The sequence below is a fragment of the Sminthopsis crassicaudata genome, chromosome 2, assembly GCF_048593235.1.
Source record: "Sminthopsis crassicaudata isolate SCR6 chromosome 2, ASM4859323v1, whole genome shotgun sequence".
NCBI classification, from domain to species: Eukaryota; Metazoa; Chordata; class Mammalia; order Dasyuromorphia; family Dasyuridae; genus Sminthopsis; species Sminthopsis crassicaudata.
The window spans coordinates 681787234-681929098 of NC_133618.1; the positions used below are offsets into that span (position 1 = coordinate 681787234).

Here is a 141865-nt window from a genome sequence, read left to right on the forward strand (position 1 = left end):
TTACTACTCTCTCCTTGCTCCCAAATAACCTTCCCCATCTGAAAAAGGACCCTTCGTGAAGCCCAAGTCTTATGTCATTCCCCTGCTCAAAAACCATCAGTGACTCCCTGTTGCCTCTAGAAAAAAACAAGGCAGAGTTTAGTACGCAACTTTTCTTCATGTGTTTCCAGATTTATTTCCTCTGCTTCACGTTCCACAATCTACAAGCAAGACAAGAAGCTATTCCCTGAACTTAGCATCTTACCATTTATATCTGACCCGGGGCAGGACTCAGCCCCCATGAATGGCCTGGGATGTGCTCTCTCCTTGGCCATGTCTCTCAGAATCCTTGACTTCATTGAAGGGGACCTTCTCTGGGAACCCATCCATGACCTGTGATCCTTCTGGTCATTGGTGCTCCCTCCCTCCTCAAATTATCTCTGCCCATTGCTTGTATCTCCTCACCCCTCTCCCACCAGGGGAATATCAGCTCTTAGAATCCAGGGGCCAGTTTGCATTTTTATCTTGCCCAGGAAAGTGCTTCTTCTCCCTTAGCAGCAGCAGCAGCAGCAGCAGCAGCAACAACAAAACTGAACCAATGTGGGCAGTATAGGATGCTCTCAGTGTGGACAATCCCTCTACCAATGCACATTAGCAACTTCCCCAGCTCCGCATGGGAAGTCCTAGAGAGTTGGGGTGGGGGTTGGTCCTTCTTTGTATCCCCTTTCCTCTCTGCAGTATCCCTCTCCCTAAATGTATCCCTCTCCCTAAATGCCTGCAGAGTGTTCTCTGCCTGGGAGGGAGGAGCCCCTTTGTGCACATGGGCCACAGGAGACAGAGTACTTCTGTGCCCTGCTGTAATTATAAGGGGAACACTGACTAATGAAGAGATCTGACCAATCAGACATCAGAGACCGGCACCCAAAGCCAAGGCTATGCCCGTGGGTGGTCTTGAGTGTTGGCTGGCAAACCTGGTGGGATTTCCCAAGCGCAGCCGGTATGTGGCCCACGCTCCCCCCTGGAGCCTTTGTGGGATGCTCACATCCCGGGAGTATCGACATTAAGATGTTAATGCCATTGTCAACATGAATGCAGTGTCTGGGAGTTGGGAATAAAGGCCTCCCTCCCTCCTGCCGGGGGCCATAAATAAAACATATTGACTGGAGATGATAAGAAATGCCAGACACTCCAACCATTTTCCGGGCCTGAATATTACACTGCTCATTCCTGGTTCCCAGGCACTATTTTAATAATTCATGGAGTGTATTTCACCACATTCACTTTAGACAAAAGTGTGTTCAGAGACATGGGTTTGGGCAGAATATTCATCACTTCAGCCTTTGGCTCTCTGCACAATCTGTAAGTGACTCCGGGTGTAAAATGGTGTCCCGAGGGCCAGGATTTCTCCTTTCTAGCAGATAACATGAGATTGTATCATTAATAAGCCAGAAGAATTGTAAGCCAGAGAGAGTTGAATGGGGGAAAATCAGATGCTGTATCTACGATTGAAAAGCAAACATGTCTTAGAAATTTGAGGAAAAGTGACCATGTCTAGAATCAAAAAAAAAAAATAAGATGATCCTTTTATAGAAAGAAACCTGGGCACTGTGGGCTTGCTAAATGCTGCTCCAGAATGTGTGGTGTTGGGGACAGTGGAGCACTAGGTACAACCCCTTGGACTCATTGGTTCTCTCTTTTGCTTTTGCCTATAGAATCTGACCAATGAGGAGCAAGTCATTGTCATCCAAGCAAGGACAGTGCTGACTCTGGCTGAGAAGGTAATAGACATTTCTTCTTTTCTTCTTCTTCTTTTTTAACAAAGCTTTTTATTTTCAAAACACATGCATAGATAGTTTCCAACATTCACCCTTGCAAAAATCTTGTGTTTCAAGATATTTTTTCTCCCTCCTTTCCCACTACTTCCTCCCTTAGATGGGAAGTAATCCAATATGTTAAACATGTGCAATGCCTCCCTACATATTTATAGAATTATCATGCTGTACAATAAAAAGCAGATCAAAAAGGGAGAGAAAGAGAAACAAAAAGCGAGCCAACAACAACAGAAAGAGCGAAAATACCATTTCCAGACCCCCAGTCTCATCCCAAGTCCAGTGGAACTGTTGACCCTTTCTCATACACAGCTAAGTAGCCATGGTTGTGCAGGTGACAAAGGTGTGGTGGTCCTGAATTAGGAGATGGGGAGCATACATGGAAACCCACTAAATATGCCCCAGCACGGACAAGGGTGCGAGATGACGCTTGCTCTGGACAAACAATATTCATTGTAACGTGCCTCCAGTCAGTTACAATTACTAGTCTGTCCTAGACCCACCAGAGTACCTTTGACCACTGACCTTTGCAGTGTCAACTCTACCTGGCTCACCTCCTCTGAGGCCTTCAAAGGTCTCTGGCCACAATCTCTTGAATCTATAGCTTAATAACTGGTAGCGTGCTCAAGAACAGCCACGTGTAATCTTAAAAGCCTTTATTATACCTACTCACATAATGCCCTCACTGATGCCCTGACTTGTTGGTTCCCGAGTGAACACCTGGTCTGAAGACCCATGTGTTCACTACCAAAATCCTTACCTCTTTTGGCTACCCACCTCGGCTTGCCCACCCAGGCTAGGGAGCCAGGGTGAAGAGCACCAGGTTAAAGAGAGCGACTGCTGTCTGCAGTGGGCTTATAAAGGGCCTGTGAGGTCACACACACAGCCAATCAGCGAGAGAGTCACCCATTACGAAGCTATCTCAATATGGCCAGGATCCCACCCAAGGGCAGTCCTAATATCCACAGAAATTACTTCCGGGCCTCAATCTTCTGATGAGCTGTGGCGCCGCCCATTTAAAGGGCCCTTACAATTCTCTTCTCTTGTTTTTCGGGAACCGCATCCTTACAATTCATGATAAAAATTTGCCCATGTAAGATTCATTTAAGACTTTGGGAGGTGAGGTGCCTAAATGTCCACATCTGCTGAGCTCGAGTTTTGGAGAAGATAAGCAATAAATGCAGCCTCAAAGAGTGTTGTAAAATTTGGTTTGCCCACTAGAAAGGTAGCTATGACTGTTCATTGGGAACGCACTTGGGTCACAGTCCTGCAGCCCTCTCCTTGAGGACCTCTGCCTCCTGCTGACCCCTCACACTTAGTTCCTGCCCTCTCACCTCCCGTAGTCCAAACATGGCCTGCCCAGTGCTTGTGCCTGCTAGGGATGGAGGGTCAAGCACTCTGGGAGAATTTGGGTTAGAAGGATGCCGGAAAACAATCACTCTTCCCAAATTCTCTTTGGAAAGCTTGGGGCTAAGAAGTTGCTCCCTTCCCCTCAACAACTTTCCCCACCATGTAACCTTTTCCTTTTGTCCAGAGGAGAAAAACTAAAGCTAGCTTGGTTGGGAAGTGGTTGGGAGGGGAAGAACCAGCCTTCTTGAGTTATCAGTGCCCTCAGCCTGATGACCCAGAGTACCTTGGAAGAACCTCAGAGCTAAGTGTCACTTAGCATCCCCTCTCTACTGTGTAGGTGAGTGAGCGGCAGGCAGACCCACACCAGTCTCTCTTCATCCGGGATTGGGCTCAGGATTAGAGCTGGGAGAGCCAACCCTTCCTATGTCACCAGTTGCTGTGAGGGGCTCCTTGTGAAGGGTCTGGGGACCCCCTGAGAGCTCTCGCTTCTCAGTTCCTTCCCTGCTCAGCCCTTCTTGGCTGTCTCCTGATACCTTTGGGTGTGCTATCTGGCCACATTTTGTATAACCTTTGACTTTGTCATCTTTCCCGTCCAGTGGCTCCAACAGATAGAAGTGACTGAGTCTGCCCTGCAGCAAAAGATGGTGGATCTGGAGAATGAGAAGGTAGGTGCAACTCTGACACAAAGCCATTTTCCAGGCCGAGCAGCCGGGCGCCCTGAGCAAGTGCTGACCTTCTTTCTGTCCTCAGGAGCTATTTAGCAAGCAGAAGGGCTACCTGGATGAAGAGCTTGACTACAGGAAGCAAGCTTTGGACCAAGCACACAAGGTAAGGTCCAAGTGCTCCCAGTAAAACTCCCAGGACTTTGAGGGTGATCTACCATCCGGGGCACCTCCATCAGCTATTGGCAAAGCTGGCAGCTAAACACAAGATGAACATCCCAGAGCTGCAGGGAGAGATCTGATGTCCCCCTGCTGAGAGCCCCCTCTATTATTCCTGGAATATATAAGGGATCTGGGGAAGCACATTATAGGAATGCTCACGACAGGCTGGAGAGCACTGAGGTCAATGGGGACTGAGGGTTAAATCGAGGCAGGCAAGCTAGGTGAGGATGACCAGCCAGTAAAAGACACAAGATGTTGCCCAGTGAAATTCAGAGGAAGAAGCTAGGGGCACTAGCCCTGGGGAAGAGAAGATTCAAGGAACTCTCGAAGTTGGTTTTCAAGGGTTCGAAAGGCACATTGAAAAGGCTTTGGTTTGTGCCCAGTGAGGAAGAAATCAGAGAAATAGAGGGAAATTGCAAAGGAGCCAATTTAGATTTGACATCAGGAAAAACTTTCTGCCCATTATAGCTCCTCCCTCACTAACACCTTTGAATTCAAGCTGGGCAGCCTTTGTCAGGTCTAGCATAGAAGGGCAGGTATTCCTGGTCAGGTGTGCATTAGACTAAGTAGCTATGGTGATCCCTCTAAACTCAGCTTTTGTGCCTTTTCTTTGCTTATTAATATTATAAATATTCTTCCTAGGGGCAGCTAGGTGGCGCAGTGGGTAGAGCACCAGCCCTGAAGTCAGGAAGACCTGAGTTCAAATGTGACCTCAGACACTTAACATTTCCTGGCTGTGTGACCCTGGGCAAGTCACTTAACCCCTATTACCTCAGAAATATATATATATTCTTCCTAAATTGTAGCATCTACAATGGAACAAATATTTCAGATGTGATATGCTCAGTTCAAGTCCAGCAGGACCTTCACCCACTCTTTGGATGAAGCCAAAATCCACAGAATCATTTTCTAGGCTACCCTATCATACAGTTAACTCTTGTCGCGCTTGCAACCCACCAGAATCTCCATATATTTTCCAGATTGACTCTTATTTCGACATTTTCTCTATCTTGTACTCTTGGAGTTGACTTTTATAACACCATTGTAAGATTTTATATTTAACATTAATGGATCTTATCTTTTAGATTTAATCCGGTGTTCTAGTCTATTGGGTTGTTTTTTTTTTTTTTTTCAGTCCCGATTCTGTCACCCAACATATTAGCTTTAGGAGGGAATTTTGAGAAGAAAGATATTTTATCAGTTAAAATGGCAAATATCAGACATACACAAATCCCTGGAGTACTAAAACAAAGGCCTCTCCCCCATCATTCAGATTAGAGCTTTTCATGGCTACCTGGCAATTCCAACACATCCCAGAGCACTAAACAGTTACGCAACTCACATCTCTCCATTTTTCTGCAAGAATGCTATGACACACTGTCAAATGCATTACTGAAATCAGGATAAATTATATTTATATATTTATAGCTCTTCCCTGATCTTCCAGTCTAGCAATCCTGTCAAGAAAAGGAAATGAGGCTAGTTTGCCGTGACCTATATTTGATGTGGCGTGATGATTTTTGGTGATCGCAACTTCCCTTTTTGAGATGCCTACAAATTTCATTAACATTGTTTTCTATTTTATTTTTTGAGAATAGAAGTTCAGCTGATCAGTCTATAGTTTGGAGATACTTCTCTCTTGTGAAAATTAGAAAAAAAAGTCTCACTGCCCAATATCTTTTTCCATTTAAAAGTATTTTATTGTTATCTTTTTTACATTAATTTAATTTTTAAATAATTCTCTTGTCAGAGAGTTCACTGGCACAAAGAATAAAAAAAAGCCAGAGAGAACAAAAGCAGGTCTAAACAACCAATCAAAACAAATAACTGCCATCATATTAAATATTCCATCCATAATCACTCACTTCTTCAAGGAAGAAAGGACGGGGTGTATTTTTAAATCTCTTCTTCAAAGTCAAACTTAACCATTACAATTGTCCAGCATTCAGATTTCTTTCCTTTTTCATTAGTCTTTACACTTACAATGTTGTAGTCATTAAATACAGTTTCCAAGTTCTATTTACATAACTTTCTCCATGCTTCTCCATTTGCTTCAGTCTTTGTTTCTTGTAACACTGTTACCTTTGTTTTCCACAACCATCCCCAGCTAATGGACTTCTACTTTGTTTGTTTTTCTTCTCTCCTTGAAAAAGTGCTACTAGAAGTACTTTTGGCTACATGGGACCTTCCTTTCTGTCTTAATTTTTAGGGGTATATGTAGATTGCTACATATCTCCACAGGGGGTAGACATTCTAATCATTTTTTGTAGCATAAATCCAAATTGTTTTCTCGTATAGTTGGACCAGTTCATAGCTTCACAAACAACTATTAATGTGACGGTCTTTATTGACTAGTCCCATATTTTCTCATCTTTGCCAATTTCCTGGGCAAAAAGAGAGAGCTTAAAATTTAAAAAGTATATTCCTTTAATTATTATTATTGACCTAAAACAATCTTTCACGTGGTTGTTTTTTAAATTCACAATCTTTTGTTTTGCTTTTCTCCATATCTCTATTTTGGTATATAGTAGACACTTAAATGTTATTTGACACACTGGTTGACCTATCCATAGGCAGAAAGACAGCAGCTTCTGCTCCTCTAAGAGGTAGCTTAGTTATTTGAATTCACGAAAGTAGCAAGATATTATGTGATTGTGTTTTCACTTAACATGAATCTGCATCACAATATTCATTCTATTCTTCCTAGTCCAAAGATTATTCTCCCGGGAGGACAAATAAAAGCAAACCCCCCCATTAAAATTAAATTATTTCACCATTGTTCACATGACTTCTCCCTTTTCTAACTCTTCCTCTAACATCACAACATTAATCCATTTGGGAACTTTTCCGGGAATTAAGCCGAGCTCATTGGCTTTGAGTTGGCAAACACTGCCATTTTCCTTCTGAAAGTCAGGTTCACATTTGCCTTTATTTAGTCCTGTGACCTTTGACCATGTCCAAGCTCTTCCCAAGATTGCTTGCAAGGGCTCAACCTTCCACCTGTCCTCAGATATCATTTATTTCAGGCTCTTCACTGTCCTGTTTGCCTTCATCTGCCTAGATTGAACACAGTCTGGATGGGATGGGTGAGCTTCTTCACCAACAATAAGATTTCCAAAGGCCTGGGGATGATTTGGTTTGAGGCTCAGGAGGAAGTTCCCAAGATAACACATATCTCAGTCACAGCCAGAAGGCTGTGGGCTGAAGGACCAAAGATCTCTCTATTTGCTCAGAAAAACATATTTACAGGGAATAGAATCTATTTTCAGAGATTCAGATCTTATGTATACCCACTTACATAAGCACAGCTGCACCTATTTTTCAAATGAGCAAAAATAGTTCATTTTTATGTCTATATGTACATATGTACCATATATGTATACATTGTATAAACAGGCTAGTGGAGGACCCAAGAGATATGCATATGTGTATTGTATTTGTGCACATAAACACATACTTATCATGTATGTATACATGTGTTAATTATATATATATATATATATGTATGTGTGTTTTACATACATATAACATATGAGGGCCATTATTGTCCATCCTTCATTCTGGGAGAGGACCAGTGACATCAGGAAGGCGATGTCTCTACTTGCGAGTGAATTGGATTTCAGTGAGATGGAGTTGTGCAGTCATCAGTCTCACTCTTTCCTCCAGAACCAAGATTTAAGTCAGGATGAGTGGTGGTGGCCCCCCATGCACTGGGAGACCCTGGCCTTTTTAAGCCAAAGGTTTGCTTGAGGCAACACCCGTTTGGTCCTTAAAGGCTAGGTAAAATTTGGGGCAAAAGATGGCATCATTTGCCTTCACAAAAGAATCTTCCTTTTCTAAATCTGGGAGAGGAAGACCGTCAGAACCTCTGTCCAGAAGAGAAACAATTGCTATTTACATGCCACATGAAGGCTAGAATCCCATCAGATCAGAAGGGAGGGAGGGCTGAAGTTTTCACTGGGGAAGGGGATCTGGATTCATTGACTGATGTTATTTTTCAGGCTTACAAAGCAATTTACATCCATTCCCAATTTATTCAGTAAGCCCGGCACTGTACTAGGCATCGAGAATACAGAAATACAGAGACAAAACCGAAATAGTTGCTGCCCACAAGGAGCTTACTGTCTTCTGATTGTCTCCTTCATAATAGCCCCATGAGGGAAATCCAATGAGGAGTTGTCTCTCAGGTCACAGATCTGACTTTCCCAAAGTCCCACGGATTTGGGGGGGGAAATCAAGGTTTCCAAACTTGGGACCATAGATTCAGAGCTGGAAGAACTTGAATCATCCAGTCCAATCCCCTCACTAGACTGATGGGCACATCACTTTCGAGTGGTAAAAAGCCTGTCTGTGGTCAGAATATCTGCAGAACTAGGATCATTCACACCCAACTCTTCTAAGTCTAAATCTAAAGCTCTTTCCATAGCATCCCATCTGCCAATTATTCTAGAGTGTAGGAAATATGAAGAGGAAGAGAGAGATGAAGCAATTCTGAGTCCAAATCCAGGATGCTTTTGAAACCCAGACATAGAATGGTGTTAGTTTAGAGGGCTAAGTGAGGATTTTTTCCCTCTTGCATCAACAGCAGAATTGTATGATGAACCTCCTTCTCTTTTAAATATTTTCTGTAACAATGAGCAGAAAAAAGAGTTGGGCTCAAGTAGAGTTTGGTCTGGACAAAACCTAGCTTCCTAATCCTGCCAATTTTGTGTTTGCTAAGTCATGAGAAGCTCCCGTGGACTGAAAATTATCATAATGCATTTTAAAAATGTAGTTAAAGAGTATTTTCCTTCCGGCCCCTGAAATCTGTGGTCCGTAGGAAGCTTTCTTAACTGTATATGTAACCAAAGCAGGAGAGCTATGGGAAAAGGTCCAGATGCCATCCCTAAGATGGGAACAGGTTCACACATGGAAGGTGGCAATGTCTCCAGGCAAGCTGGAATTTTTAGAAAACCACAAAGTAATTATCATAATGATTTTGCCCAAGGAAAGAGCAACATTCATTGAAGAAGATTCTATATTTAAAAGGGGAAGGTGGTTCATGAATTTGCCTTTCCAACAAAATTTATGGGAGCTCATATTTTGTTCCAATTGAAAATTTTTCTGGATGTTAATGAAGCATTTTGACATCTACATAAAGACCAAGGAATGATTCCCTGGACTTGTCCTGGTCCCAAACTAACTCTAGGAAAGCACCATCCTGGTGGAAATGAGTACCTTCCATGGCCACCTTATAGTCATTGTCATTAGGATGCTGAAAACATCATCCATCCATCTATCTACCCACCCATCCATCCAGTCATGCATTCACTTTATATTTGTCAAGTGCCTCCTATGTGCTAGCCACTAGGGATACAAAGACAAAAAATGACAATCCCTGTCCTCAAGGAATTCCATTTTATTGGAAGAAAGCAACAAATACTTAGAGCAAAATAGACTAAAGTAATTCCTGAAGTCATCTTTCAGAGGTTTGGCTTTGCCTCAGGCTGTTTACTTTATTTTTCTTCCTAAGAAGGAGAGGGTTAAACCCATCCTATCGAATGGGCTCTTTGGTCTCCAGCATCTAGAGCAGGTTCAGCTTGAGTCAAGGGAAGAGCTAAGTCTGGAGGCTGGATCCAGGTTCAAGTCCCATTTCTGCAGGTTACTCCCTATCTGGCCCTGAGCAGGCAGCCCCCTCTCTGGACCTGTTTTCCTCCTCTGTAGAGGAAGACAGTTGAATTAGACAATCTCCAGGGCCCCTTCTAGATCTACAGGAGACAGGGAAGTCTGGGGTCTAGATTCTGTTTTCGACTTCCTGCCTCCTGGTTGGGGAGATGGGATTTGATGACTCTGGGCAAACTCTGGAGGCTGTATCCACACTCCTGGGAAAGGATATTCTCAGCAGAGCCAGAAGGAAGACTCTTTGCCCCCAGAACTCCCCTCATTTCAGTGGGGGAGGGAGAGGGAAGTCCCGAGATCTCCAAGCAAGGCTGCTTCTAGGAGGCAGCTACAGGCAAAGTTGTGTCCAATCCTATTTAATGTCCTGCCAGGACTGCCAGGACCCTCTAAGCTGTGGCTCTGGGGAAAGCTGCTACTTCATTTGGGCTCTGGGACCATAGAATTCCCAATGGCTTTGAGCACTGGGATTTCATTTCTATTAATATATTCATTTAATGGATCCTTTTGTGCGATATATTCATCAACAGTTCTGTCTTGAGGCTTTATCTAGCCAATAACCTTGTGTAGAATGGAAAGAAATATTAGCGATGGGCAGAAGAGGAGAAAGCTCTTGTGGCTGGAAGAGAGCAAACCCGATGGGATCCTTTGGGGGGAGGGAGTGGTGAGCAGACAGGGCTACTGTGCACCTTGGACTCGGTGGGTCTCTTGGGATAAAAGGGATAAGGAAAACTGGGAGGATATGGAAGTCTGATGAGGTCACTATCTTGCTCCAAAGCCTGCTGGAGCTATCTTTTTGTGTCTCTGAGAAAATATAACGGCCGCCCTCTTGGCATTTAGGGTCCCCCACTTGGCTTGGCTTTGCATTTTTCAGTCTGCCACCCATGCCCGCCGGGTGCCCGAGAATCCTTGCCACCCTGAGAAGGAACCTGGCAAGGACTTCTCTCCTGCTCTTTATCCTTAGCAAATCCTGGAGCTAGAGGCCATGCTCTATGATGCCCTTCAGCAGGAAGCTGGGGCCAAGATGGCAGAGATCCTGTCAGATGATGAGCGGGAAAAGCTAAAGGTGGCGGTGGAGCAGTGGAAACGCCAGGTCATGAGTGAGCTGCGAGAGCGGGATGCCCAGATCCTCCGGGAACGCATGGAGCTGATTCAGCACGCCCAGCAGGTACACCGAGGGTTTCTGGAGCCTGAAGGCTGGGCAGAGCCATGACCCCAACATAATGCATTCAGAGACATCCAGTCTCCGGGAGCCCAAAGCCATGGCCAAGCACATGGAGGGGCTCCTCAGCGGGTGCTGAACCTCCTGATCTTCCTGAGAAACTTCCTATTCCCCACTACCTCCAGCTCCGTGGCTCAGCCAAGTTTTCCCTGGTGATGGGCGGAGCTTGTGGGAGCGAGGTCCCGGCCGGGCCCTGCGGGGCTGCCCTTGCCAACCTCCCTGATCTGATGGCCAACCTCCCAGGCCTTCGCTCATTTGCTGCTGCTTTGCAGCCTCGGAAAGACTTAGTGAGTAATGGTTTGTGATGGTCTTTCCATGGAGCACTTTACACGTGAGCTTGTGAGCAGGCACAGGTCTCCAGGGCCCCTTTTTCTTTTGGCTTCCCCAAGCTTGGTGACTTTTAAGGGATTTTTTTCTTGATTTTCCACTTTGCAGAGGATAAAAGAGCTAGAAGAGAGAATTGAAGCCCAAAAAAGACAAATTAAGGAACTGGAGGAAAAGGTAAGGAAGTCCTGATGCTGTGGGGCTTGAACCAAGTAGGGCCCAGCTGGCAGGAGTCCCGTGCCCAGGAGCCAGCTCCTAGTTCCCCGGGGGAGAGTTAGCTCATTGCTCAGTGGAGCAGGATGGGAGAAGTCATGTGGCTCACTACAGAGAGAAGTGCCCAGAGCTCAGGAAGTCCTGCCTTCAAGCCCTGCTCATGTGACTCTGGGCAAGTGACCTTATCTCTTGAAGACCTTTCTCCATGAATGAGCTGTGGGAAGGCCCTGATCTCCCTCTTAGAGAGAAATTCTTCTTCGGGAGCTCCCTGTACTCGTGAAACCCAGGAGCCCCCACTGTTTCATCACAAGTTAAAGTGAGGAAACCAATAGGAGATGCAGAAGAAACTCTTGGTTGGTTGCTGCTGGCCCTGAACTTGAACCCCGAACTGTGTTCTCCATGTCAAATGCATACTTTCTCTGCCCCAGTTATCTCTAGCACGTCTTTGCATGACATGGAGCTGACACAAAAACTTATCCAAAAGACTCACTCGCTTTTTTGTCTGTGCCCCAAACTCCTCACAAGTGACGACTCCTTGGGGTTTCCACGTGGTGGATTTGATCTAACTTTTAGAGCCACTTCAACCGCATGAGATAGGTTAGGTAGGCTATGGACCCATTTACAGAGGAAAAAAAAACTGAGGCTCAGAGATAAGCTCAGACACTCAGAAAACTGACGCCAGAATAGCATAGCTGGTAAGCAGAAGGGACAAGATGGATTCATTTCTCAAATTGCCAGATTAAAAGCCCAACAAAAAGACCTTTTTGGAGTCAGAAAAAACCTGGATTCAAATCCAGTTCAAAGGCTTCCTGTCTGTGTAACTTTGGGCCTCAACCTCACCGGGCTCTTGTTTCCTTAGCTCTATTACATATGAAAAGCCCAAGAGACAGAATTTCTGAGTAATTAATAATCTATTAACAATAGCTAATTAATCAATAGTTTGCTAATGATCAGTGCATTGATGACCAGTGGTTTCCTAGTAACCAAAGACACCTAATGAAGACAACACATGCCTTAAATGTGTTTTTGAGGGGCAGCTGGGTGGCGCAGTGGATAGAGCACCAGCCCTGAAGTCAGGAGGGCCTGAGTTCTAATTCGGCCTCAGACACTTAACCCTTCCTACCTGGGTGATCCTAGGCAAGTCACTTAACCCCTATTGCCTCAGGAAAAAAAAAAATGTATTTTTGAAAGGGAATGCCCCTGACCAGAGAAGTCAACCCTGATTAGTGGATGTATTGATGAGGAAATGGGCTAGAAGCCTTTCGCTCCCCACACTGAGAACAGGGCTTGATCATGAGACCCAGGAGTCCATCTTCACCCAGGCCAGTCTGGTTGGCTTTTGTCTTTGTGAGCTGCGTCACCTAAACTCCAGTGGAGGGGGGGGGGGCGAGGACCTGGGCAAGAACTCACCCAGATTAAGTTCTTTTGACACCACACAGAAGCAAACCTTCTATTTGTGTGGGGTCCCACCCAAGATGGAGGCGCGTGTTCTCCAGGATTGATGCAATGTGCCCTTCAGAGACTGGTGATATGGGCTGGCCCCTAAAGCAGAAAATAAAGAGAAAGAGCTTTAATCCTAATTTAATCACTGTTGTTAACTGAACAGCTAAATATTTGGCTGTAAAATGAAGTCTGGAAGTAGCCGGTCTCTGATGCCCCTGCAACTCGAGGTCTTTGCCCCGGTGATGCCCTAAGCCAGGAAGGCCCGGATTTCTCGGGCGGGCACTTGTTTATTTGTGGACAAATGGCCTCCCCAAGCCCCACCCTCCTAACCCCTCCTGTGGGGTCACCTACCTCTTTCCTAATGGCAACTCGCCCTATTCTGCCTTAACACATTGGCTCTTCTTTACCAGACACACTGTAAATTCTGTTTTTTCTCTCTTTTCTTCCATTTCCCCCTTTCTTTTCAGTTTTTATTTTTGTTTTTATTTTTCTCCTTAGCTTTCATCCTTTGGTCATAGTCCACCCGGGCGCCCAACCACAAGGGGTGAGTAACCTGTTTGACTCTTTGGACCCTTCACTATCTTGCCCGCTTTCTTGGTCTTCATCCGTGTTTCTCTGGCTGTTTCAGCTTCCGAAAGAAGACCGACGACACTTTTCTCTTCTTGGAACGGGCAGCGATGGTTGCCAAGACAAAACCCCCAGACGTTAGGACCTCCACTTCTGACTCTGCCTCCTGATTTTGTCCCTGAAGCCAGAAGAGGATTTATTCTCGGTGACCTCCTCCTGGAGCGGCAGGGAGAGAGAGAGCGTGAATTCCGACTCGGTGGGCTCTTCTTCGGCACCCGCCCCGTGGGTGACCGTCCACTTTCCACGAGCCAGAAACCCCAGAACAGCCTTCAGCTCGGCTGGAGGGCCATGTCCTCATCCCGGTCCCAGGAAGAGGTCCCGGTCCCTGCCGTGCAGGGAGTGTCCCTCCCCCCCTTCCCGTTCTCTTTCTCTCTCTCTCTCTGCTTCTGTACAGAAGTGCCCGCCTCCTGTGCCCTATGTTGCACATCCCTGCTGTATGTTGTAACACAAATCTCCAAGGAAGGATGCCAGAAAGAAGGGGACCTCTGGCCGCCAAGGGTGGGGCAGGAAGGGACGGTCACGTCGTGAAGAGTAAAGGGAGACGAGATCCCTCCATTTTGGAATTCCCAGGAACAGTGGGCTGCCTCCGCTCCCTAACCAAGAGAGCGGGCCAATGGAACGGGGCACGCACTCCGGCTTGCCACGCGGCCCAGAGCAGTCGGCAAGGAGAGCAGCCACCAGGTGCTGACAGTCCCCGGTCGTCTCTGACGATCCTGGCTTCCAAGATTAGGCCTAACGAGGGGGCTCCTCCCCGGGTCCTTACATAACAATTATGGTCCATTCAACTTTGACCTGTATCCCCCAGCCCAATATGCTCTTGTGCCCCCGAGGAAGAGCCCAAAGTTGAACAGAGCAACACTGAGCCGAGGGCTAAGAGCGGGCGGGGATGGACCGGCTCAAGGAGATTGGGCAAGTGAATGGACTCCTCAGGAGAGAGCAGGGAGAGAACACTGACCGATGCAAGGCCCGCCTTGTGCGAGCCACCCAAGACAATGTCTGAGATAGAGACGCAGGGAGCCTCGAGGAGGCTCCCTCCCCACCCACCCACCCAGCCGCAGTGCCCAATCCCCGACTGGCCCGGCCAAGGCGGGGTGTTCCAGGTCCGGCAGAGAAGGCCTAACACTCAGACCACCCCTTTCCCCAACCCGTGCTCCGCTCCCCCAGTCTCCCCATGGATTCCTCCAAGAGGAGCAGGAGAAACCACCTTGATCTCCCCAGGAACTATGGAGGAACACTGCCGACGAGCTGAGCGAAGGTAAGGAGGAAATGGGCCGCTGGGCCTTAGAAAGGCCCTGAGTCATCCTGAGGTGCCGTAATACGTGATGTTCTGCAAAAGGGGTGATCTCGCCGAGTCCTTGCAATGAATTTCCACTCCTAGCTCCCAGGGAGGGGAAACTGAGTCTTGCAGAGCTTAAGGGACTTGCCAGTGATCCCAAGGAGCGCTAACCCCAGCTTGCCGCCTCTAGAGCCACTCCCGGCTAAGTCGATTCAGGGGTGCTGGACATAGACCCCACTTGCCTTCTGTGAGAGTCTCCCACAGACTCCACAATGGCCGTAGAGTGGCAGGGAGAAAGGCCTAGTGGGCCATGTGAGGGCTGCCTTAATTAATTGGAACAACTAAGTGAACAAATTGTCAGGTCAGGAGGGCCGGAGTTCAAGTCTGGTTTGACTCTTACTAGCTGTGGGTCCTGAGCAAGTCACTTCATCCCTGTCTGCCTCAGTTCCCGCCAGTGAGATGGTAATTGTAGAATGCGTAACCTCAGGCCTGGCCCCCAGTAAGCAGTCTTCAATGCGTGTCTCGGGAGGAGTTTCTGCGTGTCTGTGGCTGCTCCTGAGCCTTCTCCCTTTCCAGTGCCGTCGCTTTGGGGAAAACCGTTCGCCCCCTTTGTCCATTAAGGGCTGTTCCAGCTTCACCTCGAGGGGTTGGGGCGCCTGGAGAGCCCTGGAGAGTTCCAAGAGCTCTTTGAGATCGTCCACAGAAGAGGGGCGGGGCTAGTGCAAGACCCCGCAGGGTGGGACTCAGAGGGAGGACCCTCTGCTTACAGTCTCTCCCCCTCCCCCCTCTCTCTGCTGCCCTGTCTCTGTCTCTCTGTCTTCCCCAGGACAGAAACAATGGCAGACGCCCTAATCCCATGCCAGGGCTCTGCCTACCCTGAGTTGGCCCTGGGCCTCCTCCCCCCTGCACTTGCTGCCCTGCCCCCCCTGCACCCCAGCAGGACCCCACGGCGGCTCCGCCCACTCTCAGACAGCCCACGCCGGGCCTGGCCTGACCGCTGAGGGATGTCACTGTGCGTGGACAGCCAGGCGTGGGGCTTTAGTAGAGATGCAGGGCCACTGAGGCCCGGCCCATTCTCAAGGAGACTCCTGGGGTTGCCAGCCCAGCCCGGTCAGAGGCAGTGGCCAGCGTCCGCGTGAGGGGGGTCACCACGGGGCTCTCCATCCGCTTCTCGAAAATAGCTCAAGGGAGGTGGGTCGGACTCAGTCATTTGTCCCATCCCCTCCAAGTCCGGAGCCTCCTGGTGCGCCTGTGAGCCGAGCTTGTGCCTGCCTCTCCCCGCCTGCTGAGAGAGACTGCTCTTGCTGGAGAGAGAAGGGCCTCCCGTCCGTGAGGCCGGCTCGGATGCCCCTGCGCCCTGGGACCCTGGGGAGGGGCAGTCAGCTGAGGAGGGGCCACGCCTGGGTCAGGGCCAAGTAGCAGGCAGGCTTGAAAGCTGGGGAGGGGAGGGCTATAGGCTGGAGGAATGAGATTCCACAGAGAGCCCAAGTTCAAGTCCCCGCTCTGGGACAAATGTCCTCTTCTCCTTGGGAGAAACGGAGCCGGAGGAAGCAGTCCGTCTCGGCAGTCCTCCCCCACGGACCCCCAGAGTCCTCTTGCCCCAGGTGGACGTGAAGAGACGGAAAGCTGACGGAATTAGGGAGGGCAAGCGCCCGGCTTGGGGGGGGGGTGAGTAATCGGGCTGCAGAGGAGGCGCCTGGCAGCCCCCGGGGACGGGCCGCCCGCTCCGACCTTCCGGAGCGATCTGGCTGCGCAGAGTTGACGGGGAGCCATTTGGACTCAGTCTGGGCAGTGAGGCAAGGAGCGGAAGGTTCTGACAACTGTGCTGGAGGCCAGTTCTGAGGCCGGCGCCGGGTCAGCGCTCAAAGGGAGGGGAGCTCGGCTGGCAGCGTCGGGGCCACCCCTGCACCTGCCTTCTTCCAGTCTCCCTTGGCAGTCTCCCTTGCGACCTCACAAGCACACACGGAGGAGACGTGCTAAAAAACCAAGCCGTGATTCTGTGGTTCAGGGCCGGGAGTGGGAGACCTCCCAGACTGCCCTCCCACCCCCACCCAGGCTGGTCAGAGCTCCACGGCAGCTGGGGCAAACGAGGGAGGGAGGCCCCAGTGGCTGCTGGTACTTTCATTCTTCATTGGGATCTTTCCTCCATCCTGATCCTTTGGATCACTCCAGTAGCCCTTTTTTTTGGGGGGGGGCAGTTCCTGCCTGCCTAAGTCTGCCCCCTCCAATCCATCCGCTCAACCACTCGATTTTCTCAAAGTTCAGGTCTGATCAGTTACCTCCTCCTCAGCAAAGCCCAGTGGCTCCTTAGCAGTTCCCGAATCAAAGACAAAATAGCTGCTTTTGCCTTCCAAGCCCGACAGTGCCATGAAGAAGAGCCTCCATGTGTCAGCCCGAGTCCTCCCCTGGCCACTGGCCCTCCTCTGCGCCATTTACTAACCTTCCCCAGCTTCCTCTAAGTCCCCTAAAAATCTCACCTGACGGAGCCTTCCCCTCTTCCCTTAGCTCCCGCGTCTTCCCTCCATTCGTTGTCTCCTCTGTCCGGTATACAGTTTGTATATATTTTTTGCTTGTGGTCTCCCCCGTTAGATTGTGGGCTCCTCGAGGAAAGGGTCTATCTTTTGTCTCTTGTGTCCCTAAAGCTCGGCACATAGTAGGTACTTACTGATCCCTCTTAGCTCACCCAGAGAGCCTCCCCAAAGGTCCCCAAGAAACAGCTCAGCAGAACTGAATCTCCCCCCAACTGGCCTCAGGGGAGCAGGGAGGAAAAAGGCTGAGCTGGCTTTCGGTTGCAGTTTTAGGAAGGATCCTGACCCTTACCTAGTGCCACAGGCCTGAGGTCAAGTCCAGCACAGGTCATGGGGAAGCCGTGAAGAGTCCTGGGAGCACTTCCTGGACGAGTAACAGACGAGTAATGGATATATTCCTGATGAGCTGCAAAGGACGGTCCTCTAAAAGGCAGCATTTGAAGAATGGGGGGCCGCTAGGGGGCACAGGGGATAGAGCACCAGCCTTGGATTCTGGAGGACCAGAGTTCAAATCCAGCCTCAGACACTTAACACTTCTAGCTGAGTGACCCTGGGCAAGTCACTTAACCCCAGCCTCAGGGGAAAAAAAAATTTAAAAAATTAATTAAAAAAAATTAAGAATGATCCTGGAGAATGAGGAAAGCTCCAGCTCCCCTCAGATCCCCTCATCAGTACTGGCTTTCCTAGACCCTAGCGAGATTGAGAGTCCCTGGGACTTTTGGAGTGCACCCAGCCTAACCTCCTCATTTTATACATGCATATTCTAAGCCCCCCCCCAAAGGCTTAAGTGGTTTGTTCTGGATCCCACAGGTACAAAGGAGCAGATTGAGAATTCACAGCCAGGTCCCCGATCCCAAATCTCGACTTCTTTCCACAAGTTCCCATTTTTGCATCTGCCCAGACCGGGGACAACTGAAGGGCTTCTCCCTGCTTTCTCCCACATAAACCTTGCCCATCAGATAGGCTGAAAAGGAAGGGGGGCCATGAGTTCCAGAGCTTGGTCTCTTTTGGGGGAAGAACCCATTTGTCTAAGGCTGGCTTGTTAATGTTCCCTTGGCTTTCTTCCTCTGGAAAGCTCAGCCCCTGACCTCTGGAGGCCAAGGCCTGATTGGCATTTCCAAGCCCCTCCCAGCTGGGGGGCTGCTCTCTACTCGGGCCTTCACTGGTTCCCTTGGAAAGCAATTGATTGACTCCATCTGTCCAGGCCTTCTCGGCATTCCCAGCTCCCCTCCCAGTGCTCTGCCCGGCCTGGGCAGGGGGGAAGCATAATGTCTCCATGGAGACTGGGAGTCAGCCCCTGTGTCACGGGACAGTTTTAAGCCTTTCCCTGCGGCCTCAACATCTTGGGCTGTTTAAAGAGGACATCCCTGCGGTTCTGATCCCGCTGTTCTCCTGGGAAATCAGTGGTTCCAGAGGGAGTCTCGGATGGCCTCCAGCAGACTCCTCGGGTCAGCCTTTAAGAGCCTTGACTGTCTTTAGCCTCCACTCTCAGCAATTCCTCATCGCTCCCGTGTGCATTTTACGAGGGGCTGGGACTTGTCCTCTGGTGGAGAACCCCAGAGCTCTGGGGGACGGGTCACCTCGCCCGGGCCCCGCATTTTACCATCCTAGGGGAGCAAACCGCTGTGTCCGGTGTCTCCATAAAAGTCCGATGGCCAGGCCTCGGAGAGGATGCACGCACCTCAGGAAGTGTCTGAGAAAAGTGCCCTCCGCTCCAGTGGGGGGGGGCGCGCTGATGGCCAGAGGAGAGAGGTCTGGAGTCCCATGAGCCTGGCCCTTGCTAATCGTTGGCCAAAGCCTGAGCCTGTTTCTTTCTCTCCAAAAAGGCGGGTGATGGACTCGGTGGCTTCTGAGTCCTTCCAGCTTAGGATCCAGGGGGCAGGGGGCAGGCGGCTCCCCACAGTGGGCCTGGCTTCTGCTGGCTGCTCCGAGCAGTTCAGTAGGATCACAGCTCTGCGTGACACTGGCAGGCTGATGCCCACAGAGCCTGAGGACGGTCTCCAGTGAGCCCTGAGAGGGTCAGAAAGGATGGCGCTGGGTTTGAAATGAAAAATTAAGGGTTGGGCGCTTCCTAGGGAGAACAGCCCAGCGTGCATTTTATAGGGGGGGTGCCTACCATGGGCTCACCAGATTTAGAGCTTGCAGGGAGGCTGGGGGACCCTCTGCCCCATTATTCAGGGGAACAGAGAGGCTGAGAGGGCCAGAAGAAGGAGCCCAAGCAGACATTACAGTAATGGGAATCTTTCCCAGGCAGAACCAGTGGAGAGTTTAGGGTGGCCCTAAATTGAGTCACATGAACAATTTATTATCTAGAGGCCTGGGCTTAAATCTGGCATCTGCTCCGGATCTACCAGGGGATGAGACCCCAGGTGATCATGAGCCCTAGATGGGTCTTTCAGGGAAATACAGCAGAGCTGAACCAAGCAGGAAAAAGGAGATGAGCTTCAGGAAAGTCAACCAAAAAAGGGAGATAGCTTTCAATATTTGTTTTAAAAGTTAAGCTAACACTTCCTAGCTGTGTGACCTTGGGCAAGTCACTTAGCCCCAATTGCTTCAACAAAAAAATAAAAATAATAATAATAATAAAAGTTAAGCTACGCTGATTTGATGTCAGCATTCCCCTAAAGCCTGAGGCTGCCAAAGATTCTAAGCCACAGCAGAGGCCCTGCTGATTCACTGTATCAGAACCAATTGTTCTCCCTTCTACTTCTCTCTGTTTCTCTGGCTTTCTCTTCTTCCTCAAAGGCAGGATCTAATCCTCCCACTGGCCGTCAGCTCTGATAGAATTTTCTTGATTGCTCATCAACTGTCACCCAGCTTCCTCCATGCAGGCACTTGCTCTCTGTCCCATTGCCTGGCTCTTTCCCACAATCCCAGCCTCCAGTCCTGCTGAGCTCTGCTTTTTACTGCTCTTTCCCCCATAAAGTGAAGGCCAAAGAGCCCAGAAATTTGGAGGCTCAGCTTCTCTCTTGACCCCTCGGCTCCTTCCCCTGCTGCTGGCTTCTCTGTACTTGACAGGGTAAAGAATCATAGGTCTGGAGATGAGACCGACCTGGAGATGAAGTCAGACTCTTGTATGATCTGGACTGGCTCAACAATGAATGAAATATGCCCAAGACTAAAATGGGGATGGGTGGGCATGTGATCAAGAAGCTTGGGGCCTCAGGGTTTTAGAAGGGGGTACAAGGGAAGACACTGTGAGTACTCCACCTGCCAAAAGAGCCAGTCATAGCCCCTCAGGAAACAAGGGGTGTGTGTGTGTGTGTGTGTGTGTGTGTGTGTGTGTGTGTGTGTGTGTGTTTATAGGGGGGAAGGAGAAAGGAAGGGAAGGAGGAGAGAAAGGTAGAAAAACCTGTGACTTAATGGTTGCCTAATTTAACTAGTTATTCTTGAAAAGTCTAGTGTCTTTTACCTACAGAAGGAACATGAGCTCTTGGGAGAAAGTCTTCTAGTACCAAAAGCACTCTGTGCTTCTCCTCTTGGAGCTGTCCACAGCCTTGGGTGCTGATGAGCACCCTCTATGTCTGAATGCTCTCTCCTCACTGAGTCTCCAAGGTACTCCTTTCTCCCAATTCTCCTCCTCTTTAGATGACTGCTCTTTCTCTGTTTCTTTTGGGGAATCTCTGGTCAGGTCTTGACCCCCAAGATTCCATTCTGGGCTCTCTCTTCTTCCTCTACACCAATGATCATCCTTATACAGGCTGATTTTCTCAGCTTCACTTGAGCAGCTCTACCTTCCCTCCTGAAAATCCCCAACTGCCTATCCAGACAACTCAGAGTGAAAAATCCCACAAGCATTTTAAACTCAACACACCTAAAACTAAATTCTTTCTTCTTTCATCCCCCTAATAATGGAAGGTCGAATTTTAGCTAGGAGGTGGAGCTGAGGGGATCTCTCTAATCAAGCTGCCTTTTTGCAGCCTGTACTTATTGTCCTTGACCATGTTTCTAAGGTCACACAAAGTAATTCTAATCCCTCTCCCCGAGGTGAATTCTAATAATGACATGATGATAATAGTAAGAATTTTAAAAAGAGTGCCAGGCACTGTGCTAAGCCCTTAGAAAGTAGCTGAAATTTCCCTGATCATCTGTTCTTTGAGCTGAATATATCTAAGTGATTCAACCATACTTCCACCACCTTCTACTACTATGTTTATTCATTGTATCTCTTGGTAGAATGAAAGCTTCTCAGGGGGAAGAATAGGAGTTTTTTTTTGTCTTTTTTAGTCCCAGTGACAGTTAAGAACCTGGTAAACAGTAGGTACTTAATAAATGGGATTATATTGAGTCAGAATTAATCTTCAATCATCCTTTCATTTTAGAGATGAGGAAACTATCCTAAAGAGGGGAAGTTGGTATCCAGAATCTCATGATTATGGACAATGTGATATTTACTCTTGGATCTCCTGGAACCCCTTCATGGGGCCACCTACATCGTCAACATTTGATAGATGATGGAATTCCTTCATTTTACAGATCAGGATATTTGGTTTCTTCATTCTATTATCATATGTTTTATTTTTTTCTTTTTGTTAAAATAACAGTTGGCTTTATTATTTGTTTTTAAAAAGGTGAACTTTATAAACACTTGGGAGATAAAAGTTAGACTGAAGAATGAGAGTGTATACAATCTCTATTAAAGGAAACAGAGCCAAGTGAAACTGAAGCTTTTCACTTTTCAAAATAATGCAGGCTTAACTGTCTTTAGAGCTCTTCTCATGCTGCTGCTTTTTTTTGTCAAATCCTTTAAGTCCTGCAAACTGTTGAAGTATAATTTGAAATTCTTTAAGTTCATTTTTGAAAGCTTTTTATTTTCAAAACATATACACAGATAATTTTCAACATTGACCTTTGCATTGACCTTATGTTCCAAATTTTCCCCTTCTTCTCCCCAACCCCCAGATGGCAAGCAATTCAATATGTTATACATGTTCAAATGTATGTTAAATCCAATATATATAAATATATTTATACAATTCTCTTGCTACATAAGAAAAATCAGATCAAAAAGGAAAGAAAAATGAGTAAGAAAACAAAATGCAAGTGAACAACATCAGAAAGAGCGAGAATGCTATGTGGCGGCGCAAACTCAGTTCCCACAGTCCTCTCTTTGGGTGTAGATGGCTCTCTTCATCACAAGATCATTGGAAGTGGCCTGAATCATCTCACTGTTGGAAAGAGCCACATCCATCAGAATTGATCTTTGTATGATCTTGTTGTTGCCGTGTACAATGACTTCATAGTTCTTATTTCTCCTGTTGGTCATTTCTTACAGAACAACAATATTCCATAACATTCATATACCAGAATTTATTCAGCCATTCCCCAATTGATGGACATCCACTCAGTTTCCAGTTCCTTGCCACTACAAAAGGGCTGCCACCAACATTTTTGCACATGTGGGTTCCTTTCCCTTCTTTAAGATCTCTCTGGGATGTAAGCCCAATAGTAACACTGTTGGATCAAAGGGTATGCACATTTTGATAACTTTTTGGGCATAGCTCCAAATTGCTCTCCAGAATGGCTGGATCCATTCACAGTTCCACCAACAATGCATCAGTATCCCAGTTTTCCCCTCCAACATTTGTCATTATCTTTTCCTATCATCTTAGCCAATTTATTATGTGTCTTCTTGTTGCTTACAAATTGTAGCTGTAACAGATGGCATCTCACATCTTCAACAGTAATTGTGCCTCATACTATTAAGTGGTCTTTTTGCATGGAACTGGATTCCATTTTTACTGTCTGGCCTCTCTGGTTAATTCTGATGTTGTTCTGCCTACGTCTTCTAGTGCGGTTAGCTTGCAGGGGAAGCCTGACTAGTCCTGGTGAGGTTGGGGGCTTATCAGTGAAATTGAAAAGACTATTGGATTTGGAAATTAAGAGATAAGTGGTAACTTTGGAGATATTTGAATAATGAGGTCAGCAGCTGGACTAGGAAGTTGAGAGCAAAAGGAGAGGATGTGAGGCACATATAGTAGATGGCCTTCTCAAGGAATGTTTGCCACAAAATTCAGAAGAAATGTAGGATGATAGTCTTTTTGGAAGGCTCAAATGAGAGCTTTTTAGGATGGAAGAAGATACAGACATGTTGATAAATGGTAAAGAAGGAGCCACGAGTCAGAGATAATCTGAAGAGAAGCGAAAGAATGGAGATGACTGTGGAGGCAATCTCTTGGAGGGGACATGATGGAATATGATTGCTTTTCAGGTGGAGAGGTTTGCCTTGGCAATGAGAAGGGCCACCTCTTCATTGTGGAGTGAAGGGAGGCAAAACCAAGATGGTGAAGTCAAGGCAGAGACTCCTTTTTAAGTTAAGCTCCAAACTGCTCCAAATTCCTTTAAAATTTTAGATATTTTAGAGTGTCGGAGCACACAAAAAGAGTGAGTGGAACATTTTCCAGCCAAAACCCAATTCAGAAGGTCAACAGGAAAGGTTTGTGGCAATAGAATGGGAGTACAGGGTGCAGTCCCAGTACACGGGGTGCCAACCTAGCCCTGGCCCTGACCCTGGTGCCAGCAAGGCAGTAACAAGCCTTGGGTCTCTGAATCAGTATTGGTGATTTCTAAATCTCTAATCCCGGAAGATCAGCAGCAAAGGTTTATCAGTAGGTTGAGAAGGCCTTGGGAAACTAGCAAACCATGAACAGTAGGGGCAATGGTGGCTGTGGCAGCTCCCTGAGGCTTCAACTCACAGAATGTCTCTTTACTAGAACTGAGGGAGGATTCTGTTGCTTTAGCACACTAGAATTTACTTCTGCACCAGAGCAGGGACATTCTTCACAGTTCTAGTGCAGGAAAAAGTGTGTGGTCAGATTCCTAGAAGGATCTCTGAAAACAACTGAACAAAACCTCTGAAGCTAGGAACAGTGCATGCTCCACCCTGGAAACAGAGCCTTACTTTACCAGAGTTAAAAGCTAAGTAATAGACTGGGGAAATGAGCAGACAACAGAAAAAGATTCTGACTAAAGAAAGTTACTATGGTGAGTTATTATGGTGTCAAGGAAGATCAAGACAGAAGTAAAGGAAGAGATAGTGATAGAAGGCATTAAAATTCTTAGCCGAAAGAGTGGGAGGAGGGGCGATATTAGGAAGCTTGAGGGGAGCTGGAAAAGTTTGACATTGCTACTGAGATAGAGAAGTGATAAGAAAGGTATAAAAGGATTGCTTAGCAGTGAGTGCCTACAAATTTGTGGAGGACCTGGCTACAATGATTACGTGATTTTCTCCACTTTTATTCAGCAGCACATGTGAATAAAGGTGACATTTGAGCATAGTTCCAAATTTGACACTTGTTAGGTTCTTACTAAGTGCTAATGAGATATTAGGTTCTTACTAAGTGCTAAGTCGGTACTTGACAATTCTCTAGTTTAGGCCATGACTGGGAGTTTTACTTGTGAATTTCTGGGGAAGAGCTTACATGCTTAGGAGGAGCAAGTTCATTGGTTGAAGTAATTTTTCCCAGAAGCCCTTGCATTATCCCACGCCCATTCTCTGGTAGGATAAAAGAGGGAAGTCATTACTCTGGACCAGAGTTGACGGCAACTATCTGGAGACAACGGTTGTCTACAGGAAGAAGAATCTCTCCCAGAGATTTGAGTTGACACAGCAGATCTCCTCCCAGAGAGTGATCAGCAGCTTCTGGAGACAACAGCACGTTACAGACACTTGATAGGGTTCAATCAACAATTTGATCAGGGGCCAGGAACTCAAGAGAAGAGCACACCACCCGGTAGAACTGAACTAATTCACCAGAGGTTCAGGATAGAAAAGAGTAGAGAGTGGATAGTGCTGGAGAGAGGGCCTGTGAGATCATTGAAAGGTCCAAGTTTTGAGATTGCAGTGTAGATGAAAAGTAAAGTTTGAGGCATGAATGCAGAGGGAGATGGAAAGCCAATAAGAAAGTGATCAGATAAGAGAAATTCAGCGTTCAGAAGAGGGAGGTGGACCTTTTATTATTATGATAAAATCAAAGTTTGATAATCTTTGTGTGTAGTTGTGGTGGGTGGAGGAATAGGTCCTATGAAGCAAATAGATTGAATTAGTGGAGTGTTTGGAGTAATGTCACTATGTATGTTGAAGTCCATAGGAGGAGGACACAAATTGAGGCAGAGAAAAAAATTGTGAACAAGGCACCAAAATTGTTGAAGAAAAGGAATATCCTGGAGCTCTGTAGACAACTACAAGAATTTTGATTAAGATGAAGATGTGTCCTTTGAGAAACTTGGATACAAATCTCTGAAAATTAGAGAGGCAGGTAATGGCTCCACATGGGGACAAAATTTCTTAATCACTAGAATTTTCTGAACGAATTAAGCAGTGGTCTTTACTTTTCTGGGTGGCTTTCAAAAAAGGTTACATGTCATGTCAAAAGATTACTGGTTATGGGAATTACAGGTCTTTGCAGGCTCTTCTAATTCATATTCTTGAAAGTGACACTTTCATTTTTATAATTTTCTAGAAGCAGCTTTATCCTGCTTAATCCAATTGGTTTAGAATTCCCTACCTCCATCAATATTTTGACAACTTTCTTGGGAATACATAGCCAATTCTTTTTCAAATGGAAATTGTGGGGGAGAAGTGAGTTTTTCCTTATTGTCTTCATCATTTAGCAGTCCCTGAGCCCTATTTCTCCTTTACTCATTGGCTGGAGATAAATCTAAGTCTTCATCATCATCCATGCACTGCATTTTCTATTGACATAATGATTTGTCAGTTTAAGTGTGTATTAAATATCTTGTAATAGTCACCATGGATTTTTTTTTTATTTTTAAAATATTTCTTGATTGTCTATGATACCTCTTAGCATAATATAGTAGTCTTTTAATTAAATCTGAGATCATGATTCTATCCCTGCCTTCTTTTTTACTCCAATTCAAGTATACTAAATTTTGTGCCAGTCTTTTACTGTAACTCTATGTGTGTCTTTCTGTTTCAAGTGTGTCTCTTGTAACTAACATATTGTTGGATTCTTGTTTCCAGTCCATTCTGATATCTGCTTCCATTTTATGGTTGAACTCATAGTTTTCATATTCACAGTTATGATTACTGCTTATTCACCTCTATCCCATTTTCTTTTGTTTCTCTATTTCTTTGTCTCTCTGCCTCTGTGTGTCTGTCTCTTTCTCTCTTCAAAAGACTATTTTGTTTCTAACCACTGCCTCCCTTAATCCTTTTTTGTCATCCCCTCTTTCTCTTTTCCTATTTCTCTACTGGGTAAGTTACATTTCTACAGACAACTTTGTGTGTGTTCTTCCCTCTCTCCCTTTTTGAACCACAGTCAGTGAGAGTGAGCTTCAAGCATTGCCCATTCCTCAGCCATTCTTCCCTCCATTCTAAAAGCTCTTGTGTGCTTCTTTTAGGTGAGAAAAGTTTCCGTACTTTACCTCTCCCTTTTTTACTTCAGTACATCTCTTTTTCTCGCTGCTTCCTTTTTGGAGAAATCATTCCATTGTAATCAGTTCACATCCATACTCTCTGTTTATATCCTTTTAATTGCTCAAATAATGATGTTCTTAATGTCATATCTTCTCATTTAGGAATTTAAAATTTCATTTTATTGGATTTCTTATGATTAATCTTTCATGTTTACCTTTTTATGCTTCTTGTGAGTCTTGATTTGAATGTCAAATTTTCTCTTCAACTCTGGGCTTTTTGTCAGGAATGCTTGAAAGCCTTCTATTTCATTAAGTATTCTCCCTCCCCCTCAGAATTACACTTAGTTTTGCTGGGTAGGTGATTCTTGGTTGTAATTCTACTTCATTTGCCTATTAGAATATCAGATTCTAAGCCCTCTGCTCTTTTAATGTGGAAGCTGCCAAATCTTATGTGATTCTGACTGTATTCCATGATTTTTCAATTCTAATTAGAGCCAGAGCCCACACAGCCTTCTTGAAAAAAAGTCCTCTGTTATTTAATCCCCTGCCCTTCTGAAGGATTCCTCTGGTGGAGTAGCATGAGTTGTAAAAGCCCGTAGACAAGGTCTTTGGGGCCCCTTACCCATGTCCCCAGTAAAATCCATCACAGCAGTCATAAGCCCATAAGAGAAAAAGAGTAGGTTGTGTGAAGATAATTGGCCTGACAAAATAGCATTTTTGTGCTCTCCTCACCAGTATTGAAATTCTTAAAACACCCAGTGAGCTTTTACCACTCTCATAGAGTGATTCAGGCCCAGAGGGATTTTTGGGATATGGATCATCTAGAAGAAGGGATTTGGATCCCCTGGATGTAATTCAATGAAGTGCTTTCTATTGGTACCAAGGAATTCAAGTTTTTCCCAGGGATCTCAGAGGAAACTAATCTAGTGACAGTCCGGTGAGAGACTTTCTTCTCGATCCAATAAACTATGGAGATGAATTGAAGGGATGACCAGTTTACCCTGATGCTATTGGACCGCTTCACCACTGCCAGAGTGCCTCCACCCTGCCCCACTCTTTCCCCACATTTTCCTTTGGTTTTGCTCCATGTTTTCCAAGAGGGACTTTCCATAGGATAGCTCCATGTTACCATCTTGGCATCAGAATTTGAGAACTGAAAGGGCCCTTGGAGACCATCTAGTCTAAGCCTCTTATTTTCCCTGTGAGGAACCTAAGGCCCAGAGAACGTTAGCCCACCACTCAGCCACATGATTCAGAAGAGCCAAGCTTTGAAGACTGGACCTTAGATCCCAGGTTCCGGGTTCTTTCTCTCCAGGCCGCTGCTGTTTCTCTTTGGCGTGCTTTCCAACATCACATCAGCAGGTAGTGCTGCAGTTGGCGATGGGCCACAGGGAGGCAGGAGAAATAGGATATACTTGGGATCAAATGTGTAGAAACCTTGGTGTTAGCCTAGCCTAAAGCTGATCAAAGGATGGGAGACTCTAAAGCTGGAACCCCTGGAGACTGAAGCTTGAAAGCAAATTGACAACAGAACTCTCTAGAAGTGACAGAAGTCACTTTGAGCACATCTGGCTTCTGGCCTCTCATGGCCATAGTGACCCGGGGTCGCTGGAACCCTAATGTTCTAAGAAGAGACTTTGCTCTTATTCACAGCTGCCTCCCCAGAGCACGAACTGGAAGCTTTTCTCTTTTGCCATCAAGTTCACATCTCATCTAATTTTCACTATGAACCCGGATGGCAGGATCTAGTTTGAAATAATTCAAAATGTTTTGTTCAATATTCTTGGTCTCTTGGTAGGAAACAATAGTGTGCGTGTGTGTGTGTGTGTGTGTGCGTGCGTGTGTGTGTGTGTGTGCACGTGTGACTCGTCTATTTTTGTCCATCTTACATATACCAGTTTGCCTTGCAGCCGCCCAATCTTTGTCTACAATGTAGCATGCTAGAGACTTCACCTTCTATGATGAAGACACCAAATCCTAGCTATGTTGCCCCAGTTAATGGCAGCAATAGGCCCTGAGGTTGTGTCTCCCTCCTTTTGTCCATTCCCAGAGAAAGCTTAACTTCACGAACATATCAGTGACAGAAGTCCCCAGTGCAGATGGAAGGGCATGGCAGCAGACTATCCCCTTTTATTCCAGAATGATCAGGTGGCAAATGCTCATTGAGTCTTGCTGTGTGACAGGTACAACCAGTGAGCATACTGCATGAGGCAATTGAAACCTGTCCCAATCCCAGTTCCACAATTACGAGCTATGGACCAATTCCAACATTCTATGTCTCAATTTCCACATCTCTAGAATGGGAACAATATCCCTTACTATGTCAACAAGTCAGAATCACTTAATCATTTTTACAGATGAACCCAAAGTCCAGAGTGGGAAATGAGGAAAAGGAGACAGAGTAACTTGCTAATAACTTACTCAAGAGTAACCCCAGACTAGAAGCCAGGCCCTCTAGCCCAAGGAGGAGCTCTTTCCATAAAGTAGGCTGTGCTAGAGATATTAGTCATTCCATCACTTTGGCAAATACCATTGGAGCTCCACCATGGACCAAAGCCCATCCCCCCCCCCCAAGAATCCTCTCTTCCTAAAGATATCTAGATTCTGGCACTAGACAAAACCTATGAAGAAGGGAATGGGCTCAGCAAAGGTCCTGGTCATTTCAGAGAAGGGACAGGAAGATAAAAGGTAGAGGGAGGGCTGGTGATAGAACGACTGATTTTCTCTACATTATTTTCCATAAGCAGCAAAATGTGAGGACCTATTTCCAATGGAAGATGATATCTGGCATTTCTATAGCCTGACAGAGATTGCCCATCTGGTACTTAACAATGGTCCTGGGAAGTAGCTATTGCAAACATTATCTCCATCGCGCAGATGGTGATATTAAAGCTCAAAAATGATGTACTTTGGTCTATGCATTCAAGTTTCAGATTCATAATCAGTGCTTCCTGCCTGAGGACTTAGGTCTCTACCTAGGATGACCTCTCTTCTTAGTCACAAAACAGCTGTAGCACTTCAAAAATAAAAGGAAGAGGAGAAGAGAGCTTGCTAGGCAATCTGTGGTGGTGGCTTGTTTTTCTCTCCTCTGGTTCATTTTGTGATCTTTTAGTGATTCCTGCCCTCCCTGAAAAGATTTGAGGGTGTCTGCAGACAATGGCAGCTGCTCCTTGGTTGCTGCTCCTTGTCTAGTCTTTCTGGGAAATCCAGATGAATGTTTATCACTCTATCCTATGGTTCAGCATCTTCCTGCCTTTTTTAGTCTCTGTGTTGCTACTTAGTGAACTCCTGGAGCAAAGGACTAGGGAACACAGGAGCAGGAAAATGGTTTTCAAACAGAGTGGATGACCACTGACCTTGAGTGTGGTATGGACCCGCTCTGTCTTGGACAAGATCAGTCACTCAACAAACATTTGGTAGATGCATGTTACAAGCCCAGGGGACATGGCCAAGTGGATGACCAAACAGCTGGTTGCAGAGCCACGATGATTTGGGTTCCAGACTTGCCTCTGACACATTGACTGTATGATCCTGGGCAAGTCATTCACTTTTCACAAACTAATAATAATGCTGCCCTACATCGAGAGAGGGAGTTTCCTCACCAGAAATACCACATGCTAATGAAATCTTAGATTCAAAATTAAAATGTGCCAGTCATCCTTTGAGGCACTCAGGGAGCTTCTATTTTTACCTCCCACCTCTTTTAGGATTTTGCAGTTCTCTGATTCCGGGCCAAGGCAAACAATGTCCTAGAATGTGTGACTCTGCATCCAGTGAGCATTGCATTCATTTAATAATGGCTGCTTTGTTCAAAGCCCTGGGAGTAGACACTGAAAAGCACTGAGATTTTCCTGCTCTAGTAGTTCCCTCTCTCTAAGCTGAGTATGTATTTTGAGCCTTACTGTTCCTCTCTTTAGAATGGGCACTTTTTGAGGACAAGAACTGTGTTGTTTTGAATCTTTTCCTTTGTATTCCCAACATAGAACTTGACAGACAGTAAGCACTTAATTCATTCTAGTTGACTGACTCCTTGACAGTTCCCAAACACAACTTTGGTTGTCTGCCTTAACCGACTTGGACAAGCCAGAGGAGCATATGATGTTAATGAATTGTGATCACTGTACCATCCAGCTTATTTTTATCCTGCCTCTTTAAGACCTTCGAGAAAATATTGGAAATATTGACCACTAGTATTGTGAACAACAAGGATTTTTGTATTAAAGCATAAGCCTCCTCTAGGCATTTCCACAATATCTTAACGTTCTGATAAGTGTCGAGCAATTTACATTTTATACTGAAAATACCATTTTTTCAACTCCTTTTCAGAGCCAAACCAGCAAGTTGTTGCAGCCTCCTCCTCCCGGGTGTGGCTTCTCTTCCAAGCCAGCCGTCACAGTCCGTCTCCTGGGGATTTCTGCTGTCCCACGCCACTCCTCAAAACTTGGAGGAAACATCACATGTCGGAGATGATTCCTTTTCCACCTTTCCATCTTTCATCGGTTTGACAATGTAGGTCCCACTATGGTTTCTATGTGTGGGATCTATTTTAAGGAAGCCAGAAGACAGCACACGGATGTTAAGCTTTAAAAAAAATCCTGTGGCAGTTGGAACATTGGGTGTTTAGCATGCAATAGAATGCAGATCATTTTTAGACTTTTGAATGGACTAGGAAAGAAAGGCAAACTGCATGAATCAGTGAGTTTTAAGTTGGGGATTAGTGAAGGGAAAGGATGGAGTTGCTTGAAAGTGTTTGATGTGAAATTTATCAATATTAGAGACCATTTTCTGCTCATGGTATGAAAATCCACCTGAATTGGATAGGATTGGAATTCCCCAGGGTTTGTATGAGAAGGAAGTCTACTGCCCCCTGTCTGCATTGAGGACTGAAGTATCTCTTCTTTGGTGGACACAGGATAACGATTGGGGAAATGTACCATTAACAGGTCCATAGATGAGAAGGACCCATACTTTTTTGTTACCTTTTCACACAATTCATCCCCCCCCCATCCATGACAAATTGCTCACCACTGTGAGTACTTTCATAAGTGCTCTTGATGTCATAGTCTCATATTTCAAGGTTAAAATAAATATCATTGAATTCTTAATGTCCCGGTAGGTTGGATTCCACTCACTCCATCAGCCTCTCACATTTGTTTTGCTTAGAGCTACAGTGAATGCTATTCCCTTTGAAGCTGAGCTGCTCTGGAACTCTTGGATTGAAATTCAGTGGAATGTACTATGCAGGCATTTCTAAATAGGCCTTAAATTAAATGCCCACCAGGTAGCCCTAGTTTTCTTCTAGGGGAGCCCAGGGGCTTCAGTGCTGCTATTTGCTGGCCCCACTGTGGGTCTGTATGAGAGCGTTTGCTGCCCCAACCAGTGTCAGGACACGTGTTTGAAGTGAGCTGAAGTACATTTCATTTTTCTTTACCTGGACCATGGTTTTGCATGTTGTAGATATGTCTAAAATACTCCTTTCTCCTGCCCATAAACTTCACTCCCATAAGCATAGCTTTTTTAAAAATTAAAAAGTTAACTGTATAGGAAAGAGAAGCATGTAAATAAGTCTTGATACTTATAAAAATGTCGATGTTTATATGTAAAAAGGTATGTATATAGAAAAGAAAAAAAAAAAAAAGGCTGGTTGAATGTTTTCAGAGAATAGCGCCCCCTAACCCAAGGCTGCTAAGTGGCCACTCTGGATCTTTTCTGAGGCCCATCTGGTCTATTCAATACAGCCTCTTCTGTTGCCCAGTACAGTGATTTCATTGCATTCATTTAAAGATCTCATTCTTGCTCATGGATACATGCACCCTTTTAATCTTATTCTCCAAATGTGAGATTGGGGGGGAGAAGAATTTCAGGCTAAATGCAGGTTCTTCATGGACCTTTTTGGAGCCTTGGGTTTCCAGGAGCAACTCCAAACCCTGAGTATTTGTAAATCCGGGTGCCTCTCCCATATTCTCGTTTTAACTTTTATTCACAGGCAGGAGGAGCTGGATTGACATTTCTCTCCCCTTTCCCACTACATGCACATCTGAATTACTAATATACTAAATGCTTTCCTTGGGAACTTGAGAAACCCATGCAAATGTATTTCTTCTAAACAGAGTTCCTGAAGAGATGCTAAAGTCCCCTGAAATGTTTCATTAAGAAATGTGAACTGCATACTCATTAATCACTACTCCCATGCTTTGTTGAGAATACAAACAACACTTGTCTTCCTGAGTTTGTTTAAACTAAAGCCCGATTAAATTGCAGCATCCTTTGCTGTACCTTGGATTGAGATCTATGCTCTAAAGGTCAAGCTGGTAAAGGCCTGTGCCTAGGATTTAAAGGACCCCCTCTAGTAATATCTATAGCCTTCAGTATGGCCTCGAGTGCCTTACACAGCTCATCAGCTGGGATTCTGGTAGTTAGGAATCTGCCTGAGGGTCTCTGCGACAGTTTAAAAGCAAGTACAATTGTCATCATGTGGAAACCTTAAGAATTAGCATATGTTTCAGCCCACATATAAGGGATTTAGTTTAAACTCAGGAAATCATAGTGTGAATAAGTGTATTAAATTATGGGTTTATTGACAACCTTTTTTTTTTTTTTAAAAGCTTTACTGTACACTTTGAGAGTTCTGAGTTATAGATCTTGTTTTCTCATGATAAATATGCCATGACTATTTGCATTTTCTCGGGTAATATCTTAATAACCCCATTCTTCATATATAATTGTTTGTTTAGCGCTATGACTGTAATTTGCAGGTCTAAAAGAGGACTGGATGTTGATCAGCTACGAAATTTTACACATATTTTTGTATTGTGATTCATATATCTGAAAATTTCTATTCATTTGTAAAATAAATTATTGCAAACTTTTTAATAAAAAAGTTTGAAACCTTTAAAATAGCAGAGAAGTTTCCCACCCCACCCCCACCCCCCTGCCTGGGAAGAAGTAGATTAGAATTTATAAATTTGATCAAGCACGATAACTCTCACTTCTGTATTACAGTGACTTGGCTTCTCTGCATAACAAAGCCTCTTAAGTTTGCAAGGGTGATGATCAGGTTCTTCTCCAGATCCCAAAAAGGAAAGCGAAGAGACAAGATCCACAGGGTCAGTGCTGAAGTAGGGCCCATATCCAGGAGAAGTCATCAGGCGGCTGAGGTCAGCAGGAGGGCCCACTCAGCATTTCTCTGGTCCGGGAGCTCTCCAAGTCCCTCTCTGAGAAAATACTCAACTATTTTCCCAAAGTGAAAGTATTTGTTCTAATTAGGAAAAGCAGTTCTAAGTGAGTTTCCATTGCCTATGGGAGTCTGATGGTATGGTATTGCCCATCAATGTGTAAGGTCAGGGTGAAGAGCTTGATTTTCATTGAGGGCAACACAGAAGGTAGGGAGGTGCCAGAGGCTGCAGAGTCTAAAAGCTGACGCTGGTTTTTCCCTGACCCTGGAGAGAGCAGGGTGGGGATGGAGCTGCGTTTAAGGAATCGTTGAAATATACTCATCATTCCACATCCCTAAGATCAAGTTTTCCTAACGCCCAGGGCGATAATAAATGATGGAATGATGTGACATGTCGCGATATCAGAGCCATGATGAGAGGCTTAGAAAAGCAGCATTTCAAGGAGCAACTTCTTACCACTCAGACCCACAGAAGCCCGTTTGTCACTTGGTCTTGGGTCCTGGGCGGTCCTCCTCCCGCTGGAGGATGCCGGGCGAATCCCAGAAGTTACCCCTGGGAGTGGGGGGCACGCAGGGCCTGGGGGTGAGAGAATGGAGTGGCTAGAGGCGGCTTGTCCGGAGTTGGGAATATTCAGATCCTCCAGCCCTTGGAGCCACTCACTATGCGCTTGTCCCGCCCCATGCTCTAACAGAGCCGACAAGCCTTCGAGAAAAGTGACAGGAGTGGGTCCCCTCCCCCTAGATATCTGGGCAGGAGCGGGTCCCCTCCCTCTAGATTCTGGGCGGGCCTCCAGGACCTCCGGCTGAGCCGGCTGCTTTCAGCACCACGGACTCCCGGACAGCTCCACAAGTTTCGAGGACCGAGCCCGCTCATTTCCCGGCCCACACGGCGCCAATCTCGAGGCGCGCAGGGCACTCGCGGGCGGATGGCAGAGAAGCAGGCCCCCGAGGCCGGCAGGCCAGAGCCGCCCGCCTGCTTCGCCGCCTTCGCCTCCTTGGGTTCGGGCGGCAGCCCCCAAGCCAGGCACAAATTCGGCGGCGTGTTCTGCAGCGTGGAAGACGCCTTTGAGAACAAGACCCTGCGCTTCTCTTCGCCCGGCCTCGCCGAGAGGGGCCGCCGACCGCCCAGCTCCCCCCGGGCCAGAGAGACTCCCAGCCGTCCCCCCGAGGCCACCCGAGAGGGCGCGGGAGCCTGCGAGCCCCAGCCTCCGTCTGCCGCCGGGGTTCCTCCCAACCAGCCGCAGGTAGGGGCGCTCCTTGACTTGCAGGATGCGCGGGTGGGGGGACTGGGGAGGGAGCCAGGAAAGCCCTGAAGGCTGAGGTCAGGAGCTCAGATCTGAGAAAGCGGGAGGGGGGAGGGAGAGAGCCGAGACGGGCAAGTCTGGGAGCCCCTGCAAAGAAGGAGCGAGTGAAGGAGGGACGGAGGGAGGGACGGACGGAGGGAGGGACGGAGGGAGGGACGGACGGAGGGAGGGAGGGACGGACGGACGGACGGACGGAGGGAGGGAGGGAGGGACGGACGGACGGAGGGAGGGACGGACGGACGGACAGACGGAGGGAGGGACGGACGGACAGACGGAGGGAGGGACGGACGGACAGACGGAGGGAGGGACGGACGGAGACAGACGTCCGGGGTGATCCGCTCCGTGCGGGGTCTTGTGCACGTTTGTGCCGGGCCACGCTTGCGGATGTAGAGGCCGAGCCCCAGAAGCCGGCGTGGTCCCGCGGCGCTCCCCCCAAGGCAGCCTGGGCCCGGCCCCCCGCCCTTCGGGAGACACTTTCCTCGCTCCCCCGCCCAACTCCTCCAAGCTCTCGGCCCCCCTCCCCCCGCCTCTCCTGCCACCTTCTCCCCTGGTCCAGCAGAACCTGGTCCAGAGTCCTGGCTTTGCCCGCTGGGCTCACGAGCCGCAAGCCCAGCTCTGGACTGGGGAAGTGGGGTCCCCTTGCACCCCTCGATCTTGGCCCAGCTTCCCCCGCCAACTAGAGTGGCGGCGCCAAGCCGGGGTCCGAGCCTGGGCAGAATGGGGCCGTCGCCCTTGGAGGGGCTCCGGGCGTGCTGGGGAGGGGAAGAGGAAGAGTCGGGGGCCGGACTGAGCCTGGGAGAGCTCCGCCCTCCGCTCGCCTTTCCCGCCCCCGCCCACCAAGGCGCCCTAAACCGGGCGGCATCCGCGGGCCTGGAAGGGGCGGAGCCAGGCCCAGGGGCGGAGCCAGGCCCGGGGAGGGGCCGGGCCCGGGGGCGGGGCTACTAGCCTCGGAACAACAGTCTCCCCGCCCGCACACTGTGCGCCCGCGCACATACAAGCACACAGCCTTCCAAACCCCCCCGGCGTCCGGGAACCCAGAGAAGCGTCCCTCGCTCCCCTCCCCCACGAAGTCCACCTCGAACCCTCGCCCCTCCCCCCAGTCCCAGGAACTCCCCGACGCCGCGCGGACCTTGGCAGACCCCCCCGGCAGAAGCGGGAGCGCGGCGGGGCCTGCTGGGGGTCTTCGGGGGCCGAACATGTCGTACCAAGGCAAGAAGAGCATTCCCCGGATAATGGTGAGCGAGCCAGTGAGCACCCCCAGCCTCCGGCGCTCCAGCCTCGGGCCCCCTGCCCGCCCTCCGTCCATCCCCCAGCCCGCCCTCCGTCCATCCCCCAGCCCGCCTTGTATCCCTCCCCCCCTGCTTTCCCTCCATCCGTTCTTCATCCATCCCTCCTCTGCATCCCTCCATCTCTGTCCTTCCTCAATCCGGCCTCCATGGACCCTCCCTCCCGCGGAGGCAGGAAGCGAGGCCCGGGAAGCCTGGGGGAGGGAGGAGGAGGGCCGGCCCGGAGCCCCGGATCTGGGGCTCTGCTGCTTCTGTGCCCGCCCCCTCCCCTGGTGCCCTGTGCCCTACTCCGGCTTCGGGGTCCGCGGGCCGGAAGGGCGAGCTCACAGTTCCCCGCCCCCCTCCAGGGGCTCCCAAGCCTTCTGGGTTCGAACTGGGGCTCGGGTGCCGGTGGGACCAGTCACCAGCTCAGCCGAGCCCGCAGCCCGGGAGGCTGCGGATCGATTCCATTTCCCGCGGGCTTTTCTTGGGGCCCGAGGGCCGAGGGCACGGTTGGGGGCCTCGGGGGCCTGGCTCAGGGCAAACGGGGCGACTTTGAGCGTAGTTGGGACTTGGGTTTCAGAGGCGCCTTCCAGCCCGCGCTCTGTACAGCCCCCGTGGCCCCCCGGGAGGCGTCGTCTCCACGGAGCCCCCTGAGCTCGGGCCCTGGCTGCATCCCGGCCGTCCCCTCCTCCTCTCCCTTCTGCTCTGCCTTTTCTCTTGTCCACGACAAGAGATGGCTTGGGATGGAGAGGGAGGGGGAGGGGAGCAGCCTGGAAGCTGGGCTAGCAGGGAATGGAGGGACTGGCTCTGAGCCTGAAGATTTTGCCTTTGTTTGGGCTCTCCGATTCCCGAATCCGACTCATTGGCGAAGCAGTCTTTGCAGTGGAAGGGTTGGGGTTAGGGCTGTTTATATTTACCAGAAACCTTCCTCTCTTCCTGCTTGAAATAACATTTGGAGAAACATTGGGGATTCCTGGAAAGCCCTTGCTGCTTTCTTCCATATGTTCTGCTTTTTGTTTGGAACGGGGCCATGGGTCCAATGGGGAAAGACCCTGGAAAGACAGCAGGCGGCGTTGGAGATGAGGGGCCCAGGCTTGGGGGTTTCCCAAGGAAAGATGGTCATAAATCTTGGGATGCCTTTGTTAAGCCGGACCTGGCCCGCCTGGGACACCCTGCCTGAGAGGCTGGCTTGGGGCTGTTCCGTCCCATGGTCTCTCGGCTTTTCCTTTTCTGGAGTCAGTAGTATGTGCATCCGGAACCTATGTGGAGGGTGAAGTCTGGGCTCCAGACCTTGCACTGGGAGTTGTAGCTGAGTATGAGGAGCTGGGTTTTCTGAAATTTTCTGTGGCTTTGGTATTCTGAAAGAAAAGAGAGCTCACAAAATACTTCACGGAATATGAACACAGCACCAAATAATCAACAAAGAACTGGAAGTCTAATAAAGTCTCGGGACCTGCCCCCTTCCACTCCAAGCTTCTTTGTTTTCTGATAGGATATGAGGGGGGTGGACTGGACAATCTTTCATTTTCCTTCCAGCTTGAAACCGACCATCCTTTCTACTTTTTTTTTTTTACTCTTTTAGGAATAATGTAGACATAGGATATCAATAAAAATGAAAACAAAACAAAACAAAACAAAAAACAATCTAGAGCAAATGCCTGGAGAACCAAAATCACCTTCTAAAAAAAAACAAAAAAACTGCCCTAGGAAGTCAGAAGTCATTCTGATGATCTACCCAAGGGCTTCCCTTCCACTGGTACCCATTATGGCTAAGTGACAGCTGGTGTCAGCACACATTTCCTTGAAGAACTTGAGACTTTGCTTTAGTCAAAGCTTTTCAAAACAAAGACCCCTGCATTCTTCCTCAGACATATCCAAAATGGAGTCTTCTATTGAGCCTCCCAAGCTACTAAATGATCAGGGTGCTGTCCAACCATAACTTCTCATGGCTGAAGGAGTTAGTGCCTCAGATTGGCTCTAACACTGGCGATGGGAAGGCAGACTGTCACCAGGGAACCTGGTGTGTTATGACAGAATAGAATAAAGGAACTGAGGTGCTGGTTGAGGGGGAGGGAGCCATGATTGACAGCTCTTTGTCTCTTAGATCTATGACCTAAGCTAGGCTTTAGAAAAGTCAGCTGTGTGTCTTGGGGATTGAGGACTTCCAGTCGTGGATTTGGAGTGAGAAGGGTCTTTGGGGATCATCTTGCCAGACCTTAAGGAGTAAGAACATTAAGTGACAAGATCCCACAGATAATCCACGTTAGATATGGGATTTGAATCCAGACCCAGGGCCAGAGCTCATGTCCTCAGTTCCACCAACCTGACTGAGCTTTAGGAGCCTTATGGAGTCACTTTTCCTCCCCTGTCAGTAAAGAGACATGTAGCTCTCTAATTCAAAGGGCACTTTGGGAATTTTGGCTTACCTTAGTCCACTTACCTCAGGATGATCTATGTCAGGTATGGATAAATGAATGAACAAATGAATAAAAAAGCATTTAGGTATCTAGTATGTACCAAATACCAAAAAGTGCTAGGGGCTGGATGTGCAAATGCAAAAGTGAGACCATTCTGTCCATGAAGAAGCTTCTGTTTTACCACAAGGTTTTTTTTAATTTTGGGCTCCATGGAACTGAATGGGGAAAAATACATCTTAAGTTTCCTTTGTGATCTGATGTGATTTATTTTATCTATTTAAAAGCAGAGTTCTGAGAAGTCTGGATCCCATAATCTTTCCCAAAGGGGTCCATGATTTCCACAAAATTCTATTAGAAAGGGTCAGCAGTTTGCAGAGGAAGAGTACCCATGTCTGAAACTACAACCTGCCCCAACTTCTTTACATGTCACTTTTCACACTTTTCACATCACTTATTCACGAATAGATTTCCCTAAATCTATTAAAGATCAGAAATTCTGAGCAAAACCATCTGGCATCCAACAAAAGAATGAAGGTTAACCTGGAGGACCCTTCAGGATCATTTCACTCATTCATTCATTCATCTATTCATCCATCCATTCATTTATTCATTCATCCATTCAGCAAATGGTGCTTAAATGTTTATTCCATGCAAGGCTCTGAGACCTTCCATAGATAAAGTTTTCCCCTCTCTCCTCTTTCCTACTCTAAAACCCCAAGTGGGTCGTTGGATCTGTCTTGATTTCTCCATATGTTAAAAAGAATAATGTTAACTACCCTCCTGAATGAACGAACAAGCATTTGTATAGAGATGGCTTCCAATATGTTTAATTTTTAAAATATATTTTACAAGCATTGTATTGTCTTTCCTTCCCCCTCTCCCTCCATAGGACAAATTTAGAAATCCCTCCCAATAACTTGCCTAGACCAGCCAGAGAAATCCCTTCATTGTGACACCCCAGTGTTCAGGCCTCATGCTGGATCAGAGGGGCATCCCTGTCCTGGCCTGATCCATCTTCAGCCCTCTACAATGCTGCTTTATCATTACATTCATTGAATTCTTCAGAGTTTCAACAAGACTTTTGAAGGCTTCTGCTCAGGGTCAGGTAGTATGGGGGATAGACAGAAGTAGAAAACCATTTCTTCAGTGGAGAAGTACACAATTATCCTAGAGAGCCCCCAGTGTCTCCTAAATCTCCTCTGAGGATTTTCTTACTCAAAGGGCTCCCACCCTTTGTCTCAAGCAGAACTAGATTCCACTCAGACACTAATGAGAAGGATCAAAAATTGTTTTCACACCCTCTCTGGATCATTGCCTCTACCACTGAGTTTAGGGGAAAATCAAATGTGGATATTATAAGTTCATGCCTGGATCCTCCTAAAAATGATCAGTGGGCTCCTTTCTATTCAAGATCCTTTGTACCTAAGTATAAAGTAGATAAAAGCTCCAGGATCTCTCCATCCACCTTAAAATGTTTTAAGACTCAAAGGTGTGTATTGCCAAACATTTAAGATAGGAAACCCTACCCCACTACTATTGGGGTACTATCCCAGGGAGGGGGGAGGTGGTAAGTGGCTGGATGGTTCAACAGGCCTTTCTTGCCCTTATTTGAGCAGTCCAAGCAGCTCTAAGGCCAGAACTTCTGACTGGTCAAGGATTCTCCACAGATGATGGTGCTCTTCTTTGGGAAACTGATGGAAATCACCCGACAGTGGGCATTGAGTTCTTGATCTCTTGAATTCTCAAGTTTACCCATGGAAGAGAAAGTGGTAATGTCTCAAGACCACTGTTCATTGACCTGAGTTTAGGGAAAGCAATCCAGAAAGTAAGAGGCAACTATTCCTGTGAGTCCAGCCTGTGGTAAACCTAGGCAATTATATTCCTGCTGCCATTTGTGTATGGTTGCCATTACTGCTGTGTTTTGGAATGGAGGTGTATGGAGAGTAGTCCTCCCCTATCCTTACTGGAAGTCCAAAAGAGAGAGCTTGCATTGATTGTATCCCAACAAAGATGTTCATTTAATAGAAACCAGCAGCCATTTCTCCTCATTAATTAAAGCCCTCAGAGGAGTGACTCCTGCGCTTCAGGTACCAATCCTCCTAGGCACAATCCCCATCACAGGACATGTAAGGACCATTAAGAAGCCACTGGCTGCTCATGAGTTTTAGCCTAGGATGGCAACTTGTATCCTTCCCCATGGACCCCAAATAAACCTCAGATCCAAAGAAAGCGTCCCAGTCAAGCAGATCCTGGGATTCTTCTGACCACTACCATTACTGTAACTATCTGTAAAATGATCTGGAAACAATGCACGTAGAACATGCTGTTTGAGCTGAGCCATGAATGAAAGTAGAGATTCTAAGCAGCAAAGATGAGGAGAGAATGCGGTCCAGAAATATGGAGTACAGGCAGTGCAAAAGAGTAGAAGGGAGAGTTCTAGGCAGTAAGAAGGCCAGTTGAAGCCCTAAGTGTGAAGAGGGGGGATATATAACCAGGTGGAAAAGACAGATTGGTTGTGAAGGGCTTCAGATTTCATGCTGAGGAGATGAAGATTGATTCTAGAGATAATAAGAGTCACTGGAGTTTGTTAATGGGTGGGGTGTGTATAGCTAGATCTGCAATTTAGGAAAAATATTCTAGGAGTTTGTGTAGGGTGGATTGTAAAGGGATAGGCTACAGTTCAACTGAGATGAAATAAAGGCCTTAACCAGAGTGGTGGCTTTCCGAAGGGAGAGGTACAAACAGACTTGAGAGCTATTGAAGAATTGGTCAGTAACAGTCTAGTATGAGCAGTTGTTATGTGCCTAAACTCAACCTAAAACAAACTCAAATTGGTTCTCAGATAGGTGCTGGCTATTTGATCTTAGTCAAGTCACTTAACTTCTTTCTGGATCAGTTTCCTCATTCACAAAGTGGAGATAGCAATATTACCTCTCCCCCCACGTAGTTTTGAGGATAAAAATTACCTATCTATAAATTTGAACAGTCCAGACCTTAGAGTGTTATATAAATGCTACAATAATTGATAATGATAATAGTTATTGTTATATGCAATGCTTGGACTCATCTTGACCATGTGGGATTAAAGAATTTGTATTAAGCATTCTTTTCTCAATTTCTTCAGCTCATTAACTGCCCCCCCACTTTATCTTCTGGAAATTGCATTTCCTTATTGTTGGAATAGGGGGCTCTCAGAGAATTGACCTGTCCCTTAACACTTTATAGCATGCGTTATGACTCATGTTTTGGGTTTCCCCCATAAAAAAGAAAGTAAAAAAATAGTTAATGTTCATTATGGATCAGGTTGAGGATAAGCAATTTATTTCTACACCAAAGAAAACTCAATATAAAAGCCTCATAGGCACATTAACAGAGAAACTTAAAAGAAAACTTCAGTAACTTAACCTCCAACTCCAGTTACGTAATTATCATAATAGTTGCCATTTACTTCTCACTTACTGTGCGCCTGCCAGTTATTTTGCCAACCCTCAGAATTAGGTTTAGGTTACCAGCTTCCCAATATTATGTCAGGAGGTTGACACTTAAATCTCATTAGAACATAAAGCTGTTGGCAGGATTGCTAATTAGGCATTTTCCATTTCACTTTAATTCTTTCCAGCAATCCCTTGTACGTGTCTTTTGGTAAAATGGCCAGGCTTGGGCATAATCCTCTTATTGGTGGCCTTTCTCTCCAATAACAGTAAAGTAGTTGCCAAGATCTCCTATCCTACCACTGTTCCAATACTCTGAGACCCAGACCCCTACAAAAGTTGACTCCAGGCCTGGCTGTGAATTTTGAGAGAGAAATATATAAATCTAAGATCAAGAAAGAACAAATTTTGAAGTATAAAAGGCAGCGGGGGTCAAGATTTAAGCTCACCTAGTTGAGTATCTTGCCCTAGCTTCCACATGGAAATGGTCACCAAGATGCTACAAGAGAGAAAGGCCAGTCATTCTCCTCCCCCTTCCCTCCCAGGGGATCGTAAAAGTACATGAACACAACCTAATGAATTGAACAAGAAGAAACAGAGCCAATTGCTGACTCTCTTGTCAACAAATGCAGCACCTTGCTCTTCTGCCACTGTTACAGGCTGGGAAAAGACCACAGAACCACTCAGAGGTTGCCACATTATCCTAAAATGTTCAATCTTTTCAGCACTTGCTTCCTACTATTTAGTGACAAGTTCTGGAGTCTTCGTGTGATTGACCAGAAATGTAAAGGAATTGCATCATGCTTCATGGACTAATTCTTGTTAAACTAAGAACAGTACAGTTCAAGTCCAATGTAAATTATAAGTCGTTCTAAAGACAACACACAAGTTAATCATACAATACAAATTTCATTCTAATACCATATAATTGAAAAACCATTACAACAAATCCCAAGAATCAGTATTTCCAAAGTAAAAAATTGATATGCTTATTCCTTCAGTTTCCAATTGAAATCCAGTTGATCGGTGGTTATTTTTTGTTTTCAAGGAGGATCAAAGTGACATCACTATGTTAGAATCAGTTCCAGGTTACCCGATTGTGGCTCATCAGACCACTACACACTTGGAATGCTCTGCTACAGGTCAAACACGGACCGGATGAGTATTCCAGGTGCTTCTCTAACGTTTGTGCATCTCATGTTTCTTCTAGGCTAATTCAATTCTTTTTTTTTTTAATTTTTTATTTTATTCTATAATTATAACATTTTTTGACAGTACATATGCATGGGTAATTTTTTACAACATTATCCCTTGCACTTACTTCTATTCAGATTTTTTCCCTTCCTCCCCCAACCCCTCCCCCAGATGGCAGGCAGTCTTATATATGTTAAATATATTACAGTATAATTTAGATACAATATATGTGTGTAGAACCGAATTTTTTGTTGCACAGGAAGAATTGGATTCAGAAGGTAAAAATAACAGTTTACATTCATTTCCCAGTGTTCCTTTTCTGGATGTAGCTGGTTCTGTCCATCATTAATCAATTGGAATTGGATTAGCTCTTCTCTATGTTGAAGAAATCCACTTCCATCAGCATACATCCTCGTACAGTATCATTGTTGAAGTGTATAATGATCTTCTGGTTCTGCTCGTTTCACTCAGCATCAGTTGATGTAAGTCTCTCCAAGCCTCTCTGTATTTCTCCTGTTGGTCATTTCTTATAGAACAATAATATTCCATAACATTCATATACCATAGTTTACCCAACCATTCTCCAATTGATGGACATCCATTCATCTTCCAGCTTCTAGCCACTATGAAAAGGGCTGCCACAAACATTTTGGCACATACAGGACCCTTTCCCTTCTCTAGTAGTTCCTTGGGGTATAAGCCCAGTAGTAGTATGGCTGGGTCAAAGGGTATGCACATTTTGATAACTTTTTGGGCATAATTCCAGATTGCTCTCCAGAATGGTTGGATTCTTTCACAACTTCACCAACAATGCATCAGTGTCCCAGTTTTCCCACAGCCCCTCCAACATTCATCGTTATTTGTTCCTGTCATCTTTAGGCTAATTCAATTCTACTTTGCTCATGGAGCACAGCTTTTCTTCTGATGATGGAAGGCCATACTGGGTGGTCCTATGTCTGAATCTCCCATGTAATACAAGCAGTTCTAAAGGTGTTGGAATTTTTAGATTGTCCTTGTATCACTTTTTCTGGCCATCTTGTGAGCATTTGCCCTCTGTGAGTTTTCCATAAAATAAACTTTCTGGCAAGCTTTCAAACAATGTAGCCAGCCCAGTGAAGCTCTGCTCCTTTCAGTAGCATTGGAATATGTGACAATTTAGTTCAAGAAAGGACCTTGGTGTCTGGTACCTGATCCTGCCAGTTGATCTTCAGAATCTTCCTAAGAATTCAAATGGAAGCGATTCATTTTCCTGGCATGGCGCTGGTAGACCGTCCAAGTTTCACAGGCGAACAGGCATGAGGTCAGCACAATAGCACTATAGATCTTCAGTCTGGTAGTCAGTCTAACACTTCTCCTCTCATAAACTTTCCTTTGGAGTTCTCAAACACAGAGTAGCTCTGGCAATGCATGGATCAATCTTATTATCAATGTGGACATCCCTAGAAAGTATATTTCTGGAGGCAAGAGAAGTTATCTACTTAACCTTCAAAACTTCTCCATTTGCTGTAACTGGTTCCACATATGGATGGTGTGGCTGGCTATGAGAGGACCCGAATTTTCTTGATGTTAATTGTCAGGCCAAAATTAGCACAAACAGATGGAGAACTGACCCATACTTTGTTGCATCTTAGCTTTGGAGGCTGCATTGAATGCACAATCATATGCAAACAGAAAATCATGCGCCCACATTCTTTCCATTTTAGATTTAATTTGTACCCTTTTCAGGTTGAAGCTGGCTTTGATTCCAGGTTTGTTCTCACTTAAGGGGGTTGACAACATGGCTAAAAACATGATGCTAAAAAGCATGAGGGGCGAGCGCACAGCCTTGTTGCACTCCATTGGTGACTGGGAAAATCTGAGAGCATTGTCTCCTGTCCAGAACCTGGGCAAGCATCCCATCATGAAATTGATATACTATAACCAAATTTTGACATAATTTCCCATAAACCCTCACTGACAGTATCAAAGGCCTTGGTCAGATCTACAAGTGTTCTGGCTTCTGTTCTGCTCCTAGCATTTCTCCTGGAGTGGTCAGGCAGTAAACACCATATTGACGATCCCTTGGTCCCTTCTGAAGCCATACTGCCTCTTAGATGGATGTAAGGATCATCCTAGGAAGGCCGACTCTGGCAAGACAATCTATTCCCTTTAATTTTATAGAGATGGACAATGGAGGCATCCTTGAATTTCTGGGACAGAACTTCTGTCACAATTTCAACCAGCTTTTGTATGAACAGTGGACCTCCCACCTTATTAATTTCAGCTGGAATAGAATCAGCCCCCAGTGCTTTGCCACTCTAAAGTAGCCTAATGGCATTCAAAACTTCTTCAGTTGGAACTTCAGCTGGGGAGTCATTGATTTCAACTTCAAGTAAAAGGTCAATAGCTTCAGCCTTTAATTATGGTCTGTTGAGAACACTAGGGAAATGTTCAGCCCATCTCTTGAGGACTATGCCCATATCTCTAATCAATGAGGCACCATCAGCTCTGAGTAGTTGAGATGCACCATAAGTCTTTGGAATATAAATTGCTGCCAGTGCATCATAAAAATGTTTTTGGATTGTTACTATCAGTATAAAACTTAATTTCATTTGCCCTTTTACTGAGTCAAGAGTCTTGCATCTCTCTAAGTTCTGATCATACTTTTGATGGACTTGAATGCTGCCTTTTTAGAGATTTATAAACTATCCTGCTGGTATACCCTATTAAGTTCTCGCTTTTCATTTAGCAGCTTCTGAATTTTCCCATCATTTTCATCAAACCAGTCTTGAAGTTTGCTGTCCCAAATGGATAAATGCAGTGCTATACACCAAATATCTGAAAGTTGCCCACTCCTTTTCTGTTCCATTGTTACCAGCTGTGTGTTGACTCAACTTAACTCTCCTAGTTGGCAACAAACTGTTCCCTCTCAGAGAAGTGCGCTAATGTATTGACATTAATTCTTCTAGTAGTCTTTTTGCCTTGGGGCCACTACTTTTATTAAATGCAAATATTCAATTTATTTGTCCTTTGTTCTGGAAGAGGACCATGACACTGAGGAAGGGATGCCATGATATGCAAGTGAGTTGGATTTAAGTGAGGGAGAGCTTGTGCAAGATCACCTGCTTCCCCTTCCCCTCCAGAGCCATCTGAGTTCATCAGTAAGATATAGATCAAGATGAGTGGAGATGCCCTCATTCAACTTGGAAAAGATAAGTCTATAAACAGTCCAGCACTCTGCACTGTCCATTGCCTTCCATCACTCTCACATCCTACTTATTTCTTCTCTTTAAACTCATAATTTATTATGTTTACAGCCAATGCAAGAGTGTATCCATGAAGTATTATTGTTGTTGAGAAAATGCTGAGATATACAAATGTTCAATAATAAATAGCCATTACTATTGCTGTTTCTAACTCCATTCCTCCCAAGGACATCCTGTCATATCTGGTAATCCGAGTCTACTCTAGCATTAAAGTCACCCAGAGTGATAAGCTTGTCCTCTTTTTGGAACATTAATAAGGGTCTCCAAGCCTTCCTAATTTTGTTTGACATCACCAAGGTTTGTCATGGTGGAAGTATAAGTACTGATGATGGTGACATGCCATTTCCCTGCAAGTGGCAGTCACATTATCATGAACCTGTCATCTCCTTTTGGAAGGCATGTGAGCGCTTGTTTATTAGATTAGTGTTGATTACAAAATCTATACCATCTTCATGACACTCTTTTCCACTGCAGTGACTCCAGAAAAACGGGTATCCAGCTTCTTTTTCAGTAGGCTGGCCTTAATTTGCCAGCCTTGTCTCATTAAGGGCTGTTATTTGGATGCGATACCAATTGAATTCTCTTGCAACAGAAGCAGTTTTCTTTCAGCTGTATTGGATTTTGTGTTGTTTATAAGTATATGCACATTCCAGGTACCAATGGGGAGCATAATCAACTTTGCATTAGTTTTTGTCCATTTTTTAGTGTTTCAACTTCAGGTAGGATCCCTGCCTGCTTCAGTAATCAGACCAGGAGTGGGTAAGCAGAAATTGTTTCAGGTACCTTTTCTAGGTACCCTTCATCAATATGGAAGTGAGCAATAATCCTTCAAAGTTGCTCAGACACTCAAGGAACTGCCAAATCCCACTGCTGTTTCCAGTGAGATGACCCACTGGCCTGAGTCCCTTGTGTGCAAGGTCATGACCACAGCTCCAGTGTATGTGCACCAGCTGCTTCATCACTCACCCATTGCCACGGGACTTTGAGGGTAGAAATGGTAAAATAGTATAGTGCTTTTGATTGGATTTAAGTGAGGCAGAATTGCTTTAAGTTGTAAACCTTACTCTCCCCTCCAGAGTCATCACTGCCCAGTAGCAGGACAGTCAAAATGACTGGTGATGACTCAAAATGCAATAGATGACCTTAGTGTCTTTGATGTTTAACCAAGCTCTAAGGGTTCCACAATACCTGCTTCACCTGCCTCGGTGGCAGTTGGAACAAATTGTGCTCATTTGCCAAGGGAAGTCTTTATATGATGAGGGTAGACACCTCCTAACTCACCATAGGGTGTGAGGCCTCTGGTTGCCTTCAGTCTGGCTTAGCCTGTCTGCCAAAATTATTTACAACTTCTTGGAGCCATAGGGTACAGTTAAGTAGATCAGGTGAACATACCCAGTTCTGTCCCCAATGAGGTTCATTATCAAACCCAGTTTCTATCCAGCTATAATCTCAAAACCCGTCATTTACAAATTTGCTTCAGTGAATTGTCTCCCTGACATGGGCATACCCTCCAAAAGTGCAGATCACAGCTTATCCACCCCTTCTCATCATATGAGGCTCTGGCTTATATCTTCCTACAAATCTTCCATCTATTTCAATTCAGTGTGTTGTCAACCTTTTCTTAGGTTGACAATAAATAATGTATATATACCAACAAAGCACAGTTTCTCCATTGGTTGGGTCCGGTCATTGTTATATGACAGACCCTCTTTATTATCTTAGATCTCTCTGATGGCATCTGTGATACTATTTTCCATAAAAATTTCTTTTAAAATTTATTGATGTATTTTTATATTATATTCATTTTCCAATGTATTATTCCCCATCTTCACCTAGAAGGCAATCTCAAATAACAAAGATAAAAAGTGGGGGAATTGTTTAGAAAAACTAACAAATCAAAAAAGCCTGAAATTATAATATCTCCCACCCCTTACAACCCAACCACACAGAAGTAGAGGTGCCTTCTAACATCTCTTTTTGTGGGTAAGAATGATCATTATCATTTCAAAGCATTCAATTTCAATTAGTTTTTGTACTTTCCCATTTGTGTTGTGGTAGTAGTTTAGTAGTTTCAGGCATTTCTGACTCTTTGTGACCCCCATGTGAGATTTTTTTTGGTAAAGATCACTGGAGTGGTTTGCTCTTTCTTTTTCTAGTTCATTTTTTATTGATGAGGAAACTGAGCCAAACATGGTCAAGTGACTTGCCCAGGTTCACTTAGCTGGTGTCAAAGGTAAATTTGAACTCAGAGCTTCCTGACTCCAGTCCTGGTACTTTATCTATTGTGCTCTGTATTATGGTTGTTATTGTAAACAGTTTTCCTGATTATGCTTAGTTTCCTTTTTATCGTTTCATTTAAGTTTTCTAATGATTCTCTTTATTCTTCATACCCATCTTGTCTCACACCAAAATCATATTCCATTCCATTCATTCGTGGACCATGATTTTGTTGGCCATTTCACAAGAGATGGACATCTACTTTGAGTTCTCTGCTATGACCAAAAATGATATTATGAATACTTCCATGTGTATATGTAGTCTTTGTTTTTGTTATTAACTTTTTTGAGGTATATACATAGCAATGAAATCTCTGGGTCAGAATAAAGGGTGTTTTAGTTAAGTTTTTTATCATAATTTAAAATTTTTATTTATATTTTATCCCAAAAGATAAAACCCACTCTTTGAAATGACACAGGATAAAATGGAAGCACCTCCTTGTTACAAAGTTGCAAAATCAAGAAAAAAAATGCACAAGCACAATAAATGATCTCAAAATGATTTTAAATATTTCCTGATGTATTGTATTTAGATGAGTGTAAATCAGATTCTAGCAGATTTCAGAGGTGAGGGAATCAGTTTTGTATTCCAATTGGAATTATAAATGAATGAGGAATTTTGTTCTGGTCCCTTTTGCAACTTCCTCAGTATCTGTATTTTTTGTTCTTTGTCTTTTGAAGAAGACAGTGTAAGGCTGCTGCCTTTTGGGACATGGATAAGGATCAAGAGCTTCCTTAACACACCCTCTGTCCACACAAGTTTGAGTTGGAGGAAACCCAACTTCCCACAACTTTTCAGGTGTGCTGGGAGGAATATACTAGAATTGGTGTCTTGAAAAAAGAGGCTAGTTTTCTCTTCTGGAATATTTTCATAATGAATTTCACATCCTTTATTTTTATGTCGGAGCCAGTTTTTCCCTCTTCTTTCTTCCATACCTCTTCAATGTGATAGGAATTTTGCAACATGGTCTTTTATCATCTTTAAAATGAAGATTCCCCAAATGCTTTTTTGATATATCAGGTCTTTATGACTGCTTAGTTTCTTTGTAGCAACTGATAAATATTCATCTTCTACTTAAAAGAGATTTTCTTCTGGCTCACATAGTAGAGAATCATCTCTCACATAAACTTATATTCTTCATGTTGGTAGATTAAACAATTCTGATAAATGAGCATTCACTTTTCTTTCTCATTTTGGACTTTTCTCTCTCTTATGCTCCTGCTTCTTAATTTTTAAAAGCATAGCTTCACTAATCAACACACAATCCATGCCCATAGTCTCACCACCTAATCTTGACTACCCTCCTTTATATCTATTATAGTAATATCCATTTTATATTGAGAAACATCTACTGCTGAAACTATAGATCTTCACTGGATACTTTCTAAGGATGATTTACCCTGATTATCTTGTAAAGAGATAAGTTGTAGAATTTGTGCTTCAGTTACTCTGCAAGGATTTAAGTGAAGACCTGGGGCAAGTTCATGTTGTTTGTGTTTCATCCTGCCTTTCATTTTTTTATTGGCTCATAACCAATAGCAACTTTCAGGCCATCAAAATGACACTGATTCTAGTCCTTTATGCAGAAGTAGATTTTGAAGGCAGGATTTTCTTTTATTTGTAGCTATATTTTTTCTTAAATCAGAATGATTTATTGTGGAACATAACAATGTATTCCTGGAAACAGAGCAGACCTCTGCTTTAATGTAGCTCCCATTTAAGTTTGTGACAAAAGGAAGATCCCTTGTAATGGGCTTGAAAGCATCAGGAGAAACCATTTGCCTAAATAAGTTTTTCTCAATCTCATTTCCTTGGGTTTTATTTCCATGAGGGTGATTAACTCAAAATTAATCAGGTTAAGGTTTTATCCATTACAGAGTCTCCATTGATTGAATGATGAGTACCCCTTTATCAGAATAGGTTTGGGGGCAATATTCACTTTCTTCTTCAGTCTTCCTTTTGAAAGCTTCTTTGCTTCCCAGTAGTTTCCATGGCACAACCCCCCTTTTTTTTCTCTCTTTTGGATTATCAGTCTCAATCTGTGTCATTAATTCATTTATATTCTTTCTCACAAGCATTTACTTAATGCAAGAATAGTGATCAATAAGGGTGCTTGTTTGAAAAACAAGATTAATGCATGTAACAAGACTAGTGTTTTCATATATTGATGTAGTTTTCTGTGGTCTGCAATTAGAAGTATTGCTGAGGACATTTGTTTTAAGATATTCCTTTTCCCCAGACTCTAAAAGAGAAATGGACAAGGTCATATTTAAGCCTAAGCCATTTTTTCATATTAGAATTAGTCCACAAAACAGGAGAAAATGCCTGAGCCACTCAGTCCGCTTTTGATGGAAACCTTGGAAAGGAATCTGAATGTTTCAAACCAATTTTTGTGGATTCTTGAAAGGATTATTTCTTGGGCATTGCTTCCCATTTTTAGTACAGTTCTTCAATAAGAAGATTCAAAGCACTTTGAGTGTCAGATTCTTCTTGAACACCAAGTCCAAGTGTTTCAGCAACAACTACAGCAAAGTTAAAGGATGGGTTTTTGATGGGTTAATGGTATCTTGGATATTGGTCCTAGTTGATAGTTTCATCACAAGTATCTGCTACGAGAATTTCACTTTCATAGTGGTTTTGATGCAATTGACTTGATGACTTTACATCTTTTGCTATTTCATTTGTACACAAAGTGTGCTTCAAATCAGTATATGGTTGCTCTCTATATTGCACTCTATATGTAGGTTGTGCTTTCTTCATAGTCAGTTAAGTCCATGAAATGAGAAAGTCTATATATGTGAATCAGGGAGGATTTCCTCCTCAGGCTTTGCTGCCTTATGCTAGTTGTTCTCAATTTTCTGATGTAATCAGAAAGTTTTGGGTTTTCATTTTCTTTTTGAAGGCATTCTTATAATTTATGAGTTCAGTGATAAGTTTAAGATTCTGGTATTGAAGGAACAGCTAGGTGATGCAGTAGTTAGAGCACTGGCCCTGGAATCAGGAAGACTTAAGAGTTCAAATCACTAATTAGATGCTTGGCACTTACTACCTCTATGATCCTGGACAAGTCAATTCCCCCTATTGCCTTAAAAAATTATTGCCATTTTCTTTTTTTGAGAATCCATATCTTTTTTTTTAAACAGGGGAAAATATATGTAAATCCAATATAGGCATACATATGTATGTAATTATCTTGATTTTCAAGGAAAATCAGATCAAAAAGGAAAAATGAGAAAGAAAATAAAATTTAGCAAACAAAAACAAAAGAAGTGAAAATGCTATGTTGTGATCCACACTCAGTTCCCATAGTCCTCTCTTTGGGTGTAGATGGTTCTCTTCATCACAAGATCATTGTAACTGGCCTGAATCATCTTGTTGAGAAGAGCTACATGCATCAGAATTTATCATTGTATAATCTTGTTTCTGTGTAGGATAATCTGGTTCTGCTCATTTCACTTAGCATCAGTTCCTGTAAGACTCTCCACCCTCTGAAATCATCCTGCTCATCATTTCTTATAGAACAATATTATTCTAATAACATTCATATACCATAACTTATTCAGCCATTCCCCAACGGATGGGCATCCACTCAGTTTCCAGTTTCTTGCCACTACAGAAAGGGCTCCCTTTCCCTCCTTTAAGATCTCTTTGGGATATAGGCCCAGTAAAAACACTGCTGGATTAAAGGGTATTCACAATTTGATAACATTTTGAGCATAGTTTTAAATTGCTCTACAGAATAGCTGGATCCATTCACAGTTCCACCAACAATGTATCCGTTTTCCCACATCCCCTTCAACATTCATCATTATCAGTTCCTGTCATCTTGGCCAATCTGAGAGGTGTATAGTGGTTCCTCAGAGTTGTCTTAATTTGCATTTCTCTGATCAGTAGTGATTTAGAACACCTTTTCATATGACTAGAGATGGTTTCAATTTCTTTGTCTGAAAATTCTGTTCATATTCTTTAACCATTTATCAGTTGGAGAATTTGCCAGATATTTTCAAACTCCTCTTGTCTATTCCTCTTCAGTCATTAACACAACAGTCACATAGCACTGCTCTTAACGATATTTGAAAACTTAAATGGTGTCACAAAGGACTTTCTGTTGCTTTCTCACTTGTTGAGTTTTGATGAACAAACTTCCAATTTTTGTGCACCTAAAATCCATTCCTTTTTCAGCTTGATTATTTTGATCTGTAAAGTTTGTATTTCAAAGCCTTAGCGCTAAAAGGCTAAGGTCTCCTTTAAGGAGACCTTAAGGTCTCTGCATCTGGGGCCATCTTGCCATGGACCCAGAAGGCTGGGGAATAAAGGAAAGCAGGCTGGTGATTTTGTACAGCCCTTTCTTGGCACTCAATTCACTTGTATGTCACGGTATCACCTCCCCGATGTCATGGATGCCTTCCACAACAAAGAACAAATAACAGTAATCTTGGTCAGGACTCGCCTTCAGGTTTGTGCAGTTTTTGTGGAAATTCCCCAGCAGCCCTACTGCTGTTGGCAATGTCCACCTTGCTTTCTCTAGTCCCAGGGCTCTCACCTGGCAATCACATTACACGGTTAGGAAGTTGTTGAGGAAGAGGTTGAAGACTGTTGGGACACCCCAGCGCGCGCTGCTGGGGGGAAGGAGAGAGGTTCTCTCTGTCCCACCGGAAGTGAGGGAAGTCGGGGCAAGAGGGACGGAGAGATCCGGGTACCGCGAGGCAACCGGACTCCATGCGAAACCTCTGGGCTCCTGCAGAACCGAGAAGCGTCTCGGTAAAGTAGAAGAACTGGTCCATTTGGGGCGGGGGAGTGGTGGCGGGGTGTGAGCCGTGGGCTTTCACTACTTCCACACTCTCACCACTCCCCGAATTCTCCTGCGTCCCAGCCGGGTGTCTTGGGGCAGTCCTCACTTTTGCTGAGTAGGCAAAGATTAGTCTTTTTTTTTTTTTTTTTTTTTAAAGCTTTTTATTTACAAAACATATGCAAGAAAAATCAGATCGGAAAGCTCGGTTGAGAATGCTGTGATTCTCACTCTCTCTGTTGATGTTTGCTTGCATATTGTTTTCCTTCTCGGGTTTTTTTTTTTTTTTCTTTCTTGATCTGATTTTTCTTGTGCAGCAAGGTAACTATACAAATATGTCTACCTATATCAGATTTAACATTAATTTTAACATATTTAAGATGCCAGCTAGCAGAGGGGGTGAGGGGAAGAGGGGAAATTTGCAACAGAAGATTTTGCAAGGGTCAATATTGAAAAAATTACCCATGCATATGTTTTGTAAATAAAAAGTTTTAATAAAAAAAAGAAAAGGAGTGAGTATGCAAGAGACAGTCAATGGCTTGGAAAAGGAAGGCAATTCCTTAAAAAATACAATTTCCCAAATGCAAAAAAGAAAAAAATCCATCGATGAAAGCAGCACCTTTAAAAAGTAGAATTGATCAAATGGAAACATATACAAAAGCTAACTGAAGACAATCACACATTAAAAACTAGAAAGGGACAAATGGAAGCTAATGACTCTGAGACATCAAGAAGGAATCAAATAAACAGGTTCTTTTAGTACCTATGGATTTCCATAATGTGAGGGTTATAAGAACCCTTAGAAATATAGCTTAAATTGACCCAATTTTGCATAAACAAAAAAGGTAGTATAAAGTTTAGTAATTCTTAATGGTCTTTTTGTTTTGTTTTTTCAGTAACAAAGAAGTTGAGTTTTGCTTTTATTTCCCCTCTCTCCAATGGTATCTTCTATTTTTTTAATTACCTTATATGTGTCTCAATGGCCTCAAAATTGTTTTGACTCCTTTCCATACAGATCCATGGAAGAATACATCTTTGTCTAATCTGATTGCTTTTCCAATCTTTAGTAATACTTTTACTTCCTCTATTAATATATCTAATACCATAATTTTAGAATCCAAGTCTGATAGTTCTACTAATGTAAAAAATAAAAATAAATAAATGAAAATGCTATGTTGTAGTCCATACTTAGTTCCCACAATCCTTTCTCTTCATCACTGAACAATTGGAACTAGTTTGAATCATCTCGTTGTTGAAGAGAGCTGTGTCCATCAGAACTGATCATCTTATAATCTTGTCACTATTGGAGGATGGCTTGAATTCTTATAATTTTGAGTCAATTCTCTATATAGTTTAGAAATGAGGCCTTTATCAGAACCTTTGAATGTAAAAAATGTTTTCCCACCTTATTGCTTCCCTTCTAATCTTGTTTGCATTAGTTTTGTTTGTACAAAAACCTTTTAACTTAATGTAATCAAAATTATCTATCTGGTGTTCAGTTATGAATTCTAGTTCTTCTTTGAACACCAGTTCCTTCCTTCTCCACAGATCTGAGCGGTAAACTATCCTATCTTCCTCTAATTTGCTTATAATATCACTCTATGTCTAAATCATGAACTCACTTAGATCTTATCTTGGTATGTGGTGTTAACTGTGGGTCAAGCCCTAATGTCTTCTATAACTAAGTTAGTCTTAAATAAAATTCCAAATTGCTTTATAGAACCATAGGACATGTTCTAGCCTTTACCAACCGATGGGTTGGTTTTGTAGGAAAGTGAAAAATGTCTGCTTCAATGTGCCCTCAAGAGTTCATTAGTTCTCTCCCTGCAGGTGGATAGGATTTTTCATCATTATCATTAAGTCACCTCCAGATTGTTTTGAGAATTATTGTTTTATAAAGCTATTTAAAATCTAGTCCACCTTTTTTCACTGATTCTCTTAACTTTTTGTCAAAATGAATTTTGTTATTCCTTTTTCTAGCTCTGTAAATAATTATTCGGTAGTTTGTTATGACCATGAATGAATAAGTTAATTAAATTACATAGTGTTATTTTTATCATGTTGGCTTGGCCTATTCATGAAGGATTAATATTTTTCCAGTTGCTTTGATCTGCCTTTATTTATGTGAAGGCTGTTTCATAATTGTCTTCATATAATCCCTGGTTTTATTTTAGCAAGTAGACTGCCATATATCTTATATTGTCTGCAGTTATTTTAATGGAATTTCTCTTTCTATCTCTTCCTGCTTGGTCTTATTAGTAGTATATAAAAATGTTAATGATTTATGTGGGTTTATTTTATTTTCTTTTCTTTTATTTTATTTTTTGAGGCTAGGGTTAAGTGACTTGCCCAGGGTCACACAGCTAGGAAGTGTTAAGTGTCTGAGACCAGATTTGAACTCGAGTCCTCCTGAATTCAGGGCTGGTGCTCTATCCACTGCGTTACCTTGCTGCCCCTGTGGGTTTATTTTATATCCTGCAAATTTGCCAATGTTGTTCATCTTGTTTTTTTAGTTGATTCTTTTGGTTTCTCTAAATATGTGATCATACCATCTGCAAAGAGTAATATCATTTTGTTTCTTTAATTCCTACTTTATTACTTTTTTTTCTTGAATCACTGTGATAGCTAGCATTGCTGATACAATACTGAATAATAGTAGGGATCTTGGACAGCCTCGTTTAGTCCTGATCTTATTGTGAATGCTTCTAACTTATCCCCATTGCACATAGTACTTGCAATGATTGATTTTAGTTTAAATGCTACTTATTATTTTAAGAAAGACTCCATCAATTTCTGTGCTTTTTAGTGCTTTATTAGGAATGGGTGTTTTATTTTGTCAAAGCCTTTGTCCACATCTATCATTAGAATGTGATTTTTGCTTTTTTTGTTTTTGAATGATCAATTATTCTGATAGTTTTCTTATATCAAACTAGCCTTGTATTCCTTGTATAAATTCTATCTGGTCATAGTGTATGATCTTTGTGATATATTGCTGTAATCTTCTTTCTAGTGTTTTGTTTAAAACTTTGGCATCAACCTTCAGTAGGAACTTGGTCTATAGTTTGCTTTCTCTGTTTTTGCTCTTCCTGGTTTAGGTATCAAAACCGTATAAAGAATGAAAGGAATAAAAGGTAGACCTAATTCTTTACCTATTTTTTCAAATAGTTTATATAATATTGGGACTAATTGTCCTTAAAATGTTTCATATAAGTCACTTGTAAATCTATCTGGTCTAGGGGACTTCTTAAAATCACTGACAACTTGTTCAATTTATTTTTCTGATATAGGGTTAAGTATTTGATTTCCTCTTCAACCAATTCTTTCATACTTATTAAAATATAATTTCCTTTTTAATGGGTGATATTTGGTGCTCTGAATGACCAGTGCCTTCCAACTCTTTTTCTGAAGTTTTTTTATGACAAAGATGTGAGGCCCTTCTGCCATTGGCCCCTCCCATCTCTTCATCCTAAACTACATTCTCTGACATCTTTTTCACTGTTCTCCATTTTACCTGCAATTGCAATGAATTATTCAAATTTTAAAGCATATGTTAATTTAACTTGGAATATCATATCTAGTTCTTTGTTGAACTTTGTACCTTCTCAATCTCTAAAATACATGATCTCTAAAATATATGTTGATACATATTTTGTTGAAATTTTTCTTTAGTAGTTTTTAGAAGGGCTTTTCCAAAGTGCTGCAATTAAAGACTGACCCAGGGTTTCATGAAATTTGTTAGTCATTGCCTTTTGAGACTTGGTGAATTTAGCTCTACCAGTGCCATTTTTTGTGTGTTTTCAAAGGAAAACTGAATGCCATCTCTTCATTTAGTTGTCAGTTCTCTTTGCTTTATGGTTTCATTTTTATTGTGAATGCCATGATTAATATGATTCTGTTTTTCTAGGTAGATGTCCACTCATTAGTCAGGTAACAACTTGTTAATTTTTGGAAATAGGAAAAAATGATTTTATGATTTTTAGTTTTCTCTTTCCCATTTCCCCCATCAATATTTTCTACCATTCTGCCACCATCATTGCTGAAGCTCTAAATAATCACACTTAATGGGATTGTCTTCTGTTTTTCTTTGTTTCATGGGTTGCTCTGATCTGAGAAAGCATTACCTCAACAAAAAAATGGGAAAGTCTCAAGGAGGGGTGGATTTAGAGGTGAGGCTAATGAGTGAAATTGGGCTTGGGGTTTGAGGTGCCTGGAGGGAAGTGGTAGAACAAAAGCTTCAGAAAGGCATGGACTATATGTCTTTACATACCTAGAATCTAGCAGAGTGCCTGACACATTAGTAAATGCTTGTTTATTGATTGGTCAGTAGGAAGTTCTAGCAGGGAACTAGTCATATGAGATTACAATTGAGAAAGGAGAATAAGACTGAGCATATAGGTCACAGATAATAATTAACCCAGAAGCATAGATGAGATGAACAAAAAAAAAGCAAAAAAATAACAACAACAACAACAACAACCACAACCACAACAACAACAACTCTTCAAAAAAGAACTTAAAGAATGTACAGAGAAAAGGTGACCCAGAACAGAATATGAAAGATGTTGTGTTACAAAAAATCAGGAAGCAGAAATTATCACAAATTAGTAAAAAAAAATTGTCATATACAGTAGCTAGAATGCTTATATGAAGGTAGTTTATGAGAAAAACTATAAAATTCTCTTAAATTGTCCCATTTTTTACATCTCAAGGTAAACAATCTGGTTTCTTCTCTTTACCAAACAATTATGTCAATATTGATGCAATTGTTTTTCTTAGAACAGAGTAGAACCATTGTTTTTGAGATCATCTAGAGTTTATTTGTATTCATAATTCAGCAATTTTCATAGCTACTTTATTGCCTTTTTATGTTTTGTAACCATGTGGGTCATCATGAATTACTTTCCCTTATTATGATATTCTGTTATAGTTATACACATAAAATTTAACTCTTCAATTTCTCAATTTGAAACTATTAATAGTCTCACAATTTTCTACTAATTCTCTAAGCAATTTGTCTGACTAGAAATTATATTCTATTTGTGGAATAGGTAACAGATTCATAACACAGAGAGAATTAATAAAATAACCAAAATCACAATAGGAAGAATAAATAAATTCAATGTGCTTTTAGCTTTAGGGGTGTCAAAGCCTTTGGCAGCCTCCACAATCTGTTTCTTCAGATTCTGGTTAGTATCTCTTGTACATATATCAGGCATTTGTGAATAGATGAGGAAAAGCTTGTGGAGGTATTTCCTTGAGCTTTCTGGATTTCAGGTCACTTGTGGAGATTCTCGAGGTAAATTTGCTAAAGTTTCCTAGTTATAAGACTTGGTATCATTTAGTGAAAACCTGACAAAATATAATCAGATTGGTCTTCCAAGAATTAATCATATGATAAAAAAATCAGTTCAGACTTTATGGAGCTGATAGGAAGAACAACATTAAAGTGGGCTACTCAGTAAGGTCTTATTTTTTAATCCATTATAGCATTTCAGAGATGGTTGACTTTTGCAAAAACAAGATTGATTTTTTTAAAATTACAGTTTTAATTTGGTTAGAGAAATTTGCTATAAAAAGAAGGATTTTGGTTGTGACAGCACTGAGGCTTTTCTTCTAAGCATAACGTTGTGACCTCTTACAGAGTCACTTATCATAAGCATTAATAAGATAAGCATCCTTAGTTCTATTAGATTTCAGGTAAGAGTCAGGTTTGGTTTTTTTGGTAACAGCCAGTTATATAGAAAAGTTCCACATTATTCACAAAGTATAATGCCCAGACTCAGAATTAACTAGGTGGGAAATATTCCTGCTCAAAAAAAGAAAGAAAGAACACAAAAGGAAATTAAGTCAAGAGGATTCTGCCATTATTTTGCTAGGCTGTTATCTTATCCTTTCCAGGCACAAATCTCTAACAGGCCCAACCCTAACCCTATCCCTAACCCTAATCTTAACCACCTATAACAGTTTTCAGATCTTATGCCCTGTGAGTAGTTCATGACATATTCTTTGAATGGTAGATTACTATTATTTGCAGTAATTCAGACTACTATATCTGAACTCAAAACTCAGAACAACACTAAATTGCAGTTCCAAAATTTTACCTCAATTTTTACCTCAAATATTTTACCTCAAATAACAAGTTTCATTAATCATAGCATAAAAAATTGACACTGTTCTTTTTTGTTACTTAAAAACTCATCCTGAGGGGGAAAAAACCTAATCATTAGAATTGTTTTAAAAATCACATTGTAGAATTCCACATAGACAATGAATATATAATATATAGCTATTTACTGTTAAGTCTCCAGAGTAACAAATTTTCTTCTGGTAAGGTACTTAACATATTAACATATTATATATTATTATATATATATAAATATATTATATTATATATCATAATGTAATATAATGTATTATATATTATAATATATAATATATTAATTCCTTAAGGCAAAATAAAATTTTAAGAAAATTTGACTTAAGATGTAACTTCAATATACACTATTCTGGGTATAATTCCCAAATTTTCATTATCACAGATGAGCATATAAATCATTTCTATACTCTAAGTAAATTTGTAAGTCCTCTCTTCACATTTTGGAGTGAATGTTGTGATGAAAGAGTGGATTCCAAATTCTCAGTAACCCGATTCCTTATTTCAGAATTTTATAACATTTAGCAAGTTCTTTTAAAGGGCAGATAAAAACCTGGGAAGTTTAAAGATGAGATTTTACAAGGTTGTTTTTTGTTTTTTTTTAACATACTTATTCCGTATAATCAGTAATTATTCTTTTTAAAGCAAAATATACTCAATTAAATATTTGATGGTTTTAACATTATGACAATAGCTTCTAATAATGTAATTAACAGCATACTATTAAATGAAATTAATTTCTAATGATACAATTGTATCATCCTCTTAACAGCATTTCTTAGACAATAGTTTCCAAATTTTCACTATATCATATAATTTAGAAATAGGATCATAATAAACTCATGGTTTATAAAGGCAACCAATGAACAGTCATAGAACATGAAGACAAGAGATGACAGGGCAGAAGGCAGTGTCCACTACCAAATTAAGCCTGTGAAGGGAGGAAAGAAAGCCTAGAACAAGGATAGTGGTCTAGGCAAGGAGGGAAGGTGGAGGTTCTGGCTGTCACAGAGAGGGCAAAGGATAGGTACTGCTAGAGAGAAGCAGAGAGAAAGCTACCAGAAGAGGAGCTTTAGATCAGACAGGAGAATTCCAAAGACTGAGATCATGGAGTGATGAATGTCAGTGATGATGATCTACTGCTTTGGTGGATGGCTGAGGTGGAGTGAAGGTGAATGAATGTCCTGGGACTTTGGGGAATCGGTGAACTGGGAAGAACAGCTATTGAAAGAGATGTCAAAGAGAAGATTGCCCAATAAGACTCCTAAGTCTATTTTGAATGCACTGCTTTCTAATCACCTTTCTCCCAAAAGATATTCTTGCACATTCCTGTACAAACAAAATCGCTTTTAAAAATGTGATGCCAGGAGCAGCTAGGGGGCGCAGTGGATAGAGCACCAGCCCTGAAGTCAGGAGGACCTGAGTTCAAATCTCATTCAGACACTTAACACTCCCTAGTTGTGTGACCCTGGGCAAGTCACTTAAGCCCAATTGCCTCAGGGGGAAAAATCTGATGCCAGAGTTTGGCATTCATTCCCATTACAAGGTGCCTTGAATAGGTAAGTGTACATTTGCTACATTCTCTATCACTCTAGAGACTTTTTGCAGGAGCTGATCAAAGTGATTTATATGGAGCATTCTGATAATATGTGTGTCTCTCCCTCTTCCCCACCAATAGAGTGACCGACTTCTGATCAAAGGTGGGAAGATAGTCAACGATGATCAGTCATTCTATGCTGATGTATATTTGGAAGATGGCTTGATAAAGTAAGTTTCTGTGAAAACCTGTTTGCTTTTCAATCAACGTAATTAAAAGAAAATCTCTCATCCCCTCTCCCTACATAATTTTTTTGGTCCCTGGACCAGGGATCTATACATCCAAAGTTTGGGAAAGATGCCAAAGGTTTGCAGGCTTTGTTAAAATGGCTAAATGCAAAAGTCCATTTTCCTGGTGAATGAAAAAAGAGGTCCGGGCTCCTGCTTAGTGAGGAAGCGGCAGAATTCAGTAGATTTGGAGTCAGAAGAAACATAAATTTAGCCCTGATGTGGACAAGTCATTTAATGTCTGTGTGCATCCATAAGGAGTAAGTGAAAACAGAAAGCAGAGACAGAAAGAGATAGAGCTAGAGAGACAAAGACAAGAGAGAGACAGAGAGAAAGACACAAAGACAGCTCGTGACTAACCCTAGCTCCTAGGCTCCTCTGCTGTGACAAGCTGGGATCCTGCCTCCTGCTCCCCGGGCCGGGGTGTGGGGAAGCAGGAGAGGAGCTGCGTCCGGGGCTGTGAAGGTCTCCGGGCTTCTTGGGTGGGTCAGGTTTCTGTGGTCGCAGTGAGATGAAGAGGTCTAGTATGTCTGTACCGTATAAGGAGCTTCCGGGGTGCTAAGGGAGGGAAGGGCAGAATCATGATGGGACAGAAGCCGGCTGACATGGGGGGTCATGAAGAAGCAGGGATCGGGGAGGGACAGAGGGGGTTGGCAACCATGCATGAAGAGAAGAAATCCTTGAAGGGAGGGGGGAGAGTTGGCCGGCCACAGGATTCAGTCTACCACGACGTACTTTCTCCCTATGAGAGGGGAAAAAAGCATTGGTTAAATATGAACTATCTGCTAAGCAGTGTGCCCCCCACAAAAAGGAGAATCTCGGATCCCAAAGAGTTCAAATAACCCATAAAGGGGAGCAGGGGCTCATTTTATCCCACCCACTGTGTGGGGGACACTGAAGTTCCTTGGCCGGGATCAGTTCTGGGGGATAAGGAAGCCTTTCCCCTGGTTATGGGCTTGAGGCTTTCTGCATCCTCTCTAACCACTAGGATGGGGCCGCCTCCAAGCAATTCTGAGGAGGGTCACCCTCGCAGGGTCGGAAGTCAGGAGCAGCAACGGAGGGGCTAGTCCTGAAAGCCCCTGGAGCCGGGGGGTCCTACTGCACAGGGTCCCAGCCCAGAGGCTAATTTGAAGTTGGTGGGTCTGGCTTGGAGTCTGAGCTCTGCCAGTCACTGCCCGGTGACTTTGGAGAAGCCCCTTCCCCTCTCTTCTGCGAAATGAGGAGCCTTCACCCCATTCCCCTCCCCCCTGAGTTCCGGCAGGTCCTGCTTATAGCCTTCCCTGAGGATTTGGTGTCTGTCCTCCCAGCACCAGCTTTGCTCATTAAGGAAAGGCTTCCCAAGGGAGGGGAGAAAAGCTGCCAGCAGGGCGGGAGCTTGGACGCTTCAAGGGAGCCAGGGACAGGGAGGAGCCCAGGCGGCGGACCCAGGGACAGGGAGGAGCCTAGGCGGCGGACCCAGGGACAGGGAGCCAGGGACAGGGAGGAGCCCAGGCGGCGGACCCAGGGACAGGGAGCCAGGGACAGGGAGGAGCCCAGGCGGCGGACCCAGGGACAGGGAGGAGCCCAGGCGGCGGACCCAGGGACAGGGAGCCAGGGACAGGGAGGAGCCCAGGCGGCGGACCCAGGGACAGGGAGCCAGGGACAGGGAGGAGCCCAGGCGGCGGACCCAGGGACAGGGAGCCAGGGACAGGGAGGAGCCCAGGCGGCGGACCCAGGGACAGGGAGCCAGGGACAGGGAGGAGCCTAGGTGGCGGACCCAGGGACAGGGAGCCAGGGACAGGGAGGAGCCCAGGGGGCGGACCCAGGGACAGGGAGCCAGGGACAGGGAGGAGCCCAGGCGGCTCTCTTCCGGAGCCACCATGTCCGGGGTGGGACAGAGTCAAGTTCTGAGATGCAGTGGATGACCCTGGGGCCTTGGATGTCTGACTAAGTGCTGAGCGCTCCTCTCCACCCGCTTCCCCCACCTTCACGGCCACCGGGGCACTGTTCTCCTCCACCCATTCCACCAGGGGAAGCTTTACATGCTTGGGGTGGACACCCCCTACCTCACCAAAGGGTTTGAGAGCCCTCGGCTCCCCCCAGTCTGGTTTAGCCCATCTGCCAAAACGCTTTACCAGTTTGTGGCCGCTGAGCGTGCTGCAGCTTCTTGGAGCCGCGGGTGAGTGTCAGGTGGATCAGGTAGATGCCCAAGGTGAAAAGCAGCCATCCCACCAAAGGTACTAGTTTTCCCTAAACACCCCGCACCCCAAGAATCCCAGCAATGACCCACTGGTTCCTAAGCTAGGAGAAAAGGCGGCTTTGCTGAAGGAATTTTGATTAGGGTTTGAGTCCTGACCTGAGTGGGCAGAGACCAGAGGGCCTGAGACAGCTCGGCAGAGTGGGCAGAGAACTATGGCCAAATCCTTGTTCAGACACCTACTAGCTGGACAAGCCACCTAACCTTGGTTAGCTTCAGCTTGCCCATCTGTAAAATGGGAATGAGAGCACTTCCCAGGTTTCTCGTGAAGAACAAATGCAATGATGTATAGAAAGAGCTCGGCAAACTTAAAAGCGCTTTAGGAATATTTTCCTTGTTCTCTGGCCAGGGCTTTGCACGGAGATGGGAAACCGTGGGTCCCTGATGTGCAGGATGGGGAGGAGGAGAAAGTGCGACCAGATGCTCAGGGCCCGCCCCGACCGCCTCCTGGAGACCCCAAGCTCTTTCCCTGTGACCCAGAGCTCACCCCCACACGCCGTCACCGCTCTCCTCTCACACATGGCCACAGGAGTCTCTGGCAGCGGACCCTTTATAATCAGAAGTCCTCACCTTTTCTTTTCAGACAAATTGGAGAAAACCTCATTGTTCCCGGAGGCATCAAAATCATCGATGCCTACGGCCTGCTGGTCCTGCCCGGCGGAATCGACGTCCACACGCGGCTGCAGGTCTCCTTCATGGGAATGAGCTCTGCCGATGATTTCCATCACGGCACCAAGGCCGCCCTAGCCGGAGGAACCACGATGATCTGTAAGTGTGCCTGTGTGCGGGGTGCTTACCTTGAGTCCTCCCATTCTGCTCTGTGGGCTGCTCCTCGTACCCTCACCCCTCCATGAACGGCTTCATTTCTGGAGAGTCGGGGGGCCGGGGGCCGCACAGGTCTTCCATGTGCCGGGGACTCACCCTTGCAGTCATCCTCAACTCCCTCTTTTCTGTCTCCTCCCAAATCCAGGCACCTAGACTCACTTACCTGCTGACCTCTGCTCACATGGGCTCTGCTCGCCCTCATCTGGGCTAGTTGTAGACCCCAATACTAGCCCTCAGACTTGCCCCCCAGCCCAAATCACCCTCCTCCAAATCAGTCTTCCTAAGCCATAGACTATTCCAGCTGTTGCTCACATTCTTCCACGGAAAAGCTGTTCCCCATCACCTACCAGGGGCATCCTTGGTTTCAGAGGTGCCCCCGTGGGACTGCACTTTGCATGTTTCAGGCTTCTTTCTCACTCCCCTTTCTGTGTTCCAGGGAGATTGACCCCTCCCATCTCCTTCCCGCCTCTGTCCTTCTGTCTCCCATCCCTCTGCCTTTGCCCAGATGGCCCGGATAGCCCCCTCCTCATGTCTCCTGCCCTTCCTGGAGACCTTGGTTAGCTTCCTTCCTACCCAAGCGCAGGGGCCACCTCCCTGCAAACCTTTTGGGACACCTGAATCACTCTTGCTTTTCCTTCCTTGACCCGCTCTGGGCTGCTTCCCTGTGGAGTCGGCGTGCCTTACTTGCAGAGAGAAAATCAGCTCTTTGGGCTCAGAGTTTGCCCATGTTTGTTTTTGCACCTCAGACAATGCAGCCAATTCATACTCAATAGAAACGACTAGCCAGGAAGACCACGACCCCCAAGTCCACCTTGTGAGCCAGTGGCTCCAAGGAAGACACGTTTCCGGCCCACTTTCCCTTTTCTTCTTCAAAAATTGTACTATGTCCTACCGCTTAGTGACTGTGTGATCTCAAGCCTCAGTTTCCTCATCTGTGAAATAAGAGATTGGTTAATGGGCAATGGTTGTTGTCTTTTGTCCTCAAAGAGAATCAAAATGATATATGCTAGAGTCCAGTTCCAGTGTGTCCAACTATGGCTGGTCAGACCAAGCTTGGAATGCTACAGGCTGGACACAAATAGTCCCTGGGAACATTTTGGAGGGGCTTCTCTAACTTTGCACATCTCATGTTTCTTTTGGGCTAACTCGATTCGGCTCAGCTTATAGAGCACGGCATCCTCTCTGATGAGGGCACGCCATGCTGGGTGGTCCTATCCAGGGTCTCCCATGTCACACAATCAATTTTAAAGTTCTTAAGAGAGACCTTGAGAATATCACTTTTTCTGACCAACTTGTGAGCGCTTGCCCTGTGTGAGTTCTCCGTAAAATAATCTTTTTGGCAACTGTACATTTGGCATTCCAACAACATGGCCACCTGACGGCGTCGTGCTCTCTGCAGGAGGGTTGGAATTCTGGGCAGTTTGGTTTGAGAAAGGACCTCAGTGTCCATGTTCCATCCCGCCAGGGGATCTTCAGACTCTTCCTGAGACGCCCTAATGGAAGCCATTCAGTTTCCTGCCATGGCGCTGGTACATTCTCCAGGTTTCCCAGTCATACACCAAAGGGATCAACCCAAGGGCCCTGTAGACCTCCAGTCTGGTAGTCCGTCTAATCCCTCTCCTCTCCCACACTTTCCTTCGGAGCCCCCAACCACTGAGCTAGCTCTGGCAACGTGAGTGTCCATCTCGTTATCAGTGTGGACATCTCTGGAAAGTAGGCTGCCAAGGTAAGCGGACTTACCCACAGCATCCAGAACTTTGCCATTTGCTGTAGCTGGTGGTTCTCATATGGATGGGGCCAAAGCCTTTGGTTAGATCTACAAGTGTTGTATACAGACTTCTGTTCTGCTCCCGGCATTTCCCCTGGAGTTGCCGGTCAGCAAACGCCATGTTGACTGTTCCTCAGCCGCTTCTGGCTCTCAAGTAGATGGCCTTCTGACAGATGTAGGTCAGCCTATTCAGGAGGTTGTGTTGGCGAGACTCTTGCCAGCAAAGACTGAGACGTCCCCTCCTCCCCCCATGATTGTCACAGGACAATCTATTCCCGTTACCTTTACAAAGATGGACAATGGAGGCGAACTTGAACTCCGTCTCTCCTGAGGGCCAGAGAGTCAGTCCCACCCCAAAGCAGGGAGAGGATAAAGGTCCGTCCCTTCTCCAAAGGGTTCCTGGATGGAAGCTCGCTCTGCTGTGGAGCATTGAACATTTCACCTGCAGAGATGTAGCAAACACTTGCGTTTCTGCTGCAGACTTGCCACCTCTCTTAGTCCTTCCAGGATTAGGCCCTTAAGGAATTAGTCGTGAAAATTAAGCAACAGGTGAAAAATTGGGGGGGAAATGAGCATACCCTGAAGCACACACTCAGCTCACTGCTTCTGGTGAGCTTCAAACCATGTGGCTTCCTGGCCATGAGGCAGACCATCCCTCGCCCCAGAGCCCCGTTAGAGCTCCATTAGCCCCTTCAGCCTCCTCTCAGGAGCTGGCTGATCCAGCAGTAGACACACTGGGGCCCTAGCCCCAGCTGGGACAGGGAAGGCCTGAGGCTGACAGCCACTGGGTTTTTTTCTCCTTCAGTGGACCACGTGCTCCCTGAACCTGGGGTGAACCTGCTCACTGCCTATGACCAGTGGCGAGAAGCTGCCGACGGCAAATCGTGCTGCGATTACTCCCTGCACATCGACATCACCCGCTGGCATGAGAGTCTCAGGGAGGAGCTGGAGGCCTTGGTGAAAGACAAAGGTGAGGAGGTCAGGTTCATGGTCAGGGTCAGTGCCTTGGGGTGGGACAGGCCGGTCGCCTCCTCTGAATCTCAGGGCACAGCCCAGAATGGGGTTACTGTCCGTGCCTGGTACCCCACGGTTACACACTGACCACGTCTCTGGGCCCAAGTACTACAGTGAGATGTGTTAGCTGGAGGAGAAATAGAGCTTGGCTCTATCAGTCACTAACACTGTATCATGAGTTAGGTGGTTTGGGTTTCTTAATGTTGTTCTCCTACCTGGTGTGCACAGCAAGGTCAGGAATGCAAGAACAGCAGCACAACTTCAGAACTTAATGGGATGATCCTTAGTGCAGCGATAGCAAGTCAGGAAAATTCAGGGCCCATGCAAGAGATCAGGATAAATCACGATCCCCATGGAAGCCCCTGCTCCTTGCCTTTGAGAGCGAGTGAGACTGACTGAAGGTGAGTTTGCTCTTGTTCAACTACGGCCCTGTCGAAACTAGTAAAGAGATCAGCATCATGAGAGCTGAGATCCAAAGAGCCCTTCCCCCACAAAATGAATGTTGCTTTCCAGCCATAGTGTCCACTTCAATTCACCGAAACACAAGCCAAGAGTGTTCACAAGGGGCTGGTGTGCTAAAAAGGGCCATCCACAGCCAGGCAAAAAAACCAAGGCTGGCTCATGTGTCTTGCTTGCGCCCCTAAGAAATGAGGCAGAGCAACTGGAAGGCAAGCAGAAAGCCCAAAGTAGAACTCACTAAACAGCCTTCCAGCAGCATTCAGGCTTAGAGTTCAGAGGAGGAGGAAATCCCCCCGGCGTCCCTGCTGCAGCCCCTGCAGTTTGGTGCCTGTGAGGAGTGGAGGATATGGGGGGGTGCAAGATGGGATCCCACGGATGATACTGATGAAATGGGACTCATCTCCAGCTCGGATTTCAAGACTGGAAAAAACTGCTCTGGTCACTTTCATGCTTAGGCTGGGTGTGAACTGAGCCCCTGCCAAAGAAATGGAGCTGGTGGAGGGAAAATCATGTGGAAGAGAGATTAACCTTGTTCTGCTTAGTCTCCAATAGCAGAACAAGGAGAAGCATGTGAAAAAGCTCTAGCTTGGATGTCAGGAGACATTCCAGGAGAGCTCAGAGCTGTCCCCATGAGACTCTTTCGAAGGTATCTCACCCCAGGAGAGCTCAAAGCTGTCCCCGTGAGACTCTTTCAAAGGTATCTCACCTCAGGAGAGCTCAGAGCCGTCCCCTTGGGACACCTTCAAAGTTCTGGGAGGTTTTCAAGCCAAAATTGAATGAACATCCCCACCTATGGTGAGTTCACTTGGTGGTTAGGCATAGGCCTCAGAGCTCCCCTACGCTGAGCTTTGTCTGGCACAGGCTTTGTTTGAAAGCAAGCTAATCGGCCGTCACTAACAAGTATCTCCTCAACCTAGTAAAGACATGAAATGACTGGTTCTTTCTGTGTCATTTTCAGGTGTGAACTCCTTCCAAGTTTTCATGGCCTACAAAGACAAATACCAGTGTACTGATGGCCAGGTAACTTTCACTTAAAATAGAACTTGGCAAAGGAAAAATGTTCTTAAGATATTTATGGGTGAGATCTTCGTGTGTAAGAACATACTGTGTTCTTTTTTTCCTTACCAGATGTATGAAATTTTCAGCACCATCCGAGAACTGGGAGCCATCGCACAAGTTCATGCCGAAAATGGAGATATTATTGATGAGGTATCGTTTCATTTAGAGGAACTTATGGTCAAATACACACATGATAAATTGGCCTGACAGATTAAGGACAAAAACACAAGAGCTTTGTGTTTGTGTGAGCCCATTACCAGGGGACTGACACTTTTCACATTTTCCCCTAAGGTTTTGTTGAGTACATACCTCTCTTGGCTCCTAAACTGTGTGATAAGTCACTTATTCTGTGCTGCAGTTTCTTCATTTATAAAATGAGCCAGAGAAGGAAATGGCCAATCCCTCCAGTGTTTTGCCAGAAAGCCCCAAATGAGGTCATGAAAAGTCAGACCACGGAGGTCACAACAAACAGGAGGCAGATCCTTTTCTCTCCTTGGGACAAGTCCAGAGGGAATCCTACCCTTAGTGAGGCTGCTCTAGAACCATGGACAGCGCCAGACTTCCTGCAATTTCTGGGGCTTTGAGGAATAAACTGGGACTTTTTTATGCTTGCTGAGGAGAGGGCAGAGAAAGGAAAATAGAACTGTTAGGAACGGAAACCTTCTCAGAAATGTGGCTCAAGGGAGAGTTTGAATCTGAAGGAGCATTAGGAAGGGCTGAAACCTGGCACAGAGTTGCTCTCTAGTGCTCAAAGTGCTATAGAATAATAAGTATCCCACTCTCTGGAGCCTGGCATCAGAGGCTCCTGACAGGAAGACCCGAGTTCAAGTCTGTCCTTGTTGTGTCAGTCCCTCAACCTGGCAAGTCCTGACATTTAGATAATGCCAGGATAGCTCCAATGATGGCTGGAACATCTCCTGGGCTTGGGGCTCCATAGAACAATGTATATCTCCTGTGTCCTGGACTATAGTTCATCGCACAGAACTTTCAGCTTAGTTCTGCATCATGGTGGCTGAGATGTCAGTGCATAGAGCCCTGCCCCCATCTGCCCTTCTCAACACCCATGAACCTTCTAAGAATGGTTCCCAGGGGGCAACACTACACATGTCCTTAGTTACTTACAGCCAAATGAAACTGCCCTTTTGGTTACTGGAGCTCTAAGAAGATGTATTCCATGAGGTGATGGGATCAAGTCTGTGCCTAGCCCAGGGAAATGATTATTAAAATTTTGTCAGTGGGGTCTGTAGGTACTGATGCTTGAGCATGGTAAAGTAGAAAGAACATTGGACTTGGAAACTAGAAACCTGGGTTCCAGTCTCTATATATGCTGGGTGACCTTAAGAAATCACTTTGTGAGGAAATGAGCTTCCTCATTTGTAAGAATTATCATTGCACTGCTTTCTACCTAGGGTTGGTACAAGAAAAGGGCCTAGTAACTTTCTAATGAACAAAGCACAGATAAATGAGAAGTGTTATGATCCTTGATTGCATGCCTTAGGGACGTAGCAGAGGGCTGAGCTTTTGGAAAACTGAGTTCTCTTCCTGGCTAATCAGCTGTGTGACCTGGGACTGACTACATGTCTTTGTGCTTCAGTGACTTCACTGGGAGAAAATGCTGCTCCTTGCCCACCCACTTTGGTGACAGAATCCTGTCTGCTGGGAGGATGAAAGCAAAGTCACTTTTGTGAAAGTGCAAACCCATTTACTGTGTGATAAGACACCAACACAATGAGTTGTTACTGGTGTCCTCCTGCCCTCAGATTTTTCCAAAGGTCATTTTTGCAGATGTGTGTTATGTGATGGCACACTCCTTTAGCATCAGAGATTTTAGATTTGGGAAGAGATTTTTAAAACCAACTATTCCAATTCCTCTCCCATTTGTCAGATGGAAAAACTGATTCCAGAGCAGTGAAGTGATTACTCAAAGTCATTCAGCTAGCAAAGAACTGACTCAGGATATAAATGTAGGTCTTCTTCTGCCTCCAGACACAGCGTTCTCTCAACTACTCCTTTGAAGTCCTATTTATTCTTTTGACTGATTCACATTCCTATCTAGGTCCAGAATGAACTTAAGATAACTTAGAAAATGAACCAGAATTAACAAGATAATTGCAATTAAGACAGAAGTCCATTAAAAGAGGAAGAGATACTAGTGGGAAGCTGGGGATAGTCACTCTGTGGGTGCTGAATTTGGCTTTGAGTTTCCTGGAAATAGGGGAAAAGAGTTCTATAGTTTGCCTTGATTAAAAAGGAACTACCCATGATATAATAGTTAATGACTCTCTTTATTATCTATTTCTTTGTCATCCAGGTCATCCAATGGCCATAATGAAATGTTTTCAAACTCATTAGCAAAATGGCAAACACTCCAATAGTCATTTTTTGGAATAGCAAAGACCGATTCACTCAGTGCAGTCACTGACCTCTTCAGAACTCAGATACCATGCAGAGATTTCTGATGATTTAAAAGACAGACTTTGCTGTTTCTTTCTGGCTGATTTAGGAACAGAAACGATTGTTGGAACTTGGGATCACTGGACCAGAGGGCCATGTTCTTAGCCACCCTGAGGAGGTAAGAGATGTCTTCCTGTGTCCATCTGGCTAAGTGCCAATACCAGTGCCTTCCCTTAGGGCTCTGGCACTCATCTCCTTTCATTAATCTGACATGGGACTAGCATTTGCTCGTATCTCCATAGCCAAGACATCCCAAAAGATGCCTTGGGATCTCTTTGTCCCTGGGACATCAGTAGTCTATCCTCAGCAGCCCCAGCCACAAACCCCACCATTCCAGATTTTCTTCTTCACCAGTCCCTGGCTGCCTATGTTGGATTGATTTGGGGCCTAGCCAGAAACAGAGCATTTCTACCCCGATTCAGAGCCTTCCAACAACAATCCTGAGTCTCACGTACCCAGAAGTCTCAATCACCCTAAATTGCAGGGCTTCAGAAGCCAAGTGGGGAATGAGATGCGTAAAACTCTTCCCTTCCTTCCTCCAGCCAGTTTGCCGGAGCAGCCACACATTTCTCTCACTATAATCTCCATGGTAGGAGAGGGTTGGTGTGCAGAGAGCCCTGAGCAGCCAGAAGGGTACTGGAAGTGATCTCTCTCTCTCCCTTACCTTTTCCTCCTCCTCTCCCCTCTCTCTCTATCTCCATCTCCCTCCTTTGACCAGGTGGAGGCAGAGGCTGTGTACCGAGCAATCACCATTGCCAAGCAGGCCAATTGTCCCCTCTACGTCACCAAAGTGATGAGCAAAGGAGCAGCAGATACAATCGCTCACGCTAGGCGCAAGGGTAAGGACTAGGATCTCTAGATCTCTTTTCCAGCTGCCCAAGGACATTGCTTGCAGTTCTGTCTCCACAAGGACCAGACCAAATAATCCTAGGCTTTCTGTCCATTAGCCGCTCATTGTCCCAAAGGACACAATCTACAGACAGATCTCTTCTCCAACCATACTGGAAATCTGTTATATCGAAAGGAACTCAAACAATCAATCACTAAACATTTGTTAAACACCTATGTGCCGGGCACTGTGCTAAGGGATGGGGATACCAAAAGGCAAAGACAATCCCTGTCCCTGAAGAGTTTATAATCCAATGGAGAAGACAACGTACAAATATGTAAAAAGCAGGCTATATGCAGGGTAAAGAAGTGGAGGGAAGGCACTGGAATCAACAGGGATTGGGGCAGGCTTCCTGTAGAAAGTGTTATTTCAGTTGATTTAAACCTGGAGAGGTCACTAGTTGGAATGGAGCAGGGAGAGCACTCCTGGCATGGGGGATGACCAGGATCATGTCCAGAGCTTTGAGATGGAGTTCATTTGTGGAACTGCCAGCAGGCCATTATCACTGGATGACAGTATGTATCAGGAGCAAGGTCTAAAGGAATTAGAAAGGGACAAGGCAGCCAGGTTATGAAGACTTTGAAGGCATTTTCTATTTGCTCCTGGAGGTCGTAGGGAGCCACTGAAGTTTGTTGAGCAGGCAGATGATATGATTGGAGCGTATTGGCTCTAAGAAAGTTGCTTTAGTGGCCGATGGAGGAGGGCAGACCCACCCACAGCCTATTACAGTGGTCCAGGTGAAAGGCAATTGGGGCAGTCATGAGCGAGAAGGGCGCGTGTTCCAGAGATGTCGCAGAGGTGATATCGGTGAGCCTTGGATTAGAAAAGTGAGGGTTATGGGGGGAGATAGAGAGGAATTCAGGATGACTCGAGGTTGTAACCCATGAGACTGAGAAAAGGGTGGGCCCTCTGGAGTAATGGAAGTCAGTGGGGGGAGTTTAGGAGTAAAAATAAATCTGGTTCTGATTTGAGTTTACGATGTCTACCGGACTTCCAGTTTGAGAGCTCCAGAACACTGTTGGGAAAGTGAGATTGAAGGTCAGGAGAGAATTTGGGGAGGGATAGGGTGATTAAATCCATGGGAACTGACGAGCTAATATATCTGGAGACGAGGACCCAAGAGAGAGCCCTGAGGGCCCCATGGTTAGGGGTGCATGGAGAGGAGGGCCAGCAAAGGAGACAGTGGGACCCGGAGCCTGAGGATTTGGCTGAGTCCAAGAGAAAAAACACACTGAATTTATCCAGTTTTTCCAGAGGCCATTTTGATCCCCAAAACTCTATCACTGTGGAGGAAACTGAGACCCAGGGAGTTGAGATCTGCCCAAAATTACAAGGGAGTGAGTGGAGAGGCAGGATTTCTGACTGAAAACCCCCCTCCACCCTTTATTCACTTGGCATCAGAGTTTCCTGGAATCGGGTTGCCACAATGTCCCCCCGGCTCCTGGTGGCATCTGTGGGACAGCCCCGAGAGCTTTCTCGGCTTCCCAGATCCTCCAGATTTCAAGCCAAGCTTGAATAAGGATGGTCCTCACCACACCAAAGTTGCCGTTCAACCTGTGCTTGGAGAACCTTGGTGCGAGGGCTTCCAATGGAAGTTGCCAAGGGGAAGCTTTTCCTTTCCTGATCCCCCCAAATCATTGCCTCATAACGCCTTTCCCTAGACGCTGGTCGAATCATCAGTGTCCCTTCCGATTTGTGGCGCCCAGCCCTGAGCACAGCACTCCAGGTGCGAGCTGTCCAAGGTAGAGCTCGGCCCCCCTAGCATTCTCTGATGCTAGACCCCGCTCAATGCAGCCCTCCATCAAGAGCTCTCCTTCCCAACCTCTAGATCCCCTCTTTTTACTGACCCACTTGTGGTCCTCCAAAACCCCCAGATCTCATTCAAACTACCCCTAGCCCGCCTTCCCTGTCCTGTATTTGGCTTTTCCAAAGCCAAGGCTGAGACTTTCACTGGGAGAGGGAGCCAGACATCCTAAAGCGAGAACTGGATTCAGGATCCAGCATTCCCACGTCCTCCCTCGAACAGATCCTAACTGTGGGCAAGTTACCCAAGTGAGTGCCCCAGGTGGCGACGTAGGACGAGAGCTCATAGAGGAGCAGCTGCGCCGCTTCGGTGGCTGAGGTTACACACCAGGACTTCGTGAAATCACAGGTCCTCCCCCAACACCTTCGATAAAGATTTCCCTCCAGGTTCTCTCCTGTCCAGATCTTTTTAAAAATAGATCGGGGGCCGCTAGGGGGCGCAGTGGATAGAGCACCAGCCTTGAATTCAGGAGGACCCGAGTTCAAATCTGACACAGACACTTCCTAGCTGTGTGACCCTGAGCAAGTCACTTAACCCCAGCCTCACAAAAAGAAAAAAAACAAACAAACAAAAAAAAAAACAGATGGGGCCAGACGTAGTGCTGAACATTAGTCTGGAGGCTTAGCCATCTCTTCCGCTGCTGCCCCGGGTAAATCTGAGGGGTTACGTGGACAGCGGAAAGGAGGATAAATCCCTTTGGGTCCGTCTTGTCTGTGTGACTTGTAGCAAATCCCTTCCGCTTTGTAGACCTGCTTCCTCTCATGTGAAGGGGTAGACGAGGAGATCCCTCCCAGTACGAGCTCTGACTCTTTCTGGACCTGGCCACGTGACCCTCATTGTCTGTACCCTGTTGGCCACAGCTAGATTTTAGCGACTCGTCTGAAGAGGACGGGGGCTGGCCTGACATGAGCTGCTTTGGGGAAGTGGGGGGGGACGACAAGCGCATTTCTTTGGTTTTTCAGCCATGTGTAACTCCCCATCTCCTAGCCTTGGGGTTCAACTCCCTGAGGGTTGGTCCTTTCCCTAAATAGCAGCCGAGCTCAGGTGCGCTCATGCTTGGGTGGGTGGGAGGCTCGGAGACCTGCGTCTCATCCCAGTCAGTTTCCTAGGAATGAGACTGGTCGAAGACAGCCAGGCTGGAGGAGCAGGTTCTTTGGAACTGGTGTCCGCTAGCCAGTCAACTCTGGTTGTGTTTGGACATTGCCCGCCCCAGCTCCCCCCTTGCTCAGCTCCTTTGGAAAACTTTGCATCTGGCCTGAAGGCAAACTCCCGCCTCCTTTTAGGGACTGTTGTGTATGGAGAGCCCCTCGCTGCTGGCCTGGGCACTGATGGCTCCCACTACTGGAGTAAGAACTGGGCCAAAGCTGCAGCCTTTGTCACCTCCCCCCCAATAAGCCCGGACCCAATGACTCCCGACCACCTCTCATCTCTGCTTGCAAGGTAAGGGGCTACGTGCTAGGGTCTCCCGGGGACCGAGTCCTTGTGTTCATCAGACATTTGCCTCTCTCCACATCTTTGCCCATTTCGTCACCCCCAGATTTAGAAGCGCTCATGTGCCCAAGAATGGGTGCTTCTGCAGACTGTGGTGAGAGCCACAGACACGAACATCGTCCTGGTGGTACCCCGGTGCTGCACTGTGCCCACTCAGCATTGCCCAGTGCCAAGGCCATGGGAGAAGCTGATACTTTCCTTAGCTTGGACTTTCCTGTGTCTAGGACTGAAATAAGTCAGGTGGCCTTGTGGGGAACATCCTTAGTGACAAACGTCCCGCCCTCTTCCCCAAGCTCTGTGCTGGTCGAGACCTTAACCCTCATTTTACCAAAGGGGAACCCCAGACCTGGAGCTGTCAAGTCCTTTACACAAAGAATAGGAGCAGAGGCAGGAGCAGGGCTCGAAATCTCTCCTTTCCAATCAGGGAGCCCGCCCAATACACACCCAAAGGCCAGCCTTGGGGAGGAACCCTTAACCACTGCCGCTCCTTCTCTTCCAGTGGGGACCTGCAGGCCGTTGGCAGTGCCCACTGCACCTTTTCCACGGCTCAGAAAGCCGTCGGCAAGGACAACTTCACACTGATTCCCGAAGGCACAAATGGGATTGAGGAGAGAATGACGATTGTTTGGGAGAAATGCGTGGTAGGTATCCGCATGGGGAGGGCCCAGCCCCTCCGATAGCCCTGCTGGGACACAGGCCCTGAGGGACCTGGCCAGAGGATGGCGCTGCTGGGGGCAGCTGGGGGGGGCACCCATTCCAGAGCCGCCTTTCTTGGCTCGTTGCACACACGGAAGCACGTTCCACATGTGGTCCCGCAGCCAATAGCTTGGCTGTTGAGCCAGGGTGGGACCCAGGGCAGTGTTCCCACCTTCTGTTCAGCTCCTGCCTTTGCTGGGTGGCCAAGGACCAATGGCCAAACCTCTCAGTGCCCAGGCTGCCCATGGGCTCACACAGGGAGATCCCCCCACATTGACTGAAAAGTGTGAGATACAAAAGATCTACAGCCCAACCATGGATTTGATTGTCGATTTTGAAGTGATTACTGAGTCTCCCTGAAGCCAGCAGGCAGCTGTGGGCTGGGTGTCTAGACCATTCCGGCCCCAATACTCCCTCCTGCCAGAGCGGGGCCGGCCTCTCACCGCTGCCCTCTGACTTCCGGCATGGCCAAGAGCGAGGAGCAAGGCAGGAAGTCTGCTCCACTACGCCTTGTAGAAAGGGTCACTCGACCAGCCTGGGACAGACTCAGCTGGTGACTTTCTGCCCTTAGAAAGTCTATTCTTGGTTTTCAGGCCTCAGGAAAGATGGACGAGAATGACTTTGTGGCTGTGACCAGCACGAACGCCGCCAAGATCTTTAATTTATATCCTCGGAAGGGACGGGTAGCCGTGGGGTCGGACGCAGACCTCGTCATATGGAACCCCAAAGCTGCCAGTGTCATCTCCGCCAAGAGCCACCATCTGGTAAGAACCGCTCAGTCCTGCCCCTGCCCCCCCACCTCACTGCCTGCTGCAGCCGCTGGAAGATTAGAAATGCTGGAGGGCACTGTTGGGGTGCACTGAGGAGCCGGCACTGCTTGGCTTTGGGGGGGGCATCCTGGCCTGGACCCCTGCCCATGAAACAAGGCAGATACACGGCCATTCATCCCTCAGTGCCTCTGATCCACGGAGGCAAAGATGGACTGCCCAAGCTGCTCATCAGACGGCTCCAAGTCCCCATAAAGATAGGGAGAGGAGGAGGAGGAGGAGGAAGAGCAGGAGGAGGAGGAGGAAGAGCAGGAGGAGGAGGAGGAAGAGCAGGAGGAGGAGGAGGAGGAGGAAGAAAAAGAGGAGGAAAAGAGGTCGGGGTGGGATGATGGTAACAGCAGCAGCAACAATAGTAATGGTAATAGTAGTTATGGTAGTGATAGTGGTGTAGTGGTAATAATAGTAGTAGTGGAAGGTGTAGTACTAGTAATAATAGCAACAATAATAGTGGCAGCAGAAACAGGAGGAGGAGGTGCCCCTCCAGAGGAACTGCCTTGGCATCCACAATGGGTGCTTGTGAGCCCAGCCCCTGGCTCCTCCCATTATCTCCCTTCCCTCAGCTTGCCTCCTGGGTCAGAGAGCATTGTGCTCTAGATCTTGATAATTGCCTATTGATGTGAACCTAGAAATCCCACTTCAGGAAGGGTGGGGGGCACAGATGTGGAGATGAGACCTTCAAGGCTGCCCCAACTGAGTCAGGGAATGTAATGTTCTCTTCTCTAAATTATAATTGTTCTCTGGGAGCAGGTTTCTTGGGGAGCTTCTGGAGGTAGCCTTAGTTTCAATTCAGTTTAATAATCACCTGAGTAGGGCAGCTAGGGGGCGCAGGGGATAGAGCACCAGCCTTGAATTCAGGAGGAACCGAGTTCAAATCTGGTCTCAGACACTTCACACTTCCTAGCTGGTTGACCCTGGGCAAGTCACTTAACCCCAGCCTCAGGGGGGAAAAAAAATAAAAATAAAATAATCACCCTGAATGAATCCAGGAGTTGAGTCCAAATCCTTTACTTTCTTTTTCAAAGTCTTGTCTCTTTTCCTGGGGCCCAGTTAGCTTTAATAGAGGCCTATCTCTCTCCTTGGTTCCAAGAGCTCCCTCCAAATGTCTCCAAATCCAAAGGTTTCCAGTCAGCCTTCCAAAAAGAAGGTGATCACGCCTTCCCTGACTGCTCAAAAAAGAAGTGAAAACACCATAAAAAAGGAGGTGGTCACACCCTCCCTGACTTCTCAGGAAGGGAGATGAAAACACCAAAGGAAATGGGAAATCAAGTCAGATTAGCAGGTTTCTAAAGGGGCTCACTTGAAACAGGTATACATAAATTCATCAATATGGGAGGTATTACACATAAATTACATAAGCACATAGTAACATAATACAGGCCAGACGTGATATAACAAATAACATTAATCAACATGAGGAAATTATACATGTCCATAAGTCCTAGAAATAGTGCAAAAGGTATCCATTGTGCCAGGAATCCAATAATTCCTGCTGGTTTTCAAGTACTGCAATAGTCACATTATCAGCCATGCTCTTTCAGTGTCAGATGTTTCTTAGATCTTCTCCTTTGTTTCCAGATTTTTCTCTTCTTCTGTCTCTCTCCAGGTGCTTGTTGCCACCCATCTGTTTCCTTCTCCATCTGCAGGAATACAAGCAAACCCTCTCTCCCAGGCAGTTAACCTATCTAGTCCCTTCTATTTACCACTTTTGGGATTTCTCCTCATTACCTGTCAGTTGCATTGGAGCTGGTTGCACTGGACACTGCCCTGTTGGGTTAAAAAAGCCTGTATTCTCCCCAGTTGTAATCCCTTTTTGCTATCTGATTGCTTTTCTGTTGGTTGATCATGTAATCCCTTTCTGCTATTAGGATTTATTTTTGGCTGATAGATCACATAAGCGTCCTGATCTTCTAAAGACTCTCTGGGTATAAACTCAGCTGCCATCATGTCCCACATGTTTTTTGATTGATATCTTGGTATTGGGCCCTGCCTCTCATTTCCCTGGGTCACTCTACATTCTGAGGCCCAGTGGAAACCCTTGTGACATTTTGGACATAGGGTTTTAGGTCTTCTCTCAGCCTGTCTTCTCACTCTATCTCCATATCTGCACTGAGCTCTAAGATGTCCTATTTTTCCACACTAAAAACATTGACAACTCTCTCTAGAAGTCCCTTGCCAAGAGGGCCCCTGTCTTTCCATGTTCAGTATGGTCTGGGTATAATAAGCATTTGTGTCCACTATGGCACAGTGTATTATGATCTCCTCTAAAGGAGCATCTTTGTGTAGAACCCATATAATTCTTCTGCAAACATCATTGGCATTTTCCTTAGCCAGATGTCTGGTCATTATTTCTGTAGCTGCATTTTCTCCAATAGTTCTTGTGACAGCAGTTTGCAGATGTCCCACAAAATTCACAAAGGGTTCATTGGGACCTTGCTCTATTTTTGTGAAGTTCCCCTCAATCTTTTTGTCTGGGGAGGTAACCCCAAGCTTTTATTGTAGCCTTAGAAATTTGCTCATACACTATTATGGGATAATCAATCTGTTGTGAATTCTCTACACACTGACCTTTACCTGCTAGTTGGTCAAAAGTGATTTGTACATTAACTCCTGTTTGCCTGTTGTGTTGGGCTTGAATCCTACATAATTCATGATACTCCAAAAGCCACAACAAGTTTTGTCCAGGTTCTAAACATGGCCTTGCTATGGATTTCCAATCACTAAGGGTTAAGATTTCATATGCCAAATTATCTAGTAACATCTTAACATAAGATGATGTAGCCCCATAAAGAGTGCAACGTTTTTTCAAATCCTTAATTTTTTCCAGATCAAAAGGAGTGTATCTTCTCCTCTTTTGACCTGAAGAGTCAAGCTCTTCAATCACAGAGTATGCATTTATAAAATCAGATACATCCTGTCCTTCATTTTTTGACTTAACCAATGCCTTTTGTAACCTTGTCATAGGCTGCTTAATAGGTGGTTCTGTCTGTGTTACTGCCTCTCCCCCTCTTCCTTCTCCCTCCACCCATGAAGGGTTAATTAAGGGAGATCAGTTGGAGGATAGAAAATGTTCCTTAACTCCATTCTTATCTGATTCTTCATCCTTTTCACCTAGTTTAGTTGGCACCTCCCCCTCCTGCTCTTTCTTCTTTTTCCTTAATCTAAAACTTATATAATTTCTTAAAGCCACTTGTATTAAATCATATGTATGAAGTGTATCTTTGGAAATTAAGTTTGGATTGGAATTGTAGTATTCATCTAGTTGTTCTCCTACTAATTTCCATTCATCTGGATTCAATTCTTTTTCCTTAGAGAACCAAGGAGATGTATGTGTACTGTACAGTTTTTAAAAGTTCAGTGATCTCCTCCCAGGTTACAATTAAACCTTGATTTTTTATCAGTCTGACCAAGTTTTCCTTGAACTGTTTTCTAAACATCTGTCCCATTTCAGCTAAAATTCTACTTTTGCTCTTTAGCAAAGTGTACTTGTTGTACTCACCCTAACTTCTGGGTCACAGATGAAGGTTCTTGGCCCCACGTTGGGCGCCAAAATGTAATGTTCTCTTCTCTAAATTATAATCGTTCTCTGGGTACAAGTTTCTTGGGGAGCTTCTGGAGGCAGCCTTCGTTTCAGTTCAGTTTAATAATCACTCCAAATGAAGCCAGGAGTTAAGAGTCCAAATCCTTTACTTTCTCTTTCAAAGTCTTGTCTCTTTTCCTGGAGCCCAGTTAGCTTTAGTAGAGGCCCATCTCTCTCCTTGGTTCTAAGAGCTCTCTCCGAATGTCTCTGAATCCAAAAGTTTGTCCTTCACCCTTCAGCCAGCTTCATCTTCTCGTCTTCCCAATGTCTCCGGCCAGCACAAAGGTGGAAGATAGAATGAATCTTGACTCCTCCCAGAGAGTGGGCTTGTGAGTTTCTGACTTGTGAATCTCCCGAAGTCCAAGAGTGGGCTTGTCCTCCAGTGGGCTTGTGAACTCCTCTTTATATGTGCTCTCTAAAGGTGTGAATGTGTGAACTAATGTGTGAACTAAGTACCTTGTTTCAAGTTCTGTCCCATAACAAGGGAACAGTGAAATGCATTTGCCTCAGGTGACCTATTTAGTAGCTGACTGAATCCAATCTGGGCCCGAGTCCCAGCGCCCACCATGCTTGCATCGTTGCCTGTCCCTGCTGTCTACACCTGTCTGGCTGCTCCAGGCTGTCCCCAGCACTCAGGACCAAGAACCAGTGTTCAGATGCCCGCCCCAGCAGAGGCCCCTGCCTGGTCTTGGGTGGGAGCAGCTGCCATTTGGTGAGAGTTGACAGGCTCCTCAGCAGCTACTGAGCTTCCTCCGTGCCCAGCCAACAGGTCCCCAGCAAGCAGACAAGCACCGGAGTAGGCCCCTCAGGGAGCAGGGAGGGATGTCCCGGCCCTTTCACTCTCAGGGCACCCCAGGCCCCAGTAGCAAGAGGGGATCCCTTTTCTGCTGGTTTGAATTGCAAAATGAACTTAACTGGAATCAATGAAACACTTTAAAAATGCCCCAAAGAGACCAGGAGGTGGCTCAGAGGGAAGCAGCCAAGCAGGGACAGGAGCCTATCCCTGGGTCAGGAGATAGGAAACTTTCCTAAATTCAGCCTTAGACATTTACTAGCTGTGTGCCTCAATTTCCTCATCTGTAAAAATGAGCTGGAGAAGGAAATGGCAAACCTCTCCAGAATCTTTGCCAGGAACACCCCAAATGGACTCATGAAAAGTCGGACATGACTGAACAACCACAAAATCATCATCATAATCACTGCTATTTGTCAACTCCATACATTCTAAAAAGCTGAACAGCTCCTGGCTCCCGAACTCACCCCCCGGGCTTTTCTCCCCAGAATGTGGAGTACAACATCTTTGAGGGAACCGAGTGCCGAGGGGCCCCCACTGTGGTCATCAGCCAAGGGAGAATCGTGCTAGAAGATGGAAATCTATTTGTCACGCCAGGATCGGGGCGCTTTGTTCCTCGGAAAACCTTCCCGGACTTTGTCTATAAACGGATCAAAGCGAGAAACAGGGTAAGACCGCCTTGGCCCTCACTCAGGGAGCCTGGCTGGGTCTGTCATTGGGGCGGAAGGGGGGCACGAGGGGGCAAAAAGGGACAAGCTCACTAGCAGGGCATCAGGCCAAGGTGGCAAGGAGCCTCTGGAGGGGCAGCCAGCATTGCTGGATTCTTCGTGGCCGCTCTCCTGCTTAGGGAACTGCCCAATCCAATGCGAGGCCCAGAACCTGGGACCAGGGGTGTCTCAGAGGCTCAGGGGCATGGGGGGAAGCTGTGGGACAAAGCTCATTACCTGCTTCAGTAAGAGGGAAAAGCACCACCTGCCACCCCCAGGGCACCCAAAGTGGTTAGCACTTGGGAGGAGAGACCTGCAGTGAGCAGCCGTCTCCCAGAGCCCATGCACCTGAAAGAGAGGGCACAGTTAAGGGCAAGGCCAAGGAAAGGAGCAAGCATGGCAGGGAGAAATAGCAGGAAGGAGAGACAAGAGACAGAGACACAGATAGAAGAACGAGGAGAGAGGGAGGACAGAGTCAGGGGAGAAACAGAAAAAAAACAGAAAGAGAGAGACAGAAAGAAAGAGAGAGAGTGTGAGAGAGAGAAAGAAAGACAAAGACAGAGAGACAAAGACAGAGAGAGACAGACAGAGACAGAAGAGGGAGAGAGAGACAGAGACAGACAGAGACAGAGACAGAAGAGGGAGAGACAGAGAGAAAGAGAGAGAGTGTGAGAGAGAGAAAAAGAGAGACAGAGACAGAGAGACAGAGACAGAGAGAGAGAGACAGAGACAGAAGAGGGAGAGAGAGACAGAGACAGACAGAGACAGAGACAGAAGAGGGAGAGACAGAGAGAAAGAGAGAGAGTGTGAGAGAGAGAAAAAGAGAGACAGAGAGACAGAGACAGAGAGAAGAACGAGGAGAGAGGGAGGACAGAGTCAGGGGAGAAACAGAAAAAAAACAGAAAAAGAGAGAGACAGAGAGAAAGAGAGAGAGTGAGAAAGAGAAAGAGAGACAGAGACAGAGAGAAGAACGAGGAGAGGGAGGATAGGGTCAGGGGAGAAACAGAAAAACAGAGAAAGAGACAGAGACAGAGAGAGGGATAGAGAGAAGAATGAGGAGAGAGGGAGGACAGAGCCGGGGGAGAAACAGGAAAAAAAAACGGAGAGAGAGAATAAAAAAAAAGGAGAGAGGGAGGAAGAGGAAAAAGAAACAGAGAGGGGGAAAGGAAGTGAAGAAAGATGGGAGAGAGAAAGAGAAACAGAAAAAAGAAGAAAAAGGAGAGAGGAAGTGAAGGGGGAGAAACAGAAAAGAGAAAGAAGAAAGAAAAAGGAGAGAGAAGGGAAGGGGAAAAGAAACAGAGAGAGAGGGAGGGGTGAAGAAAAAGGGGAGAGATTCAGAAAGACAAGAAGAAAAAAAGGAAAGGGAGAAAGAGGGAGAAACAAAGACAGGAAAAAAAGAGGGAGACAGTCTAGGGGAGAGAGTGAGAGGAGAGAGACAGAAAAAGAGAAGAAATCAAGCAAGAAAGAGGAGAGAGGGAGGATGGAGAAAGATAAACAGAGGGAGAGAGGAAGAGAGAGAAGAAAAATGAGAGAGGGATGAAAAGGAAGGAAGGCAGAGAGGGAGAGAGTCTAGGAGAGAGAGAAGGACTGGGAGAGAGTAAGGAGAGAGAAAAAGAAAGCAAGAAAGCAAGAGAGAGAGGATGGGGAAATAAACAGAGGGAGAGGGGTTGGATAGAGAGGGAGACAGAAAAAAAAGAAAAAGGAGAGAAGGAGGAAGGGGGAGAAACAAAGAAACAAAGATAGAAGGAGAGAGGGAGGGAGGGAGGGAGGGAGGGAGAGAGAGAGAGAGAGAGAGAGAGAGAGAGAGAGAGAGAGAGAGAGAGAGAGAGAGAGAGAGAGAGAGAGAGAGAGAGAGAGAGAGAGACCTGAGCAGCACTTTAAGGCGCCAATAATTTTAACAGAAATTAGACTTTGGGGGAAGCACCCATTGGAGGGGAGGTAATAAAGAGCTTTGGAAAGTGAATTCACTGAGCTTGGGGGCCTTTGGATGGGGCCCCAGCAAGCACATTGGAAGAGGGTCCCCCACCAGCCCCCCAGGCCCCTGTGCAGGTGCCCGGACCTTGGGCTTCCACAGGGCAGCAAGGTGAAAGGGGTCCCCGATTGGAGAGTGTTCTCTCTTGGGCTTTCCTCCCAGACCAGAGTGATCTAGAACTGGGCAGTCCTTCAGAAGTCATTATTCTCCTTTTAAAAAATAACACAAAAAACCTTAGTTTTATGGATACCTTTTGTTTGGCACGTAGTCAGTGCAGTTCCCTACCCCCATAATAAAGACAAATAGGCAAAGGGGGGGGGGCACAGAGCCCAGAAGCCTGGACCTAAGCCTGAGAGACCAGAGTTCAAATTTGGCCGTGAACACTTGCCAGGGGACCCTGTCCAAGTCCCTTTCCCGCTGCCTGCCTCAGTTTCCTCACCTGTAAAATGGGATGATAATGGCATCCTCCAGGCTGGCCCATAGTAAGAGGTACATAAATGTTAGCTATTACAGAAAACATCATCCAGCCTCGTGTCCTTTTTGATTCCATTCTTGGAGTCATTTTCTATGTGGCAAAAGCCAATATTCTCTCTTGAAATATTAAAAGCTTTGTGGCCCTTAATGGCAGAAGAAACACGTCTCCCAGAAAGATAAGAGAGTGGATGATGGCAAAGCCGTAGCTCTGCTCCATGGCCGGTGTCTCTGGTCTGACCCCCCCCCCCCCCCCCCCGGGAAAGAAGCCAAAGATGGCGGGTCACAAAGTCGCTTGGACTGGGCTTGGGGCGGTGTGAGCGAAGCCTGAGCCTTACCCTCTCCAACTGCGGCTTGCAGAGTCTGTTGGTCAGCTCTTTGGGATGCTCTGCAGCCGTGGCCAGGCCGTGCTCATTGGACACGATTGGGAAGGCCGTGTGCTGGATCTGGGGGTCTGGGTCTCCTCCTTTTGGAAGTCCATTGCCCTCAGGCTTCCCTGGGGGGAGGCTTTCTGTAATTCCCCCCAAATCTCCCAGTGTTCTTGCCTTCCCTTCTGAGTGGGTGGGATGTCCCTGGGAGCCCTGGAACAGCTGGGACATTGTGTGTTCAGCAGTGTGGGGAACGTGCTTGCCGTGTACGCTTGTCATACATTGTGCTTATGTACATCCAGTCTGCTCTCCTGACCTCATTTCTTCCCAGACACAGGGGACCCTTAGTGGCCATGGATCAGGGCCTGAACCCACAAAATCTCGGCTCCAGTGAGTCCGGGCCACGTAGCTCTCTTTTCCCAACCCTCCATTGTCATGGCCATTGAGCCCCTTCGTAGATGTTTACCTTCCTGTCTCTCTTACCGTTGTCATGATGGAAATTAGGGTAAACCGAGGCTACAGTTTTGAAAATATTCAGTTTATTGGTAAGGCTGCCAGTCAAAAAGAGCTTTAGCTCCTCAGAGAGCCGAAAGACCCCGAATGAGGGCCGACACATTATTTTATGGACAAAAGGAGCAGCCAAAAATCAGGCGGCAGAATCCTAGCTGGGGAAGACGATTCGATTTCTTCCTAAGTCCCAAGCATCAGCCCAGCAGCTGCTGCTCCCATCTTGTCACTAGGAAACTCGGACCGATTCCATCGCCTGCAAGGCCACCTAGTGGTACCGAGAGAATGGACCCGGCTTCCTCGGAGGACATCTAGTGGTATAGAGATAACAGGTTTCTGTTCATTAAAGTGACTTGTAGGAAAACTGAACTTTTAAACTTAACTCGGAGAGGAAGACTGGACCTCTGAACTTTATTCAGAGACCAGTAACTTCGTGACTTAGGCAGTTATACAAAATCTCAGGGAGATGCAAAATCGAGTCAATGGCGAGATAGAATCAATGGGAAGCATTTGACTCTCATACTTTCTGTGCAGAGTAAGACACTGGAAAAAAAAAAAAAAGGGCAAAGCATTATTTAACTGTTCTCTTTCGATTCTATGGCGTGGTTCTGGATTCTCCAAAACTGTGCAAGGGTGGGAAAGTTCTAGCAGGTGCCCCCACGACCTCCATTGACTTTGGGGTTTCTCAGTGGCTTGACCACTCAGAATGGGATCATTCTTTGGCTACAGCAACTCAGGATTCTAAAACCAGAGCCCATGGGAGATCATTGCTACCTAGAGACCAGACCCCTGGGCCCTGCACCAGAGGGCTACAGCTTGGGGAGGGGGGGCTGCTGCGGCCTCCCTGGGGTCTAGCCTCACTATCTGCTTAGGCCAGAGAATCTCACTTGGCAGGAGAGCCAGGAGCGTTCCACTAGAGACTTCCCTCTCAGTTGATAGTAAACTATTCATGACCGGGTCCCGGCCAGCCATTAGGGACATCCAATTCGTGGTACTTCTTTTCTGGCCCGTTTAGCTTCATCTTGTCAAAAGAAAAACACGACCTTGCCCAATGTTTTGCTAGAACCTACACGAACCACCCCTGCGCCGCTCCTCTCATCTGCCATCTTAGTAACCCCTTTTAGAAAAAGCACCTCGAGTCTGGCCCGTTTGCGATGAAGCCATGCTGACCCTCCGTCCTTCCCGCCTTCTTTTCTATGTATTCCCTGACTATCCCTCAAATCCTGCCTTCTTCCGTTTTGCCAGAAATCGTGTGAACGTTCAGCTCCATGCCTTCCAGTCGGTGAATTCTGTTCTCTTCCCTTTTTCATTATTTGCCCCCTTCCCAGTCCTGCAGCCGCCTTCCTGTTTGTTCTCTGTAATTTTTCAAAGATCCTCGACAGTCTCAGCAGTCACTCTGTTGGTCCTTGCAGTGTTTTAGGATGTGGTCCCTTGGATCCTGGGAAATGGAGCTCTCAAGGACATCCATCTAGGTGCTGTCTTACTGTCTCCTTACTTATCTTTGATTTCAATTCACTACAAGTCCTTTTCTTCAGTTTCTTCCAGTCCCCAAACCTTTGCCAGGGACGAGAAACCAGAAACAAAAGAAGAATTAACCATCTCCACTTTGCCTTTGTTGTTCATCCTCATTGTCATCTGTGCCGGGAGGTGACCTGACCCTATTCTCCTTCCTTTTGCCCAGAAACCCACTCATTTCTGGGCCCAGGCTCCCTGGCCAGCCTCCCCTCACCCTCAGCACATTTACCACACTTGCCCTCTCCTGTTCCCATATTCCCATATTCTGCAACATGGCCCCTCATTCCCATATCCTACAATGTGTCCCCATTGTCCATCTAGGGTGGTTAATGAGCTTCCGGCGCATCGACCTCCGTCTCTTCAATAATTTCTCTTTGTTTCTTCACAATTTCATTCTTAAGAGCTTCCTATTCCTCCTCTGGCTTCCCTGGCAGAATTGTAGGCTCCCATCTGTCCTCTCTTTGAGCCCAGAGACATCTGCTCTATTCCCAAATAGACCATTTGCACGGCAGACTATCATCAGCCTTCCTTTCCTGGTTTACCAGAAGTTCTCCGATGAAGCAATAGTTTCTTTCCCCCAGAATCCCCTACTTCCCATCTTAGGGACCATTTCCTCCTGGTGGATGAGAATGGGATCCAGGACATCAGGTCCTTTCTGCATCTGGGGCAAACTTGAACTTCTCACCCATTGCTTATTTCTGATCTCGCTTCCATCTCCAGTTTTACTTTTGCCACTCAGGATTCCTGCACTTCATTTGTTTTTTTCTTCTCCAAGGACAGAGTGCTACCCAGCTTTCCCCACCACCCTCTCCCGTGCTTCTGTGTATCCTATTTCCTTTCCGAGTGTTGTCTGTCATCTCTGCCCCCCCCAAGATTCATTGACTGACAACCTTTGAGGTAAAATTGGCTTTCAGTCCCGAGAATGGCTTCTTCCCCCCACTATTGGTCGCCATCCTTTGTGCGCTTAGACAGCTGAAGTTGCTGGTTTTATTGCTGGCTGCTGTGGAGCCCCGATTCTCCCATGAGGTTCTGGACACCTCTAATGCAGGTTTCCTTCCTACAGGATAGAGCTTACTGAGTCTCAAGCAGGGACTTTGCATCAGAATTCAGCCTTTGTCCAGAGCTTTGTTCTTCTGAAGACCTACGCTGTGCCTTCCCCAGGCAAGAGTAGCTGTTTTCCATGACAGTAGCACGGTCGCTGGCCAGGTGTGCAGTTGAAGGGACTATCGGGTCCTTTTTGAGTACTTGGCCAGCTCCCTTTTCCCCGTCCCCCACCCCCCACCCCGTTTCATTACTCCAGTGATTTGGAGCCCACTTTGGGTCAATCCCACAGGTGCCCATCCCTTTAGGGATGAATTCTTCCTGGATCTTTCCAGGCTCTTTGCATCCTCCCATTATATACTTATTCATCACTTTCAAAATTTATATTGTGCAGAATTAGTACAATATAAGACTTTTTCTTCTTTTTTCTCTTTGCATCCCCACTACCTAGCACAATGTTTTGCTAACAAATGCATGATCAAGTCTTGATGAATTGCATCCAGTACATACAAGCAGCCTACCTAACACTGTTAAAGACTCCTTTTAGCCACGTGCAAGCTGAATTTTAGGAAGATTGTTCATATGTAACTGTTCCCACTCTCAGTATGCATTCATACTATTGGAGCGGGACCCCAAATCGGAACCACTTAGGATACAATAGACCAGGGACAGCGACACTTGGAAGACACACTCCTTGAAAATGGTTCTGCACCCATCTTTGGCAGTGGCTTCCCCCCGATATACGTATATGGATATTATTCCAGCATATTTTATTCTCTCCTAGTCTTTTAAGCTACCGGTCCTCCTTCTTCCTCCCCCCTCCCCCCTTTGACCTTTCTCCTGCCTTTAACTTAAGCCAGCCAACAAGTCACAGGTCCTACGAGTTGACTCCAAGTTAAATGTTGAGGTAGATGTGGCTTATCTGGGGCCCCACCCCCTCTCCACCCCAGGGATCTCAGTGGCCTCCATATGTTCCTTGCCAATGCAGAGCTGCCCTTTCTCCTCCGCTGCCCAAGCTGGCCTTTGTACAGCGTCCTCTCCCCCAGTCCTCCTCCAGCTCAGAACTTTCTGCGAGCCGGTGCTCGGCTTCTAGGCGAACGAGGCCGATTTCACTAGATGCAGGAGGAAAATATCTGCCCTTCCTACCATGTTGTCACTAATATTCCCCCCACCTTTCTAGAAATCAAAGTCCTTACCGATCCAAATAAATGGGGGGGTCTCCTTCCTACTCTCATGCTCTCTCCTCGTATCCTTGGGGAACAACTTTAGGCGGTCAGAGGGTCTATTGCATGTGGCAAATTCTAGGAGGTCCCGCTGAGCTAGGAGGATTACAGGGGTTGGGGGCTTAGTTAAATCTGGATGGGGACAAATTGACCGGAGAGAAGGACCATTATTGGCTGGTTAACTGCCAGATTATGAATTTTTTTATCATGGCCACTGAATATTCCAAAAAAGAGGGAATGGAGGAGAAATGTCCTTTTTGGGTCACCGTTTCTGGATGGATACTGGGCTTTTAAGGCTAAGGAAAGAGATGGTACTGGAGCCAGTAGAATGCCCTTGAGGGAAGCTGTCTCCTTTTCGTTTGTGTATCCTCAGTGCCCAGCACAGTGCCAGGCACATAATAGGCGCTTAATAAATGTTTATTGATTGTGTTGACTGATTGGATACTGTCCCTAGTGGGCCTGTCCTCTAAGGCAACCATTTTGCTGAAGGATTCTGGTAGTTTAGGGATCAAGCCTTGGTACCAGCCTGAGGGTAAGGAACTTGTCTGGATTTAGCAGAGGCCAGCGGGAAACTCTCATCAAAACCAGGAAGGTGCTGGGAGCTGCTGGGTCATGGGGAAGAGCAGCCGCCCAGGTTGCTGGTGAGCCTGAAGACATTCGCTTCAAGATGAAAGTAATTTGTGGAGGGAGCAGTTAGGGTGGTGAGTGCCACTGGCACTCTCAGCAACTTGTCACCCCTCCCTCCATCTCTTCTCTCTCACCTCCTCCGGGCTTCCCTTTCCTTCCTTCTCCTCTCTCTCATCTCTCTCTCCCCTACCTTTTTAGCCCCATGGATTTGTCTTAAGCCTGCCCCTTCAGCTCCAGGCTCCAGGTGGAGCTACAGCAGATTTCTTGTCTTCGTCCTCCTCTCTCCATCCCTCTTCCTGCAGACGTCCCCCCTTTGATCCTCACCCTTGCCCACCCGCTCACTGCTCTGACCAAGTCCAACTGGAGCCCTGCCCAGCCTGCTTTCCTTCGAGAGTAGTGGACTTCCTTCCTTGCTCCCCTCCAGCACTAATCCCCCATTTTGCTCCAAGCTTCCCACCCTCCCTACCGATTTCACTGTGGTGTGAGGAGGAAAGTGTCTGCCTTTCCCCTGAGGTGTGAATGACTGACATCCTCTTTTAATCCATCAAGAATAATCCATCAAGAGGGATCCAAGTGATCCCAGTGCACTGAACTGGCACCTTCGTGCCATCCTCAGCGATGCTTTTTGTAGTGTTGAGCTTTGCCTGGCAGGGCCCACCCGCCTAGGGGAGGGGGCATAAGCTAGGGCCCCAAACCCTGACAGAATCTGCTGTCCAAGGACGGGGCCAGCCACATCCACAGTCTTGGCAGGGATAGGTTGGTCAGTGGTGATCAATTCTTTGGCCTAGACTCCTAAGGGTTCCAAGAAACGAAGGTATGGCAATCCCTCTCTAGAGGGCCTTCGGGGAGGCCTTTGTGAGGGCGAGGTGCCTGGGCCAAGAGGGGACAAGTCCCCTGGGCGGCGGCCCTATGGGCCTCTCCCTGCGTGGCGACCCTGGCCTTTGGATCATTTTAATGTCTACTACAGAACAGGCAAGCCAGCCAAATGGCTGTGGTTTAGACTGGGTGGACCTCTGCAGAAACTGCCAGGAGGGCCCGGCCTTCAGGAAGGGGGAGGGGGGAGTCTGGGCCAGCCTTCCTCTTGGGGGCGGGCTGAACCCGGCCCTGCCCTCCAGAATCATATTTACCAGAGACCAATGGAACAGCTTCCTAGGCAGTAAGGAAAGGTGCCCAATGGACACGGGAAGGAATGGAGAGCAAGCAGAATCTGAACCTAGAAGTCCCTGCAAAGCTGCTGAGAGAAGAATGTCAGGGGGAGACCTCGCTCCCCGCGCCTTCCCCCGGCCCCCACTTCTGCGGCCAGAATGGCCGAGGAAAGCATCCAGGAAAGGGACTGCGAAAGCCAGCCGGACTCGGGACTCCTCCCAAAGGAGAAATGGAGCAGGAATAATCCTCTTGGACCAGAGGAACTTGAACCCTCAACAGTGAGCGAGATGCCTCTGAAGACATTCCCCGGACATGTGGCTACCACTTAAGGGATAGCTGGAGCAGTTGGGGGGGAGGAAAGGGAATGTGACCCAGGAGGATCAGAGGGGATCAGAAAGCTGTCCGCTGTCCTCCGCCTCCCCCCAAGAAGCCCTGCCCTGTTCTGCACCCCTGAGGAGGAGAGGTACCTTTGTACCTCTGGGGCCTCCCACCAGGACAGGGCCCTACCTTGATGCCCATCCCCTCCCCGGGCCAGGAAACCTCAGGTTCTACCTGGGCCCTATTCCCAAAGCCTTTTGGGGAAAAAAGTGGCCCCCCAGGTGCATTTTGCCTTGAGGGCCTTTTCCAACTTTCACCTCTGTCCTAGACCATAATAATTAGCTGAAGGGAGGAGGGTAGATGAGGATGTAGGTAATACTTCCATGGTTTTCTGCCCTTTGCCCTCATCCAAACCTGCCAGGAATAGCAGGCCTCTGGAAAGGCTCACACTCCTTTATCCAAGGCTGATAGCTCCAGGAGGCACCTGTCCTGTGGCCTTGGAGGGTGGAAGCTACTGAGGTCAAGGGGGGCTTGATGTAAGGAAAACCTTCCCAGCAAGCCAAGCTGTCCTCGAGAAGCCGGCCTTGGCCAGGTGGTCTTTTAGGGACTTTCCAATCAGAAATCCTTGCATTCTGTAACCTGACTTGAAAACCGCTGCTTAACTTTGGCAAAGCAGCCCCAGGGCTAGCCTGGAGGGAGCCAAGCGCTGAAGGAGAGGGAAGGGTGGCCTCGGCCTCCTCCCAGCTCCTGGACTGGGGGACAAAGTTCTCTGACTCAGGGGGAGGGGACCGAGCTTCTGGGCCCAGCCCCGATCCCAGGCTGTTCAGCATCTTCAGATCTCCCTCTTGGCTCCTTCAGACACCCGAGAGTCCCCGTCTATCACTCCCTGGCCAATCAGTTGCCAAATCCACCATCACACCTCCTCCCCCCCTCTTCCTTGCTGCTCTCCTCTCCATGTCGCCAGCACCTCAGAGCAGGCCCTCCCCAGCTCTTTCTGGACTTCCGCAATGGCCCTCACGTGGGGGCTGCTTCCGGCGCCCTCTCTCTGATCTGCCCTCTCTACACAGCCGCCAAAATAGTCTTCCTAAAGCACTGGTCTGACACCTTTCCGGCATCTAGAATTCGGAGCGCTTGCCCACAGGAGAGAATGCAAATCCCTCCGGCTGCCCTTCAGCCCTTTACCAGGCTGGCTCTCGATGCCCCCTCCCTCCCTGCCCCTGCCATGGCATGCTCTCATCAGCCAAAGCGGCCGGTTTGCTGCCCGGGCCTGCTGCCACTGTCCCCCCAGGGCACTTGCGGCTGCCCCTGGGATTGCTCCTGTGCCGGGACTTCGTTCTCCAGGGACAGGTGGCGGGTTTGATTCTGAACCTTTGTCCTCAGCCAAGGGCACGGTCACTCATCTCTAAGGGCAATTGAAGTTGGCTGTAGGTCCCTGGTCAAAGGACAGGACCTTTCCCCTTTTCTTCCGTGGCCATTTTTGATCCAGAAAGCCTCTCTGGGGGTTGGGGAAGTGGCAGAGGGCGCAGAGAGGACAGCCCGCCAGAGCCTGACCGTAACCCAAGTGTTTTCTCACAAGAGATTGTCGATGGCGTTCCGGTCACACCGTCGGGCCTTGGTGGGAGAGGGGCGCATATTTGAGTGATAGGATCTCATTGAGCGTACATTTCATATCCCCATTCCCTCTGCTGGCCAGTTCTATCTCCCCTGCCTACACTGATTTGGGGGACTGACAGTGTTCCTCTCCAGGACCAGGTCAGGAGCTCGTGGTCCTTCTCGGCCACAGGTCTCTGTATATGTCAGGTTTAGGACCCCAGGACTAGGTGGGGAGCTCGTGGTCCTTCTCGACCACAGGTCTCTGTAGATGTCAGGTTTAGGACCCCAGGACTAGGTGGGGAGCTCGTGGTCCTTCTCGACCACAGGTCTCTGTATATGTCAGGTTTAGGACCCCAGGACTAGGTGTGGAGCTCGTGGTCCTTCTCGGGCACAGGTCTCTGTAGATGTCAGGTTTAGGTCACCAGGACTAGGTGGGGAGCTCGTGGTCCTTCTCGGGCACAGGTCTCTGTAGATGTCAGGTTTAGGACACCAGGACTAGGTGGGGAGCTCGTGGTCCTTCTCGGCCACAGGTCTCTGTATATGTCAGGTTTAGGTCACCAGGACTAGGTGGGGAGCTCGTGGTCCTTCTCGGGCACAGGTCTCTGTAGATGTCAGGTTTAGGACACCAGGACTAGGTGGGGAGCTCGTGGTCCTTCTCGGCCACAGGTCTCTGTATATGTCAGGTTTAGGACCCCAGGACTAGGTGGGGAGCTCGTGGTCCTTCTCGGCCACAGGTCTCTGTATATGTCAGGTTTAGGACCCCAGGACTGGGTGGGGAGCTCGTGGTCCTTCTCGACCACAGGTCTCTGTATATGTCAGGTTTAGGACCCCAGGACTGGGTGGGGAGCTCGTGGTCCTTCTCGACCACAGGTCTCTGTAGATGTCAGGTTTAGGACACCAGGACTAGGTCGGGAGCTCATTCGTGTCCTTCTCGACCACAGGTCTCTGTAGATGTCAGGTTTAGGACCCCAGGACTAGGTGGGGAGCTCGTGGTCCTTCTCGGGCACAGGTCTCTGTAGATGTCAGGTTTAGGACACCAGGACTAGGTGGGGAGCTCGTGGTCCTTCTCGGCCACAGGTCTCTGTATATGTCAGGTTTAGGACCCCAGGACTAGGTGGGGAGCTCGTGGTCCTTCTCGGCCACAGGTCTCTGTATATGTCAGGTTTAGGACCCCAGGACTGGGTGGGGAGCTCGTGGTCCTTCTCGACCACAGGTCTCTGTATATGTCAGGTTTAGGACCCCAGGACTAGGTCGGGAGCTCGTGGTCCTTCTCGACCACAGGTCTCTGTAGATGTCAGGTTTAGGACCCCAGGACTGGGTGGGGAGCTCGTGGTCCTTCTCGACCACAGGTCTCTGTAGATGTCAGGTTTAGGACCCCAGGACTAGGTCGGGAGCTCGTGGTCCTTCTCGGCCACAGGTCTCTGTAGATGTCAGGTTTAGGACACCAGGACTAGGTCGGGAGCTCGTGGTCCTTCTCGCCCACAGGTCTCTGTAGATGTCAGGTTTAGGACACCAGGACTAGGTGGGGAGCTCGTGGTCCTTCTCGGCCACAGGTCTCTGTATATGTCAGGTTTAGGTCACCAGGACTAGGTGGGGAGCTCGTGGTCCTTCTCGGGCACAGGTCTCTGTATATGTCAGGTTTAGGACCCCAGGACTAGGTGGGGAGCTCGTGGTGGTCCTCGGCCACAGGTCTCTGTAGATGTCAGGTTTAGGACACCAGGACTAGGTCGGGAGCTCATTCGTGTCCTTCTCGGGCACAGGTCTCTGTATATGTCAGGTTTAGGTCACCAGGACTAGGTGGGGAGCTCGTGGTCCTTCTCGGGCACAGGTCTCTGTATATGTCAGGTTTAGGACCCCAGGACTAGGTGGGGAGCTCGTGGTCCTTCTCGGCCACAGGTCTCTGTATATGTCAGGTTTAGGACCCCAGGACTAGGTGGGGAGCTCGTGGTCCTTCTCGGCCACAGGTCTCTGTATATGTCAGGTTTAGGACCCCAGGACTGGGTGGGGAGCTCGTGGTCCTTCTCGGCCACAGGTCTCTGTATATGTCAGGTTTAGGTCACCAGGACTGGGTGGGGAGCTCGTGGTCCTTCTCGGCCACAGGTCTCTGTATATGTCAGGTTTAGGACCCCAGGACTGGGTGGGGAGCTCGTGGTCCTTCTCGGCCACAGGTCTCTGTATATGTCAGGTTTAGGACCCCAGGACTAGGTGGGGAGCTCGTGGTCCTTCTCGGCCACAGGTCTCTGTATATGTCAGGTTTAGGTCACCAGGACTGGGTGGGGAGCTCGTGGTCCTTCTCGGCCACAGGTCTCTGTAGATGTCAGGTTTAGGACCCCAGGACTAGGTGGGGAGCTCGTGGTCCTTCTCGACCACAGGTCTCTGTAGATGTCAGGTTTAGTACCCCAGGACTAGGTCGGGAGCTCGTGGTCCTTCTCGGGCACAGGTCTCTGTAGATGTCAGGTTTAGGACACCAGGACTAGGTGGGGAGCTCGTGGTCCTTCTCGGCCACAGGTCTCTGTATATGTCAGGTTTAGGTCACCAGGACTAGGTCGGGAGCTCGTGGTCGGCCACAGGTCTCTGTATATGTCAGGTTTAGGACCCCAGGACTAGGTGGGGAGCTCGTGGTCCTTCTCGGCCACAGGTCTCTGTATATGTCAGGTTTAGGTCACCAGGACTAGGTGTGGAGCTCGTGGTCCTTCTCGGGCACAGGTCTCTGTAGATGTCAGGTTTAGGTCACCAGGACTAGGTGGGGAGCTCGTGGTCCTTCTCGGGCACAGGTCTCTGTAGATGTCAGGTTTAGGACACCAGGACTAGGTGGGGAGCTCGTGGTCCTTCTCGGCCACAGGTCTCTGTATATGTCAGGTTTAGGTCACCAGGACTAGGTCGGGAGCTCGTGGTCGGCCACAGGTCTCTGTATATGTCAGGTTTAGGACACCAGGACTAGGTCGGGAGCTCATTCGTGTCCTTCTCGGCCACAGGTCTCTGTATATGTCAGGTTTAGGACCCCAGGACTAGGTGGGGAGCTCGTGGTCCTTCTCGGGCACAGGTCTCTGTAGATGTCAGGTTTAGGACCCCAGGACTGGGTGGGGAGCTCGTGGTCCTTCTCGGCCACAGGTCTCTGTAGATGTCAGGTTTAGGACCCCAGGACTGGGTGGGGAGCTCGTGGTCCTTCTCGGCCACAGGTCTCTGTATATGTCAGGTTTAGGACACCAGGACTAGGTGGGGAGCTCGTGGTCCTTCTCGGCCACAGGTCTCTGTATATGTCAGGTTTAGGACCCCAGGACTAGGTGGGGAGCTCGTGGTCCTTCTCGGCCACAGGTCTCTGTAGATGTCAGGTTTAGGACACCAGGACTAGGTGGGGAGCTCGTGGTCCTTCTCGGCCACAGGTCTCTGTATATGTCAGGTTTAGGACCCCAGGACTAGGTGGGGAGCTCGTGGTCCTTCTCGGCCACAGGTCTCTGTAGATGTCAGGTTTAGGACACCAGGACTAGGTGGGGAGCTCGTGGTCCTTCTCGGCCACAGGTCTCTGTAGATGTCAGGTTTAGGACCCCAGGACTAGGTGGGGAGCTCGTGGTCCTTCTCGGCCACAGGTCTCTGTATATGTCAGGTTTGGGTCACCAGGACTAGGTGCGGAGCTCGTGGTCCTTCTCGGCCACAGGTCTCTGTAGATGTCAGGTTTAGGACCCCAGGACTAGGTCGGGAGCTCATTCGTGTCCTTCTCGGGCACAGGTCTCTGTATATGTCAGGTTTAGGACACCAGGACTAGGTCGGGAGCTCGTGGTCCTTCTCGGCCACAGGTCTCTGTATATGTCAGGTTTAGGACACCAGGACTAGGTCGGGAGCTCGTGGTCCTTCTCGGGCACAGGTCTCTGTAGATGTCAGGTTTAGGACACCAGGACTAGGTGGGGAGCTCGTGGTCCTTCTCGGCCACAGGTCTCTGTATATGTCAGGTTTGGGTCACCAGGACTAGGTGCGGAGCTCGTGGTCCTTCTCGGCCACAGGTCTCTGTAGATGTCAGGTTTAGGACCCCAGGACTAGGTCGGGAGCTCATTCGTGTCCTTCTCGGGCACAGGTCTCTGTATATGTCAGGTTTAGGACACCAGGACTAGGTCGGGAGCTCGTGGTCCTTCTCGGCCACAGGTCTCTGTATATGTCAGGTTTAGGACACCAGGACTAGGTCGGGAGCTCGTGGTCCTTCTCGGGCACAGGTCTCTGTAGATGTCAGGTTTAGGACACCAGGACTAGGTCGGGAGCTCATTCGTGTCCTTCTCGGGCACAGGTCTCTGTATATGTCAGGTTTAGGACAGGAAGAATGGGGGGGGGGAAGAGAAGGTTAGTCTGAAACAGACAAGAATGGAACGTCTATTATGCCCTCATTCCATACCCCAACCAGGTTTTTTTCTCCATCCCTTCCCCCTCCCCCATTTTCTACATGTACTTTGCCCTATGGCCCCTCCTAAGTTTGGATCTTCAGCTTACGCCCCGACATCAAGGTTGGGGTTTGGCCAGCTTTCTCTTGGGTACCACTCCATCTCCCTTTTTCTGTCCAGCTCCCATTATCTAAAGGCTCCCCTTGTCTCCCCACTCCCCTGGCCCCCAGATGCCCAGCCCCCTACCCTCTGCCTGCTTTTAGATCCTCCCGAGCCCACATCGCAGTGCCCATCTGGGCTTGCCCTCCCTGATGGTGGTAACCCATACTCTAGTTCTCTCTCCTCCCTTCCTCATCAAAATTGAGTGCCGAGTTATAGATCTTCTACCTTCGCACCTTCTTCCATCTGAACGAGATCAGCAGCTCACCAGTGTGACTGGCATTCCCATTTATGAAGGTTGTTCTTCACTCAAATGATTTGCCATTGTGTGAGGGGAGCAAGAGAGCTCGCTCTCTCTGGAAAGAAGAAATTGCCGCTCGACGCCAAAAGGCGGTGGAAGGACCGGTGGGTGGGTGCCGGCTGCCAAGGGGGTCAGTCGGGCTCAGTCTTAGGGGGATTTTCCTGCCAAAGATGGCGAGATGCTTTAGGCACAGGAAAGGTGAACTACTTGTCAAGGATATTGTAGAGGTAGGTCACTTTGTGCTCTCCCAGCTGAGCTTCAGCGAGCCAGGGCACAGATTTCCAAATACTACTGCTGGTGCTCCTGAGCTCGGAAGCCTCATCCCCGAAAGAAGAGCCTAAGTTCTGCCTGGTCCCTCCTGCCCCCCAGAGAGCCGCTCCCGGCCTAAGCCCCGGCTCCGGTCGGCTGCTTCCCAGGGCCGGCTGGCCAAATCCATAGAGATGAAGCAGAGGCAATCTGGACTCCTGGTCAATTCTTTGTCCATGATGACTCAATATTCTAACAAAGGGACCCTCTGGAATCATTTCCCCCAATTAATTACTCAACAAGCACTTATTAAGCACCTACTTTGTGCCAGGCACTATACTGGAGTGGTGAGAATATGAACACAAAATCCTCCCACTTCAGAATCCGTCCATTTGGTTGGTTGAGGCTGTCCCAGGGCCGGGGGCTGAGCCCATGTGGGCTCAGGGGACTGTCTGGAGATAGATTGGAAGCCCCCATGGAGGCATCAGAAAGGGGCATGCAGATGAGGTGGTGGGGAGATGAGCAGATAGAGCCCCAGCAGGAAGTACCTTGGACAGGGGGGAGGTGGGGGAAGCTCTTGCCCAGCAGGGGGTGCTTCAGGTAAGCAGAGTACACACGGGATGGACCCACCCAGAATGTTGGCCAGGTTCATTCTGAATTTATCCCTCCTCCTCCTCCTCCTCCCAGCCCCAGGCTTTGCTTTAGGGTAAGTGAAGCCTTTGGCATGGGCCCCGAGGGAGAGTCTGGGGTAGGTAAGGTCTAACAGGTGTTCTCCCACTTCCCTTTCGGTGTCTCTTTGGGCTCTCCCAGCTGGCTATGGGAGAAAAGCCCTTCTTCCCTCCCCCTCCCCGGGTCTCCTGGATCTTCTGATCTTCTGATGGTCACTGACCATCCTAAGCCTTCACTGACTCTTCGGCTCCTTATTCCACAGGACCCTGACTCGAGATCTCCCCATCTGAATTCAGCTTGAACTTCACTTCAGACTTTCTTTAAGGCTGCTCTCAACTAAGTGTTAAGGGGGAAAGTATTTAGAATTTTCTTCTTTTAAGGAGGGCACTGCACAGCCATTAGCTCTTCTCCTGCCATCTTTAGATGTGTCCTTGGACGTGACCTTGGGTTCCCAAAGGCCATGCCTGGAGAGGGAAAGCTCTGTGCCCACCAAGCCGGAACCGTTTTGAGGCTGATGGGAGCCAGATGATCTATCCCTTAAGTGCCACATTGGCCATGCTTGGTGGGATTTCCCCATTGGCCAGTAGATGGCGAGTTCTTCTGCCATGGTCACTTAGTAGTCTGAGGCAGGAGGAAGCGGGCGTGACAGCCTCGGCTGGACGGGTACTAAGGACATTAAGCTCCTAAGGCCAAGGCTAGAGGGGAGCCTGGCTGGAAATACACCCTTTTCTGGACTCACTTGGCACGGGGAGGCCGACGCTGTGGTGTGTGGTCAGAAGCTGACTTCAGAGACCAGCCAACCCACCGGGGGCTGTCCGAGACAGAAATGGGAGCGAACGAGAATCCCCCAAAGACCAAGCTTTTAGGATTATACAGGTCTGCGGGCACCCAGGAAAGAAGCTAGGATGGAAACAGAAAGTAAGAGTGTCTCAACAAAGGCTTTTTATTTTTTTTTGCCAGTATCTCAAGACCCTGAAAATTTGTAACTTCCAACTGGTCAAAATTTGGAGAGTTCAAAGATGACTGAGCAGGAGGTCTGAAGTTATTATGAAGGGCTGCCAGTGAGCCTTCATCTAGAAGTCTCAGAGACTTCACGCCCAAGGGGAGCTCCCACCCTCTGTAGCCCACCTCCGAGGTGGCGTGAAGGCTCACTCGATGCCCGAGACATCCAAGGAGGTTACAAATAGTGAGGTGAAGGTCCGGAAAGGGCCAGACCCCTCAGAAGGAAAGAAACTGAACTCTAGAACAAGCAGGTTAGACAGTGGGGCTTTGTCCCACAGCCATCTTTTTTGAGAGGGGGAGAAAATCAGGGACAGGGCAAGCAGCGTCTCCAGCTCTCACCCCTCACTGGCATCCCCCCCAAGTCTCAACCCAGGATGCTGCAGAAAGTGCCAGAGTGTGCCCTCTGCTTGGTGGCCAGTCCAGGAGAGGAAGGAGCCCCTGCCCCTTTCCCCCCCCTCCAAGCCAAAACACAAACTGCACATTCAGGCTGACTTTGGGAGCTCCAGCTCCATGGGGTCCTGGGGGCTGGCCTTCTTTGAGCAAGATGGTCACCTGGTTGGGGTATAATTTCTGCCCCCCATCTTCCCTTTGACATTTGACTTCTAGAATCTCAGCACCCCTTTCCATTGACACTCCCTCCCAGGCCACGGCTTTTTTCCTCTTCTGCTTCCCCTTTCCAGTAAGTTTTCTGCAGTCCTTAGACAGGGGAAGGGTCTTCCTGGGCTACCTTTCCCAGGGCTATTTGAGAAGTCAAGGGCAAAGGAAGTTTCCAGCAGAGTCTTATGAAATTGGGATGGGCTTCTTCTGCCTGGGGAAGGGAAGGTTCTCACTCACTCCTGGAGGTCATCAGGGATAGACAGGCTGGCCATTGAGCTGGAGAAGAGACCAATAGCTGCTTCTCAGAGTGCCTTCTGAGGGCCATTTTTTTTTAAATTTGAGATTGTTGAAATATGATCTCAACCAATTTCCTGCCTTCCTCCTTCCTTCCCTTATTCTCTTTCCCATTTTCACCCCCAGGAAAAGGCTTTTCTGCCTCCTTTTTAATTATCATCATTTGGCACCTGACTGCAAATGATCTATAACTTGTTCCCAAGAGAATAGCATAGCACTTAGTGGCAGGTGGACTGAAGGGGAACTGCCCTTTATCCTTTTAGCCCCCAGCACAGTTGTTCCTGTCTCTTATTCCCCCCACCCTTTTCTCTTTTTGGTGCTTTTCCGCTTCCAATCCCCACTGCATCCCACCTGGGCCTTAGGCTTCTTCCCCACAAATCCCCAACTTCTTCCCTTAGGCATCTTCCCCACAAATCCCCAACTGCATCCCACCTGGACCTTGCCTTCCTCACCCCAGGGCTGGGAGCCCAGAAGGGACTCCAAGAGTGGGTGGAGAGATACTTCCAACCTTGCTCCCTCCCAGGGGATGCAGTGCTCACACTATATAGTGCCCTGCCCCCCCAGTCCTCCCACCACTCTGCCCTCCATAATCCTGCCTGAAGCTAGCTTTCCTCCCGGGGATGCACGGTTCACTTGGGGCTGGGGAAGCAAGAGCTGGGGTGGAATCGGGAGCCTTGCTCCCTTCCCAGGATCCCCCATCTAGGATAACCCCCCTGGCTTTCCCCTCCTGAGGCTTCTCGGGATGGAAGCTCATCCCGGCCCCCTGGCCCCCAGTGGCTGGAGCTACCGCTAGCTTTTCTCATGCCATCTTCACGGGGGTCTTTGAGATGCGGTCTTGGGCTCTCAAAGGCTAGTCCAGGAGAAAGCCAGCAGCTGGGAGGGCCCCCAGTCCCGAGGCTCCCGGGCATCCTGGGGCCAGGGATCACGGGCTTAGTCCAGGGCAGCTCTTCAGAGCTGGGGGAGCGCCCTGTGTTTGGCAGCCCAGCATCCCAAGGAAATGAGGGAAGAACTGGGACAGAGCCAGAGCCCAACGAGGGTCTTTGGCCTGGGTGGGGTGCTTCCCAAAGGCCGGCCCTGAGGGTAGGAGGGAAGTCCTGGGAAAGTCTCCCTGGAGGGAATAGGGGTCTGCTGTAGTCCTGCTTTGGGAAAGGCGGAAGTCTTGGGAGGCCGGACAGGGCCAGCAAACAGGCCCCATGACGGAGGGACGTTCTCGTCTCAGGCTTGTAAGACTGAGGAGTGCTGAGGGCAGGGGAGTGGACAGGGAATGCTGGCTGAGTTTTGATCCTGGAATCATAATGGCCTTGAAGTTAAGCTGCATCCTACTGGGTTTCTCACTCGACTGGAGAGGAGGATGAGGGAGATAAAGGCACAAACAAAAGGAAGGGGAGACAGAGGCAGGCAGGCAAACAGACACCCACCCAAAAAAGGGAATGGACACTAAGAGCTCTGAGGAGAGTCTGAAGTCTACTAACATCTTCAGAGTAGCCCGTGGGCCTCCTTGGTCCCGAGGCTGCAAGCAGGACCCATTCAGTGAATGGCCCTATGGGGATTCTGTCCCTGGGAGCCTTGTTTTCTGGGGACTGTCTCCATTGCCCCAAAAAGTAGGATGGAAGAATTCAAGAAAGGAAAGGAAGGAGAGAAATAAGAGGCCAAGGGAGGTTTGGGGGCCAGGTGGGAGAGGTACCCACACTCATCCTGTGGCAGTGCCCCAGGTTATCATCGGTGGGAGGACTCTTGGCACCTAATACGGCCTCCTCAGAGCCACCAACATTTTCTTTTCAAAAGAGAGGCCACCACACCTGAAAACTGGCTGGCCCTGTGGGCACTGGCCTGCCCAGCTGGCTGGGACTCCCCCCTTGCCCTCCAGCCCACCCCACCCCCGGGTGATGATGATGTAGATCAAATTTAACTCATCTTTGACTTTCACCTCTATTCTGGGACCCGCTGGGGCCACCCAGCCTGGGTTCACTGACACATTTGACTGGATCTACTGGGCTGGGAACAGCTTTAGGGATCGAGTTTCCCAATCATATTTGCATGCTACACAACGAAGACTGGAAGTTTCAGAGACCATTTTAGGCTTGATGTAAGGAAAACTTTCCTTACCCTTTTAGTCCCTAATGTCTCCATGTCCCAACTGAGAAGCCTTGCCTCCCCCACCCCGGCCATCCACCATGTTTAAGGGTGCCTACCTGAGCATGGCTGATGCCCCCCCTTGAAGCCATCCTCTGCCTTGTGCCCAGAAAGACGCTTCTCCCCCCTTTTGCATGTTAATCCTGTCCCTGCTGACCTCCCATTCCCCGATCACATCCTGGAGAGAATAATGGCGCCCTTGCCTGTCCGTCTCCCCCCTTAGCACCCCTTCTTGCCTTCAAGGTTCCAGCATTGTCCCCCTCCCCCCCCCCCAGCCCACCTTCCTTCCGCCCTCTCCATCCTAATCTGCTGCCTAATGAAAGAGATCCTAGGAATGGTACTACTAAAGTCACACCCTCTCCTGGGGCGAGACTTTCAGGACCAAGGCCAGAGCCCAGAGGTGAGCTCGGAAGGAATGCCTTGCTAAAAACGAGAGCTAGGGAAATTGAATGGGTTGCTCTTAGAGGTAGCGATTCCTAAAACAGGAGGCCTTTGGGGAAAGACCAAATGACCACTTGTGGGGGCCTTTGGAGGGAGCGAGCTCCATCTCCATCAAGTTCAGGTTGGACAAGATGGCCTCTGAGGTCATGTCAATCCTGAGATTCTTCAATTCTGAGACTGTTCCACTCGGATCTCTTGACCCTGAGGAATGAAGCTTTCAGGGGAGCTTTTGGCCATCAATGACCTGGCCCTGGGTGTTTGAGGGCAGAGGACCTGCCGCCACTTAGCAAGCTGCCTGCCCCGCAGGTGAGAGCCGGCCCTGGCCGGGACTTCACCTGCCCATGTGCAGAATTGGGATTTCTCCGCAAGGGGAGCTGTTATGGGGCGTGTTTCAGCTCTGGAGGTCTCTCCTCTGATCTTACTGGCAGTAGAGAGTCTCAGGCCCCCCCACTTCTGTCCTCTCCCCTCCATCTCTTCCTCTCCCCGCCTCCTACAGAAGGCCTTTCCTGAGGTGGCTTATCTGTCTGTCCTTCTCAATGGCTCAGGTCCTGGGGGCCAGGGCCAAACACCAGATATCTCTATCAACCTCCACTTTGACCTAAGTTTGAAAAGGAAATGCCATCGCTCTGCTCCTTGTCACCCTCTTTCCGCCTTGCTCCTTGACCTTGCTCCACACAAGCCATTGTGTAAAGAGGGAGAAAGAAGCAGGACCTTCCTCTGAGGACCTCCCCTCCTCCTTCTGCCGCCCACCTCGGTGCCCCTCGGATCCCCCCAGACCAAGGAGGAAGGGCCCCGCGCCAGATGCCGCCCTCCCTGCTTACAAGGACATCTCGCCCGCCCCTCAGAAAGGCCTCCCTGACTTCCCTTGAAGACAACCCTCATTGGCTGTGAAGATAAAAACAACATAAACACAAAGCAAGGCTGCGGGGCTCCCTTGGAGTAGGCGGCCAGGGCCAGGGCCAGGGCCGAGTCCAGTCTGCTCAGGAGCAGAAGCTGGACCACCGGGGGATGGATCCTTGGGCAAACGGAGGAAGGGGGCACTTCCCCAGGATAACAAGGAGGTTAGGGCCAGCTGTGCTCTGGCCCTGGGAGGCTCCGGCCCTGGGAGGCTCCGGCCCTGGGAGGCTCCGGCCCGGGAGCTGAGGCAGCCTGGGGGCTCCAAGGCCTTTTGAGGGCTGTGAAAAAGCTAGATCTGAGCCCGAGCAGGAGGGGTCCTGGTGGGAGCGAGCAGGAGCCCCCTTCATCGTGGCCTTGAAGGTCCAGGGTCGGACCTCATGGCCATCATCTTCTGTCTCCGTCTTTCTTTCTCTCACCTCCTGTTTTTTGTCAGAGACTGCCCTGGAGCCTTTGCTTATTTCCAAAGAGGTAATGCCATCTAAGGAGCAATGTCTGTAAAGCACTATAAAGTGCTATGTAAATGGCAGCCATTATTGCTGGGGGGAGGGGAGGGCCCCCCTCCTCCCCCCCATCCTCTGCCCCCCCAGGTTGGCGCCCCTGCCCTGTGCCCCCCCCAGCCCGCCCTCCCACCACTCTGCCCTCCGCCCCAGGGTGAGCACTGTTCCCTTGGGGCTCATCTCCCCCAGGGCTGGGGAAGCCCGAGTAGAATGGGAGCCTTGCTCCCCCCCAGGAACCCCACCCCACCCCCACTTTCCCCTCCTGAGGCTTCTCGGGATGGAAGCTCATCCCGGCCCCCTGGCCCCCAGTGGCTGGAGCTACCGCTAACTTTTCTCATGCCATCTTCACGGGGGTCTTTGAGATGTGGTCTTGGGCTCTCAAAGGCTAATCCAGGAGAAAGCCGCAGCCGGGAAGGCCCCCAGCCCCCCAGTCCCGGCAGCCTGGGGCCAGGGATCACCGGCTTAGTCCAGGGCAGCTCTTTGGGAGCTGGGGGAGCGCCCTGTGTTTGGCAGCCCAGCACCCCAAGAAATGGGGGGGAGGGTCTTTGGCCGGGGTGGGGTGCTTCCCAAGGCCGGCCGGGAGGGGACGGAGGTCCCGGGAGAGTCTCCCTGGAGGGAATGGGGTCTCCCCTGGCTTTGGGGACTAACTGCTCGTGCTTCTCTGACTCACACTTGCTGTTGGAGCCCGGGGAAAGTGAGGAGTGCCCAGGCCGGAGCGGGGAGGGAGAAGATGGAGAGCCAAGGGCGGTTCGGGGCTTTGAACCTGGAATCCTAGAGCTGGCGTCTGGGGGCTGAGGGCAGATGGATGCTTCCTGGACTCCATCTTCACCTTCTCAATTGGAGAAGGGCATGGACAGAGAGAGAACAGAAAACAAGCAGAGACTCAGTGCTGAGACCGAGACCCAGAACCGGGCGAGGGGCAGAAGAGGCCCCAGGGACTTCCTGAAGGAAAGAAACTGAAGTCTTAAGATCCCCGGAGAGCCGGCGGAGGCCAGAGCTCTCTGCAGGAGCCTGCAGGCCAGCCCGTGCTCCCGGCCCTCTCGGGCCGCCCCGGGCTGCTGCCGGCACCGGGCGCCCCCTCGGGCGGGCTCCAGGTCTGCACTGGCAATGCTGCTGGCCCCTCGGGCAGCACTGGACAGCCCTCTCGGGCAACATTAGGTGGCCTCTCGGGCAGTTAGGTGGCTCTCTTGGGCAGGCTCTGGGCTGATACTGGCAGCACTGTATGGCCCTGTTGGGCAGGCTCCAGGTCAGCACTGGCAATGCTGGGTGGCCCCCCCTTGGGCAGCAATGAGTAACCCCTCCTCGGGCAGCACTGAGTGGCCCCCCTTGGGCAGCACTGGGTGATTCCCCCCTCGAGCAGCACCTAGCCCCCCTCGGGCAGCACTGGGTAGCCCTCCTGGGGCAGCACTGAATGACCCCCTTTGGGCAGCACTGAATGGCTCCCTCAGGCAGCACTGGGTGGCTCCCCTCAGGCAGCACTGGGTAGCCCTCCTGGGGCAGCACTGGGTGGCTCCGTTGGGCAGCACTGGGTGGCTCCCCTCGGGCAGCACTGGGTAACCCTCTTGGGGCAGCACTGGATGGCTCCCCTCGGGGAGCACTGGGTAGCCCTCTTAGGGCAGCACTGGGTAGCCCTCTTGGGGCAGCACTGGGTGGCTCCCTCGGGCAGCACTGGGTAGCCCTCTTAGGGCAGCACTGGGTAGCCCTCTTGGGGCAGCACTGGGTAGCCCTCTTAGGGCAGCACTGGTGGCTCCGTTGGGCAGCACTGAGTGGCTCCCCTCGGGCAGCACTGGGTAGCCCTCTTGGGGCAGCACTGGGTAGCCCTCTTAGGGCAGCACTGGGTGGCTCCCTCGGGCAGCACTGGGTAGCCCTCTTGGGGCAGCACTGGGTAGCCCTCTTAGGGCAGCACTGGGTGGCTCCCTCGGGCAGCACTGGGTAGCCCTCCTGGGGCAGCACTGGGTAGCCCTCTTAGGGCAGCACTGGATGGCTCCCCTCGGGCAGCACTGGGTGGCTCCCTCGGGCAGCACTGGATGGCTCCCCTCGGGCAGCACTGGGTGGCTCCCTCGGGCAGCACTGGGTGGCTCCCTCGGGCAGCACTGGGTGGCTCCCTCGGGCAGCACTGGGTGGCTCCCTCGGGCAGCACTGGGTGGCTCCCTCGGGCAGCACTGGGTGGCTCCCTTGGGCAGCACTGAGTGGCTCCCTCGGGCAGCACTGGGTAGCCCTCCTGGGGCAGCACTGGGTGGCTCCCTCGGGCAGCACTGGGTAGCCCTCTTAGGGCAGCACTGGGTAGCCCTCCTGGGGCAGCACTGGGTGGCTCCCTCGGGCAGCACTGGGTAGCCCTCTTAGGGCAGCACTGGGTAGCCCTCCTGGGGCAGCACTGGGTGGCTCCCTCGGGCAGCACTGGGTGGCTCCCTTGGGCAGCACTGAGTGGCTCCCTCGGGCAGCACTGGGTAGCCCTCCTGGGGCAGCACTGGGTGGCTCCCTCGGGCAGCACTGGGTGGCTCCCTTGGGCAGCACTGGGTGGCTCCCTCGGGCAGCACTGGGTAGCCCTCCTGGGGCAGCACTGGGTGGCTCCCTCGGGCAGCACTGGGTAGCCCTCCTGGGGCAGCACTGGGTGGCTCCCTCGGGCAGCACTGGGTAGCCCTCTTAGGGCAGCACTGGGTAGCCCTCCTGGGGCAGCACTGGGTGGCTCCCTCGGGCAGCACTGGGTGGCTCCCTTGGGCAGCACTGAGTGGCTCCCTCGGGCAGCACTGGGTAGCCCTCCTGGGGCAGCACTGGGTGGCTCCCTCGGGCAGCACTGGGTGGCTCCCTCGGGCAGCACTGGGTAGCCCTCCTGGGGCAGCACTGGATGGCTCCCCTCGGACAGCACTGGGTAGCCCTCCTGGGGCAGCACTGGGTGGCTCCCTCGGGCAGCTGGGTGGCCCTCTCAGGCAGGCTCATTGGATAAGCCAGGCCCTGAGCAATTTTTCCCAAGGAAAAGAGCACAGTTGGGCCATCCAACAGCTATCGGTCCTCTGGGGACTAGTTCCCACTGCCTCCCACCACTGGGATGGGAGAGTTCAAGAGAAGAAAGGAAGGAGAGAAATAGGGGCCCAGGGCAGCTTGGGACAGGTGTGCGAGTGTTCTCCACCTCCTTGAACCCACCCCAGCATTTAAGGTCAGGACCCTAATCCTGTTTCTAACCCTCATGTCTTTCCAAAAGAAACTCCCCTTCAGCCCCCAAACTCTCGTGTAGTCTGGCATTGTGGGCACTGCCCCGGCCCGTTGGAGGGAATTCTGTCCCAGGTACGTGGCGTCCCTGCCTCTGTCCGGGTGCCCACCCCCCACCTGGGCCAAGTGGTGACCAAATATAACAATGCTGGTACCCGTCCCTCTCTCCTTTCTGCCTTTTACCTCCATCCTAGGGCCAAATCCAGGACTGGGCGCTCAGGCCCGGTCTCCGTGCAACCCAGCTAGTCTGGCTTAGCGGACACGGCAGGCCATTTCATATCGGGGGGTCCTGGCCCGGCCGCAGCCTTCCCAATCTTATCTGAAGGACAAAGAGCAAAGGATGGAGGCCACAGAGGCATTTTAGGCTTGATGTAAGGAAAAGCTTCCTCGGCATCAGAGGGGCCCCCAGGCTCTGGGCTCCGGAGCCTTTGGAGGGAAGACCTGGTTTCCATCATCTGACTGCAGTTCCATGGAACTTGGACGGGGAATGGGAGGGAGGCGGCAGTTCTTGGTTGCTGAGAAGTGGGGGGCCCTTCCAGGAGAATTTCCTCCCAGAGAGGTCTCCACGGGCCCCTCGGCTGACGGGCCTTTTGGTTTTGGGCATCACTGATTAGCTTGACTATACAGATTTCTAAAACGTGAGGATGGAGTCAGAGGACAAAATTCAAAATTGAAAAAATAAAATTTCAAGTTTTAAAAAACCACGTTTTAGGGTACCATGATTCCACAAGTTTGGCTGGAGCCTACGGCACACCAGGGACAGTCGGGAGCCATAAGGCTACAAAGTGGGTTGGGTCCAGTCTGTAGAGGGACTGGCCACTAGGGGACAAATCCTGGGGGAGGGGAGAGAGGATGGCGCAAAATCGTGGTGTTGTCTTGTCTTGAGAGCCAAAGTGCTCAGGACGGAGGTGGTGGCAGTCAGATGGTGCACTTGGGAGTCCAGGGTCCCAGAGAGCTAGGACAGGAGACAGGCGTCATCCGAGCCTCCGGCCAGGGGCTCTCTCCGAGGCGGCGGTCCCGGCCGTGGGGGACACGGGAACGCACCGAGGAAGCAGCCACTGCTGGGTGTTGGGCGGGACCACTTTTCCCTGCTCCCCAGCCCTGAAGCTCAGGGAGCTCCGGAGGATGAGCTGCTGCCAGGACTGCCGTCTAAACCCCCTTCTCCACCTGGCCCGGTGCGCTCTCGGGCCCTGCCCTCTGGTCATTTTGAGTCAGGATCTGTAGGTGCTACTAGCCGGCCGCCTGCTCCCATCGCGCCCTTCCACCATGACGCTGGGGTTTTGTCACTTCTTCCAGAGAGGTCGTTTCTCGTCCTCTGTCCAGACTGTGAGCAGCCCAGGCATAGCTGCCACGGCAGACTGTCTTCCCAAGCTTTCCTGTCGACAGCGTCACGGGGAAGTGGTTCGCCCTTTCCCAAAGCCGGGGGACCCTTTCTCTCTCCTCACCAGCGATTCATGGTGTCCCGTCGAGGGTGCTCGCAGGTTGCGTTCTCTTGGGGGCGTCTTCCACCAGGATGCCTCCAGAGGGCTCGGACTTCCCCAGTTGTTCTCTGGCTCACTCCTTCCGCCCTCCCCGGAAGAGAAAATGAGCAGCCTCTCCCCTGGCCATTTCTTTCCGTTTTTAACTGATGCAAGTCTCTCGTAGAGACGGGAGATCTGGGAGGCCGGGGGTTCTTTTTCGGATTGCTGATGGCTTCCCCCGCACCTGACGCAGAACTTTGTGCACAGCTTTTGCTTTGAAATGCTCTTGGAATGAAAAAAATGCCTCTTTGCATCAGTCATTGTTTTTTCTTTGCTCCTCCACTCTGCTTTTGATTTCTCCCAGACTTTAAGAGCCTTGACTAAGGAGAAGGAAATTGGATTTCCCTTTCCCATTTCTCTTTCCAAGTCTGAAAGTGGCCCCGCTCCTCCGGAGCGCCGACTGTCCCCGGCCTTCCCTACCCAAAGTCACTGGGCCGAGCTCAGGGCCAGCCCGCGCCCAGAATCGCCAGATTCGTTCTCCCCTTTCTCAAAATAATCACCCGGTTTCCTTGAAACCTGGGCTCCTTTTCAAACCGGCAAAGTTGTGATCAATGCGTTCTAGGAGAGATTCATTCTCATCACCAGGAATGTGGGACTAAGTCTTCATCGAACTTTACAAGAAACGGCGTGCGTCCCGAGCCCGAGTTTCTGGTAGAACGAGTTGACTCCTGCAGCCGGGCTCAGACCGGGGTCTGGGTGCGCTCCGGGCTTCTCCCCAACCTTTCCAGGTAGCGGCCGGCTCGGAGGGCAGTGCCTGGAGCCCGAGGCCACTTTGCTCAGGACCTTTGGGGGACAGTAGCTCCGCAAAGGGAGGGAGACGCGGTGGCCCTTCACTCCTCCAGAGGACCTTCCTGCGGAGAACCAGGAGGAAGCCTGTGCTCTGGTCCCGGGGTGCGGGGCCTTCCCTGAGGGAGCAGAGGCGTGGGAGCCCCAGCAGGAGGGGTCCTGGTGGGGGCTCGTGGGAGTGAGCAGGAGCCCCCTTCATGGCCATCATCTTCTGTCTCGGGCTCTCTCTCTCATCTTGTTTCTTGTCAGAGACTGCCCTGGAGCCTTTGCTTACTTCCCATGAGGCAATGCCATCTAAGGAGCAATGTCTGTAAAGTGCTATATAACTGGTGACCACCTCCCCTGCCCCCCATCCTCTGCCCCCCCAGGTTGGCGCCCCTGCCCTGTGCCCCCCCCAGCCCGCCCTCCCACCACTCTGCCCTCCGCCCCAGGGTGAGCACTGTTCCCTTGGGGCTCATCTCCCCCAGGGCTGGGGAAGCCCGAGTAGAATGGGAGCCTTGCTCCCCCCCAGGAACCCCACCCCCACCCCCACTTTCCCCTCCTGAGGCTTCTCGGGATGGAAGCTCATCCCGGCCCCCTGGCCCCCAGTGGCTGGAGCTACCGCTAGCTTTTCTCATGCCATCTTCACGGGGGTCTTTGAGATGTGGTCTTGGGCTCTCAAAGGCTAATCCAGGAGAAAGCCGCAGCCGGGAAGGCCCCCAGCCCCCCAGTCCCGGCAGCCTGGGGCCAGGGATCACCGGCTTAGTCCAGGGCAGCTCTTCAGAGCTGGGGGAGCGCCCTGTGTTTGGCAGCCCAGCACCCCAAGAAATGGGGGAGGAACTGGGACAGACCCAGGGAGGGTCTTTGGCCGGGGTGGGGTGCTTCCCAAGGCCGGCCTGGAGGGGTGGAGGGAAATCCCGGGAGAGCCTCCCTGGAGGGAATGGGGTCTCCCCTGGCTTTGCGGACTAACTGCTCATGCTTCTCTGACTCACACTTGCTGCTGGAGCCCCAGGGAAAGTGAGGAGTGCCCAGGTGGAGCAAGCGGGCAGACACACCGCGGGTGAGGGCAGAACTCTGGGGACGACATTTGGATTTGAAATCATCGAGGTTGGGGTTCTTGAGGTGCCCCCCCAGTCTCCATTCTCACTTTCTCAAATGGAGTAAGGGATGTAAAGGCATAAATAGAGACAAAGACCCAAGAAAGGGCCATGCCCAGGGAGAGCCCTGAGAAGTTCAGCACTGTCTTTGTGGACCTTCAGACTAGAGCTCTCAGGGGCCGGGCCCACCCACACCCGCCTGCCAGGGGGCCGGGCCCACTTATATCCACCTGCCAGGGGGCTGGGCCCATCCACACCTGCCTTCTAAGGGGCTGGGCCCATCCTCACCCTCCTTCCGGGGGGCCTGGGCCAGCTTAATGGAAAGGCAGTCAAAGTGTATTGTAGGGGGGAGGACAGTTAGGAAGGAAGGAGAATAGGGACCTGGGGCCTGGCCAAGCTTGTGCAGGAGTCGGACCAGGCTCCTCAAGGACTCTGGGAGTGTTTGCTTGATCCTCAGTGAGCAGATCCAGGGAGTGAGCAAAACCCTGGACGACCACCATCCTGCGGGGGGGGGGGTGAAGCCCCTTCATGAGGCTGATGGCGCTGGCTGAGACAAAGATGGAATCCATCAGCAGGGGCCTGGGGGGGGGCAAGGAAAGGCCATCTTGCCCCCTCTGTGGGGAAACCAGATTCCTGAACCCAGGGCTGGGCTTCCTTTGTCTTGGGTCCAGCCGGGCCCAGCCGAGCCTTCGCCCCTCCCCGAGTGTTTGTTTCTTTATCGTCTCCCTATCTTTCCTCTCCCTCCTCTCTCCTCTTTCTACCTAGGGCTTATGGGTCCCAGGAGCTGTCCCGGCGGGACGCTAGCTCGAGGGCCCCCGGCGCCCTCCGGTTCCCTCCCCTCTGACCCACCCCCCAGCCCGGGTTCCAGCGTCTGCCATCTGCTTTATGGCCATTTTAAGCTCCCATCTTGGCGCTCTCTCCAAACTGACCCTTCCCCCGAGTGCCCCGTTCCCTCTCCCTCCCCATTGGTACTGATCAGTGAGCTCCCTGTACTCGGGATCCTTTTCAACTCTCAAGTCTGTTCTCACTGGCTTGGCGGAAGGAATAGATACTGACTTCCTACTAATGCGTGAATGATTGCTCGCGCCCTCCGAACCTCCTCTTCCCGAAGATTCTGTCATAAGCCCCCCATCTGTTAACTCTTCTCCTGCCATCTTCAGCGCCGCCTGGGGGGCCCTCGGTGGCTCAGAGTCTATGGAAGTAGAGCACTGGCTCGGCTGCTGTGGGAGAGGCTTCGCACAGGCGAGAGGTCGGCCGGGGGTCGACTGTCCAAGGACCAGACTAGCTAAGTTTGGAGAGGCTCACGGCTCCCCGCAGCCCGGCCCGGCGACGAGCCCTTCCCGGGGCTGCTTTCGGGCACCCCGGGCAGTCCTCGAAGGAGCCCAAGAAAGGGATTACATGGGAAAACGGCGCCAGAAGCAGCAGACCTTTTTCCCTCCAAGGCCTCCCCTTCCCCTCCCTTGGGCTGGAGGCCGGAGAAGCCAACAGAGAACGCTTCAGATCAGAGCTGCTGGCAGGGGGCCCTGGAGGCAGCTGTGGGATCCAACAGCCCGAGGGTCCAAGGGGAGCGCGGGCGTCCTCTCCCAGCCCCCGTCCCCTCTCTGTCTCTCTGGTGGCTCCCCTGGCCACGGTGAGAGTTAAGGGACTGACGAATCCTGCCTCCCCAAAGGGGGAGCGGTTCCTGGCTCCCGAGTTCTGGGCCCTGCCCTGGTCCCGGGGAGAAGTCAGAGGGGGCGTCGTCTCCCAGCCAAGCGCGAGAGGGTGGTTGGCGGGGCGGCACGGGCGAGCTCCATGCTGACCACAGAAAGGGACCCCGGATGCCGAGGGAAGGAAGGGAAGCCCCCGCTCTGGAACCGCCCCTCTCCCTTGAGGTTCGGAGAAGTGGATAAAGGTATGGAGGAGAGAAACAGAGACAGAGAGAGTGCAAAGGAAAGTCAATGGGGACTTTCAGAACCAGAGACCCTAAGTCTGACGTCCTCAGACGGGTCGCGGCCTTCCTCACTCCGCCAGCCCTCTGTGGGCCGGCGGCGATGCCCCGGTGGATGCCCCTAGCTGAATGGGGCGGGGGCAGTTCCAGGGCGGGAAGGAAGGGGCCGGGGTGGGGGGTTCGGGACAGGTCCGAGCGGCGCGGCCGTGGATGCTCCCGGCGGGGGCCCGGGCTCTCGGCCAGGTCCCCGGTACCCTGCTCGGACTCAGTGGGTCCCGGCCCAGCTTGCCCAGCCGAGTGCAGGGACTCCGCCTCCACGTCTCCTCATTGCTTGGCCAACTTGTGATTTTCCTCAAAAATTTTTGCCGCCCCCCACCCGTTCCCTCCCCCCTGGGAGCCCCCGAGGTTGGCAGCCAGGCCAGGCCCCCCCATGGTATTTCAAGAACAAAAAGACAAAGGAGGCTGGACAGCACTTTGAGGCTTGATGTAAGGAAGATCTTCCCTGGGGGCAGTCAGCAGGGTCCCTGCTTTGGCAGGCTTCTTCCCACCCTCCCCCGGTGCTTCAGCTCGGGCAAGGCCCCTGAAGACTCGGCTTGATGCCTTCCCGGTGCCCGGGAAATGCCAGCTGCCCAGGGCCGGTCTCTGTACCGCTTCCTCACACAAAAAGCAGCTTGACTGAGAGTGAATGGCTGCCAGCCGCCTCACGCCCTTCTTGGGGTGAGCAGCTGGCAGGACCCGGCCCGGATCCTCCGGCTCAGGGCACGGTCCTTCCACGGACTGGCCAGGTGAGCAAGGGCTGCCTCTTGGACCCGCCACGGAGGGGACGGGGCGACTTCGCATGCCCGGAAGTAGGGAGCGCCCACCCCGTCCTTCAAAGCCTGGAAGTCTGTCGTGCATGCTCTTGGGGAGACGGCACAGGGCACTTGAACCCAGTTCAAGTGAAAACTCCGGATTGTGGGCACCCCTTGGGCCTCCGGGCTGTGCACTCCCGCTGCCACCCTTCCCATCTACGCATTCCCCTTTCCTGCGCGGCCCCCGCCCCTTTCTCAGGGTTCCACACGCAGGAGAGACCTGGGCTCACGTCCCAAGTCTCCGTTTGGGCCCAGAAGCCCTCGGAGGGCCCGGGGGCAGCCTTGCACCCCCGAGTCTTTGGGCCGATCGGGGAGCCGCCCACCGTGGCGGCGATGAGGGGGATGCGGGGAAGGGCCGCGGGTGCTTTTGAGCTGCAGCTCAGACTTGGCTGAGATGTGACGGAAAACGGACCGAAACGGCCGCCACTTTTAATGTCCTGTTCGGACTTCGAGGCCCCCAGGGAGACGGGAGGGGGGGGGACTTGTTCCGGGACTTGCCGCACTTCTGGAGGCTCCCGCGGGGTAGGGGCAGCCCCCTCAGCCCCAGATGCCCTAGCAGGGCGTGCTTTAGAAGCGCTTGGAGGACATCCTGGCCACCGGCTGTCCCAGAGGCCGCCAGAGGCTCGGCCGCTGGTTCTCGGGGGGTCCCGGGTTCTAAGCCCAGCAGCTCTTGAAGACTGGCTATGTGGCCCTCAGGTGTGTGGTGGGGGCCCGGGGGAGCCCGCCCGACTCCGGACCCTCCTCTGTAAGCGGCTGACTCAGCAGATCCGGGCCGGGTCAGGGCCACCCGCAGGGAGTGAGGGAAGGGAAGAGCCCCTGGGGAGAACATGGGGAGAACATGGGACGACGGCCTCAGCATGGCCTTGGACAGGAGCCCGGCAAGGGATGGGCCCGGGTCGGAGACAATCCGTGAGGACGGAGCCCGGGGCCTCAGGGGCCCAGCAGGGTCGGCGTCAGGCCCCGGCCGCTGACAGGGGTCCCTGGGGAAGCATTTTGCCTCTTCTCCCCAGAGTCCTAACCTGCGGTCGGTCAGATGTGGGGAGCCCCCTGGGGGACTGGGCCCTATCTCCGTCTCCCAGGGAGCTCGGCTCCAGGTGAGTAAGCGAGAGGACGGCCGCCTCTCTCACTCATGCCACAACTCTGGATCTCACTGGGGAGCCCGGCCCGGCGGGGACCACCGGCCCTGGGCTGGGGGGCTCCCCCTTGGGGCCGCCTGCCAGCGGAGGCTCTCCCCCCGGGGTTCCGAGCCAGCGGGTGGCCCCAGCGCCCCTTCAACATCGGTTTGAGAAGCACTCTGGGTTTTGTTCATTGACAGTGAGCGCTTCCGAGGGAGCCGAGGCTTTCCGAGGGGCGCCGGGGCCTGGGGCCCAGCCCCTCTCGGCCTCCAGTGCCCGGGCAAGCTCATCACAGCATGGCTGCGCGGCCTCTCAGAGGTGGGAGGCTGGAAGGCCATGCCCCAGGCCCCCGCCCGGCCCTTATTTTCCCCTTCTCTTCTGCTCCTCCCTGCCCCCCAGCTGGCCGAGATCCACGGCGTGCCCAGGGGGCTCTACGACGGCCCGGTCCAGGATGGGATTGTGTCAGCCAAGGCAGCGGCCCCGGCCCCGGCCTCCAGGATCACCTCCTGCCCCGGCAAGATCAGCGTGCCCCCCATCCGCAACCTGCACCAGTCTGGCTTTAGCTTGTCTGGTGAGCGCCCGGCAGGGGCGAGGGGGCACCGGGTGACTGGGGATTGGCTTAGAGAACCCGGGGGCTACTGCGATGAGGTGGCTGGCGCTGGGTCTGTTCCTGGCTCCGCCTCCAGAGTACTAGAACCCTGCACCTTGTCAGTGGAAATCTGAGCCGGTGAACGCCCACAGGGGGGCACATACCCACCATGGAGGGCACACAGCCCAGGGGGCACACACCCACCACGGGGGGGCACACACCCACCACGGGGGGGGCACACAGCCCAGGGGGACACCCACCCACCACGGGGGGGCACACAGCCCAGGGGGACACACACCCACCACGGGGGGGCACACAGCCCAGGGGGACACCCACCCACCACAGGGGGCACACAGCCCAAGGGGCACACACCCACCACGGGGGGGCACACAGCCCAGGGGGCACACACCCACCACGGGGGGCACACAGCCCAGGGGGCACACACCCACCACGGGGGTCATATACCTTTACAGAAGGCAAAACCCAGGGGGCACACACCCACCACGGGGGGCACACAGCCCAGGGGGACACACACCCACCACAGGGGACACAACCCAGGGGGCACACACCCACCACGGGGGGGGGCACACAGCCCAGGGGGCACACACCCACCACGGGGGGCACACAGCCCAGGGGGACACCCACCACGGGGGGGGGCACACAGCCCAGGGGGCACACACCCACCACGGGGGGCACACACTCACAGGGGACACACGCCCAAGGGGGACCCCGACCCTGTGGCCTGGGGGCAGCCAATGGCCCAGAGGTCCGGATGTTTTATGGGACTCGCTCCTCCCCCTCCCCCTCGCCCACCCCCTGCCTGTAATAAGACGGGCTTCCCTGGCAGTTTGGGCAGTCTCCGCTTCCTTTCCCGCAGGCTCTCAAGCTGATGACCACATCGCCCGGAGGCCGGCCCAGAAGATCATGGCTCCTCCGGGAGGACGGTCCAATATCACATCTCTATCCTAGGGAGCCGGGCCGGCCCTCGGCCCCGCTTCTCATTGGCCACCTACTAAACTCCCCTTGCGAAGGGCCCTGCTCCGCCCCCTCCTCCCCACAGTAGGCCTTCCTTTCTGAGCAGTCTGGGTCCCAGTGCGAGCCACCAGCCCGAGAAAAGGCAGCCCCCGGAGTTTGCACTGGGCGGGGGCACCCCCGGAGCCAGCTGCTGCCTGCCTTCCTCCTCCAAGGAGGGGGCACGAGGAGGCGGCTGCTTCAGAGATCGAGACCCCTCGTTGGGCATGGGCTGGGCTGGGCACCAAACGCTAAATGCCCCTCGTCCAATGCCTTTCCATTTCCTTCGGCATTGACCGCGCGTCTGCCATGGGCTGAACCCTGGGCTGAGCACAGAGACACAAAGACAAAACTGAAACACTCTTTACCCGTAAGTAGCCTCCCCCACAGGCCCTCTGCCCGGTGTGCCCGCTGCCCAGCGTGCCCACTGTCTGGCAGCTGCCCCCTGCCTAGCGTTCCCACTGCCGGCGTGCCGCCCCCTGCCCGGCGGACGACCCTCGCTCTGTTCTAACGGGGCAGGACCCCCCGGCACTGCCAGGACACTGCCAGAGCACCATCGAGCCCTCCGGGGCCTGGCCTTAAGGCCTTGGCAGCCACAGCCGGGCTGTCCCGCGCTGCCAAGAGCCCACTGCTGCCCACTGTTTCCAGGCACACGTTAGGACCCGTGAGCTAGCTGGCGTTTGCCACCGGGCCCGCTGCCGAGCGAGCTTCTCCGTAGCCCACTACCGATGCATGCTAGTGCTAGAGCAGACCCCGTGTCCCCGCTGATCGACGAATTGGACCGAGCCGTCCCCCGGCTGGGTTTCTTCGGCCCACTTGCCCTATTTCTTGCATGGGACCTTCGGAAGCCCTGCGCCCCGTCCTTCCCCCCTGCGCCACCCCCTTGCCTTCACCTGTGTCTTAGACCCTCAAACAACTCTTAATAAAGGTGCATTCCACCCCCCTCCATTAGCTGGGTGTGTGCGGGCCCCGAGGGGAGGCTGGGAGTCGGGCTCTCCCGGCTTCCGGCCGTCTGCGCCCCCTGCATCTGGGCCTGGCCGGGAGGGAGGGCTGCTGGCTGGGGGGGGGGCATGCCCCTGCTGTTCAGGCCAGACTGGACAGAGCTTTCTGGGCGGGGCCGAGGGCAAAGGAACCACAAAGGGCAGGGGAACAGGAGCTTTGTCCCGACTACACAGAGAGCGGGCTCTGCCCGCCAGGTCTTCTGGGCACAAACTTGGGGAGAGACAAACGGGCCCCATTGCCCCCGTTCCTCTGGGCCCCCCCCCATGCCCGCCATGGCATAATGAACATGGATGCTTTGATTGGAACTTCTGGGTGGACAAAATTTAAGAGACTCCATCTATCCCTTGGGGTTCAAGGCTCCCCCCATCCCAATTTCTTTACAGTGTTCTCTGTAAAACTGGGGGAGGCCACGGGTTGCCCCCCCTTGCAGGGCGTGGGCTTGGGCACGAGGCGCCCCACGTGGGGGCAGCCCCTGGAATGGACTCGAGTGGCCAGCGGCGGCGCCGCCCCCTGCCCGGTCTGCCTTCTTGGGCAGCCTTTGCCAGATGCTTGGCCGCAGAGCCAGGCCGCCGGCGGCGGCGCGCGCTTTGGTGATGAGTCCCTCTGCACTTAGCTAGGCTGGGTCTTGGACAAGAAGCACCCAGTCCACCACAGGGCCTGTACTTGAAGCCTTTCACACCTGGTAGGACCTGCCTATGCTCGTGGCTCCACTGGCAAAGCCAGCAAGAACCCAGGGTCACCTCCCAGCTGAGGGGGCCACGGGCCCTGGAGAAGAGAAACCCCAGGCTGGCCCTGGGGCGGGACCGAGCGCTCCCGGGCCACGCCTTCAGGCTTACGGGACCCTTCCTCAGATTTTCAGGATAGATTGAGGGTGTGACATCAAACTGCAGAGAAATCAGGCCGCTTGGGTTGGGCATCTTTGGCCCCAGCTAAGATCTTCCTGGAAGACCGCACGCCAGTGGACCGGGCTTTTCTTAATCAAAAGCTTTCTGGCCTTCCCGCTCCGGGCGTGTCCCGCCCAGGCAAGACTAAGTCTGGTTCACAGGGCCAAGGCTCTTCCTAGCTGGACATACAATTCAACAAGCATTTATTAAGCGCCAACTATGAGCCAGGCTGACTGCCCCCCTGTCGGATTCCCAGGAGTCCCCTCGCCCCGACCCTAAGTCTCTTTTCCCATGGCCTGACCACCCTCCGATGACAGAGGCCCGGCCGGGAGCTTAGTACCAGCTTTCTCCTTCTGGAAGACTAGGTAAAAAATGAGAAGAGAAGAGGAGCACACATTTAGAGGGAGGAACCATAAAAAGTGTCCGTGTAAAAGCCCCACAGAGGGGGGGATAAGGGAGGAATGACACCAGTTGCCACAAATAAGGAGGGCCGGCTCAGCCCGTCAGGGGGAAGCGTGCTCCCCTTCAGAGCGGGCCCCAGTGCAGGAGCCTCCCCCTTTAAAGCGAGCTTCTCCAAATGGAGCGAGGGGCCCAACGAGTGTGGAGGCTGCTCTGCACCTCGCTCAGGCGCGAGCGCGTGTGCAAGAGCCGAGGACGGGGTGCCCCGGCTCGCTCTGTTTGCCCCCGACACCCGCCCGCCTCCCACCCTCTCTAGCCTTCCCTCGGGTCCTCTCCCTCCCAAGCCCCCTTTCCAACTGCCAGCCTCAACGGCCCCCTCAGAATGTTCCTGTGCTGCCCAAGGAGGGGGCCTTGTTCTAAACTGCCAAGACTCTTAAAGGACCCCCCATCTCGCCCTCCCCTGGCCCCTGCCCCTGGCTCTCCCTGGGCTATGACCCGAATGTCCATGACGTGTAACACCGAACAGAACAAAGGCTGCCTAAAGTTGGGGGTTGGCCCCCTCCTGGTCCCCCCCCAGCACTTCCCCCAGATCTTTCCCTAAAGGAACATCTGTAAAACGTTCCTGGAGGGGTAACAGCCATTAGAGAGCAAGTAGCGGGATCGGGGTCTCTGAGACGCCCTCGGAGAAACAGGCCCCGTGGAAGGGAAGGACCCGAGTCCCTCGGAGGTGAATCAAGAGGGAAACCGAGGAGAGGAAAAACTAGAAAGATCAAATGAAGGAAAATTAGTGAGGGGAGGGGGTGACCCCAGGGAGCCACCCAGGATGGGGCACCCCTGGTGGTTTGGAGAGGGCCTGGCACATTTGCCAGCTCCAGCAGCGTGCAGCTCTAGGGGCATGGTGGGCTTGGCAGTGCCAAGCAGCCCTGAGGCAAGGGAGGAGCTGAGAGGGGCAGTGCGTCCCAAGCCCGGTCAGTTTACAGTGGGACAGATCCAGGACTACTCCACTCCTGCTCCCCAAGCTCCGGCTCTGCTGGGGGCAGGCCCTGCTGGACTGTTCAGCCCGTTCCCAAAGTGCCAGCTCTCGTTCCTGAGCGGTCCACATCCCCACTCCCCGAGTCCGGCTCAGGCCCAGGAGATCGTCTTGTCGGTCTGGGTAGTCGGACCCCTTCTGACTGATGGCCGAGGGGGGAGCCAGCGGGGAAGGGCTGCTGGGTCCCAGCATTTCTGAGTGTTCGCTCAAAGTCGGGCTTTTCTGCCAGTCAAAGACGGCCCAAAGCAGGAGTGGGGGCAGCCACGGCCCTCCCTCCCCTCCTCTCTATTAGCACCCTGCTGGCCATCCCAGGCGCGAGGGCCCGGAGGAAACGCCCCCCGCCTGGCCCTCAGTCAGTGACAGTCCCTTACGTGGCTGCCATCCTGCCCATGGCCATACACTCGGGTACCAGGGCTTATGGAGCATCATGGGTTAAGGGCAAAGGGATCTTGGGGATCACGGCTTTGCACCTCGAGGAGACAGGCCCAAGGTGTGGGTGGTGAGGGGGGGCTGCCCAGGTAATCGGGAGTGGAGCTGGGATTTGACCAGAGTACCACACTCTGTACCACACCAGCCTTCCCCTCTGTTGGAGGCAGCATCCTCCCTCAGGCTGGGCCGAGGTCGGATTGGCCGTCCCTCTGGGGGGAGCCCCCAAGACCTCCCCAGCTCCCAGAGGAGCAGAGACTGAGCCAGTTGGTTCTTTGCCCACCCACGATGCCTACTGAGCACCAGGCTGCCCCTGGGGGCCCCCACTCACAAGCAGAGAGACTTCCCAGTCCACCCCGTGTAACCCAGCCACAAATGATTTTCTGTTGTAAGCCTCCCGCCCCAGGCGGCCACTGGCCTTGGCTTGAACACCAGCGAGGACGGGAAGTCACCGGGAAACCAGCTCCCCTTATTAGGATGTCCTCCCCGACTACCAGCCAGGCCCTCCCCACGGCCACTTGAGCCATGTCCCCACTGAGCTTCCCTTCCCCAGCCTAAGCCTCTGCAGTCCCTTCAGCTGATCTCCACGTGTCACGGACTGCGGGGCCACCAGCCATTATCCCAGGAGCTCTCTTAGGCCCACCTAGAACAGGCTGACTGATGGTTGGGCTTCGTGATTTTCCTCCAGTCCATCATTTAAGGCTAGTGAGCCATTCTTCCCCCTCAGACGCTCTTCATCCCCGACAAGGCGGCCTCTTTCCAAAGCGGGATCTTCTATCTCCCATTGCTCCCTCACGTCTAGAATCCCGTCCCTCCCACCTCCTCCTCTTGGGAGCCCCAGTGACCAATCAAGCAATGACCGGCTTTTATTAAGCCTCTACTATATGGCAAATGTTGCCGATGTAGGCAAAGGACCCACGTCCGTTCCCCAGGGAGCTGGTGCTCCGGAAAGCGTACAGCATGTCCAGAAGAGTAGAAAAGTCCCCCGAATAAACAAAAGGGTCATTTCGGATCTTGGAGATGTTTGTTTCCAAATATTACATTTGATTGCTTTCCCTAATCTCAAAACTTGTGGTTTCACTAATTTACTTCAACTTAAATCTACAACTCAGAGTTTTGTTTGTTCACAAAGGACCATTTTAAAAAGTTTTCCTACTTAAAACTAGAAGGGGACGCTGGTAGGACTAGCAGAGGTAGCAAAGCATGGCCGGCTTTGGGCATCACGAAAAGACCCCTGTGAAAGGCAGGGCTCCAGTTGGACTTTAGAGGAAGCTCGCCATTTTGGAAGGTGAAAAGGAGTCGGAGATTCCAGGCAGGAAAAGTATCCACTAGTCCTTCTATAAGGCATGGAAATAACACACAGAGTGGCCATGGGAGGGCCACAAGACACTCTGCCGGGCTCGTGGCCGGACGAGTAGACAGGGAAGGAGAGAGGAGATTGAGATGGGTTTCAAGAGCCAAAGCGTGTATTTGATCCCAGGGGCAAGATGTCTCCACTGGCGCTCACTGAGCAGTGAGACCCCCGCTTCAGATTAATAGATGGAGGGATGGATGAAGATAGCTAGGTAGATAGGTAGATGAGAGATGAAAGATAGATGAATAGATGGATGGATGGATAGATTAATTGATGGATGGATGGATGAATAGATATGTAGATTAAAATAGATAAAGATAGATGGATTAATAGACAGATGGATGGATGAAGATAGCTAGGTAGATAGGTAGATGATAGATGATAGATGAATAGATGGATGGATGGATGGATAGATTAATTGATGGATGGATGGATGAATAGATATGTAGATTAAAATAGATAAAGATAGATGGATTAATAGATAGATTGATAGATGGATGGATTAATAGACAGATGGATGGATGAAGATAGCTAGGTAGATAGGTAGATGATAGATAAAAGATAGATGGATGGAGGCGCAGTGGATGGAGCACCAGCCCTGAAGTCAGGAGGACCCAAGTTCCAATCAGGCCTCAGACACTTAACACTTCCTAGCTGTGTGACCCTGGGCAAGTCACTTAACCCCAGCCTCAGGGGGGAAAAAAAAGATAGATGGATGGATGGATGGATGGATAGATAGATAGATAGATAGATAGATAGATAGATAGATAGATAGATGATAGATGGATGGATGAAGATAGCTAGGTAGCTAGGTAGATGATAGATAAAAGATAGATGAATAGATAGATAGATAGATAGATAGATAGATAGATAGATAGATAGATAGACAAGTCAGTATCCCCAGTTTGCTTGGCAAGCACACGACACAGCCGTCCTGGAGAGGAGTCATATTGCTCCTTGGTCTCCATTGCTCCCCATCTTTCCTTTTTCTCCTACATTCACCAACTTTTCTTCTTTTGAATTCCACTCAAAATTTTTCCAAGCATTTTAATTTAATTTTCACCCAAATTAATCACAACTATAATATACTAATCTTCAGATGATTTTCCCTTTTCTCAAGTAGTTCAATGCCTGGTCCATTGCCATCTTCTTTTCCCTTATTTTTGCCCTTATACTGATTTTTATATTTACTTAAATGCACCCTTAAACTCCTTAACATACCCATTTCTCAGTTTCCTTGAATATCATGTCAAACTCTCTCTCTCCATCTTAGGCTCAGTCACACACTAGTTTTCAGCATTATTCATAAATGTTCCAATACCCTATTTAGAAATTGACATTTACCTCCTCTCCTTTCAGCTCTCCTATGCTCCACCCTAATTAAATCTGCTTTCACTCTCAAGACCTCCAGTTTCTCTCCCACTTATTACTTTGTGGCTCAAACATCACTTTTTCCCATCCAAGGGATTCCTGAACCCCTCGCTCCCTTGTCTTATTACTGATCCGCTTCTGTCACATCTCAGATGTGTATCACTTCCTTCATCCACCTCCTAGGCTCCCACTCGTGAACTGTGCCCTCCCCACACTGCCGGAGACGGCCAGCCCCCCTAACTTAATTCCCCGTCTCATCCCCCCTCAAACTTTCTTTTCCTTCATGTCTTCCATATCTTTCCCTCACTTCTTTTTCAGGTGAGGACTCTTGAATTTGAAGTTGAAACCATTCAGTATGAGTTCCCTTTTTTTTTTTTTTTTTTTTTTTTTTTTTTTTGGAGACCATCTACCTTCTCTCTCTCTCTCTGGCCAAAGCCAGTCCCTGAACACCCCTCCCACTGCAGTCGGGCCATCATTAGGTCCTGACATATGGCTCCCCACTGAATCCAGATGGTTCTGGGAGAGGAAGTGAGGCTGGCTACTTCACACAGCTGCTCCACACTTCACTCCAATTCACTTCATGTCTTGGCATCACCTCCCTGAAGTCATGGTCCCCTGAGAATGAAAGACAGACAATTGTAGCGAGGGGAACAATGGATTCCAGAGTACTGATTTGAATATTTTGTCTTTAAGATATTGATGATGCATCTGGATTCATCAGGTTTTTGGTGGGACATGAGTAAACTCAAAAGGGACATTAGGGCTGGAGAGAGAAATCTATGAGTGATCTGCATAGGGATGAGAAGGAAACTCCGGATGAGGTCCCCAAGAGAGTGTGGAGAGAGAAGAGGAAAAAGGCAGAGAAGATCCTTGAGGCAAGGCAGCAAAGGACATTAAAAAGAAGTGCTCAGCTAGGTAAAAGGAGAACCAAGAAAAGCCCAGAGAAATGAGAGCCTCCAATTGGGCAGTTCAGGATCAAATGTCATAGAGATTGAGAAAAAAATACCAGATTTAGCAAATAAGAGATCCCTGGTGACTTTGGAGAATAAGGAAAGAACTGTACAATAGTATGTTTAGAAAAGACTGAAACTAGAGAAGGTTAAGGCAAAAGGATGGTGAACATGTTCTCTTTTTCAAATATTTCAAATATTTTGTTAAATATTTCCCAGTCACATGTAGAGAAATTTTAATATTTTTAAAACTGGGGGTTCCAAATTCACTCCCTTCCTTTTGTCTTTTCCCCCACCTTGAGACAATGAGCAATTGTATATTGATTATGCGTGTGAAGGCATGCAAAGCCTATATCCAGGAGCAGCTAGGTGGTGCTGTGGTACAGCACTAGCCCTGAAGTCAAGAGGACCTGAGTTCAAATGTGATCTCAGACATTTAACGCTTCCTAGCTATATGACCCTGGGCAAGTCACTTAACCCCAATAGCCTCAGCCAAAAAAAAAAAAAAAAAAAAAGTCCATATTATCCATATTGCAAAAATAAGTTACAAACAAAACAATAAACATAAAATGTAAAAGGTGTGCTTCAGTCTTCATTCAGTGTTCATCAGTTCTCTGAAAGTGGAGAGCATTTTTTCATTATGGCTCTGGAACTATCATGGATTATTGCTAAGTCAGAATGGCTAAGTCTTCACAGTTGTTCATCCTTATAATGTTCCTCTTGTTACGTGCAATATTATCCTGCTTCTGCTAAATTTATTTTGCTTAAGTTCATGTTACCCTTCCTAAGGGTAGCATCCTGATCATTTCTTATAGTACAACAATATTCCATCACAATTTTATCCTACAACGTCTTTAACCATTCCCCAATTGATGGGCATCCCCTCAATTTCAGTTCTTTGCCATCCCAAAAAGTTGTTATAAATATTTTTATACAAATAAGTTCTTTTTAATTTTCTTTTATCTCTGTAGGATACAGATCTAGTAGTGGTATTATTAGGATACACAGTTTTAAAACTCTTTTGGAGTAGTTCCAAATTATTATCCAAAACGATCAGAGTAGTTCACAACCTCATCAACAATGCATTAGTATCCCAATTTTTCTACATCCCCTCCAGCATTTGTTATTTTCCTCCTCTGCTTATTAGATGACAAGTGTGAGGTAATATCAAGAAGTTGGTTTAATTTATATTTCTCTAATCAGTAGTAATTTATTGTACGTGTGTGTTTGTGAATTGAGGTTGTGACTTCACACAGCTGGGAAGTGTTAAGTATCTGAGGCCAGATCTGAATGTAAGTCCTCCTGACTTCAGAGCTAGTGATCTTCCACTTGCCATCTAGTTGCTCCCTAGAGCATTTTTTTCACGTGACTATCTTGATAGCTTTAATATCTTCTTCTGAAAACTATTCTTATTCTTTGGAATGGTTCTTTGTAAATGGCTTTGGTTCTTTATAAATCCTATGGAATGGTTCTTTATAAATGGCTTACTTAAAAAAATAATAAATTAGGCTCAGTTCTCCATTTGTTTGAGAAATGAAGCATTGTTCAAAAAAAACTGGCTATAAAAATATTTCCCTCAGTTTTGTATTTTCCTTCTAATTTTGGCTGCATTTGTTTTATTATGGAAAGGCCTTTAATTTCACATAAGCTTATGTATTTTACTTCTTGTAATGATCTTTATTCTTTGTTCAATGCTACACTCTTCCCTTATCCATAGATATGACAAGTACATTTTCCCATGCTCCCATAATTTATATCATCTTTTATGTCTAAATCATTTCCATTTGGATAAATGATATTGGTCTGCCAAATTGTTTTCTAGTTTTTCCAACAATTTTCATCAAATGTTAGTTCATAGCCAAAAAGCTTAGATCTTTGGGTTTATTAAACATTGGATTATTAGGGTCATTTCCTACTGTGTATTGTGTGTCTACTCTATTTCATTGATCCATCACACTATTTCTTAGCCATTTCCTAATTGTTTTGTTAATAATTTGAAATCTAGAACTCCTAGTTCAACCTCCTTAACATTTTTATTAATTGAGTCTTTGAAATTCTTGACCTCTTACTTTTCCAGATGAATTTTGTTAGTATTTTTTCTAATTCCATAAAAATTCTTTGACATTTGATTGGTATGGCGCTGAAAAGGTAAATCATTTTTATTATATTGGTTCAGCCCATCCATGAGCTATTGAGATTTCTCCAGTTGTTTAGATGTATCTTTATTTTTGTTTTCACAACTATTTTGTAATTATGTTCACATAATTTCTAGGTTTGTCTCAGCAATCAAACTCCCAAAGATTTAATGTTATCCACTGCTGGATTTTATGTGGTTTTATTTTATATGATGCAACTTTACTGAAGTTGATCATTGTTTAAGTTAGTTCTGGTGGGTTCTCTAATTATGTCATCATATCATCTGTGAAGAGTGATAGTTTTATTTTTCATTTTCATTTTTTTTTGTCTTTTTGCTACAGCTAGCATTTTAAATACAATATTGAATAATAATGGTGATGATAAATATCCTTACTTCATTTTTTTGTTACTTTATTTTTTAAATTAATTTTATAATTATAACTTTTTTGACAGTACATATGCATAGGTAATTTTTATTTATTTTCTGAGGCTGGGGTTAAGTGACTTGCCCAGGGTCACACAGCTAGGAAGTGTTAAGTGTCTGAGACCAGATTTGAACTCGGGTCCTCCTGAATTCAGGGCTGGTGCTCTATCCACTGTGCCACCTTGCTGCCCCTGCATGGGTAATTTTTAAAACATTATCCCTTGCATTCCCTTCTGTTCTAAATTTTCCCCTCCTTCCCTCCACCCGCTCCCCTAGATGGCAAGGAGTCCCATACATATTAAATGTGTTATAGTATATCCTAGATATAATATATGTCTGCAGAACCAAATTTCTTGTTGCACAGGAAGAATTGGATTCAGAAGCTTTACTTCATTCTTGATCTTATTTGGAAAGCTTCTAGCTTATCCCCGTTACAGCTGATTGTCTTCGTTTTAGTTTGATAAACTTATCATTTGTGTATATATATATACATGCATATATAAAAACATACTTATTCATGTATGTATAGTGCATATAAATACAATATGTATGTAAATGTGTGTAATATGAATGCACATATACATATATGTATATAGATAGAATAAAATTGAGCATAGATAGAGACAAGTGAAGATAAAGATGATATAATTTAACCATCAAAAGAATCCTGCAAGGTAAGAAATATTAAGGTAATGTATCTATTTTATAAATAAGGAAAACCAGGTTCAGAGAAATAGAGTGAATTTTTCTGTGTGGGCAGAGATTTACTCAAGTTCCTTTGATACATAGTTTGCTGTGTTAAAGGGATTTTATGTCAATGAATGTAATTAATTATTCTTAGTTAAAATGCAGTATCACAACAACAATCTACTTCTTAACAATAGATAGGATTTGAACTTAGTTCCTTTTTGTTTCTACTTCAGCACTCTATGATTGGGCAGAACTTGGTAAGTGTTTTCTGGAACTTATAACAACATTCTCTCAGAAAGAATGAGATCTAGAACACCAATCAACTCTGTTACATTACCATGACCATTCACCACAGCATGAAAACTTGGTTGAAAATGCCTCAACTCATAATTGATAAAGTATCTCTCGCTGTTCAATAGTAAATTTTTATGGCAAAGTATAGAATCTGAACCATGTTACCTTTGCTGTAGATATAGACGTATAGGATACTATAAATACATTAAAGGAATTTATCATTTTTGTATCTGATTAAATTTAATTATGTTGCAATAAAGAGCTAAGATGAAAACTGTATCACTATTAATCTTAAATTATTTTTGATTTACTTATTTTGAAATGGCTTCTTTTTAAATATCTAAAGTTTAAAAGGTTATCATAATTAAGGATATTGCTTTTATGACATCATACTGTTAGCAATATGAGTTAGAAAGGTCAAGAGGCTAAACAATAATTTGAACAATATTATTTATCTTAGCACTATATGGAATGACATCAAATCAACCAAATGTTAATTGGTCCCTTGTTCCAGTCATATTTCTTCCATTTATCTTTGTATCTTCTGTGATGAAATTGGCTGATGTATTAAATTGTAATTTATTCTCTAAAAAAAACCCCAAAACTTATCATTTTAAGAAAGGCTCTATTGATTGCTATGCCTTCTAATGTAGATGGGATATTTTTGTCATAGCCTTTGGATGGATCTAGTGATATGATCATATGATTTCTGTTGTTTTTATTATTAATATGGTCGATGATTCTGATAGATTTCTTAATATTGAACTAGCTCTCCATTTCTAGATTTATATCAGGATGTATGATCTTTGGGATACACATCTCCTTCCTAGCATTTTATTTAAATTTTTTTTGCATCAAAATTCATTAAGAAAATTAGCTTATAGTTTTCTTTCTCTGTTTTTGCTCTCCCTGGTTTAGGTATTAAGACCATATTTGTGTCATAAAAGAAATTTGGTAGGACTTTTTGAATCTATTTTTCCAAATACTTTATATAATATTGTTAGGTTTTTACTAAGTGCTAAGTCGGTACTTGACAATTCTCTAGTTCCGGCCTTTACTGGGAGTTTTACTTGTGAACTCCTGGGGGTGGAGCTTGCATGCTTAGGAGGAGCAAGTTCATTGGTTGAAGTAATGTTTCCCAGAAGCCCTTGCGTTATCCCACGCCCATTCTCTGGGAAGATAAAAGAGTGCGGCACTGGAGAGATAGTCGAGTCTGGACCAGACTTGAGGCGGCTCTCGGGAGGAAGAAGTCTCTCCTCTAGACCAGAGAGCGATCGGCAGTTTCTGGGGACAACAGCACGTTACATAATATAGAGAAGATTATTGCTTAAATGTTCGGCAGAATTGTGAATCCATCTAACATCGCCTGATTTTTTTAAAGGAGATTATAGTGAGAATTTTAAAGAGATTTGTCTGAGAAAGAAGACAGAAGCATTAAAGTATGGTGGGCTTTATGGTATGTTTTAAAGGGTGAAGAGATCTATGGCAAAGTCAGAGAGAGAGCAGGGAGGAGATGAGTACATTTGAAAAGATGAAAATAATGGGGGTGACTTGCTGAAACTGACAGGAGATAGGGGACCTAGGGCGCAAGGAAAAAGATGGAGTTGATTCAGATGTAGGATATAGAAGAGAGAATGTGGACAATGATATGAGGGGGTTGTAAGAAGAAAATGGAAGAGGAAAAAGCTCACAGAAAACTACCTCTTGTCTCTCACTAAAGTTAAGCTGCAAGGCAAGGGTATGGTACAGTGAGAGTGGATGCTCCTGTTGGCAGTGGGCAGGAATGGAGGAGGCAGACGGTGGCAATAATTCAGGACTGAAGTTTGGCTGGACATGAGGAGTGATGGGACAAGAAAACATGAGATTTGGGGAAACGGTGTAGAGTTGAGTTGATTCACTAATGGGTCATATTTGGGGCACGGAGGAAGCAACCGGAATGAGAGCAGTGGCCTAGGAAAGGGCTGCGAGATGAAGATTTTAGAAAAGTAAGGATTTTTATTCTGGAGAAAAATCTGGAATTATGCCCAAAAAGTCATCAAACTGTGCATCCCCTTTGATCCAGCAGTACTACTACTGGGATTATATCCCAAAGAAATACTGAGGAGGGGAAAGGGACCTGTATGTGCCAAAATGTTTGTGGCAGCCCTTTTCATAGTGGCTAGAAACTGGAAAATCAATGGATGTCCATCCATTGGAGAATGGTTGGGTAAATTGTGGTATATGAGTGTTATGGAAAATTATTGTTCTGTAAGAAATGACCAGCAGGAGGAATACAGAGAGGCCTGGAGAGACTTTCATCAACTGATGCTGAGTGAAATGAGCAGAACCAAAAGATCGCTGTACACTTCAACAACAATACTGTATGAAGAGGTATTCTGATGGAAGTGGATATCTTCAACATAGAGAAGAGCTAATCCAATTCCAGTGGATCAATGATGGACAGAATCAGCTACACCCAGAGAAGGAACACTGGGAAATGAGTGTAAACTGTTTGCATTTTTGTTTTTCTTCCCAGGTTATTTTTACCTTCGGAATCCAATTCTTCCTTTGCAACAAGAAATTCGGTTCTACACACATATATTGTATCCAGGATATACTGTAACACATTTAACATGTATGAGAATGCCTGCTATTTAGGGGAGAGGGTGGAGGGAGGGAAGGGAAAATTCAGAACAGAAGTGAGTGCAAGGGATAATGTTGACAGAATCAAAAAAAGTTATAATTATAAAATTAATAAAAAATGTTAAAATAGTTTATCTTAATCTGGAAAAAAAAGAAAAGGATTTTTTTAAAAAAGAAATGACTGAAGCATTTACTAAATGCTTACTGAGTTCTAAGAACTGTTTTAAGTGACATGTTTGCAAATGGAAAAATAGAGCTAGTCCTTACTTTTGAGACACTTATACACCCTGAGGAAGACAATGCAATTTTTTTTGTCTGTGTTAAAAAATATATATTTGTCCGGCCCTAGATACATGAAAATATTAATTTTGTGTCTCATTACAAGATTAATATATTATCTTTTCTTTAGAAAGATTATATATCTGGTTCATCTTTAGATTCTTTTGATTTTTTTTCCTTTTTGCCAAATATCTTCTCCTTAGTAATGGTGCTAAATTTTACCACATGCACTTTTTCAATCAGATTGCATTTTCCCCTATGTGTCTCCCAGATTTTCCATGAAATAGGAAATGTTCCCCTCTCACCAAAGGCACATTCCAGTGAACTATGATATATATTTTTGGGTATTGTAAGGCTGGAGTCTTGATTCTTGAGAGTTTATCTTCAGGTTCACTTTCTTTTTTAAAAAATGCTTTTCTCTAGCTTTATTTTTTATTAAATAGTAATTTATTTTTCTCCCCGTTACATTCAAGAAAATTTTTAGCATTCATTTTTACAAACATGATAAAGAACAAGGTAAGTGAAAAAAACATGTTTTGATCTAAATTCAGAGTCCATCCGTTCATCTAGATGTAGATATCATTTTCCTTTGTGAGGCTTGAACTTGTTTTGAATTAATGCATTGCTGGGAAGAACTGAGTCATTCATAGTTAATCATCACATGATATTCCTGATGCTCTCCTGGTTCTGTTCATTTTACTTTGCATCAATTCACACAAGCCTTTCCAGATTTTTCTGAAATCTGCCTGTTGATCCATTCTTTTTGCACAATAAGCCTTGTCTTGTTCCACTTTTCCCTCTTACTCTAAAATGGTAATAGGATTGGGCTTGCGTTTCTATGTGTCCAATTGAGCTCTGTAGCAGATGGTCTACTCCCCCCTTTTCTCAGCTCAGCTGTCTATGAAGTTATATGGACAATGTCTCCAGCAAAAGGAAGGCATAAACCTTCAGTCTTCCTCCTCTGCCCCAGTCACCAGCTTCGGTCTATATCCCTCACTCTTCCTCTCCTTCAGTCTCTACCAGTCACCAGCCTCTGTCTTGCTTTTCCCCACCCTCAAGCCTTGTTAATCAAACAGAAGAGGAAAGAGTACGAGCAACCAAATTACTAGGAGCTTACCTCATGGGACAAGACTAATATCATTCCAAAAATCATCTGGAAGAACCAAAGGTCAATGATGTGAAAGGAAACTGAAAAGGCGGCAAGGAGAGGAGATAGATCGCATAGACACCCAATATCAAGTTTGACCAGTAAGGGTTGAACCATTCAACCATTTGACTGTGGTTTCCCAATAGAAAAGTTGATCAACGTGACAGATAAACCAAGTGCTAATCTGGAGAAGTATCAATCTCTTGGGAGTCAGGATTAAACTATGGTTTTAAAACTTCATTTTATGTGTGCTAAGCATTACTTTGGTTTAGGGAAAATAATCATCCTACCTGGGTCATCACTTCTTAAGGGATTTTTCTTGTAGCTTAGCTTCTGGGTGGAGTTGTGATGAGCCAGAAATAATAAGACCCAACCTTTCTCTTTAGGGAGAAGGTTCCCCCAGGATTAAACCCAGTTCCTACTTGAGCCTAGAGCTTGGTTCCCTTAATGAAAGAAGGCATAGTTAAAAAGGGATAAGGAGCTTGTATTTTGTCCATAGTTGTCCTGAAAGAGCAACCTATCTTTTCCCATTATTCAGCCCTTAGAGATTTTAGGGATATAAAGATGGAAAAAAGTCAGTCCCTGTCCTGCCATCAAGGAACTTACATTTTTAAATACAAATAGACACCATCAACATATAAAACCAGATACAACATGATTTATGAGGAGAAAAGTTATAATTGTGGGAATCAAAATAGCTTCTTGAACAGGGGAGGAAAATATATGATTAGAAGGGTGTGGAAGAAAGGAAAGAAGGATGTTAGAAAGAGGATGGACATTTCACTAATTTTTTAAACCAAGGAATAGGGACTTTTTGGACCACATTAATCAAGATGTGGATATATCTCACTCATAGCCAGCTTCCTTCCTTTGTCCTGACTTCCCAACATGGTGCAAGTCCTGTGCTCAGATCCTGAATCTGACACTACATAGGTGATCATGAACAATCACATACCTCCTCTGGGCTGCCTCCCATTTTTCCTCTGTCTAATGAGTGGCTGGTGTTCGATGAGCTCCGAGTCCCTTCCCAGTATATATCCTGTGGATTCCTATGAATTGGCTGACAAAAAAAGAACTTGCTCACACAGTCTAGATGAGGGGATAGACACACTATCATTTTGCACACTTAATGTTATGGCTCATATTGTGACTCTAATGCTGCTCCCAGGAATCTTCTGAGAGAACCCCCAGAGCAAAGACTAACCAAGTAACACATAAGGCCAAAGTGGATCAGCCCCTTCCTATGTTCCCTGATGACTCTCAACTCTAACCCTAACCCTAACCTTAACTTCCTGCTTTTGAGACCCATCAGGATGTTGTTTAAATATTGCACCATCGGGACAAGCTATTTCAGTCTACTTGGCTTTCCCCTCCTGAATAAAGCATAAAACTTTTTAACAACTCAGAAAGTGACTTTATACATGACCATCAGTAAATGGTCTTCAGAGATAACAGATTAATCATATACTTTGCAGCTAACGGTGGAAAAGCTCTTTATAGTCAGTTAAAACTGTAGTTCAGATTCTGAGCTTATTACAAAATTCACACTGAAATTGAAGAAAGTAGGGGAAACTATCGGACAACATAGGTATGACCCGAATAGCATCCTTTGTGAATGTGAAGTGGAGGTGATCGATAGACTTAAGGAATCAGATCTGGTAGATACAAGTGCCTGAAAAACTATGAACAAAGATCCACCATATTGTATGGGAAGCAGCAACAAGAATATTCCAAAGAAAAAGAAGAGCAAGAAAGCAAAATGACTATCTGAGAAGGCTTTATAGCTACTTTGAAGAAGTGAAAAGTAAAGATAAGCCTAACTGAATGCAAAATTCCAAAGAATAACAAGAAGAGCTAAGGTTTTCTTAAAAGAGCAATGCAGAGAAGTAGAAGAAAATAATAGTATGGTATGAATAGATCTCTTCAAGAAAATTAAGAGATATAAAGGGAATATTTCACACAAAAATGAGGGTGATAAAAGACAAAAACACTAGAGATTTATCAGAAGCAGAAGAGACTAAGAAGATGTGTTGAGAACACCATTCAAGAAAGATCTTAATATCACCAATAATTACAATGGTATGGCTACTGACCTAGAGACTAACATCTGGAGAGTGAAGTCAAGCAAGTCTGGAAAGTCCTGCTAACAATAAGGCTAAAGATAATGCTGTTAAAGAGCTGTATTCAATATGCCAGCAAATTTGGAAAACAACAGTGGCTTCTGGAGCAGCTTCTGTCCCAATCCTAAAGGAGGGCAAGACCAAGAAATGATCGAATTACTGAACAATTGCACTCATTTCACATGTCAGCAAGACTATGCTTAAGATTCTGCAAGCTAGGATTCTGCAGTATGTAGCACTGAGAATTAACAGAATATCAGGCTGGTTTCTGAAGAGGCAAAGGAACTACAGATCTAATAGCCACCATTCACTAGATTATGGAGAAGGAAAGGAGCTCCAGAAAAAAAATCTACATGTGATCATTGACTACACTAAAGCCTTTGATTGTGGGAGTCACAAGAACACGTAGCAAAACCTGATATATGAGCACTAGATCATCTTGTCTCCTGAGCAACCTGTATGTGGGCCAAGAAACAACAGTTAGAACTGAACATGGAACAACTAATAGGTTTAAGATCAGAAAAAGAGTATGACAAGGCTGTGCATTGTCACCTTATTTATTTAACTTTTTGCAGAGTACATCATGTGAAATGCCAGGCTGGAGGACTCAAAAACTACAATTAAGGCTTCTGAAAGAAATATCCATAATAATCTTAGATTGGCAAATCACAGCACTCTGATGGCAGAAAGTAAAGAAGAATTAAGAAAACTCTTGATGAGGATGAAAGAGAAGAGTGAGCTATCTTGAAGCTTAACAAAAAAATAAATAAAAACAAAACCAAAAAATGCTGAGATCTTGGCAATTTCTACTATCACTTCCTTGCAAACAGAGGGAGGAGAATTGGAAGGAGTGTCAGATTTTAAATTCTTGGGCTCAAAGATCACTGCAGACGACATCTATGTCATCAACATTATGTTTGTTTTCCCCCAGTAGCAATGTATGGCTGTGAGAGTTGGATTATCAGGAAAACTGAGTGCCACAGAATTGATACTTTTGAACTATGTGCTAGCGAAGCCTTTTAAGCGTCCCTTTGGAGGCAAGAAGGTCAAATCAGTCAATACTTAAAGAAATCAATTGAGGTCATTCACCAAAAAATCAAAATACTGAAGCCAAAGCTGAAATACTTTGGATGCATAGTGAGAAGATAGGACTCGTTGGAAAAGACCTAATGGGTCTTGGGAAAGATTGAAGGCAAAAGGAAAAAGGGATGACTGAGGATGCGGTGGATAGACAGTATCAGGGAAACAACACCAAACTTGGACAAACTGATAGTGGAAGATAGTAGAGCCTAGTCTGTGGTTCACGAAGAGTTGCACATGACTGAGGAATGAATAAAAGGCAATTGGATAACTAGATAGATGGAGAAAGATACATAGAGGTATATAGACATAGCTCAGTTAAAGGAACTGATACGATGGACAGATGGAAATAATAGATACATGAGTGGATGGCTGGATTTGTACAAACACAATTTCCATGGCAGGTGAGGCAGAGAAGCAACATTCTTTTCCCCGATGGACTCAGTGGAACTTCTCTGGGAATGAGCCGCTCTGTTCCCTCTCTTTCCTTTTGAAAATTCTCTCCTTGAAGAGAAAGTCAATAGGAGAGAGGAGTTGGACTCAGGGGCAAATTCTCCTGAACATGGCTGATCCCATTCGAAGATTTCCCTTGGGAAAGTGACAGATCTTCCCTGAGAGCAGCTTTGCTCCTATTCCTGGATGATTGATAGGCTGATGAGGAGAGAGAAGGACTTTGAAAGGAGAACTTTGAACTCAAAAGAACACTGGGGGAGGGGCAGCCGATCTCTTGTTAACAATTGTTATGGGCCAGAACTCACTCTGTGCTCGAAACAAGGATTCTTACAAGGTGTTGTCAGTGGAACTGAGGGATTCTCAGTACGACCAGGGTTTGCCTTGTGGTCTTCAAGCTCCCTCCAAATCTTTAATCCTATGACTGCTTCTGGCCCTACTTCCTACTTAGGAACTCTCTGAGTCTGGGTAAGCCCCCTCCCCGTCTGAGGCCTGTTTCTTTTCTTGGCCAAATGAGGTCACTGGAAGATGCTGCTTAGTTTTAGTGTTAGTGGCTCACTATGTTCCAGATGTGGAGCTCGGAGCAAAGAAGCAGGAGCGCTCATCTGTCAGCAAGGTGCTAAACCTGCCGGCCCGGAAGACAGGGCTGCTTTTCCCGGAGTCCCAATGACGAAAGACCCCCTCGTGGTTGTCGGGGCTGACCAGGAATTCCTCAGGAGCACCATCTTCTGCCTCTTTTGTATCCTTTGCTCTTAGCACAATGCTTGGCACACAGTGGCTGCTCAGTGGTTATTGACTGACTGACTGACCCCTCCTCATCTCCTGTGATGCACAATCCAAAGACCCTGGGGTCCATTCCCAGGCAGGAGCTCCTTCGGACCCTCCCCAATTAGCAGACTGAGAATGCTCCCTCTTGGAGCGCAGACTGCTAGGAAGGGCCCCATGGCAGGAGAACAGGGACCGAGGCTTTCCTGGGGGGATCAAGTTTCTGCTCCATCCCTCACCACCACAACTGTACACAGAGCCCCCGGAAAGCGTGGGAAACAACAACAACCAGAGCCGGGTTATTCCTCACCATTAATTTAATGAAGGTGAAAACTATACAGCATTGGAGCAAAAGGCCCGGCCAGAGCTGGAGCTCCGAAGAACTGCCAGCTCCTTGCTCTTGCTCTCCCCACCCCACCCCTCCCAGACAACATCCTCCGGCCTTGGACAGCCGAGGGAGGGCAGCATGAGTCCGGCTGACCGGGCAGTCTGAGGCTGGCACGTGGGGAAAGGAAGAGGACCGGCCCCCAGCCCCGTCTAGAAAAGGCTTCCAAAAGAGTGGAAAAGGCAGTATGTACAGCTGGCACCGATTAGACCTTGCTGCCCCCCCCAAGGAGACACTGGGGCAGGCCCTGTGCACGTCCCCTCAGGAACACCCCCACGCAGGCCCCCTGGCCGAACGGGACAGCCCCGAGGAGGCTGCATGCAAGTGGACCTGCCTCCACGGAGAACGCCTGGAACCGGGCTTTGCGGAATGCCACTGAGTTAAAAAAATGGAATCTGCCTGGGATGGGGGTTCCAGGGCTCCTGGGCTGACTCCCCTGTGGCAGAGTCCCGGGCGCCCCGGACATGGCACAGCGAGGACCGCCCTTCAGAGCTGGCGTGAGCTGCTAGTGTTTGGGACATCCACTAAGTCAGGTAGCTGAGACCGTTCCGAGTTCGGCTCTAGCTAATTCAGGGTGCAGGAGTCGCCTTTCCCCACGTGGCGCTCCGGACTTGGTCTCCACACAGAGGCTGACCCTTGCCCCCTGAGGATCATAGCTCCAGAGGCCAGAGGACTGGGCTCTTTTGCCCCCCAGCAAAAGCCCTAGCTGCTCCCTGCCGAGGGGCACACGGAGCTGCACATGTGGAAGTGGGAGCCCTCGAGGTCTGCGTCTGTGTCCAGGTCAGCCTCGTCTGGGGCCTCGGGGGCAGACATGGCCTCCTCGAGGGCATCCGGGTCCTGGCTCCTCTTCAGCCTGCAGAGGGGAAGAGAAAAACGGGCGGACCCTGGGCACTGCCAGGAAAGAGCGATGGACAAGCCGAGAGCAGGAGAGGGAGCCTCAAGCCGCCAGCGAAGCCCGGCCCCACAACTTACTTTTCTCTGTTAAAAATCACAAAGTCTTGCTGGATGGCCTCAAGACACTCCTGAAGGTAGTCGTTTTCCTAGTTGGAAAAAAACACACAAGTGGGTCAGAGAGGCTCCCTTCCTCCCAGGGCTGCTACTGATGAGCACGTGGCAGCCCCGCCACATCGCCTTGAACAAGTCACCCGCCCCTCCAAGTGTCAGTTTTCTCATCCAAAAAATGGGAGCGTTTGTGTTGCCTCCCTGGCAAGAGCTTTGTGAGGGAAGCTCCTGACTCTTAACTCAAGCTCTCCAGCAGTAAGAGTAGCAATGATTATTAGGCTGTGGAAAGGAGCAGAGGAAACAAGGTCAGGCCTGGCCCGCTTTCCTTCCAGTCTGCCCCACAGCTGGATTGGCTCTGCCCAACTGCCCAAGCCAGTTCCCAGCCCCCCGGCCTCAGATCCTCCCTTTGTCCCGCAGACCATCAGGGAGCCATCCCTGACACTTTCAAGAAATCGTCCAAGGGACAAGAGTGACCTGAGCTCTGCAGGCCTTGGTGACCAGCCTGGGGGGGGGGACTAGACGTGCCTCCCCCAGCTTGTATTTAAGGGTCTGAATCAGTTTAACCAAAGCATAAGACAGTGTCCAGGAGTAGAGATGGGAGAGCTTTGGAAGAAGTGGGAAGGCTGGTGGCTGGCTGAGTGAGGAAAGGGGGATGATGACAGGGGAAGAGAGAGGGACAGTGATGGGAAGAGATGGGGAGAGTGACAGGGGAAGAGATAGAGATGATGATAAGAGAAAAGAAAAGGGTGGTGACAAGGGAAGAGAGAAGGGTGGTGACAAGGGAAGAGAGAGGGGTGGTGGCAGAGGAAGAGAGAGATGGTGATGGGAAGAGAAAGGGATGGTGATGGAGGAAGAGAGAGAGATGGACTGGAGAGATATGGAGGTAAAACGTGGCCACTGATGAAATGTGAGATGAGGTCACTGACTAAGTCACTTTCCCAGGATCTCAGAGACCATTAGAAGCTGAGTTGGAAGTTGAACCCCAATTCCTCAAACCCTAAATCTGCCTTTCTTCCCACTGCGTTCTGCTTTTTTTCTGCATTCCTCCTGCTCTGCAGAGAATCAAGGTCTCCTTGCCATTCCTGCTCTAGATAGAGAGCTAGAGTCCAATAACGCCTTCCTGAACATTTACTACTAAAAAGCCCTTTTATCCAGGATCTCATTCAAAGACAAGTTCAGGAACATTGATTGGATGTGGAAATGGAAGAAAAGGGAAAGGTTAAAGATCACACTGAAATTTCAAACCCAGAGAGCTGGAATGACGGTGGGACTCCTAACACAAATAGGAAAGTTCAGCAGAAGAACAGATTTTAAGGGCAAACGCAACTCAGTTCAACTCAACAAGCATGTTTCAAGCACCTACTAAGTGCCAGGCACTAGGATCCATGACATGGACCCCAAGACACAAAGAAAAGATTCCCATTTTCCTGGGCTTAGGGAAACCAGGACACATCTACACAGATAGCAGTGCCTTTGGGCTCAATTTCCACCTTATACTGGCATTGGCAGGGCGGGTTCCCATAGAGGAATCTAGGTTCTGGGGCTACTTAGGAGAAGGACTATTCTAACTGCAAATCAGTGCTGGGGGCCTGAAACCCCTTTAATAATCAGCCCGGGAAATTGATTCTTATCTGGACAAGTCTCTTAGCCTCTCTGCCTCAGGGTCCTCATCTATAATATAAATATGGGGATAATAATAGCATTTACCTTCCAGAATTATTGTGAGGATAAAATCTGGTAATATTTGTCCCGTACTTGCAAATTTAAAGCATTGATGTTAACTATTAATTCAATTAAGTCATTAAATTTAATAAATTAATTAAAGTGTTCATTATTATCTTTAGAAAGTTTAGCCAAATGGTGTAGCAAGAATAGTCGTTACAAAGAATTTCCTTCACAACTTCCCCATCCTGGTTTTGAGAGACGGGACCGGAAGGTCGGATATCGGAAGTGGGAGCACACACACATGGCTGAAGTAAGTCTCGGCTCGGGACGAGCACAGCTTTGATGTGGCCTGGAGAAGTGAGTGAGGGGTTGGACTCGAGTGCTCCTGCCAGGGCACAGCGGCTCCGTCAGGTGGGTCCAGTCCGTGCCGGGGGTTCGGCTGCCAGGCCTGCCCTTTCCTGTGCTCTCTCGTTTCTGGGATGGACCAGGTGGGCTCCTTTAGGCTGCGCCGAGCAAGCTGCTTTGCCGATGGGATGCTGTTGCCCAGCCCGGGCTGGGCAGGTCACACAGCCCCTGGGAACTTCCCAAAGACCAGGACAGCTCTGCCGAAAGGATCAGTTGATCAGACTGGCTCTTTAACGGCTCGTCGGCACCTCCAGCCTCCGGGTTGTCTGGCTGTGACAGAACACTTTTCAGCTGAGTTGAGCAGGTCCTTGTCAGCAAGGGCAGGGAGCCTGGGGGTAGAAGTGACAGGATCTCTCCCTGCTGGCTCAGAGACGGATCGCTTCCAAGTGCGGGTTCAAAGAACCTGAGCTTCTCCTGCCTCTTTTGTGTGACATCTCTTCCAGGTTCGGAGCAAGCTCCCTGAGGGAGGTTCTCCATGACTCCTAAGGTGGTCCGTCAGTCCCAGTTCCAGAGTCCTATGGGACAAAGGTCTCAGAGCTCTCTGGGCCCTGGCAGGAGAGCAGAACAGCACTTCCGATCCGTGGCTTGTCAAGCTGCTCGAGCCTTGGACCCTCTCCAAACCATGGAAGGCTTCCCATTTATTTACATCTGTTGGAAAGGCCATTCCCCCGGCACTTCTGCCCCCCGACTGCGCTTTGGCCCTTGCCATGCTTACATCCCTGCACCCGGACAAACGGGTACAGAGCAAACACAAAGTGGCTTCACGGAAGATAAGAAGTTGCTTTGAACATGTTTCTCTTGAGACGCTGATAGTGGGAGCCAACCCGGACAGAGAGAGATGTGGAGTTCGAGAACTCGGGAGAGAGCTGGGGTCCCGTGCCCAGCTACACTAAGCGGTATTTACACCACAAAGTACTGGTACCCGGCATAGCACGTGGCTTCGGACACGGGGCATTTGATATCGAAAACGTGCTTCCTCCTGTCGATACCCAGGGTTGCAGCTTGGAGCTTGGCGGGGACTTCGGACGTCACTGCCCTCCTCTCTTCAGTTTAAAGATTAGGAAACCTAGGTTCGGGGCAAGTGACTCATGTGTGTTAGAAAGATAGTGACGGGAAGAGTGGGGGTTTGGCCCCGGGTCCTCCGACTGCTACAAATCTCATGTATTTTTTACCCCACTGCCGCTGTTGCTGCCATTTATGGGTTGGGGTTCTGGGGGTGGATTGGTGGTGAAGCAATTGGCTTCAGTGGAAAGATGATCATTGAATCCTGGGAAATCTGGAGACTGCCGAGGGGAAGAGCTTAAGGGAGAGGAGCCAGTTCGGACCTTGGGAGCCCTCCATGCTTGGGAGGGAGGACCTGGCTGAGCCCAAGACAAGCTGAAGAAGCAGAGAAGATTGCTAGCAGGCTGAGCAAGAAGTCTAGACCTTCATGGAGAGCTGTTGCTTATGGAGGGTTGAGTGCTGCCCTTAGCAGACTCTGTGCACCTGCTGTTCCCCTGGGAATCAGGTGCATAAGTTGTAGCTTTTGTCCTGGCCGGGGAGTGGGGGGAGGGTGTCCAGGCCGGGCCACCGAACCGTGAGGGGAAAAGCCTGCTGGCTTACGCTGCCTCTGAACTTGGGTTTGGGACCTTCCAAGTGAAGCTAATTGTTTTTTGGTAACACAAGATTATTTTGTAATTTGCAATTGTTGCATCCGACAATATTTCTCTGCACTAGATTGTGCCCAACCCCTCCAACGCTTTTTGGATCTTGCAGCTGTGATTCGGTGTTCTCCCTCCCAGCTTTGTCTCCTCTGCTTTTCTTCCAGTTATGGATAAAGACATTAAACAGTCTGGGCCAAAGGCAGAGCGGGAGATGCTCCGCCGAAGCCCTTTTTGCAGATGAAATTCCGTGGTTTGAGATTGCTTATTGGAGAGGGTTCAGGCATCTGGGCTGGGTCAGAGAAGGGGACACACAATTTAGCCAGGAGCTATGGGGCCAGAAGGGGTCACGGGGAGAGTACGGAATCAGACCTAGTAGGAGCCTTATGAGTTCTCTCCTGCCATTTAGAAGATGAAGAGACTGAGGGCCAGGGAGGAAATAAAACTTGTCCAAATTCACCCGAGTAGACCCCTCATGCTGGAACACTCCAGCAG

The 141865-nt window shown here is 48.4% G+C and overlaps 3 protein-coding genes and 2 pseudogenes across 3 annotated transcripts in view; 2 read left to right on the plus strand and 3 right to left on the minus strand.

The window, feature by feature from the left end:
* JAKMIP3 (Janus kinase and microtubule interacting protein 3) overlaps window positions 1-32357 on the plus strand; it is a 157382-nt gene extending 125025 nt beyond the window's left edge. Inside the window, 8 exon segments of the mRNA XM_074297199.1 lie at window positions 1692-1757; window positions 3755-3823; window positions 3909-3986; window positions 10662-10865; window positions 11355-11420; window positions 13398-13443; window positions 13528-14781; window positions 31035-32357. Coding sequence (XP_074153300.1) covers window positions 1692-1757; window positions 3755-3823; window positions 3909-3986; window positions 10662-10865; window positions 11355-11420; window positions 13398-13443; window positions 13528-14054 — 1056 coding nt within the window. The 3' untranslated portion in view covers window positions 14055-14781; window positions 31035-32357.
* Window positions 32358-36032: 3675 nt separating this feature from the next.
* Window positions 36033-117794, plus strand: DPYSL4 (dihydropyrimidinase like 4). Its single transcript, XM_074297200.1, has 14 exons — window positions 36033-36421; window positions 61640-61728; window positions 64605-64789; window positions 67420-67584; window positions 69046-69107; window positions 69216-69296; window positions 71650-71718; window positions 72319-72439; window positions 75577-75733; window positions 76284-76425; window positions 77074-77244; window positions 82166-82345; window positions 115650-115821; window positions 116717-117794. Exons 1-14 carry the CDS (start codon window positions 36383-36385, stop codon window positions 116806-116808), a joined length of 1725 nt encoding a protein of 574 aa, XP_074153301.1. The 5' UTR covers window positions 36033-36382; the 3' UTR covers window positions 116809-117794.
* Window positions 49617-50532, minus strand: LOC141557583 (DNA endonuclease RBBP8 pseudogene; annotated as a pseudogene).
* On the minus strand, window positions 50890-53802 carry LOC141557695 (DNA endonuclease RBBP8-like; annotated as a pseudogene).
* Window positions 117795-136572: 18778 nt separating the features above from the next.
* Window positions 136573-141865, minus strand: part of STK32C (serine/threonine kinase 32C) — a 171622-nt gene continuing 166329 nt past the window's right edge. Inside the window, exons 11-12 of the mRNA XM_074297201.1 lie at window positions 137631-137698; window positions 136573-137511 (exon numbers count right to left, since the gene is read on the minus strand). Of these exons, the coding sequence (XP_074153302.1) occupies window positions 137361-137511; window positions 137631-137698 (219 nt within the window). The 3' untranslated portion in view covers window positions 136573-137360. The remainder of the gene's footprint in view (window positions 137512-137630; window positions 137699-141865) is intronic.

What these genes read in the sequence shown, in the direction of transcription:
- DPYSL4 (XM_074297200.1), top strand. Translation starts at nt 36,383, where the DNA reads ATGTCGTACCAAGGCAAGAAGAGCATTCCCCGGATAATG. An exon ending in TTGGAAGATGGCTTGATAAA is followed by an intron (nt 61,729 to 64,604) that starts GTAAGTTTCTGT and finishes TTTTCTTTTCAG; the next exon opens with ACAAATTGGAGAAAACCTCA. An exon ending in TTGTTTGGGAGAAATGCGTG is followed by an intron (nt 76,426 to 77,073) that starts GTAGGTATCCGC and finishes CTTGGTTTTCAG; the next exon opens with GCCTCAGGAAAGATGGACGA.